This window comes from Thunnus thynnus, chromosome 6 (genome assembly GCF_963924715.1).
Source record: "Thunnus thynnus chromosome 6, fThuThy2.1, whole genome shotgun sequence".
Classification (NCBI taxonomy): Eukaryota; Metazoa; Chordata; class Actinopteri; order Scombriformes; family Scombridae; genus Thunnus; species Thunnus thynnus.
The window spans coordinates 7,438,742-7,562,990 of record NC_089522.1 but is presented as its reverse complement, the minus strand read 5'-3'; the positions used below and the strand labels follow the sequence as shown (position 1 = coordinate 7,562,990).

Genomic DNA, 124,249 nt, shown 5'->3' with positions numbered 1-124,249 from the left:
AAAATAATAATAAATTGATGAATTACATCAAATGATGCCATAAAAACACTAAGTATAAAAAACATATATTATTAATTATATATTAATTATTATAAAAGCCAGTTAACAATTAGATTTCATTATTCTGTCTTTAAATGAAAAAATAATGATTATGTCTTAAAATTAAATTACAACATTAATTTTAAAAGGCACCGGCTACAGAATTGGTGCAATAATTTACCGACTACTGACACAGAACAGGATTCTGTGTCAGTAGTCCACAGGCTGTTGGTCCCAAACTATGATCTTTCCCTAACCCTGACCAAGTGCTGGTTTTTGTGCCTAAACCTAACCATTTTAACCCAAATTAGGAAAGGATTGGCATATCACCTGCAAGCAAAAACACTGCACAATCAATGCCAATGAGCATGCGTAATAATTCTGTACCAACAATAAATGGACTATTGACGTGGAGGAATCTGTACCAATCCATTTTAAAAAGGATTAAAAAGTATTAGTTTTGGTATTCTGTTTTACTTATGTGTCTGACGATCACAATCCATCTCATAATTCATTTGTTTACTTCTTTAATGTAGTTTTTAATTGGAGATATCTTTAATTTTAAAGGTCCAATAAATTACATTGAGCCTCACTGGATGTCAACAAACAACTATTTGCTATGTATAGATAGTGGAGTAATGGCGACCTGAGCAGTGAATGAAGTCACACTCCCTCTGTGTGTGTTGTTATCCAACCTTCTCTGTTCTTTGTTTTGGTAGCTGCACCGGCCGCACGTGCATGTTAGTGCATGTGAGTCCCTCTGTGTCTTCCACATCCATTTCAAAGATGACGGCCGTGTCACAAACTTTCTCAAATTACAGCTAAACAGTGCATTAAAATATGTTTCTGAAAACATTTGAGGCAAGACATAGGCAATGCAGTAACAGAATCTTGATCCATATATGATCAGCACTTCCTAGTTTGAAAGTTTGATCTGAGTTTTGTGAGTTGTCGGCTTTCTTTTGTTTTTCCAACTTTGTTGAGTAAACAACACACGTTTGTTTTGGTCTGACATGTTGGTGCTATTGTGCGACATCTAGTGGCTGAGTGTAGTATACTGCAACTTAAAGACATGTAAGCATAAAATTGAAGTCCAAACCACTGAGCAGTATCTTGACATACTAGTAAATTGAATAACAAAATTTTTAAAAAAGTATTTTTAATCCATTTTAAAATGTTAGAAAAATATGAATTCATTTGATTATTAATGAACAAAAGGAACAAAAACAAAAAACAAAAAAACAGTAATTATTCTGGTAACACACTCCAGACCCCATATCTACTTTAAACCTCAAGAATCACCTATGCCATACTTACCAATGATGGCATCCCGCAGGTCCTCGGTGATGATACTCATATCATCGATGTCCACAAAGTACAGGTGGTTTTCAATAGGTGGAGTCACCACTTGCCTGAACACCTGATAGTTACCATGCCCAGTGGAGGCCACCAGCACAGCCACGCCCTCTTCCCGCAGCTCGGCCATTGGTCCAATCACATCGCCTGGTTTCACCCCATCCGTCAACCACACCAGCACTCTCGGGAGCCCCGGCCGGGCCCCATCTGCTGCTCCGGGTCTCAGCACCCGGTCCCTTGCCATTCTCAGCGCCTCTACTGTGTTGGTGTCCCCCCTGAGAGGTTTGATGCTCCTCAAAGCCCCCTGGAGACCACTTTGGGTGGTGTAGGTGTCAAAGCCAAACTCAAGGCGTGGTTGGGTCCCCACCTGCAGAAGCCCTACCCTCACCTGATCCTCTCCCAGTGAGAAGGGGAGGAGGAGTTCAGACAGGAAGGAGAGCATGTGCGAGTGCTCGTAGGATGACACGCTGCCTGAGGAATCCACTAAGAAGAGGACGTCACCCTCGCAGCAGTTCAGCACTGTGGAGAAACAATAAAGATCAATACGGTTGTCCGTTTGTCTTGTGATGCTGATGCTCCCTCTGTGATTCCTTTTTACTCCAACAACTTTTTCCACAAATCCCCTCTCATGCTTCACGACACAAACACTTGCACACACACACACACTTGGAATCGTCCTCCCTTGCTCCGTCCACTTCCTTGGAACAACAGTCATATAGTCATTACAACATTTATTTAGGGGATATGGTCAACATAAAAGCAAGTCCAAAGCAAGAAAGAAACAAATAATTACAGTGAAGATAAGAAGAAATCAAAAGAAACAGAGGAAATACAAAATGATGCTTACGGTAACTTCAGATGGATAAAAGGGATTCTGAGCCAAACTGTTTTTTTCCTACCCAATTTTCCATATTTCATGACTGAAGTAAAGTTAAAAGTGAATGCCAAGACTGAAGGCTGGGGAGGGGTGTTGGGAGGGAGGGGGGGGGGAACAGTAGCTGCTGGATATTAGTGGTAAAGGAGGAGGGAGTGGAGAAAGGAGGTGGGACAAGGGGAAATAAAAGGCGTTAAAAGGAAAGGAGTGGGGGGGTTGTACTGGCAGTTCCATGCGAGAGACGAGGAGGAATGTTGGATGGCCATATACAGAGCAGAGAGGAAAAGAAAGAGGCAGCAGCAATAGAGACAGAATCTAAAAGCAATATTTAGTTGCAGATCTTCAGATTGTGCACTCATCCAAAGAAAAACACCCACTGTTAAAATCACAAAACCAAGATTAAGGAGAGAAGAAAAATAAATGTGAGAGACACATATAGTGAGAGATAATTGCCTCTGGAACATTCTGGCTTATTAACAATGCAATTACAGGCAAACACCTTGACACCTTTGGAAACGTTCTTTGGATGCTTCTTTTTAATAATTGAATGTGTAACACATGAGATGAGGTTTTGATAAGACTCGGAGGTGTCGAAAGCTGAGAGGGCAGCAAGGCATGTGTACACACACAACTCAAACATGAACACACACATGAAGACATGCACGCTTGCTGCCTTTTTCTCCATCAGCCTAAAGAATTCCTTACATATGCCTTGTTTGGACTTTGGGGAGAGGGGGCCTCTCTGTATCATGGCCCCCCTACCTCTACCTTTGTGCAGGTATGTCTTTATCTGAAACCCTATTTTGACGTCTGGAGATAACTGTTTCACTGTTTATCTAGAGAAAAGACAGGTTTAATGCAGTCTGCTGCTATCGTACATGCGGTAAATCTGATTTATTGGTGGACTATTAGCAGTTGAGCGATGTGATGGTGGAAAAATGAAGCGTGAAACCTCACGAGGCCCCAGTAAAACACTACGGGAGCAGAGTGGGTCTCGCAACCTGTTGAACACATGGGTACAAGATGAGTCCAACATAAGCCTGCACAATATAGGGTTTGCGTGCTGGATGCGCATTAGTGTAGCGTGCTGGATGCGTATAAGTGTAAAGCGCATATGAGGACCACACACAAGATAAGACAAACATAAACATGAGGTGTGCTGCTGAAGATTAGAGGAATTTCGATTTATAAGCACATCATGCCCAGAAGACTTCAACAACAGAAAAAGAGACACCAAAATAACTACAACAGTCACAACCTTAGTTTCTCTTAAATACCCTTTCTTGATCCTTAATTACTGACTTAATTACTCATAATTACCATTAAATTGGGAAAAACATATCTTGTTTTTCTGTGTTTGTGACTTGTGGGGAGATCTTTATTGGACAAGGATGAAAGTATTAACAGCAAGTGCACCTATAAAAAGCCCCAATTACTGTAAGCTAAGTTGGTTCAGACCCATCAAGTCTCTATTAATGGAAATAGCAAAGTGACAGCATCTTACTCACTGTCTGACAGTCATAAAGAGGCCGACAGACTAACTGGTGTCACCACTAAGTTTGGCCTGTCAGACACTTAATGATCATGAGCTATACCACAGGTGCGTAAAGGCATCGCTGAGATAACAGCTGATGGCATTTGTTTTTCTGTATTAGTGAAACAATATTAGAATCTGTAGTTATTTATCAAAACGGGTGAGAATTGGCATGTGAATTTGTATAAACACAGCCGTGAGACCATTTTACAGCTTTGTAACAATGCCTCACTGTCTGTAAACTCTGTAAAAGTGTAAAATGAAGAAACTTCAAAAACAGCCTCAACAAACTTTTTATTAAATCTCTGTGACCCTCATATGAGATTTTCATCATTAGGTATGATTGAGTGCATCATTTACAGTGGTGTGTTGATGTGGAAAGTGCAGGTCAGAGCTGTCATTCTTGGTCTTATTACTTTAATTAATTAAATATCAATACATTTTGATCTGGAGAGGGCTTTGTCCTCTCCTAGGAAACCACAGCTGCAAGGCCAAGAAATGTCATCAACAGACAATAATATGGAAATTAAGCTCTTTCTTGTGCTATATGAGGAGCCCCTAAAGCCTTCTGTTGGATGCCTGGGTGGTCCCTGCATGGGATTTCATCAACTGACAATTCAATACCTGGAGTCATGCCATTTCACTGAGAACACTGGTGTAATATCAACCCCACCCTGGTATACCCTGAGCCCAGACAGCCCCTCCACCTCCGCCAGCAGCTTCAGTTCCCCGTAGCTCATATTATTTGCCTTTAAAGCTTTTAAACTGACTTTATATTGATTAAATTCTTTGAGACAAAGTTGTCTAATAACTGACAAGATATTTAAGTCCCCACAATACAAAAAAGGAGAGTTTCATTCCATAATGTTTGATCATATTGTTTCAGCCATAGTTTAAAAATTGACTTCTGCCACATGTTTCTCTATCATAATGTTAAGAAAGGTAAATTTGGCTTCCACTGGATGAATCCATCTGAGGGGGCTTACCTGCTTCAGGTGGGGGGTTCTGTGTAGCCGACGGCCGCAGGAGCGAACACAACAGCATCCATGTCAACAGCACGAGGCTCTCCATCACTGTAAGCAATGTTTATACTCAGTTCCACTGACGCAAATTAAAACACAAATGTTACGGGGTCTTGAGTCGACCCTATATATCCACCACAGCCCGGAGGAGCGCGCTCCAAGTCAGTAAATCACAGTCAAAGCATAATTTATAGGAGTCACATCAAGCCCGGGTCTTTATTTTGCTTCTCGTCTTTCTTCTTTGCTGAGCATGATCTACCTCTCGGAAGCTGGAGACTCTGGAAGTTAAACTTCAACTAAACCAAACTGAAAACTTAAGCCCGTGTGCGCAAGGTCCGGACGCTCCCCGTCAATGCAAATGCGCCTCGCTCGCGCTCTGGGCACGTGTATCAAGCACGCGAGAATAAATGCAATCTTTTCAGACTTCCAAAATAAACTCTCATCGCTTAGACTATTTTCTTTTCTTCAACAAAGCTGTAAAATGGTCTCACGTTTTCTGCGAGGGACCAACTCGGATTGAATTGAATTTACAGTTCATAGAAATATGAGATACTTACTAATGTCAACCAGCCCATCATGTGTTTCATGTATTATACTGATAAAATGACTACTAATATAAATAAACCCAGCCTTTAGTCAGGTGGAAGAAATATTTAGAACTTTTACTAAGTAAAAACAGTAAATACCACAAAACGTGAGAAGTACTGTATTATCAACAAAATGTTGTTAAAGTATCAGTAGAAATTTTTGCTTCGTTATGTTTATTACTATTATGATTATGATTATGATTATTTATGCATTAACCTGTAAGCATGATTTTATTGTTGTCTGTGTAGATTGTGGAACTCATTTTCACTGCTTTACTCACTGTTGACTCACTGTTTAATCTGACCATGCATGATAAACTGATCACATGCTTTATTACTCTGACATTACTCTGCAAAGTAACTACAGCTGTCACATAAATGCTGTTACAGTATTTTCCTCTAAAATGTATTGCAGTAAAAGTGTAAAGTAGCATAAAATAGAAAATACTCAAGAAATACTCGAGTATAAGTATAATACATTATAATTTAAGTATTAATACCTCAAATGTTACTCAAGCACAGTTTTTAGTTAACTGCCACCAACTGTGTTCAGTAGATGTAAAAAAGTTTCAGTTGTAAATGAAATCAAATGCAGGGACTTTACCATAGCAGCACATACACCCCTGACACAGAGACTTGATCACAAACATTTAATGTCTGCTTATTGGAAGAACAAAGCAATCAGAGTAATAATAATAATAATGATAATAAAAGCCCCCACTAAAATGGCAAACACAAATGGGACTTTAGTTTGAAAGTAAAGCTGCTTAAACTTCCCTCTGGCGACTTCTGTCAAGCTTGACACACCTCTCTGTCTTATGTACCTCACTCCTCCCTACTCCCTCCAGTCTCCCCAGTAACTCAGAATAGTAAATAGGGCTGTGTTCACCATCCAGGCGTCAACTACTTGGATCTGAGCCACATTTTGATTCAAGTCTTCAAGTTACCCTGTTGGCAGGGATATATATGAGGAACCCACTAAAAACTCACTTTGCATTTTTACAGAGAAATATTTGATAGGAGGTCATACACACCATGGGGAAGTACCAGCTGATGTGGGTTTACACTGACTGCAAGAAAAAAAGAAACATATATTTTTTGCTGAAATGCTCTACATGGGAATCCTTGGACTTGATAGTCTTCAGACAGTGCAAGTAATATTTATACCTTTAGACTTTATAACTTATCTTGGTGAAGGCAAACATGAGTTTCAGCTCTCCAAGAGATTAAGAAATCTCTGGTTCACCCGAGACAGACCGCAAATACTTGCAGCATTTAAACCACTGGGAGTGCATCTTTGAAATTATACAGCACATAGTTCTAGGTCGACAGCTTTGCATGTAGGCTATTCTCTGAGGTCAACCACTCAGCCTTTTAAAATAAAGTAAGATTTACATGTGGAAAGTGAAGTGAGTGGACAGTTTAGCACCAGGCTGCATGGATTTGTATTGCACCTACTTTATGATTCACTGTTATTGTGTGTGTTTGGGTGTGTGTGTGTGTGTGCGTGAGTGTGCGTGTGTGTGTGTGTGTGTGTGTGTGTGTGTGTGTGTGTGTGTGTGTGTGTGTGTGTGTGTGTGTGCGTGTGTGTGCGTGTGTGTGTCAGACAGACAAAGAAGAAACAAATGAGTAGGAGGGAAATAAATGGATGGAAGAGGATGTAGGAATTCAAGTGGGACCAAACAAAGGTCTAGATTCCTCTGTGACACATCATGTCCAAATACTTCTATTGTTCCAATGCGACATTTACAATAAACACACCCTCCCAATACACACACCTAGTAACTAACCACTCCCAACGCAGTGCAGTCAGTGATTGGGAAGCATTATGATAGCTCTGTCTAACCTATAGTTCCTTGTAATCAACAATACAGAAAACTATGAAAAATGAGATATGAGACAAGCACAGGCACTTAATTATGCTTTATGCATTTTACATGCATTTACAGTAACTACTTTGGCAGTCATGACAATTTAAGTCGGTCTGATCACTGAAAATTTAAGTTTTATGCTCTGTTGCTAAAATTGAACTCTAAATGTCTGGGAAGCCTGCTGCATCATGATCCCTTTACACTGCTGCTACTGCACAACAGACATGCAACATTAATTTCTCTGCGGTTTTTGTGCGCCTCCCCTCCGGGGCTGAGCATGTTCTCACATGCACATTTGCGGCCCCCGCAGCCCATGGTCAACGACACTGTGCTGTTAAGATATAACTACAGATGGGAGTTCTCTTCTTGTGCTGCGTTTTATACTAGCTGTAAATCAGTTAGATATACACAGTTTACCCCCACCTGGAACAACTTGGCACTGGGTGTGCATGTGTGTGTGTATGTGAGCAGTAAATAGCTGAACATGCATGTGCACAGAGCATGCTGTGAGTGTGTATTCTTAGCATGATCCTGTGCTCATACGTGAACACGTCTGTACGTATTTCATCATGTCAAGCACTGCATGAGTTGTGCAATGACAGATTACATGCAGCTGACTGACCTGTGTCAAGTACACAAACCGCAGTCGCGTTTGTCATTGCGCCGAAATCCATAGACATTGCCAGCTGTTTCCACCCAACACAGCTTCATGTCAGCACACTGTCTCTTCTGTCTCAATCAGTATGTCTGATTATGCAACCTGAACAGTGATTTGTTTCTGCTCATTTTCACATACCATCAAAGTCCTGGTGGGATGACAACTGAAAGCATTTTAAGAGGGAAAAAGTGCAACAGCACGGTAAACTTGACCTTGTAACTCTTGGGGAAGACAGAGGAGGGACTGAAATGGGAGGAGAGGTGAAAACAGCGAGATGTCATCACAGCAAGGGAAGAGTTTACGAAATTTTGTTCATCACAATATTTAGGGTGTGATAACATGGAACTTGAGAAAAACAACCCATCCTGTGGGAGGGTTGAAGCCTGCAACACTCTTCAAGCAGCCTGAGTTGCTACGTCTTATATAGTCTCTTGTAACTTCGGCCCATAATAGCAGCCTAGTTGTAATTACCCATTAAAAGCTTGGCTGCAGAGGATTTGGCTACATATTGGAATGCTCCTGTCAGTGGTTGAGTGAATTCCACAGATCTATATTTGCTAGTGTTTTTCTCCTTTCTGCCAGTCTATGGTATTCGAGGTTTGGTTTATAGTGAACCGTGTTTTTTTGTGCAGATTTGAGGAAGAAAGGCAGATATGTTGTCGCTCTCTGAGAAAAAGAAAACCAAACTACATCAAGATAAAGAAAAGATTGAGGAGGCGAGACTAGATAAAACACTGATTGAGGAGAAAGAGATTATAGGGAGAGAAACAAGGCTGGTACAAGTAGGAGAGGGATGGCAAAGTCAGATAAGTCCAAGGGATGTTAGATAGGAGTGAACACGGATTAAGTATTTTGCAGAATTTACTTTGGAGCTCAAACATACTGTAGAGCCAAGAACACATTGCCTCCCGTGTGGTGGATGTTGACAAGACACATAAATAAAAGTCATTAAACCAAAAATAGAGACAGGGAAGTTTGAGGGACTTCCCATCACTGGGACTTGCAAAGGACCAGAAATGCGGCAAGTGCCCACTGCCTTCCTGAGCTGCACTGATCCCTCCAGTCCTGCGTCACTGGTACCTTCCTGACTCCACTGATCAGCATCCTGTATATGTCCATGGTGAGTCTTGTCTTTTAAGCTGTGTGCATGAAGGCATTTCCTAGGCTTTTAACTTTTGAAACCTTTTGCCTTGGCAGAAAGTGGCAGAAAGCATTTCACACAGGATCTCCAACCTGCATGGAATTCACAATGAATGCTCTTCTTTTTCAGTAGGATGCTGCCTGTGTTCCAGGAATCTGAGACTTAACTGCATCCAGGAAAATGCTCAATCTTTGCTTTGCCTAAACAAATATGACAAGTTAGATTAAACAAAAGCAACCATCCAGTTAGACGCAGGGCCGCAAACACCCCTGTGTCTGCTCACTGTCTAGGAGAAAACTGGGTACGGCTAGACCCATCTTGCTACTTAGAACATCTGTTTTGCAAAAATCGACAGTGAGTCTTCTCACTGGTGAGGCCAACACCCACTGCAAGTTTCCACAGTAAAATGTCACAGCCTCTGGTTCTGCCAAGTTGGGTCAGTGGAGTTTCTCTCTATAGCTGGCTTGGCTCCTCTTGAGAGGTCTGCTTAGACAATGGTCTTACTGTGTTGAGGAGTGGCAGAGGAGATGTATTTATAGATAGCAGATAAGTTTACTCTTCATTTTGGCTCAGTGTCAACACAAACCCAATGGGGGAAATTGGATAAACTTTGAAATGATTTGATTGCATCTAACGCCTGAGGGAAAGAGGCCCATGATAAATGAGCAAGCCTACTGAATCAACATTTTATGGGCAATTTTAACAACACAATAGGGTCAGACTCTAGCTGCATGCAAGAAACTTTACTCCTAATGAGTCTAAAGTTCTCAGGAAGGGCTCCACTAGTCATTTCCAAAACTTCTAAATAAAGCAGTGGATTCATCTGTGAGGATTCTGTTTTGTTGACTATAGGTCAGCAACACAAAAAGGAAATTCCATTCACAGCCTCATCGTGCCCCCAAGTGCTTTGTTGTACTTTATGAAATGAATCTGACTTTTAGTGCTCCCCAAAAACTGAGAAATACTAAAGTCAGTTATTCAGAGACCACATGAGAAAGGTCAGTGGCGGTGACTCATCGAAGTCAAAGTTCTCCAAGCACTGACTGCCTGTGGGAAGGAAGATGGTAGGCTACAGTTGGCTGGATGTAACAAGCGTTTCTCACACATATACACACACACAGTCACAGTCACTGTGCTGAAGTGTGTTTGTGTCTGTATTCACATGACAAGGACTTTAATAAATCTTCTCTTACCCACCCCATATTCTCTAGTCCTATCCTTTATTTGCTCTCCATCCTCTCCCTCTCTGCAACTGTTTTTATTGTAGTAGGCCTATCAGCGTCCTCTCTTATTTTCAACATCTTCTTTTCAGCTGCTTCTCTAAAGTGTTTTGGCCACAGTGGATAGCAGCTGGATTCTTCATTCTCTCCTCCCTTTGTGATTCCTCGCCCTCTTACTGCGCTTCACCTCGCATACACTCCTTCCTCAGTGGTCCCAGCTGCCTTCCACCCTTAGTAACACTCCTGTACACTATCCAAACACACAAACACAAGCGCACACACACAAGCCCTCACATGCGCTGACAGAGGTGCACACGTATATATGGAATAAATGCACACACGGGCCAATTGCACACACACACAAAAGGTAGCTGAAGTCACTTTTGTGGTATGTCTGGAAGTTTAAAGAAGCAGAGATGTGTTGTACTTACAAGTGCATCTGCAGTGGAATCTGTCAGGGCAGGTTGTGTTGGGGGGAGGACCTGGCAACCTATCAAAGCTATCAGTAGGGAACACCCTCTCTCTGCTCACTCTAAAAGAGTGCACAAATAAAAAGAGAATGCTTACAAAGGTTCAAATCTTGTTCAAAAGCCACAATTTCTACACCTGGTCAAATCTTGCTTTTGCTATTTGTGTTGCAGACATATCAGGCCAGGAATAATGAGAGGTTGAAACACTGTGGTGCAAACCTTTACTCAAACACCTCACCAGGTGTGATGCACATCCCTCTGGTCCTTTAATGACAGAAAGATGACAACCTTGCTGTGCTGTTCGGCCCATCCTGCCTGTTAACACAAGCACCTGTCATCCTCATCCGCTGCCTCCCCACTTAAGTCCTCGCCTTTCACTTCCAGGCGTGTTCTGCACACAATCGAAGTTTCAGCCTTTCTCTTGTTACCTGTTCCCTACTTCCTGCTCTTTCTTTATGTAGATGCACGCCCTCCAAAGTGCCCCAAAGGTCATACGGTCCACTCTGTCTTGGTTTCACTCAGCTCCCCTCCTGTTGAGTGTCAATGTGACAGAAAGGAGAAGAAGCCTGACATTGTCTGTTAGTGATATGGTATAGGGGAGATGAGGGGGGAGGTATTGTGTTTGAACTTGTCTGGCTTGAGCTCTGTCTGTCTGCCTGTCTGTTTTTCAATGAGTAATCCATTGTAAGACTGAGCACACACACACACACACACACACACATACACACACAAGGTCGGATTGTATGACATAGCTCAAGTACAAGAGAAAAGAGTTTTTAGCCCAGGGGAGATTGAAAGGTGACGGGGGAGACGTGTAGGCTGACGGTCGGGTTAAAGAGTTTGGCTTCTCCTTATGGAGAAATTGCTGAAGCTTCTGTGGATGACACAGTACAATATTTGTTATGAGGCAGTAAAGTAAACCTAACATTGTCAAAGATTAACACAAGTTGTTTAACAATCTCCACTCCCAAGTGTGTTTTATTAGTCATAGTATTCCCATTGCAGACGCAATTTCAAGTCTGTTGGTCGGTTCACCATTTTGGTTCAGACAGAAATATCTAAACAACTATTGGATGAATATCCGAGAAATAATATCCAGACATTCAAGGTCCCCAGAGGATGGATCTAACTGACTTTGGTAACCCCCTGACTTTTCCTCTAGCACTACTGTGAGGTTGACATTTTGGGGTTTTAGTAAGATATCTGAACAACTATTCAGTGGATTGCTATGAAATTTGGTAAAGACATTCATGGTCCCCAGAGGATGAATCCTAATGACTTTAGTGATACCCTGACTTTCCTTCTAGTGCCACCAGCAGGTCTAAGTTTCATCTCAACATCTACAAGATGGATTGGCACATTCATGGTTTCAAGACGATATATCCTATCCTACTTAATGACCTTATGATCCCTTGTGTTTTCTACAGATGCCACCATGAGGCTGACATTTATGGTTCTGAGGGAAAGCTTCAACAACTGTTGAATGGATTGCCATAAAATTAGGTGCAGACAATCATGTCCCCTTCAGGATGAGTTATGATAAATGTAACTTTTCATCTAGTGCCATTACCAAGCCTAAACCTTAATATGACCTAATTCTTGTGAATAAACATCGGCTGTACTTGGTGTTTAGTGCTAATTGGTGTGGTGGCCAAACTCCTACTCCCTGCTAGAATCACCAAACCGGATAGATAATGCTCATCTGTTTCTCTTATTTACTAAAATGTTTGGACATGTAGGAGATGCATGTTTTTCATATTACATCAGCAGTGTGTATTTATACAATGAACTGAAAGAGTGAAATGTTAGAATTATTTTGTGGTGGTGCATTTGAAAACCACGACAAATCAAAATGTCACAGAGATGGAAGAAGTAAATCACGTGAGCAATTTAAGGATTTGAAAATGTTTTGTTTTTCACATCCATCATCTATTTCTTATGGCTAGATGATGACAAGGGGGTTCCAAGTATGAACTGAAAAAATATGATCCACTATGTGTAGAATTGCACGTGATCAGACCAGCTTTGAAATTATCCTGATGGCATATCTATTAATTAGTTGAGATCTTTTTAAATTTCCTTTGGAGCCACCAAATGCAGAATTTTCTTACACACATCTCTTTACATGGTGGCTTTAAACTTAAAATTATATTTGCAGGACAAGGGATTTATTCATTTGAAAACATAAACATATTTAATATCAAAAGTTTGATATTTGTACATAGAATTCATTATACAATGTTGAAGCACAAGCAATACTGAGTTATGTAAAATACTGGGTAACAGTTTAAAACTAGTCTTATAATGTCACCAGAACTATAAAAACTAAAGCCAACACACTGGTAACAGAAGAAATGTGAGCACCACGTGCCAGGGGCATTGAGTTCAGGCGTACAAATACATGTCCTGAATTTTATGCAAAGTACAGCAGGAGTTTACCTCTAATTATCTTTTCTGTCACTGCTTTCCAACATTCAAGGTCTTCAAAGTCAGACTTGGGGCTTTTATTTCTCCCTGATCACAAGTCAAGGCAAGATGAAAAGGTCAAGTCTGTCAAAGAAGAGCTCATACGGGTCCTATTCAACATTTTTCTCTCACACTGCCTCTTATCTGTATATCATTAATTGTACTTGTTGTGTTTAATGTATAAATCATCATTTTTACCATACAAGAGGGAGATTCCACATCAAAACAGACTATTGTTTATGATTTGTGATTTATCTGGCGCTTTGACTTGTTTACGACACACTAGAGATTGTTCAGTAAGCAGTATAAACAGGATGCCTTTCAGAGACAGACAAATACAGCACACATAAGTTTGGTGATTCCCCCACGACAAGGCCAGGATATTATTTTCCCAAATTATCCTCAACCTGGTGGAAGTTTAATCCACCTCACTCACACACTTTTCCGGAGTTTGCCCTTTCCTCTTGTCATTGCACAGAATTCAGACTGGAAAACATGAAGGGGGATGAGAGCAGTGCCAAGTATATACAGTAACTGGGAGCTGATGAAGCAGATGGGAAGGGAGTGGGAGAGGAGCAGTCAAACAGATTGAAAACACCCAAGAGAAAGTCAAAGATCAACAGTACAGAGATCAGAGCGTGTTTATATGAGAAAGCGGTGTGTACTGTTTCAGAAAATAAAGCGATTTAGCAAAACAGAGATAAAATGATAGCCAAATACTGACTGAAGCAAAGCGGCTCTTCCTTTAGGACCGAAATGCATCAAATCAAACTATGTTAAAAATGAGCATAAGAAAGCTCCACTCTTGTATGATTATATTCTCATACTCAGCATTTATGTTACATTTATTTTAATTCTACCATATTTCATTTTACTGTACAATTTTACTATACCATGCATATTGTCCTACACTATACTATACTACAATATACATATACTATGCTATACTATGCCATGCTAACTTTGCTGTAATAACTACAATACCATACTACATATACTATATTATGCATACTATACTATACTATACTATACTATACTATACTGTGCTCAGTTGAGAACTGGTACTTTAACATTAGCAGGTATAAAGGTATTCCTGAAGAGCAACTTTTATGTGTTTTTTGTGATCTTGGTGTTGTTGAGGATGAATTTAATTTTGTATTTCATTGCCCTTTGTACAGTGACTTGAGTAATTATTTGTTTGAAAAGATCCAATTGAAAATCCTGATTTCTTTTGGTTGTCTGAAGGTGATATGTTGAATTGGCTTTTTAATGTGGAGATTTTTGTTTTGGCAAGATTTATAGGAGATGCTCGGCAGCTAAGACTGAGAACAGTGTATCCATCATAATAGGACGTTTCTCCCATGTAAACTGAATGCTTTAAAATGTTTCCTTTTTGAATCTGTTGTCATGTGGCCATCCTGGTTATTATTGTTTAGTGTCTTGTAAGCCTATATAGGCTGGGCATTAGAAAGGTGCAGGACACTTAAATCAATCAATCAATCATTTAATCAATCAAACTATACTATACTATACTATGCTATACTCTGCTCTACTCTACTCCACTATACTATACTATACTATACTGTACTATACTATACTATACTATACTATACTATACTATACTATACTATACTATATTATACTATACTATACTATACTATAATACCAGTCAAAAGTTTGGACACACCATTGAGAAAGTGTGTCCAAACTTTTAGTGTACTGGTAGTGTATACTACATTGTACTATGCAATACATACCATACTATGCTTTACTATACACTGTAATAACTATACTAAACTATACTACACATACTTTATTTTACCTTACTATACTATACTACACAGTAGGGTATGCTACTGTATATTTCATAGCTCATAACTCTTTGCACATAAACAAGATCAACACAGAATCCAATTAAATACTCGTGATTCCATATTCACTGGTCCTCTGTTGTAAGCATCTCTTGCTCTTCTATCTTTATTCTTGTGACACTGACAACATTAACATCCATTTACTAACCACACACCGTAGACCAATGGCATTTTGTGTTGCATCCACTGGCAACATCTAATCAAATTGTTCCAATGTGCTTCCTCAGACTGTGTCCTTGAGTGAAGCTGTTTCCTTGAGTGGTTGGCAGGCAGCCATCCTCATTCTGATGTATCTGAGCTTCTGAGAGAAAAGCAGTTTGCTGATGGCAGACAGACAGACAGTCACAGATGGACTCTGGAACAACTAGTCAGAACAAATTGAACTATGCGTGAACAGAAGGAAGAATACATTATTGTTTTACTACTTAATTAGTCAGGGAATTAAGCCACATAACCATGGAAGATTGTAAATCCCTAATGTCTATTGGCAGGTCGAAGCTGTTCTCTGCTAGACACCAGTGAAATGCAATACACCTCCTCTCTTTGTTTTCTGTGTTGTGATTTAATTTTAATATGGCACGGAAAATGAATGTCGCCATGAAAAACAATTAATTAAAGAATTGAAATGCAACACACATCCTCTCTTTGTTTTCTGTGTTGTGATTTGATGTTAATGTGGTGTGGAAAATTCATGTCACCATGAAAAACAATTCAGTAAATACAAAACATTGTCTTTTTAAACATATGTTTTTCTATTTAATTATGTCACTAAATGCATACATAAAAAATAAAAATAAAAACATCATTTTTTTATTTAGGCGTTTCACATCTTCCATACTTTTCATATTGAATTGGATTTCAAAAGGAGTAATCACGGCATCATCCAGCTAATTGAAGTGATCGTTATAATCAGGATTGTGGAGACAGACAACTGTGCAAAAAGGATAAAACTCAATGTTACACTCACACCTACTGGCCAGTAGTTGTACTAGCTCAGATTTAGGAAGTTGTGTCACTGAGGGGATTTCACTGGCTTTTTCCTCCCTTCATTTTGAAGAAGTGCCAATCAATGGTTCGTTAAACCTCAGACACATAATTGCTCATTCCTGGGTTAAATACGTAATTGTATTTCATTCATAAACATTTTCTCTAACAAAAACTCCATAACGTTACAGTCGTGATTAGAGCCCTGCTTTGTGCTACATACGTGGAAATTACGTCACTCAAAAGTTGCAAACAAATGATTAGTTCAAGTACAGTCGTAAATTTCACGTTAATATCTGAACAACCGCGTAAACGACTCAAATATAGTTTTATCTGGACATGGAAAGTAGAATTTCAGACTTGTTTGGTGGTGGGAATTGCGATACATACGACAGGTTTCCAAAGTAATAATGATAAATCATCTCATCAAACGTGTTTTCATGTGTCTTTTCCTTTTCGTTTTATGAATCCAGCACAACGCATCTCTGTGCCGGTTGACATCTAACATTAAAACATCCATAATACAAGCTTTGGTTGCATTAGTTTTTTGTGGAAATATTTACCATCAAAGGCGTTTGAATTTGTGAATGTCGTATAGGCAACATTTGTAATTATCAGATGTCAGAGCTCAGGAGGAACACTTGAAGGCAGCAAAAGTTCAGTGTACAGAGAGTTCAGTCCACATCTTTGGCCATGGAGAAAAAACACAGCAGTACGGACACCAACTTTGCCCCAGGTACCACATATAATATATATATTAATTTCCCTAATACATTAGTAGAGTACGTTATTAAACTGACGACGTTATGAAAAGTTACGACTGCACCGTTAGCTAGTTAACGGCTGAGACAGCACGCCATTAAAACAACCAACAGCAGCTAACACTGTTGTATAAATTATACTTGTTTTTAGTTTGAATTATAGCTTAAAGGAACGTTAAACATCATTTGGGTCACATTTTATCAGCTGTAAGTTGAATTCAGGTCAGTTCATCAGAGAGAGGGTGAGAAACACAAAGTTAGTATCAGAGCAACCCAGTTCCTTGTAGCTGTTATCTTTGCAAGACCAGAATGAAACGCCAAACTACACTCACAAAAACGGACAGTCTAATGTGTGTTTCCCAAAGGTAACATTAACATTCTTTGTGGGACATGACACATGACAATACATCAATAATTGCGGTCTTCTGGTAAATTCGGCATGTAGGCAAATCCACCAAACAGCATTTAAAACAAAAACACAATGTTTTTACACATGATCAATATGTCTTTATTAAGTTACGTCTTTATGTGTCACGTGTATAGTTTCTTACATAAGGCACCTGAAACTGCTTTAGGTTAATAATTAACCTTTCTCCATGTATAACCTTAGATCCAGGGGGGGCAGGAACAACACAAGATGTCCCATGTGACCAAAACCCAGAGGAAATTATCAGCAGACAGCTGAGCGAACAAGGCCGGTTTGCTTATGCTGCACTGTGTGGAGTCTCTCTGGGCCAGTTGTTTACTGGACCTGAAAACAGGTAACAGAGTCATGAGAGATAATGTCATCTTGACATTCTGTGTGTGTGTGTGTGTGTGTGTGTGTGTGTCCTTTTCAGAAATATCAATGTAATCATTGTGTTGAAGAGTGCCTGCTTCAATTATTTTTCTGGTGAGCCAAAAACCTGCCATACACCCTCTGCTAATTCCACATAACATGATACCTGAGGGACTGGTGACGACTGGGAAGTTATGATTATGTCTTCGGTGTGAATTAATTATCACACCTACAATATTTCAATAGATACAGAGTAAAAAGGGGATACTGGCTCTGAATGCACCATTTTATTTTTGTTAAGAGCTTATATTTTATACACCCAACAAGCACTTTATTAGGAACACCTGTGCAATGTAATGCAATTCAATACAACAGCTCTAATATATAAATAAATTCTTATTTTACAAAGCTAATGTACCATATATTAACATATATGACGGGGGCAAAATATTACAAATATTCAATATAATGCACTCCAGTACACCACCACCACCCACTACGACCTTAATAATAAACATAAAGCAGAATTATCACCTTTCTGACAATGTCAACAAAAACCGAAAATGTGTAGCCTTGTTGAAAGAGGAAATGACACATTTCTGAGAGCTGCTCTTCCTCTTTTCATTTTAGAATAGCCATTTGGATTAATAACATTTTATTAACTAAACTGTAAATAGTGGTGTTTTAACTAAACTGTTATTTGACTTGAAGAGATGAGGAGTTGTGTGTTTCTCAGTATGTTCAGGGACCAGTACCTGCAGGGCTTGGTCCGCTGGCTGGACCTTGATGAGTCAGTGATGCCTGTCATGAAGGCTTTCCTGTCAGGCCTGGGCTTTGAGGGCTCCGACACCTTCCTCTCCATCCTACAGGCGGAACCACTGCTGGCTGAAGGGGCCACCCCCATCATGCAGGTGTTTGTCTCTAACAGACCATGAGATGAAGTTAAACTTCATCTTGTGGGAAGTTATAGAATAGAAAGACAACAGTAATTAAATTATACGGCTCTTACTTTGTGTCTGGATTGCTACAAACACACCCTTTCTAACCAGCTCATGCTTCGTGTTACAGGATCTGGTGTCTTTTTCTGTCAAAGACGGTAAGAATCTTTTAGTGATTACAATGTTGAGAGTTTGTGTACATTGACATAAACCTGCTACTTTAAAACTGTCATGTTCTGTCATGTGCTCTCAGGCCAATATGATGCCAGAGCGAGGGTTCTCATCCGTCATGTCAGCTGTCTGCTGCGAGTCTCTCAGCAGCAGCTAGAGGAGTTTGAGGAAACGCTGGGAGAGAGGCTGAGGGAAGGAGGAGAGGAGAGCGAGTAAGTTATGAACAGATCACCATCCGTTGAAGGATAGAAGGATAGATGTTTCATTTATATGGAGCCTTTTACACTATTTATTTACACTATTAATAATTGGAAATTTAATTTGTTTTGCTTTGTTTTAAAATGCTAAATGATATGTTCTGTCTTTTTTGCTGAATCCTGTGTGTCAAACAAATTAAAAAAAAACACCCACCCTGTGCATGGCAGTCACACTTATATAAAAAATAAAAGCATGACAGTTTTGTGGCATAAACAACCAGATTATTGTTTTCAAGATGTCACATTAGATGCACAACAAGAATCATTTCACATTTTATTCTTGGAGCCAATGAATATTTCAAATATTGCAGCTCACTCTGTTGATCTGTCTGACTCTGCTTCCATTAGAGAGGAGTCCTCTCGGCGGCGGAGGAGAGAAAGGGGGCGAAAGTTACGCCGCTACCTCCTCATTGGACTAGCCACCGTGGGCGGAGGAACAGTGATTGGTGATTACTCTTGTCTCAAGTGCTTTTGAAAACTTTAAATGGACATTTGAACCACCTAGGAAGTTATGTGGACACATAGGCTTCAAATGATAAGCTAATCAACTAATAATTAAATCACCATAGTGTTAAGACCGGATAGTAACATTTAATCACATACTTTAAAGAGTTGTATTGTTCTTTGCGTATGTATAACTTTTCTCATCTTTGTGTCTTTGCCAGGTGTGACAGGTGGGCTCGCAGCCCCCTTGGTGGCAGCAGGGGCTGGTGCCGTGCTGGGGGCTGGAGGGGCTGCGGCTCTGGGCTCAGCTACTGGTATTGCAATCATGGCCTCCCTGTTTGGAGCTGCAGGGGCTGGACTGACTGGTGAGAGCGATGGGTGACATATCTGTGTGGAAAGAAATAAAAATTTGCAGAATTTTGATTGAACTTGATAAATACACAATGTTTTTGTAATTTACATATCCATTTAATGGCTGTTCTCACTTTTTTAAAGATTACCTTTCTTTCACTTTCATACTTTGTCTCTATAGGTTATAAGATGAATAAGTGCGTTGGGGCGATAGAGGAATTTGAATTCCTACCACTGAACTCTGGGAAGCATCTTCACCTGACCATAGCAGTGACAGGTTGGCTCTGCAGTGGTAAATACAGTAAGTATTAATCTTAGTAATAGCAGTGATAATAATATAATAGTGTGAGGAAATCAGACAAAAGACGTGTATTTTTACCTTCTACAGCAGCTGCCCTTTCCATGACAGTTTGGCCTTCATTGTTCAGCTTTACTGAACACTGAATGAATCACAGTCCTGTTCAGTTTTTTTCACCAGGTGGAGGAGGAGAGGAGGGTCAGTGCCAAGGCATCCCACCCCCACCAGCACATCATCTGATCACAACATTTTCTAGCTTTTTAAAAATTCCGCTTTCACAGTCTGAGTTTGTTTATGAGCAGTGTTTGCCACAGATTTGTCAAAGACAGTTGGACAGTTGTGCATAAACTGATTTTCTAAATATTAATGAGACCACAACCCCTGAAAGAGTGGTATGTATAAAGTCCGCTGTTAGAAAAAAAGAAACTGAGATGAGACAAGAATTAAGTCATAATATTATGAGTAAAAAAAATCGTAATATTTAAAATATATAAGTTATAGTAGGTTGAATAGGTTGCTCAGAGTGTAAAATCTCATACTACATATTTTTTCTAAGTCTATTAAGACTTTGTGCTAGTAACATTACAATTTTTTTCTCAAAATATTACAACTTTGTTCTCAAATTCTCAATTTTTTTTCCCCTTTATGTTGCCTTCATACTCAATAATGGAAAAGAGCAACACTGTTCAAGGAAAAATGATCCAGGCAATGCTTTTTAAAAGACACTTCAGGTGGAAAAGAAATTTTGGGACATATTACAGGACAATGCATCATAATGACAACATCACCTAAACAAAGGGAATAAAAATCCACCAAATATAACCAGTCCAACAAATATGCTTTTATCTTTTTTATTCAGTATCTTCACTCACCTAAGTCTAAGTGTTGTGATTGCTCATACGTGTGCAATAAATAAAAACAACATAAGTGTATTCTAACACTCAGCAAAGGTCTGAACATAATGTTCTAAAACTATACTGAGTCCACCGGAGATAATGCAAACACACCACTTAAGTTTTGCTTTTACATAAAACGCTCTCTTCCCCCACTAAAACATACACTCAGTTAAGGCTTAGTACCCTCTTCAATACAATGGCCAAAAAGCACTTAATTTACAAGTGCCGCTTAGTCGTTTCCTCAACTACCCTGGACTACCTTTCATAACAACACTACTGCTGTCTTCCAGGTTCGTTCCAGGCCCCGTGGTGCAGTCTGGGCGAGTGTGGGGAACAATACTGCCTGGTGTGGGAGTCACGTTTCCTCAGGGATCTGGGCTCAGCCATGGCCTCTCTGCTGGATGGTCTAGTCAGCATGGTTGCCCAGGAAGCCCTCAAGTACACAGTCCTCTCAGGTAGGAGGATGGTCAGGCAGGAAGCACTTAGTCTACTGAAAGGATCTGTTTTTTATACAAGCTTGTGTTTGTGCTTGTGGTAACATATTTTCTGTTCTGGACTTGTGTTTTGTGAAAAGTCGGCGCTATTGTTGAGTAAAACCTCTGGAACTAAAACTCATGCCGGTGATTGCCTGTGAAGATAGTACATGTACTGTACATTACAGTACTATTTAACAAATACCTTATCCAGCCATTGTTCTTTTGTTTTATCGCCCCTTGCTCGATACTGCATTAATGTATTTCGCACCATCACACTGTCCAGGCATCGTGACGGCTCTGACGTGGCCTGCCTCTTTGCTGGCAGCAGCCAGCGTCATTGACCATCCCTGGTGTGTTTGTCTAAACCGCTCAGCTGAGGTGGGAAAACACCTGGCACAGGTTTTGAGAAGCAGACAGCAGGTAGCGTGCTACACTCTAATGTAATAATGTATTCATTTCTATGAGATCAAATGGGGGTTTTCTCAGTGAACACTGGGACAATGAACTGCTACTTCAAAGTGGTATTTTATTTTACTCTTTCTTTGTGTATTTGAAGGGGAAGCGACCTGTCAGTCTCATAGGTTTCAGTCTTGGGGCCAGAGTGATCTACTTCTGTCTACAGGAGCTTGCCAATGACCAAGGTATGAACAATTTTAGTCATTTCTGTGGATTAAACATATTTTGATTCAGCAATCTTTCAAAATGCTCAGTATGCAGCATCCCTGGGTGGCTGTGGATGAAGGAATAATTATTATGTATAAATAATTATGACTTCTCTAATGGTCAGGAGTCGTGACACTGTAAAAATCCTCACATTTTCTACAAATTCCTTGGTGAAGCAGAGTAGAGTTTTTATGACTGTTGCTCTAAATAAGCATTTAAACACGGTTATACCTTGAGTTATCAAATCTTAACATTATTCAGTTTGTAATTGTATAGAATTTTTTTACATCTTACATTTGAAAATTTGATTGAAAAAATAGTTTTATTTGTGTTGTTGTGATTCCTCAGGTGGTGAAGGAGTAGTGGAGGACGTGGTCCTCTTGGGGGCCCCTGTTGACGGCTCTGAGAAGGCCTGGGAGAGAATAACCAGGGTAGTGTCGGGAAAAATAGTAAATGGGTACTGCAGGTAATCTATGTTTACATTTAACAGTCATATGGTTTTGATTTACTTTTTGTTTAGTCACTGAATGAGGTCTAGTGTTTTGGCTGTATTGGATTTGGAAACTACTGTCTTGACAGCAGGATTTGTGATTAGTTTTGGATGAATAAATGACTTTCTGAACTATCCACCTATCAGAGGGGACTGGCTCCTGGGGTTCTTGTACCGAAGCTCAGCTGCACAACTGTCTGTTGCTGGACTACAGCCAATCAACGACCAGGATGGGCGCATAATCAATGTGGATCTCTCGTCCGTGGTGAGTCAGAGCTTATGTTTAAATTAGGGCCACTAAAGTCAGTGTCAGTGGTTACCTACAGTACCAATCAAAAGTTTGGACACAGTTTCTCATTCAAGGGTATGGGACTTTTTTGGTCACTTGGGGGGAGCAGAATAGGCTGTAAACACATCGCTTATAAAGTTGTTATGGCAAACATGCTAGCAAAGACAGGTGTATTTACACATCCAGCATACATAGAGCAGCATTAGCATTAATTTGGAGTCGTGTGTCGGGCCACCTAGATGAATGTAAGTCCACCAATCATTCTCTGTGTAGCTCTGTTTTGGACTCCACCAAATCTTGCGGGAAATACTGTATCTGACTTTTTAGCTGCTACAGAAATACTCTACTATGATATGTTTACTAGCTAATTGCTAACTGTCTGTCTGCTGTTTGGGCAAGTAGCATAAAGGTTTAGCAGTTTCTTCACTGTCAACAGCTGTCTGCTGCTTCTGAAAACAAGGTTAATGAGAGTGGTGATAGTGAACCAAAACTGTAAAGTCACAGGCTGTAAAAACCAAAACAATGAGCTGAAATACACTAAAACGCACTGCAGAGCTGAGAGGAACTGCAGAGTCAGGTGATAATTCTGTGTTTTTGTCACCATGAAGGACACTTTTCACATTACAAAGAGTCATTTTACCTGTTACTAAAATAAAAATATTGATTAGTGCAGCTTTAAACAAACAGCTTGCTGGGGATTTATTGGAAGAAATTGGTATTTTAGTAATTAATACAAATGAGTTAATTTGAATTGAAAATGAATACAAACGTTGATAATAACTGTGATAAAAAATGTTACAGTGAGATGTAATTTGTATGATGCAATATTATTAAATACAGAATCTTAGTACTTATCATGGTAGCTGTTTTGTTGAACCAGGTAAACAACCTACTGAACATTTTAAAAAAACGTCAAAAACTGTACTTGACATATTTGGAGCACCATACAGTACATACCTGGTTATGTTATGTGGGGAATAGGAAAACTCTTTGTACAAAAAAACAGTAAAAGAACACATTTTTACAAAGTAATAAACCTTTCTTTTAAAAAAGTGAGAATTATACACCGTAATTTACAAAGAGATATGTATCCTTTTTTAAGTTAAGGACATTAAAACCATGTTTCTGCTTCTCAGGTGAAAGGTCACTTGGACTACATGCGTCAGATGGACACCATTTTGGTTGCAGTAGGAGTCCCCACCAAAGAAGTCCCAGGAGCCTCCTTTGATCTTCCTCACTCTGTAACAGTTACAAAGGAGACAGTAGACGTCCCTGACCAAACCCCCAATGAGCAACAGGTGAATGAGACACAAAACCCAGCTGAGGAGGCGGACACTTGTACAGCAGAAGGTGGAGAAAAGAAAGAGGTGGCAGAGACAGCAGAGATGGGAGATGGTTGGGATATCCCTGATATTTCAGATCTGCTGGATTCGCTGAATGATCCAGAGTCAGAGAGTCAAATCGGAGCCAGGAACAATTTACCAGTTACTTCTGAGGAGAATGCCACTAATCATGAAACGCAACCTACTTTTATTGCCCAGTGTGACGACGTAGAGGAGGCTGATCCAGATAACGAACACATATCATGGAGCTGGGAAGATACACACTGGACTGCAGAGCACACAGACCAACAAAGGAGGCCAAACTTGTAAAAAGCATGTTACAGGACCAGCTGCTTCCCTGTAAACTCTTTGTCATCTCAAGTATTTTTTTTCAGCATTCAAGTGAAAGTCCCTTAAGTGAATTGCTCTGTTTAACCACTAAACAGTGTTTTTAGACAAATTGTTAATTTCATAACAATTTAGTTTTGTGAATGAAGTCGATTTTTTTTTTTTTTTACAAACTGTAAATAGTGTCATAATTTATTTTCTGAACTCGCTGTGACATCAAATAACTGTAAATATTACTGGTGTTTTGCAGGTTTTAGAGGATGCTGTAAAATAGGTAATATATCTCTGTTCATTTCGTCCTTCTAATTTCCATCCATTTGCTTGGTTGCTATGGATATTATCACAGTAATTTGATTTCCATAAGGCTGGGGGTAATTCAGTGAAGGTGTCAGTCTTCTTCAAGGCCTTTCTTTTCTCTTTTCCATGCATACCAATGTGAAGTGCTGCCTTTTATAGAGTTTACATATTAAGTTTACTTGAGCCATATAATGGCACTGATAACTGGAATTAGTCTGACTATTGGTAGTGCGGCTATATCATTTTTCCAACCACATTTCATAATCTGAAAGAAACAAACACAATTCAACATAGAACATACTGAATTTGCATCTGAATGTGTCTTTTCAAAGACATTTTTCTGTTACCATAAACAATTGACTTTAATTTTTGAACACTGTTATTATTTGACTGATTGTATTTCTCTTAGGGCTGCACCTCTTAACTCACAGCGAGTAAACCTTTGTTTTCAGTCAGAATCACTCTTCTACCTTAAACCCTGACATAATTACAACATACTAGCCAACCGCTCCATCCCGTAGATCAATCCAGCGTGTCCACCTGATTGGGCAGGAGCAGAGGCAACTCGATCCCAGCATGCTCTGCATCCAGCAGGTTGACAGCATCTGTGGCGGTGGCAGGGGGGTGGGTAGGGTCGGAGGCCAGGAGAGAGGGGGGGCTGCTGGCGATGTTCATCTCTCCTGAGTTGCGGAGAGAGAGGGAGAGCGCCGGTGAGGGTCGTCTGGGCGACCGTGAGGAGCAGCAGGGCAAGAGTTTTCCCAGAGCTTGCTTAAAGTCTCTCATGAACAACGGGTAGATGATGGGGTTCATTGTACTGTTGCAGTAGCCCAGCCAGGTGATGGCGTCGAAGAGAGCAGGGGGGACGCACTCACACACTGCCTGAATGAAGACGGTGGAAAAATATTACAAGTATTAAGGCATCAGAAGTTCATTAAGGGTCAAATTTCAACAATGGAATATCAAGGTTTTACAAGTGGGTCCCTGTTATATAAACTATTTGTCCTTTTTGGGGAAATGTATATTTATTTGTTTTAAATTTATACTGCACATTTATTTATTTATCTACTTTCATCAAAAAACAGGTGTTAATTTACGGTACAACCCACAATTAGATAAATAAATATGTAATTAATGGATAAATAAATGAATACAAAAACATATTATCTTTATCTATTTATTACCCATTCATATATTCATCAACATTTCTATTTATTTTTCATAGTGCACATCTATTCATATATTTACTTCCTAGGTCCCTTTTCAGGACAGTTGGAAAATAAACAAACACAAAAAATAAATACAGGAATACAGGCAATATATATGCTTTTATCTATTGCCCGTTCATTAATTTATGTATTCCTCTCTTAATTACTTATTTACCTTCCCTGTGCCTTCAGGGCTCCTATAGATCTAAAGTACAGTAGCTGCTGAGCTGTGAAATAATAAAAGAGAAGACAGACTTACTTTCTCACTTATCACATAAGCTGTCAATCACTTGTTTCCTTTTAGAATATCTACTTTTCACTGAATATGGAAGCGTGACTGGTAAAAACTGAGCTGGAACATAACCTCTAAGGCTAGTGAGGGACAGTGAAGGAGGAGACAGCTGTTAGAGGAGAGCTTCCAATACTATCAAGATGAGACAGGGAGGGGGTGGGAATAGGACAGAAAGGAGGGGTGCGTTTCACACACCACATTGAGTGTGAAAAGGAAAGCGAGCGCGGACACAGTCGAGTCTCTGTGCTGCTCTCTGCTATGTTATGCAGGGGAGAAGCGAGAGGGCACAGATGGGAAATCAAAATGACTGGATCAGTGAAAGCTTGAAAAACAGAACAAGTGTCATTACCAATTTAGATTAAGCTGTTTTTTGACATTCATTTACTTTGGCTGAGGTTTTTCATTGCTTCCACTGTTGGTTCGCTGAGTAATGAGTGTGTGCGCTCAGTCTAATTGAATCAAAAAGAAGAACTTAAAAAGAATATCAATTATAAATGGTACTTTGGTGTGTTCTTTTCTTGGGTTTGGAATGAGTCAGTTGTACCAAGCTGAAATGCCAGTCTATTTCCTCATTGGATAGCTTAGCAAGGCTTTGACGCCAAGACTGGCCAATACAAAAATAGATCAGTATCCAAGTGTTTTTTTTTCTCTTTTGCATTTATTTCACACTGTTTCAGTGCCCACCACCCATATAAATTTGTGAGAAAATTGACAAAACAACCTCTGAATCACTGGGATAAATGAAATAGGAGAGCTGCTCCAAAAAATAAGACACATAACAACATCAGACTTTTTAAATGGTGAGGAAAATGGTTGCAAATGTTTATGGTGAAGAAAGCACACTGGCATGAGATTATACTGAAGGTGAAGGCAGCCTGGATGAGGCTGTTCACCCCTTTCAGCTCATCTACCATCTATCTCAATTATAAACAAGCATAAATCCTCTTAACTACACCTCTGTGTTAAAAGTATATCTCTGATAGTGTCTGGTACCTTTACTGACCTGAGCCATGTTGGTGATGAAAAAGGGTAGCCAAGCGCTGAAGAAGAGTCCCAGGAGGACTCCCAGTGTCAGACTGGCCTTCAGTGCCCTCCGACCCTGCCTGTGAGCCAGACGACGCTCACTGTTCACTGACGGCTGTGGACAACAGTGGAGTGAGAGAGAAAATCCCAGAATTATAGATAGAATATCAATCTCCCTCACTTGCATTTGTATTTTTGGAAAAGCTTCTCCGGGTACATCAATGTGGCGTCTTTGACAAGCTAGTTAATGGACAGGTTCAAAGTTTTTTCTAGTTGGTCTTAAAACAGATCAGGTGGCCATGTAAACACTGGAAGAGGTTTTCCTCGCTGTAATCATTCCTCCTGTTCATACTGGCTATTAAAAGATCCCCTTCAAATGTTCTTTCAATGTAAGTGATGGGGGCCAAAATCCACAGTGTTTCCACACAGTCATTTAGTGCAAAAAAGCATTTAATCTTAATCTTATATGAGGCTTCAGCAGTCTGAGTTAGTCATATCAAGTGGATATCTGCCACATTTAGTCTTTTTAGCATCAAATTCCCTCTTTGTGTTTCCTCAGACAGTGTTTCCCTGTAGAGCTGCGGTGGAAGTCTAGTAACAAAAAAAGGGACTTTGGCACTAAAAAGACTGTAACGTTGAAATATATCTACTTGATTTGACTCATTTGGACGGCTGAAGCTTCATATTAGCTTCAGATAAACTTTTAAATACATTATTCCACAGGAGGAGTGTGGATTTCCCCCCATCACTTACATTGTAAGTGCATCATGAAGAGATCTTCTAATGGTCAGTATGCACAGGAGGAATGATTACAGCAAGAAACACATGTTTCACTGTTCATTTGGGCTCCTGACTGTTGTTTTAAGACAGACTTGAAGAATTATGAACCCATCTTTTAATAGTCAATGTTGACTTCCTTTATGGATTTGTGTATAATTTCAAGCTTTTTTTTTTTTTTTTTTTTTTTTTTAAAAATCAAGTTAATGAATTAAAGTATAAGAGAGATGAGAAGATCAATACCACTGTCGCTAAATGTCAAATTGGGGCTAGCAGGTGATTAGCTTAGCTTAGCACAAAGTCTGGAAGCAGGGGGAAAATGCTAACTTGGCTGTGTCCAAAGATTAAAAAAATCCACTTACAAGCACCTAATTATATCTGGTTTGTTTAATCCATACAACCAGTGTAAAAACAAAAAAGTTTGGTTGAAACAATTTCTTGGCTGTAAAACCAAACTCTTAGTTTTTACATTTCTTAAACAAATGAGATATAACATGTTAATTAGAGGTGCTAGTAGGCAGATTTTTCTTACCTTTGGACAGAGCCAGGCTAGCTGTTTCCTCCTGCTTCCAGTCTTAATGCTAAGCTAGGCTAATTGTTGCCAACTGGCTCCAGCTCCATATTTAGTGTACAAACATCAGAGCGCTATTATCTGATTTAACTCTCAGCGAATGAGTGTATTCCCCCAAAATGTCAAACTATTCCTTTAAAAATTTTATTAAATACAAGTATTTTCATTCCTTTTCTTTTTCATTTCTCAAGAATATTTATAGTAAAAAAATATTAACCCCTATTACACTTGTTAGGCTAAATGTAGTTTCAATGAAGAGTTGGAACAAGCTACTACATGTTACCTGTTAATACATGATGCTATGAGACAGAATAAGATGATTTTAAAGCTACTTAGGGGGGAAATTTTAAAAACTGTGTGTTAATTCACCAAACATATGTGTGTGTGGGGGTTTTACTGCAGGAAAATGTGGCTACGAGGCTGTGATCCTTGCAGACAGGGGAAGCACATCTGACACTCTATACTTTTCTCACCATGATTTCTGGGCAGGTTTTACACCTCTTCCCTTTTACTGGGTCAAATGACAAACTGGGTTAAAATGACTAAAGAACAGAACATCTCCAGCTTTACATCATATGCTGTGGTGTTATATCTACATGGAGATTGCATCTCTTCATGATTCTTCATGATTCTTTTTATAGCCTGATGATGATGAATACAGTTTTAAATTCATATGAGCACACATTTGTGCAGCATTCCTTCTATTGGTCCTTACCAATAGAGGGAATGCTCTACCTTTGTTCTGTAAATTTTCCTTTGCTCTCTATGGGTTCATGTTCAGTGACATCTGATGCATTATAATATCAGCCTTTAATATCATCACAAGCTCTTTGCCATATTAACATGTCAACATGTCTTTATTAGTAAAAAGCCTCAGTGGAAAAGCTGTAAGCCTCCACTCTGGTCATGTTCATTGCTAAACTCAAAGGTGGGTCAAGAATCTGTATGTCTGTATGCAATTGTGCATCTTTCTAATTGCAGAAAACAGCTATCTGCTTTTCTTATAAGCTTGAGGGTAAAAAATATTATAATTTTACAGGAATTTACTCTTAAATGTAAATCTGGCTGCCTTAAATTCTTTCTAACAGCATATTTTAAGATGTTCATGTTTGAAGCATATGGTGGCCTTTAATACTAACCATAACCATCTCAATGTGCATAATCGCTGCACTTTGATGATGATGCTGATGAATTTAGGAGTACATTTCAACAGTATAAATGGAGTGGTATGAGATGTAGGTATGAGCAGTATTATGTCAAAATTTTAAAATGTCAAGAAAAAGTCAAGCATGACAATTCTTACAATAGATGAATAACTGTAATTTGGTTATTATCTTTGTGCTTCCTTTTCCACTCACATAATCAATCTTTTTAACTCCTACTCTCGTGAATGGCTGCTCCACTTAAGGGGCAGTCCACTATTTTAGAATCACTGATGATTTTTATCAGGCATTTCATTTAGTAATTGTCCACTAGTTTATTCAATGTCTTGGGTAAGAAACCTGTATGACTGGCACTCATACACTTGCTTTACTGTCTGGTCTCTCTGTCTTACCGGTACATTATGTGACACAGGAGGCTCCTGGTGACTGCAGTCATCTCCGTCCTGGTGAGCTTGCCCTGCTGCACCCCCAGGTGAAGGAGGCCGGGAAGGTTCCCCGAGAGAAGGATGAGGGTGTGGTGGGTGGCTCAGTGCTGCGACCCTCTTCGCCTGCCTACGTGCTGCCAGAAGAATCCGACAGTAGGTGAAGCAAATGGCGCTGGAGGGCAAAAAGAATGTGAGTACAGATGCCACAAGAGCAAAGGGCAGGGTGACCCGCAGACGGCACTGGAAGGAAAGGCCTCCAGATGGTGAATGCTGAAAGTAGGATGCTGGGTACAGTGTGTCAGAGTAGGAGCTGATGTTAGAACTGCTGACCCCAGGGACCGATGAGTGTCCACTACCATGACCTAAACTGTGCCATTTCATCTCAATGGGCAGGAAGGAAGCCAGTGCTGCCAACCCCCATGCAGCTCCTACCAGGAGCAACGCCCGAGGTAGGGTCATCCTCTGCTTGTAGCGTAGTGGTGAGATGATGAAGAGGTAACGGTCCAGGCTGATCACACATAGGTTGAGAATGGATGCGCTACAGCACATGACGTCAAAGCAAAGCCAGACCGGGCAAAAGGCTGGCCACAGCACCCAGGCACCACACAGCACATTGAGCATGGCTGGGGGCATGACCACTAGTGCCACCATTAGATCAGACAGGAACAGTGACACCAAGAAACAGTTTGAGGTGCAACGCAAAGAGCGATGGGCGAACACCAAAGCGATAAGCAACATGTTGCCACACACTGTCATGAGGATGATGACAGTCAGCATGAAGGACAGCAACCATGGGCCGCTGCCAGTAATGTTCCAAGCACTGGTGGTAGGAGAGCTGCTATTGTAGCTTCCTACAGAGCCAGACAAGTGAGCGTCAGCCATTGTGTTGGCTGGCAACAATCAATGTACCAGCCCCTGATGCTCCTCTTCAGGCACCACTCAGTGATACAGACCTTAACCAGTTTGTCTGTGCAGCCAAAGTTCTCACTTCAGGGACACGCCACCGAGGTCTTGTGCTGACGAGCCATCCAACCCTCTCCCTGTCAAGGCTGAGTGGACTGTGCTCCACTGGTAAATATATCCATCTCTCTTTGGCAGGAATTCGTCCTGGTGCTCTGTGCTTACTCCCACTGTCACCAGTACATTCATCAAAATTACCAACAGTTCCACTCATCTCTCCATCCTGGCTTGCATGTCCCTGCCTCATCCACAGCTAAGAGCCAGACTGAGCCATTCAATGCCTGCCAGAGGGTTTCGAAGCAGCATGTCACAATGATGACAGTCACTGGAGGAGGGCACACAGAGAGATAAGCTTCGACTAGGCATATGAGAGCAGTGTCGGTGACAGGAACTACTGAAGTTGAACACAACAAGGACCAATTCTCAGAATTATACGTCACCTCACAGAAGTGGAGAAGCGCAGCTTTCACAAGTCCTTTGCCGTGCTGGAGCTCTGCTCATTTTTACAAGTCCTTTTATTCAGGGAAACAGCAAAGGAGAGCAGAAACCAACACAAAATCATGCAGCTGTCATTTGTAAGCAAGGCTCTGTTTATGAGTGGTGTACAGGTATCATGGTCCTTGTAACGCTGCCTTTGTATCCCCCGCTCCTGTTAATCCCTGTGTCGGCCACTCCAGCGCGCCTCCCAGCCACAGCTTCTGAGAAGGAGCGTGTCAAAGCATTGAGCTGTTAATGCATAACCATGCACAATCACAGCCAAGAAATGCTAATTCTACATCATAGAACTGGTGTGGGTTGTCTTTTTCCATGTTTGGTCATGGAGTTTCTAAACTACTGAGATACAACTTTTATTACATTTTTAGAATAAATAATTATAAAGACTTCATGTGGTTGCTTCATCCTCAAAGTTAGATCTACAGTACCAGTCAAAAATTTGGACAAAGTGTCCAAACTTTTGACTGGTGCTGTATTTGAAAAAGAGTTTTCTCTGAAATTGTACAATTTACTTGAATTTAGATCTCATGGTATATGTATAATTTAAGACCTAATATTTATTATAGGAGTCATATTTCATGTTTTTTGCAGCCAGTATCAATAAAATGAATACACCATCTTGGATTTTTTCATGCTTTAATTATTTTCACGATTGAATCATACTAGAATTAATTAAGCTTTAATTACATCAGATCCTTGGAAATGTTATTTTATTCTTCCCAATTCAATAAACTTGCATTTTTTATTTTTATTTCCGACATGTTGTTTTTGTCAAATCAATTGTCACACGTGTGATTTCTGAAACAACTGGCTGCACCAGTTGATTTAGGTGTGTCGTTGTAAAGGGCGTATTAAAGGAGCACTTCACCAACTTTACACATGAAGTCCAGTTTACTCGTCATGGGTAGAACTACATTTCTCAGCCTGTGAAACCAGTTGAATAATATCATCTGTTGCTTTCTGTGACAATTTTCTAAAGATTAAAAAAACAAAAACCCTGATGATGTCAGGTACTGTGGGAAATGTAGGATGTGTGTTTTGGGAGCTTGACCACATAGGGATTAAACATCGGGATGGCTCTACCTCTGCTGATTTGATTTTGACCATTCCTTTTTTTAATCCCTTTTGAGTCCAACAACTTTATGGAAGTGCAATACCAAAATGCTGTAATACACCTTTTTGCAATAAATTATTTTGTATTTTGTAATTGTACTTAATTTACATCAATTGTGGACATTTGGAGATCAATCTTTTTTTTCTGTTATCAGTGTTAAAAAAAAGTCATTGCATCCAATGTTTTAAAACAATAAAACATGACAACTGGTTGAATAGTTTACTACAGGTACAATTTGAATGGACAGTGTAGGTGCCATAAATGGTTAATTAATAGTAGATCAAGGTTAACTTCATGAAATATTTTTCAGTGACTCATACATTTACCATTAGTGTTTAAAGTTACTCTTTCTGCATTATTCTCAGTCCAAATAACAAGAAGGCATGATGATAATACTTCCCAACGGGAGCACTTGAATACTAAATGACAAAAACAAAAGCGTTTGTGGGTAAAATCCTGTACACTCCAGCATTTCAACAGCCTTGTCAAATACCAAACATAATATGCAAAGCTCTTACTTTTCATGCCCCCTCAGAACTGACTAATCTCATCCATCACTACTACGCCCGTCATCTGCCACATCAGATCGGCTGCTGCCAAACCTCTGACCCCCTTTCACCCACACTAACCCCACCACCTTATGGGACAGCGCTTGCGTTGCGGCCCCCACTTTCCTCCCCGACACGTTTCAGAAAAATCACTCCCACTCAAATTCAGAAATAAACTGAAAACCCACCTTCTCAAAGCCGCATCAACACTTGACTCCTATTACCACCATTACATCTGGAGTGTTCATTGTGTGTGTCAAGTATAATCTGAGGTTGTTGTTTTTTTACTACACAGTAAAAAATTTTTTACATGGTTTTCATCCCTTAAAAGGCATCTAAGGAAAAAAACAAAAAACATTTGAAATCAGCATAATTTTTTTGTTGTTATGATGATTTTATTAAATAAACACAGACTGTCCTGATTAGGCACATACAAATCATACAGAGTCATACAAGGGAAGGATCGTCCAACAAAGAGACAAAAAAATCTAACTGCAGAGCAGTGCAAATAGTGACTCTCCTACAGACAAAACAAAACAAAAATATCCCAAAAATTAAAAAGACAGTCCCTCGATGACTTGTAGTTATTGTTCCTGTTGAAGAAAATGAAAATCAGTTACATAAATCTTGATTTACATGGACAGTGACACAGGATTGTTGCTGTGAGTTAGAAATAGGGAATGATTTCAGTTTGTTTCACAGACTAACCTTTACGCCTCTGTGCAGCATATAATGTGACCTCAGGTCATTCTGACAGTTGGCATAAGCCATGCCAAGTCCCGCTCCTGAGCCGAATGAAATCGGCCATGTGTGCCCTACAAACCAAACAGGTACATTATTTCTTCTCGTGCACAACATCACAATGTGGTTAACAACAAAACAGAGATGTTGCTGAAGTTCTCTACATACTCTAGTCTATTTTACTTTTTTTTTTTTACATTACTTGATTTTACTATTCACAAGCTCCTTTGTGTGCATTTTGGGTGGATGAGTGTTGTTTGTGGTCATCTCACAACAAAAGCAACAAACAGACCAGATTCAAAATTTGCATAGAATAATGTGTTGAGTTGGAAAATACAGCTGCTGTTGCATAAAAGAAAACCCTTTTTAGCTGCTAGCAGTAGCTGACAACTACTTGTACATGCTGGGATGGAGCATCACTCTTAGCTCTGCTCCTCCTGTCAAGGATCTGTTAAAGGTTCAAGATGCAGTACAGAATCAAATCCAATGAAACTACTTACGTTTGAAGAACAGAACAGAAAACACGATTCCTAACCCGAGCCCAGTGCCTGAAAAAAAAAAAGAGTAAACATTTAGAAATACATAGATGACAATGTACAGCTGTTGCTTTATTTCCATTTATTCAAAGTTTGCGTATCATGTTGGTAATTGTGTCATTCTTTCTCTGAATCATATAATATGCACTTATATTGTGTATTATATGTTTTTCATGTTATACATGACTGGGACATAACCAGAGAACAAGCTTTTTTTGTTGCTTAGGAATGCAATACTTTCTAATACACACGACACGACTTTTACACTTGAACTTGTACTCTCATTCATACAATAGGATGGTGGGAGTGTCCCCAAGCCCCACCCCAATATTTTTCTCTGAAACTGGTTAATAAGAAGATGTTATTTCCTTTAACTGTTCCAAAGATCATCTGTAGTCTTAATAATACACCGACTCCCTTAAATGAAAATGTGCCAGTCACCTCTCTCCAATAGCTGATACACTCAACAACATCACACAAAACTCCATTCAAACATCTGGCAATTTTATGATCGTTAGTTTATCGGGAGTTCATACATGACTATGGATTTTTTTGCGATATAACAGGATCCACAGTTCTTAATACCAGTGATTCATCAAGTAATATCGAATTTTAATAAATGAACTCAACTTTACGCAGCTCCCTGCCTCCGTCATTTCCATCTAGTGTTATCAGCCGAGACAATTAAAGGCTTAACGTTACATGGCTTTAAAATTATGTTTATCGGTATTTTTAATGTATGCCGAATTTAAGGGTGGACATGCTGTCTCCAAATAAAGTCTTACTTAGAGTCCTAGTAAAGATGTACGTATCGATAAATTGAAAAAAAATCTATATTAACATTTTCTGAGTGGTGTTTCCCCTTCGCTTCTTTCCAACAGAGAAATCTAAGCTAAACGCGGCGTTAATTATGAGTATCATTCAGGCAAATGTATCAAGGTTTGCCTTTATTAATGCAACTGTACAATGAACCCTAATTTCACTAAATAAAAAGATCAAGTCATGGATATCTGACTGGTCACTGAGTTGTCCTTTACGACACCCTTTATGGCTAGCTAGTTAGCCTCTCGTCCAGTCAATGACAGCTGTGGACGACAGTAAAAACTCCAGCTTTTTGTTGCTATTGATCTTGGACATTACAATGCCGTTACACAGAGAGGACTTTGGGATATTTACCGAATTTAATGGCACCGTCTGCCAGGCATCGATCCCACTTTTTCCCCAGCTCCTTCTCAGACATGCTGAACATTAGCTTGAGGCAAGGCTAGAAGTGTCAAATCCAGCCCTGCTGATGCCTTCACGGGCTGTCGGAAATGCTATGCAGTGTCGTCTTGAACGCAGAGGAAGAACAAAATGACAGAGAGCGGGAGGTTTGCTGAAGTCCAAGGTTTAAAATGGCACTTTGTAACGGGAGGATATGGATAAAATTATCTATATCCGAAAAAAGCGCTGAACTAAGTGAAAGGCCGTGTGTGCCTCGTCACTTGAACGCCGCATTATGACTATCATTCTTGCAAACCTCGCGATGCGTTCAGTCCAACGCGACTCAATGTCGCCATCGTGCGTTTAGGAATAGAAGAGCCCAATCTGTAATTCATCCTCCTACATAAAGTATGTTATCTCAGAAAAAAACATTCACAGACAACTATTTATTGCAAATTTATTTTAAAGTTTCTGAATGAAATTTCGTTTGACACGAATCAGTACACTGTCATGAAGTCATTACAGCATGTTCACCCTAGTAACACTGATTTCCTGAGATGACAATGTACAATTTCAGTGCCCAAACATTTGATATCCGTTACACAAAAAGTTGGCATATTTTGAAATTGTTACCATAAAATAAAGATGTGCCATCAACTGGGACACGTGATTACTCTGCACACAAATCTGAAACTAGAAAACTGGTGTCGAACACACAGAATCAAAATACTAAACATGGAAATTGTGTCATATATGAATTCTATGAACAGACAAATGTATCAAATTCATATAATGATAGATAATCACATACAAATGATCCATCACCACTACTCAGCAGGCAAACTGTGTGAAACAGCCAAAAGTCATCTTGTTGGCAAAGGGATTATCAAACACAGCCTCTTAAAATGATGCGACCTACGAGTGAGCTGCTTAATAGACTTCAAGTGAACTCATAGCAGGGGTGGTTATGAGCATTTTAAATACATCGTGAGCGTGCGTGAACAGCAAAGGGGCACCAAAGAGGTAGAAACTGTGTCCTTGAAGACTAAATGTATCTTTGGCCAAAAACAAACAAACAAAAAAAACAACCTTTTACTGCTTTTACTGCCTTTACTCCAATACATGTGTTTTACATTTATCTGGAATTCACTCCAACACGACTGCAGTGACAACACACATACTGTACATATGAAAATATACAACAGCTACCATCCATATATACCTGCTGGTAAATGCTTCTTTCAGCCAGTTAGATTATTGAGTTTAAGTGGCCTTCACTACAAAAAAATATGTTGTGGTTTGAATGAATTCCAGCTTATGTAAAAAAAAACAACAAAAAAATAACGTAGTGAACCCAGGTGAAGACACCATCAACCCTGTCTACTGTTCTTTAAGGACTTTTTGTTACCCCAACCACAGTTTACACTGAGGCTGCTGATCACTTGTTAGACCCTGGCTGGGGGGTCTGTTCTTGTGCTGCTGCTGCTGCTACTGCTACTGCTGGCTGGTTGGTTTCCTCTCTCGCCGCCTTCACGGAGCTTTTGCTGATGCTCAGGAGGTCTCGCAGCTCCTTGTTCTCAATCTGAACAGGATAGCAGATCGAATTTTTATATTATTTTATATTTTCTCACTTACTGTACCTTTAGTGGTATCTAGTCATGCACAGTTGTGATTTAAGTAGAAAAATTTAACCAAAGAAATAATTACTTTTTTGTGGGGGTTTTTTCAATGCTGCAAGATCCACAAATGAAATTCATTTAATTGTGATTGTATTAGATGGCAACAGACCTGAGCAAATAAAACCAAAACTATCTGTATTCCTAGATGTTTGTTTTGCAACACACCTATTATTCAGTTACAGTACATCTCCTTCTCTACATACATTGCCACATATATAAACCATATCTACAAAGAGAGTATCAAAGAGCAAAGATGATTTTCAGTAATAGCTACCCAGAAATAACTATAATTTGAACAGACAGTATGTTCTCGCTCACCTCAAGTTGAGCGAGCCTCTCTCGAACAGAACAGTAGTGCTGATCATCCACCTGCACTGCTCTTCTCATCACCTGGCCCATCTCGCATATCCGCTCTACCTGGCTCTGCACTTCCTAGATAAAAGTTAGACCACAAAATTCCCCAAAAATCCCAAAATGAATGGATTTATAGCTCTACATCTATCACTGTGAAATCCTATTGTACACATGACTGAGAACTTTAAAACATTAAGAAAAAGCCATTGTACTTTCGCATGGTCCTCGTGGAGGCTGAGTACAGGTTTGGTGTCCAGCTCTTTCTTCGCCATCATCAGCTGGAGCATCTGCTTGCGGTACCGACCCATAATCAACTCTAGCGCATACTGGTGTTCTTCAAGTGACAACCATAGTTCTGTGAAGACAGTCATGAAGACACCTCAGCGGATTAGCACATATATAAAACACTAGCAACATAAACAACAGAATAGTGTGAATAGAGGTTGTTTTTTTTTTTTTAAACCTTTATTCTCCCGCTGTAGTTCCTTGATTTGAGTGTTTTCCTGAGTCAGAAGGACATGAGGCTTGTATTTGGTCAGCTCCTGAATCTCTGAAGTATCTTCTGTGTGCTGAGAGAAGAGAGAAGTAAAAGGCAGCTGAAGTAAATGACAAAGAATAGAGTCTATGACAATATGCATTTAACACCCTACATCAAAGAATAATGAGGCTATAACAATGAGTGTGATGGTATAAAGCCATTGTTTAAGTTGAATTTTTTTTTTTTAATTTTAAGAGACAACATTATGTCATTATGAAAAGGTTAACTACAAGAACATTGTTCGGCTACAGAGGAATATTTCCATGACATGTTACTGAAAGAATGTCATGCCAAACTCCTTTCAAAAATAAGTAAATTTAACATTGTTGTTATTACCTCAAACGTACAAATTTTACTGATTTTTTCATACATACACATTTTGAAAGTGATAAGTATCTTCGGGTAAACTGGAAACTGAACTGACCCAGCAGGTAGCACTTTTATTTCAATATCATCTCTGCTTTTGGTTCAAATGTGCTGTGCTTTGATGGGATGAGACGAGACATTATCACTGAGCTGGTTTGATGTGTTGTTGACATGTCTGTCCTTACCTTGTCTGGAAGGGCATTTCCCACCTCTTTCATGCCCTGCACCCTCTGGCTGAGGGCCCCGGACTGCTCTATCAGCCCCTCGGCGGCCGTGTCGTGCTCTTTCAGCCTCTCCAGAAGGGTCCGAGCATCGCCCAACACTTTTTCTAAAGTGCAGGCCATTTACTGGAAAACTGACAACTGTATGTAACGTCAACAAGCTACTTCACACCAAAATTACCTCGCAGGCTATGTAGGCTTAGTTAGCCGCAGCAGCTACAATGCATTTACAGCAACGAGTGCAAACTATTAAGGTTACGGGTATCTGGAAGTACGTGTCAGTAGAAAGAGTGAGTGCAGTAAGTACAAATAAAAAATGAACTACTCTGTGTTGTTGTCAAGTCAGCCGTTTCCGTGTGAGGCACAACGACAACGTCACGTCCTCATTTCCTCTTCTTCTTTGGTTTTGCTGGCGGACTACACACCAACGTTAAAGATGAATGCCGCCACCTACTGTATCTGAGTGTATAACATCATGACTTTAAATAAAAACTAACAAACAGACGAAAAAAGACTTTATCAAGAAGTTTATCCTAGATATTAAACCTGTTTCGTTTAAATATTTAAATAAAGCTCTTTGAACCTGTAAATGTTTCTCCCCTGTCTCTAGGTTGCCCTTTGTTGTTAGTTATCAAGTGCGTTTACATGCACACTAATATCTTGGTTATGATCAGGTTTTTGGAGTACCCTGGTCATGTTTTGTGCATGTGAACAGCTTATCCCGGTTTCAGAAACATGGATAAGACCTTTTCCTGGTTTTGATAAACCTGGATATACTTCTTGGAGTACCCCCGATAGAAACCAGAATACTGTGGCACGTAAACGCCTCATCCAGGTTTCTGAACCATCTCATAGTGGCTGAGATGATGAAAAATCAAGACACACCTGCAGGCAGACCATCAGAAACCTGGATACTGTTATGATCATGTATACAGGGATATGAATAACCAGGTTCTTCATGTTCCATATCAGGAATATAATTTAAAAAAGGATAAGACTCAAAACCAGGATACTAATGCACATGTAAACATACTCAGTCTGTAAAAACAAAATATGTATTTCCATGGCTGTTGTTGTGGATGAATTAGTAATCTACTTCTGTCCCAGTCCAAATTAGCTTAAACTGCCATGTTTAGCAAATCAAATTAAATTAGTCTGATAGATGTTTTTGTACTGATACAACCTGGTAGAACCTAATTTTCGCTTTATGATTTTCATAGTGTTTAAAGAAAACCATCTGGATGTTGTATAGCATAAGCAAAACTAGTGAATGTCCAGAAAGTACGAGTCCACAGTGAATATATGACATTGAGGCTGGCAGCTGGGACTAAAGTGTCAGTTATTTGGAGGGTAGAGTGGTCTCGACCAGCATGTTGGATTCTGATGTAGGCTGCACATGTCAGAGTTATGGCTTCTGTGGGAGTCAGGGTTGAGGTTGTTGGTTACAAGGGTGTGTGCAATATTATATGGACCAGCTGCGAACAGTTGCAAGAAGTGAAATAAGTCTACATCTGGCTCTAGAAATGTACAACAATGTTTTGCATATAGTCTACAGTTGTGAACACAGGCTTTGGAATAAAACTTACATTGTAAAATCAATATTTGTGGAGAAGCCAGTCCACCTATCTATCTGGGATGGTGTCTGCTGTTTTATCCTCTTTGCTTGACATGCTACTCTGACTGATTACACTGATTACTGACTACAGTTATATGATTAGGTGATTTAAGTGATTTACCTTTTCTACTGTTTGCTTAATTTCAATGTTCATTTATGTGTATGTTTTGTGTTTAGTCTTCTAAAGAAAGACAAAAAACAACACAGAAATGGATGTGACAGAACACCAGACAAGTGAGACAAGCATTCACACCAAGTTTTTTCAGGTAATTCACTTAATTTAATAATTTTCAAAAATCAGTTTTGTTCCACATAATCAATGTAAGAACAGACAGACAGAAACATGCTTTATTAACATGCTTTATTTCCATACAGGAGCCTTGTTTTTATCTTTATCTTCTGTGTCAGTTGCTCAACATGCTGTTTAAAAGTCAGACTGCTATCAAGCCTTATTCCCAAGTATTTATAAGTTCAGACAAATCTATTTTAAATATTTTAATAATTTCATATGAAGAACTGATTTATTTTAATTTAGTTGTAGCCACTTTGACTGGATTCAGTTCAATTCAGTTCAGCTCTGTTATGACCTGGTTTAAGTTGCCACAACAAAAGAGAGTGATGGATGTGTGTGTGTGTGTGTGTGTGTGTGGGTGGGTGTTGTAAGGTGCAAAACCAGGCATAAGAATAAATTTAAAGCAACATAATAACATAATAAACCAAATGAACAGCTGTCTGATGGGAGAGGGGGAGACAGGGAGGGAGAGAGAGAAGGGGGGCGGGGGGGGGGGGGGGGGGTATTTTTTAAATATCTGACTGATACAGAAACCCTGAAACTCTAAAATATAAATGGAACACAAATATTAAACAAGCTCCATTAAGCTCATTACAATGTCTTAATAACTGCTTGTTAGTTAAATTATATCTAAAATACATCACCGTGGACAACATAGTATCAAAGTGACTATTTGCATGAATGACTGTGCTGAGTGGGGTTAACAAGGTTTGGGGCTGGTAGGAGAATTGCATTCAACATTATTGTTCCCTCTGAGTTCAGTGTTTCCCGTCTGTAGACATTTAAATGTCTTTATTCTTTCTGCTATTTTCTTCCAAATGCTCTAATCTTTTATTGAGAATTCACTGTTAAAAATATGTCATTTAGCCTATATAAATTTTGTCTAACTTCTCATTTTTTATTTTGTTCTCTGTTTGTCTTGTGTTTGTGCTGTTTTGTTGCTCTTTGTCCCAACTGTGTTCTCGTGTAATCGTTCTAAACTGAGTCAGGCTCCACTGTTAAAATAAAATGAAATTATTGATATATTTTCTTTTCAAAATGATTGAATACTAAATGTGTCTAATTTTAGATTTCATCTTACTTTTTGTGTTGAGTTATAATGAGTTCACCTGTATTGAACTCTTTGTAACAGAAGTACAGATCTTTAGGAGGGTCTAACCCTCCCAAACCCATTTGACAATGTTTCATCCAAATATATGTTTCCTGTTCTTCATGTAGTGATGTTGTTTAACCGTCTATCAGAGGGCAATAGCTTCTACTGCTCATCAGTTAACATACTGAGATATGACCAAATTAAAAATAAGTTATCAATAATGATTAGAGGATTTTTCTCTGTTTTTACTAATCATCTATAAACAACAATAAAGAAAATTCAAATGGAACATTGTCTACAGACCCTCTTAAAGATCTTTCCTTCTCACACAAAATCAAACATACAAGGAATTTGAAGTTATTAACAAGTTACAAAATGATTTAATCAAATTAAATTACTTTTACACTTTAACAGCTACTACTAATCCATCTATGACCTGTTAGTAATTTTATCACTCCTGACTGATAGAATTGCCGCTACTGTTATTATCAATACTCTTAATACTTTCTACATGACTTTTTAATGTCTTTTTCCAGATTCTTTTTTTAGATTATTGATACATTTTAAAGTTTCCCTTTCAAAAGGTATTTCAGTACTGCTGTTGCTATTGCAGCTACCAAAGTTATAAAATCTGATACAAATATTACAATAATATTATTATATTAAACTACTGCTGCTCATTAATGAATTAAATCTTCCATTTAAACTTGTTGCCTTATAACAACTTAACCTGTGTTGAACCCTTTGTTACAGAAGGAAAGATCTTAAAGAGGGTCTAACCCTCCCTAACCCTAACCCTCTGACAATGTTCCATCCAAATATATGTTTCTTCTTGTTCATATTGCAATATCATGACCTAACAAGACACTTGTTAAATAAGCTATCAAACACTGGCCTATTTTCTGGCAAAATTTTAAATTGCTCATCATTCAATATATTCAATCATAAACAAAAAAGTAGTTATTATTTAGAATTAGTATGAATGAACATTTTTCTACTTCTTTTGCCATTAAATGCTGAGCTGTGCACAGTAAAAAGATTTGAATGGAACACCGTCTACAGACCCTCTTAAAGATCTTTCCTTCTTTTACAAAGTTATTATGACCAGTTCACCACAACAGAGAAAACAATATGGACAAAACTTAGTTATTACAAACAGTTTAAGTGCTACTACTGCACTAGTCCATCTATTAGTTGTCAGTAATGTTATCACTCCTGATTCTGAGGAGCCAACAAGACGTCCATCGCAGCTACTAATACTGTTAACAGTCTCTTACTACTACAGAGAAAACAGCTGAAATGTCTCTAATACTACTGATACAGCTGCTGCTACTGATAACATCACCACTCTCATACCTTTCATGACTTTTTGAAATCATTTTTTAAAATTGTAGAAATGCTACTCATCAGTGAAATAAATGTTTATATTTTTAAACTGTATCAACCTAAATTCATTTGAGGATTTCATCAGACTTTGCACAACTTCCTCTGGAACCACAAAAGGCTTTATACAACTTTTTTAAACATATGCAGTAGTATTCCCCAATACCTGTAAAGATACTTGATGTGTAAATTTCAATTTCCTCTTTCAACTGTAATTCTGGGTAAAATTATCAAGTATAATATATCTATATAATAATAGTAATAATAATAATTATATATTAATATAATAATATGTAATTATCTATATAATAAACAGCAACATTATCAGATAATGTTTTTCACTTCTAAAGTCATTAAATACTGACCTGTGCACAACAGCAACAAAAGACTTGAATGGAGCATTGTCTACAGATCCTCTTAAAGAGTTTTCCTTCTTTTCACCACAAGACAGAAAAAATATGGACAAAACTATAAAGCATGTTTGATCATTACTTCTTATGTTTTTCAAAGAATGTGTAGAAGCTATCAGAGACTTAAGACTTAATACTTATATACATGCTAAAAATAAATGAAATAGTTAAAAAGAAAAATCTGTATGTATACTAAAAACAAATGAAATCATTAAAAAATCATCTATATACGATAAAGAAATGTATGTAAACTGTGTACATACTGAGGTTGTTATTTCTAAAATGTTTTTGTAGAATTTGTGGAGTTTTTTTTTTTGTTGTTTTTTTAAACTTTAGAGGTAAGTGAAAGTTTGAAGAAAAGAGGTCGAACATGTCTGTGTGTAAACCTAACATAACTTACTGTGTTAGATTTTTAAAAAGAATTGTAGAAGGTATCAGTCAAAGAGTTAAACAGAGTTACAAAACTTATGTATATGCTGAAAAGGAATGAAAGAGTTAAAACTTATTTACATACTAAACATGTATAAAACAATTCAAATCTAAATACTAAAAAGGCATACAAGAATTAAAAGTATTAAAACTTTTTTTTGTTTTCGTTTTTTTTGTTTTGTTTTTAGGAATTGTAGAAGGAAGTGAAAGTAGAGAGTTGGTGTGTGTGTTTATGCACTAAAAGAAATGAAATATTTCAAATTTATCTACATACTAAAAAAAAGGTATGTCAACAAATATACTGTCTACATACTAAGAGTGAATGAACTTGTATAGTGTATATAGTGAGGTTATTATTTTGTGTTTTTTTTTATTTTTTATTTTTAAAGGTTAGATTAACTAAAAGTTTGAAGGAAAGAGTTGGAACATGTCTGTGTGTAAAGACTTACCATCACATCACCGTCACTAGATTTTTTCAAACAAATTGTAGAACATATCAGTCAAAGAGTTAAACAGCCTAGCAAAACTTATCTACATGCTGAAAAGGAATGAAAGAGTTAAAACTTATCTACATACTAAACATGTATGAAAGAGTTAAAACTTATCTACATGCTGAAAAGGAATGAAAGAGTTAAAACTTATCTACATACTAAAAATGTATGAAAGAGTTAAAACTTATCTACATACTAAAAATGTATAAAAGAGTTAAAACTTATCTACATACTAAAAATGTATAAAAGAGTTAAAACTTATCTACATATTAAAAAGGAATAGAAATTAAAACTTATCTACATACTAAAATTGTATAAAAGAGTTAAAACTTATCTAAGGGTAATATTTTTTTTTAAGAGGGAGAAAGAGGGAATAAAAGGTTTGCACAACGTTTGCAGTGTGTGTGTGTGTGTGTGTGTGTGTGTGTGTGTTACATCTCTGGGTCGTACGGAGAGGAAGTCATCCATGCCATGACCATCTCTGCCACTGCATTAAAAGCAGAGGGTGGGAGTCCACCGGGCTGGGGTCCGTAAGGGCCAGGCCAGAGGGGCGTGGCTGTGACATCATCATGCTGAATGTCATCTACGGGCTCCTGGAGGACTCTGGGCTGGATCTCCTGCTGCCTTCCTCCTGCCGTCCTTCCCTGAACCTTTTAAGCACACAGAGAGGAGGAATCAGTTCAGACTAGTACAGCTACACCCTTTAGACTGATGCAGTATTGCTGTTGAACCAGATGGATCATGGATCAGGATAGAATGGTTTGGACCACCGGGGGCACGTTTGGACTGCTCACCTCCAGCTGGACACCCTCCAGGCTAGCCTGTGGGGCAGAGGTGGAGGGCTGGGGGCTGGGGCTCCTCTCTGACAGGACAGCAGCATTCTCACGGAGTCTTCTCTGCGGAGGCTCCTCCAGGGCTCTGGAGGTGCTCCCCTGCTCCCTCCGTCTCTTCCTGCTCGCACCACCCTGTTAGTTACACAGATAGAAAGAGTTGACTCAAACTGTATGATTAGACTATTAATAATTAAAGGAATACTAGAGGCCTATATATTATGGCAGAGACTTCATGTAACAAGTAGGCCTACTCAATACGTTACATGTAATTAAGTGATTACAAATCATTGTCATTCAAATGTACTGGATTCATATTTTCGAGTAAATATCTGAAATCAGCTACATTAAGTGAGACTAACTTTTGCTGAACAACGGCTTCTGTGGCTACAAGTGGTAATTACAGGGTAATGGTGGATGATAAACATACAGTAGAATAAGTAGAGAATACTCATGAATGAGCAAACAGACTCAGTAGTCAGTTATGCAGCAACATTTATCTAAAGGTTGTCCAAGTGAAAAAATAATATATTTGAGTGTATTTAAAATGTATTGAAATGTTGTATGTTTCAAGAACATTTACATAAATGAGTACTTATTGTAAATAGATTGAAAGTATATGAATATTATGCTAACATGAAATACTACAAAGTATATTTCTACCTCACTTAACTTAAATTGAAATATATTGTACTTGTAATAAATACACTTCTGTGAAAAATATTTTTAGTAAAATTTGAGTACAAAATTAGTTGTTCCATTTTAAGTACACTATTTACTAGTCTGGACACAAGTACACTTTAGTGTGCCGTAGCATGCTAACATTTAGTTAACTTTAGTGTATGATTTTAACATTAGGGTGCTGACATTAGCTGGCAGTGATGACAGGCACCACATTTATACAATCTTTTGTTGTAAAATGATAATAAATAAATCTTGAATCTTGATCTTTTCAAAGTAAATATCAACCAACAATGTTTTATATCCAGCTAAGAAATGTTTTTGATCCACAAGATGAAAATGGAAAATCCCCCAAAATAAAATATGAATTAACAACCACAGAGACACTTGAGGATGAGATACAATTTCTTGTCCTTTGTCTGTCCTTTGATTTAAGGTAGAGAGGGATAAACATTTGCTTACATTTGTTTTCCAGACTGTGCTTTAAACAAATTAACAATATAGCAAGCAGCTTATATTTCATATTAAATTTGATGAGGCATCAGCATCATGACTTCAGTCTGGTCTGACTCAGAATAACTGAGTATAGAAGAAATAAAAACTCATTAAGGCGATACTTCACAGGATTTGAAATTTGTCTCCTAGCAACACTAGGAGCTACTGCAGCACATCCCATAATAACCTAATTAACAGATTAGTGCCACCTGGTTGACATTTAAGAGCTTCAAGGTTTCCTTCTGTGTTTTATAGTAGATCTGAATCACAAGACTTCCTCTGCTAACATCATAAACATGAAAAAACACTTTCATGAGCTAAAACATGAACCACTGAGGAAAAATAGCAGAGCTGCTGTTTCACACAGCAAATGTCACATATTTCTTGAATGTGTCTGTTGTTAAAGGCACTTAGTACGAACTCAATTGTAACAGTTTTTAAAGAGGGTTCAGTCATGTAGTCATGAGTGATCTGGTGCTTGTTGTTTTATGAAACTTTTATGGTATCGTTGTTTGTGTTTTGTGCTGCTCTGTATGTATTTTCTTGTTGAGTTTTGTGCTTTAACATATGTATTTGAATGGTTGAGTCTTGCGCAGTTCCATATATATTTTAATGTTGAATTTTATGTATTTTAAAGACCCATCTAGAGATAGGCATTGCAAATTAGCTTAGGATATAAATGCTGTGGTATATGGCATTAGTTCATGCTACATATTTGTGCCTATACAAATAAACGTTAAATGAACTAAACTGATCTTGAGGCCAGATGTGTGAGGATCTTACCACCTCAACTAAACTATTTCCTGCTGGACCTGCTAGAGCCCAATCTACAAGCCCCTACTGACTGCAGTCATAAAGGAAATCAGACTTATAACACTCCAGCACACACTTCCACTCCATGACATTTGGAGATATCAGACAACCACTCCCACTGGTCTCTGACGCAGCAGCGACACGTCAAACTTACTGATGACTTAAAGCATAGACCGAGGTGGAACCAAACGCATCGTCAGCGGAACAAAAGGGTACGTCATCGTCCAGGTGGCGCATGAAGACCTACAGGAGGACAAACAATCAGTGAGTCAGCTGCTTGTAGTACAAACAACTGCTGCTGCCAGGAGAAGGAGAGGGGACAATACGATACCTCGAGCAGAACCGGGCTCTAGGTTGGTTGGTTGGTACATTTACTCAAGTACTGTACCTAAGTACAATTTTGAGGTACTTGTACTTTACTTGAGTATTTCCATTTGATGAAACGTTATACTTCCACTCAACTACATTTCAGAGGGAAATATTGTACTTTCTACTCCACTACATTTATTTGACAGCTTTAGTTACTTTTCAGATGAACATTTGACACAATGGATAATATAACAAGCTTTTAAAATACAACACATTGTTAAAGATGAAACCAGTGGTTTCCGTTTTTGGCTTTTGACATCTTACAAAAAGCAGTGTGTAGTCGGGGTCACATTTCAGATGTCTATGAGTTGTTAACAGCTCCACCAAATAGTGATTTTTCCCTCTAAACTTTTCACATGGTTTCATTTCAATAAATGTTCAAATGATCCAATATTTCACCAAAAATCAATGATTAGAGAAAAAGTCGGGAACCACTGGACTAAACTAGCTAACTGTATATAAAGTAGTTGAAACTAGCTCCACCTCCAGCAGCTACAACAGTGACATGCTGTTCTAACACTGATGCTTCAGTATTAATAATCTAATGATGTCATATATAATAATATATCAGTCAGAGGACCAAACCACTACTTTTACTACAATACTTTAACTACATCAAACTGATAATACGTATGTACTTTTACTTAAGTAGGATTTTTCATGCAGGACTTTTACTTGTAAAGGAGTATTTTTACATTGTTGTATTGGTACTGTTACTTAAATAAAGGATGTGAATACTTCTTCCACCACTAGATGTCATCAAAAAGTTTCAGTGTCTACATGGTTTCATGCTTGTCTCAGCGTTATCAACATGACACCCCGTGTGACTGAATGTTGATTTTCCCTCAATCCTACATTACACAATATCTAGCCTGCATATATTCACTGATGTTATGGACAATTACACTTATAGTCACTAGTTTTAAAGTATTACACAAAAAACTAAAGACAACATTCAAAATTATATTTCAAATGAGCACAAGCTCCTGAAAATCTAACAGGATACACACTTTTACAGTCTGTTTTACCTTGTTGGTGTTGGTGCTCGTCTGGCTCCTGCTGGGCTCTCTCCTCCAGTAGATGTGATCATGGAGGTGAGTTGGCACATCACACATCTGTAACCATTAATGTACAGTTTAGGATGGGACTCTACTTAACACAACTGAACTGAACTGAACATTGAATAAATTAGTTCATCTCTTGAACCTGCTGAGCACACTCATGCTTCCCTTAAAGGATAGAGGTTTTACAGTTTTTCACTAGAAGAGGTTTTCCTCGCTGTAATCATTCCTCCTGTTCATATTGGCTATTAAAAGATCCCCTTCAAATGTGCTTTTAGTGTAAGTGATGGGGGCCAAAATCCATAGTGTGTCCACACAGACATTTTGTGCAGAGATGCATTTAAAAGTTGATGTGAAGCTTATATGAGGCTTCAACAGTCTGAGTTAGTCATATCAAGTGGATATCTGCCACATTTACAGTCTTTTTAGCATCAAATTCCCTCCTTGTGTTTCCTCGGACAGAGTTTCCCACTAAAAAGACTGTAACATTGAAAGATATCTACTTGATTTGACTCATTTGGACGGCTGAAGCTTCATACAAGCTTCAGATAAACTTTACACATACATTACAATACATTTTTGCACAGGAGGACTGTGGATTTTGTCCCCCATCACTTACATTGTAAGTGCATTATGAAGTGATCTTTTAACAGCCAATATGAACAGGAGGAATGATTATGGCAAGAGACACCTGTTTCAGTGTTTATTTGGGCACCTGATTGTTGTTTTAAGACAGATTTTAACATTTGCGAACTCGTCCTTGAAATAAACAAGCTATTTTCTACTCTGCATGCACATATGCATAACAGCTTTTCTGTTTTTGCTGCAATAGCACAGAAAGTTGACATTACTACAAAAAAATATCAATCACTCATGAATTGTTTAATTAAGTAATGAATGAGGGCTATATCTTGATAAAATATCAGGTTCAAAGTAGAAACTTTGGCATCTTTAAACCAACAATTTGCAAATTGCTGTTACACTGAGTTGTTCAGTGTTTCAGCAGTTTACTGAAGGTGGTTAAATGCATCACTGTGCAATAAGCAATATTTTATTTTTGTGAAGGAGTTTGAACAGTTACTGCAATCTGTATCAGTTTGCTTGCAAATCAGCAGTCAGTTCAGGATTTTGCAGTTAACGTTACTTCTGCCTTCACATTTCAGCAGTGTATACACTGAAGATTTTACTTTAACATTGTTTTTATGTTTTACTGAACAAACTTCCCACTGTATGAAAGTCAGTTGCTTTTGTCGTAACTTATATTCGACGCCTCAAGGCTTAAATACAGCAGAGGCGTCGAATAAAACGGCTTGAATAAAGTCTTTGAATGATTTTAAACTCCCTAAACTCTCACATTTTCCATGATGAAACAGTAATAGGGTTGAGTTGAGGTCAGTGCGGGTCCGTATTTCGCTGGTCACTTGTACAATTTTTCAGAAATCGTCGAGTGAAGTTTCTCCTTCAGTGTCTGAAAGTGAAATGGTGACTTTGGAACGAATGTCTCGAATATAGACGCTCCATAGCAACCAGCATCCTACGTCAGCACCAACATCAAACTGGTTTAACTGGCAGTTTACAGTATTGTTTTTTTTATTGACATTTTGAAATAATAGAAAATAAAATATTTTTAAATGAATTCCTTCAACACGGATTAAACAACGTTTTATAGAGGCGCAGTGCATACACTACTGTTTAGTCGGCATCCATTTCATCAGTTATACAGCAACATTTTGGCAATTTAGGTTTATTTTATGTCAATTTAAGCTTCAGACGAATTAGAGCAGAGTCAATAAACGTGGTCAATATTGTTATTGAAGGCCCAGCAACAAATAAATAGTCTGTCACTAGTTGAAAGGCATGTGAAAATCCAAAAAACTTCTTAAAATGTAATTAGCCTAAAAGTTAGCTGTAGCGGTTGTTAAATAGGACTCTGTTGTGTTTGTTAACCATATTTAAATATTTTCCTGTCAGTTGCCAGGTGCACCTCACTGAGGAGTGATCAGATGTAGAAGACCTAGACGGAGCAAGAGACGAGAGAGGAAAAAGGACAAACAGCATAGGTAACACATACAGTTGTAACACCATGGATAAAAATCAGAAAAGCTGCAATCTGGAGAGTACTAGCCCAGGTAAAGTAACACTTACAAGGGGAGTCAGGCTCGCACTTTAGGCTGTACGAACCTGAGTTGACCCAGTTTGACAATCTAATAATTTTACACGTATCATATTGTGAAACTATTGTTGAACTAGTGCATATGCATGATCAGTGAATGGAGAATACATAAGTGTGAATGTTTTACTGTTCTGCAACTTGGGCTTGCATTGGCGCTGCATTAGAAGGATTAAATAGACATAACATCTAAATATTTTATTTGTGGAGCCGCACTAAAAAAGTGCAAATAACATTGTGCAATCACTGAAAATTTTATAATCCAATAGAATCTCCAATATGAATATGAATTAAAGGACCAGTGTGTAAGATTTAATGAGATCAACTAGCAGAAATATTGGCAGAAAAGGAATATAATATTCATAAGTATGTTTTAATTAGTGTATAATCACCTGAAACTGTGAATTGTGTTTTTGTTACCTTAGACTGAGCGCTTTATATCTACTTTATATCTACTTTATATCCTGCCCACCTGCCTCACACACCCAGCCCCTAGTCCACTTTTTAGCATTTTTCAAAATGATGCAGTGGCTGCAGTTAGGCTCAGACCTTGGGGAGAAGTTAATTAACAGGAAACTTTCCAGAAAAAAACATGGTGGTAAAGAATAACACTGTGTGTGTGTGTGTGTGTGTGTGTGTGTGTGTGTGTGATCATGAAATGAGACTTGCATCTTTTGATGTCATGGGCCATGTTTGTTTCAGCCTGTGTGACCATATGTGATCAAATTTTGACATCTGAAATTGTGTCATTTCAACAATCATCATTACTATGTTGCCCTTTGTTCTTAGTTATCAATAAGTGTGTTTGTTTGTTTGTTTGTGCACTAATATCCTGGTTATGATCGGGTTTTTGGAGTATCGTGGTTATGTTTTGTGCATGTAAACAGCTTATCCTGGTTGCAGAAACCTGAATAAGACCTTTTCCTGGTTTTGATAAACCTTGATATACTTCCTGGAGTACCCCGATAGAAACCAGAATACTGTGGCATGTAAACATCTCATCCATGTTTCTGAACCATCTCATAGTGGCTGAGATGGTGAAAAATCAAGACACACCTGCAGGCAGACCATCAGAGACCTGTTATGATCATGTATACAGGGATATGAATAACCAGGTTTTTCATGTTCCATATCAGGAATATAATCAAAAACAAGATCAGATTCAAAACCAGGATACTAATGCACATGTAAACACACTCAGTGTGTAAAAACAAAATATGTATTTCCATGGCTGTTGTTGTGGATGAATTAGTGATCTACTTCTGTCCCAGTCCAAATTAACTTAAACTGCCATGTTTAGCAAATCAAATTAAATTAGTCTGATAGATGTTTTTGTACTGATAGAACCTGGTGGAACCTAATTTTCACTTTATGATTTTCATAGTGTTTAAAGAAAACTATCTGGATGTTGTATAGCATAAGCAAAACAAGAAGAAGAAGAAGAAGAAGAAGAAGAAGAAGCCATGCCCCCGAGAGCCTTGCAGGTTCTCAACGTCCTGTCAAGCTCCCTGCGGGGCCCCAGCTGTGCCCCACTTTTGAAAGTGTGGATGGTGCCCTTAACAGGCCAGAACTCTTCAATGCTAAATTGGATTGCAACCAAATTTAGGAATGTTGTACATAAATTCACAAGTGCACAAGTGTGTAACATTTGATGTAATTCTGCCCACAGTAAAGTAACATTATAACATATTTCTGCAATTCTAATGTCTTTAATAAAATGAAACTTGGTACACAAGTTCTTCATTAGAATCTGCATGATATACTGAATCATGGCACCAATAGCCCCACCCTGTGGTCATGAGTAAAATATCTCTTAAATGCCATATCTCTTAAATGTAAAATACCAGGGTAACCAAAATCTGCAAAGTTGTGCAGACGGGGATGCTGAACAAGTGTGTTCTATTTTCAGCAATGCTTTGCAAGTTATTTCAGCTGTCAGCATTCACACGCATTTTCCGCAGGAAATGCATTTCTGGTATTGCTCAATGATGTTAAGCAAATATTTCAAATGCTGACAGAAAAGAGTGATAGGATGTAAGCAGTGGGGGCTATTGTGCTTGAGAATGTCCTACACAGATGACAATGATGATGGCATTATTAACAGTGGTGTAGTAATGTCAAGGAAAATCTACAAAAGTGCAATACATACCATGTCATGATAGCTGTAATATACTGGCAGCACATCAACAAATATGTTGGCAGCATCTTTGACATACATGTGATCAATTAAATTCCCCTTGTCAGTTGTATTTTGTACATACTGGGTGTAATTATGTTCAGCAAAAAAGCTGAGCAGTGTACCGTTCTCCAGCGTGTTTTCATTGCAGTCTCCCATGATGATTTTCTTGCCAGGACATTGGTCAATGACGTCAGTTGTTTTTGACAAAAAATGGTAACAGGATAAATTGCGGGTCTCTAAAGAGCTGCAGCAGTCAAGTAAATACTGTTCACTTGAAATATCAAACATTCAATATTGTAGCACTTTTTAGGCCACATTAGAACATCTTTTGTTAATGAATGGTATACTCCTATTCCACCATGAGAGTCTTGATTGAGGTGTTGTAACTGTGGATGTGTGTTGTCATAACTATTCCCACAAGAAAGATGTGTGAACCAGAAGCTTGTTAGACAAGGTTGCTGCAATGGATCATCAACCCCTAACCATGTTTCTATAAGGCAAATGCAATCAGCATCATTCATGTGAGCATTAGCTTGAACATCTGGAAAGTGACCCTGAGTGACACTTCAGAAGATGACAATGAAATACTGATTCTGATTTTTGAGGGTTAGAAATCTCATTGTGAATTTGGAAAACTAGGTAAGAGGTGAGATACTTATACTTCCAGCTGAACATTATATGTACTTGAGTTTTTCATGTAATTTGCTGAACTTGTAGTAACCTAAATCAAAATTTCCAGACCCCTATGTATTTTGTGGTAAAGAATGGCAGCTTTTCTGTCATGTCAGTGCTGTCTTTTGTCTTTGCCTTGTTTAAAACACTGTTCTCCATTTTGCTTCATGAGTGGTTCTTTCTCTAAATTGTAGTTCCTTGGGTGAGTGAAGGTGGTCCGCCCTGATGGATTACAGATCCTGGATGAAGCAGCTCAAAGCCTCAAGGTCAGCAGTTACTGTAACAACCACATCCTATATTAGCTGCTGCAACCAAAGCTGTAGCAGATGTGTGCAAGCTAAGGTATACTGGCACAGTTGCAATGAAGCTTTCTTATTGTGTTTGTGCAGTTTTTCCTAGAATGGATGTGTTGTAAGCTAAAATTCCAAAATGTAGTTCAAGATGCTGGGATTCTTCTGCCCATTTATTGCGGAGTAGGTTTGCCCATATAAGGAATTTGCTTTGATGTTGTGGTGCATTACAATCAAAATGTACAAGACAGAGTACCAATACAAAGTAAGAAAGAATACAAGTAATCATAAATAATATAAAACAGATTTATGATAAAAATATATAAACATATTCTAAATTGAGAAGAGCTATGAGAGTTTAACATGAAGACAATGGAATATATATATATATATTGACCAGGAATGTGCAAAAATTCATTGTGTACAAATATATGCAATGTGCAAATAATAATAAACATAGAATTGTGTTAATGTAAGGTGCCATGTTATATGTGGCTGGTATTATATTCTAGTGGGAAACCAAGTTATCCTCAGTTATTGTTGTACTCGTGCCCTCTCTCTATTATTTCCATCTGCACCATCCTGCCGTCTTCACCCAAAGTCTTTGGCTTTGTGGCCAAACACCCTGCAGCAGACACGTACCACTGTTTTCTGTTCCAGAGCAACAAGTTTGAGAGTATTCCCAGTACAGCATTCACAAAAACATATTCACACAGTTGAATGGTGACAGTTCCTTAAAGGAACAATTTAGTGGCTTATTTAGGTTTTCAAAGTCTCAGGAATCATTTTCCAAAATATTTGTAGTCTCACGTGCTGGTCTCAGTTATTAGTGATGCCTTCTGAGCTTCAAAAAAGGAGGAGAGCACCAGAGGGGGACGAGGCCTGATCAAATCAAATGTTTGTAATGTCCAGTAGTGCATTTTCACTGTTTCTGTCTCCTCTTTCTTGTTCTTCTTTGGAATAAAATGCTGCAGAGGGAGAATACTGAACTGAAAAGGAGGCTTGCAGGACAATTTCACTAACAATAACTCTGTACATTGTTAATTAAACCCAGTCCCTTTGTTTTGTGGATTTTCAAATAAGTGTTCTCCCTCAGGAAAATCTTCAAGCAGATTAGTGGAACACAGAAAAAAAAAAGGACTGGAGGGATAAAATGAAGAGTGAAGTGACTGCTTAATGTTGAATCCACTGCAGGTGTGTTTCCTGCATCCACAACAGTAGAGGGCAGCAGCCGTTCACCCACTCAACAAGGCAGCTGCGTTAAAATGCTGCCTTCTCGTACTCGGGAAAATTGAGTATCATTTTTTCTTGCCGATATGAGGAACCAAAGAAAGTTTTAAATACACAAAGGAAGGTGGGATTTGATATGGCTGCTGAATTGCTGTGTTACTAGAGTAAATTGTAGGGACTGTCTCGTAAGAACTAATAATCCTTTCAAGGTCTAATACTGGTAGAAGAATTGTTTGTAATGGTACAACAGCTGGATAATAAATATAACTTGCCAAAGTTAGCCAAAGTTCCCGACATACTGCGCTTTGTTGTTTGACTCTAGAAATATGACATAATGAGCTACTAGATGCTATAAATATACCTGGATGCGCCAAGGAGTCGTTTTTGATTATTGGATATTGGATAGCGAAGGTACACAGGGCACGTGAACGCAACACAATGTGAACGTTAACTCTGGTGTGACAGAAGACTGAGTATGTCCGCTGGTGTAAACATGTTTTTGTGATGGCAGCTTTGACACTTTCAGTTTGAAAGGTAAGCAAAGTTGGCTTAAGTAACATTAGAGACGGTTACAGTCTGTGGTAGTTAACGGGTAACTCTTAGAACACCTCTGTTAGCTCGTCAGCTAGCTCACGGACAGCTGATTTAACGTTATTACGTTAAGTTACTGGCTTTATTAGCAACCACAAGGCCAGTCTCTGTAAATCAGAGCTGCCATTTTGCTCCTGAGTCAGTTTGCTCACATATCACATATTTTGTTCTCATCCCACTGCAGGCGGGCAGTAGTCGGTGGGGAACTCCGGCTTGACCGTCTACAGACGCCATGGGGAACCGGTGGTCTCGCAGCGGCAGTACCCTGTCGCTCCTGCCGGAGAGGCACAGCTCTGGGCGGCGGGGAGAGGATAAAGATTCCGATAATGACTCTTTGGATGGGCTCGGCAGACGGGAGGACATAGCCCAGTTCCCATACGTGGAGTTCACCGGCAGAGACAGCATAACATGCCCAACATGTCAAGGCACTGGACGCATACCCTCAGGTGAGAAGAAACCGCTCAAAAGTAATGAGGACGTCAAAGTTTAGCGCTAAAACTTAACCAACAGTAGCGTTAAACGACACTTTTACCTGACTTACAGTAAGAGATATGCAATTCTGGATACGTTAATTACACTTAGAGCGCGTGTAGACTTACAAATTTAAGGCCTAAAATTCACTTTCAGACCTGTTGAAAAAAGTGACGTGATGTGCAGCTTGTCTGCAGAGCTCCATGCACTCACAGGTTGATTATGTGCAAGTAGCTAACACAGTGAATAGCACACAGTTCTACTGCCGTTTGCATTTTATGTTTACTGTAATGATCTTTCATTCAAACTAAAACAACAGTCAGTAGCCCAAATAAACATTGAAATAAGTTTTCCTTGCTGTAGTCATTCCTTCTGTTCATACTGACCATTAGAAGATCCCTTCATAATGCACTTACAATGTAATTGATGGAGGCCAGTTTCCACAAGCCTCCTTCTGTGCAATAATGTATTTAAAAGTTCATCCAAAACTAATATGAAGCTTCAACCGTCCCAATGAGTCAAGTCAAGTAGATATCTTTCAACGTTAGTCTTTTTAGTGCCAAAATCCCTCTTTTTGTTACTATACTTCCACCTCAGCTCAACAGGGAAACACTCTCCAAGGAAACACAAAGAGGGAATTTGATGCTAAAAAGACTAAATGTGGCAGATATCCACTTGATATGACTAACTCAGACTGCTGAAGCCTCATATAAGCTTCAGATAAACTTTAAATGCATTTTTGCACAAAATGACTGTGTGGACACACTGTAGATTTTGGCTTCCATCACTTACATTGAAAGCACATTTGAATGGGATCTTTTAACAGCCAGTATGAACAGGAGGAATGATTACAGTGAGGAAAACCTCTTTCAGTGTGCATATGGGCACCTGAGTGATGTCGTAAGACTGACTAGAAATGTAACATGATGAATAGATGCTATGATAAGTTGAACAAACCTTCTCTTACAGATATAGTATTCTATGTGTGTTACAGGCTTTGCCGTGTGTCCAAAAATCTATTTTAAGGGGAAACACTAATCAACATGTTACACAACCTGTTATCTCTTTCCTGACAGATCAAGTGAATGAACTGGTTGCATTGATCCCATACAGTGACCAAAGGCTGCAGCCCCAAAGAACGTAAGTAACCATTTACAACATATACTGTGATATGTATCAGGCTTCCTCTGTTTTCAAGCCATTTACAAACTCTATTAAACGTTGAACCTATATTTTCATTATTCTAGGAAACTATATGTTGTCCTGTCAGTTGTGCTGTGCCTCCTGGCTTCTTCGCTCGTGGCCTTCTTCCTCTTCCCTCGCTCAGTGATCGTGGTGGATGATGGGATACGCTCGGTGACTGTGCGCTTTGACCACTCCAACATGAAGGTCCTAATGAACATGACGGTAGGTTTTCTTTCGTACTCAGTGCAAACAACAAATTCCACTGACTTACAGTTTGATATGTATGGTGTAAGAAAACCTAATTTTAGCTGTTCCCTTTGTGTCATTTCCTGACACCAGAATGTCATTTGAGCAAATAGGGCGGACGTACTGTCACAAAGACATGTTGCATAATATTTATTTTAATTTCATCATGCACCATTCAGACTTATTTACTTTCTTTTTCTCAGAGCACACTAAACTTCAGCAATCCGAACTTCTTCTCGGTGCTGGTGCAGAGTGTCAGCTGCCAGGTTCTCTACATGAAGATGGTGATTGGGACTCAACAGCTGGACAATGCCACCACCATCCTACCACTCAGTGAGAGTCAGGTACAGTGATGGAAGAAGTATTCAGATCCTTTACTTCTGTAAAATTACCAATACAGCAATGTATTGGTAATTGTAACTAAAGCTGTCAAATAAATGTAGTGGAGTAGAAAGTACAATATTTCCCTCTGAAATATAGTGGAGTGGAAGTATAAAGTATCATAAAATGGAAATACTCAAGTAAAGTACAAGTACCTCAAAATGGTACTTAAGTACGGTACTTGAGTTAATGCACTTAGTTGCTTTCTACCACTGGTCAGGTACAGGAACACAGTGAATATTGTGTATTTGTGTACATAATGAACAGTATCACTGGGTTCTCCAGATACAGTCGAACTTCCTGGTACAGAGTGCAGTATGCAAACAAAGGTGTCAACACTGTAAAGCACACTGTCGGTGTGTCAGCTACAGGATGTGGTCTCTGTTATAACTGATTGAAGACACTGATGTAAAAACAGTAACAAACTGTCACTGACTAAAACTGGAACTGTACACATGACCTCATGCCCTTGTCTCACTGGTCATCTCTATGTTAGTCATATGGTAATTCCCTTTTCAGCTCAAGATAACACAGGAGAACTTTGTTGTGTAAATTATCAATCTTCTGCAGGTAAACTACACCGTCAGCGTGGAGATCGGCAGCAATGCTCCCTACGTCTAGTAAGTGCCTCTGTTTAAACTGTAAACAGCTGATAATCAGTGTAATGTAGAAACACAGAATCTTCCAACTGTCTGTAGAGTTTTGCATGAAGAGAAAATGAGTCAAAAGTCTTCCAGTGTAATCATCTAAAAGTTTTCTGCTTTGTGTCTTTCTCAGTGCTTTCTGCACCATGCCCAGCATTAAGGTCCACAACATTGTGGTTTTTATGCAGTAAGTATCTCTTTACTTTTTTAAAATCATTTTGTTCTTTTCGTCTTGTTACTCCTGTTGTTTTCTTTACTTTTATCATCATAATCTTTGTTAATCAGCCCACAGCCACAGCCAAGATGTCATCTTGTTAACACCAAGAGACAATGTTATCACACAAACCACTTCCTTAAGGTTATTGCTCGTGTGAAATTATGATCACTTCTTGCTATTTTTTTTTTAACAACCCTGTTGGTTGTTACTGAATATTACAGTAGGGAGGTGTGGGGGGGAAAGGCCCCCTTCAGATCGTTTCTCATCATTTTTACCCGTGGTCTTCATTTCTGTATCGTCCTGTGTGTTTTCAGAACTGCGGTGAAAACCTCTTACATGGTGCGAACATCCCAGAACAGCCTGGAAGCCTATCGCTACATAGACTGCGGTTCCAACACCACATACCACCAGAAAACCCATTAGCACTGGCACCTCTCCCCAAGCCGCTCTCCAGCCACATCCTTCAGCCCCCCCCCCCCCTCTGCTGTGAGTGCACCAGTCCTGGAGGGGATGGATCTTTTTCTCTGGAGGAGGCGGGAGATGTCAGCACACACTCTCAAAGATGGATTTTGCTCTTCCTCGCAGACAAAACCACCACCAGCAGCAGCAAAATACCAAATGGTGCTTTTTTTTTTTCTAAGCTTGCACAGAACAGTAACAGTATGTTGCTGTCATATTGTGCCATTGAATTGAGCTGTTACCTAAAAAAAAAACACAAGTGTGTGTGAAGGGAAGGGAATTGGATATTTCTTGCCACATGGAATGAGGGCAGCTTAGTAACATACTACTTTCCTACGATTGCCTGAGCTAACTCGTCATGTCTAAAACAGAACTATTTCAATCTTGCTGACATCATGAGTCACATGCGCTCTTGGCAAATAGAATGAGTCATCGGAAAAGTGGGAGTCATTGGCAAAGGGCTCTCTAAGGCCTTGTTTCAGTAGCAGGGCAAATGTCAGAGAAAGCTCTTGTCTTAAAGGGATCGCAGCTGGCATTCCCAGCTGATTAATGAAGTTCCAGCGATGGCGAGCTTCAATTAACGCTACAGAGCTCTGTCTGTGTCTGCTGCATTCTTCAGCACAGCTGGAATGTCTTGAGACACTGTAACAATGTGTAGACTGGAAGCTGCTGACTTTTTGTTAACAATAAGGGAGAAGAGACGGAGCTGGCCTGCTGTTTCCAATTTGTGTTTAATGCAACCGCAGGAGGGATCATTTAGGGATTGTGTTGATGTATCTCGAAAATGGTACACATCGATGAATTTATTGCTTTTGCTGTGTTATTTAACTATTTCTGAAGTTGAGACTGGTTTAAACAATTTAACATATGGTGGATGTTTTTAAATGAGTGAAGAAGTTATTTTTGAGTACCTCTCAGCAAGTCTAAACACACTGATTTTTTATATTCAGGATGTGGGTCCATATTTGTCCAGATTTGCTTTAAGGCATCAGCAAAGCTTGTGTGTTGATGTGAGAGTATTCTGGTTAGTATGTTTTTAATCATTTACACTCCTAGTTAAGTTACTGAAAAGGGCTTTAATATATTATCCCACATATGTACCTCATATAATATGTTCTGTTGAGCATCTGTGTTACAAAATCTTCTCCACCATGGCCTTAACAGTCCAGATGTGATCTGATGGAAGAATCTAGACTGTAATCAGTTTGTCAGACTGGGTAGAACACAATAGATTTACACTGTTAATTCCTTTGCCTTATCCAAATTTGTGTATTTAACTCAACTCCTCAGTAGCTTATCAAACCTGAAACACCTCTGCAGAGTATTTCAGACATCTGCTCCAGTATCTGCTCTGTATAGATTTATTAAGGTTGACTTCCAACACAGAAACACAGTAACTGAAAGCAATAGTGATTTGACATTTTTTTTAAAGGGATGGTTCTTTTGATGGTTTCTAAATTTTTGTTTCATAAAATGAACGATTTTACCAGATTTTTTTTTTTTTTTTTTTTTTTAAAGTGTAGCATATATTTTTGTGCTTGATTCTAGTTCTCAAAAAGGCAATTTTGAATAAATAAAATGAATAATGAACACCAGTATTTGTTTCAGTTGTTTTTTTTGTTTTTTTTTCAACTCAAAATAATAAACCCAAAAGCATTTTAGGTACCACATCATTTCAGTTTAATTCTATTCTTCATTTTTGCATACAAAATAGCATAATATCCTTTTCAAAACAAATGTTTCCTTTTTTATGTCTCATACGCGTTCCTATAGCTGCATGTGAAAATATATTACTACATAATATAGAGATCAACAAGAAAACAGACCACAATATATTATCGCTGTAATACAAGTAGTGTTTTTCTAGGTTTTACCAAACAAGGCAACACACTAAATAAATGCGTAGTAAAAATACAAGAAGCAATAAGTACAAAAATATAGCTGGATAAAAAGCTTATTAATACAAGAGTGCTTCGTCTTTGGTTAAGTACGTCTGTCTTCGAGCCACTGCTTTGCTTGTGTGTGTCTCTTGTTAACTTGATACATCGATACGTGACAGTTCTACACTGATGTGTGCATGTGAATAATAATGTGGTCACAAAGTGTGACTCAGTGAACGAACACCAAACATTTCACGGCAATGGTGCGCTTTAACACTGTACGTCCTTCCTCGTCTAGCTTTTTCCCCGTTTCACTTACGTTTCTTTAAGAGCGGACGTAACGATACTCTACCTGACATATTTACCTGATTACCCTCAACACACCAAAACCCTCAAAACACACGCACACACACACGCCTCTCCCTCTCACACACACACAGCGGTTAAAGTTAAAAACCTCACATTCGTTTTTACTTTCATTAGAGAGTTATTTCTCTCGCTCGCTCTGATTATTAAAGTGTGAATGGAAAAAAAAAAAGAACCCATGATTGTCAATTGTGATTAAATGTGTTGTATGTTACACTGGTAAAGGTGCTGCAGAGTGGCTGTAAATATGCTGTACATACATCTGAATACCTGAACACCTCTACATATAGAAACTAAATTACATCATCAGGGCTTTGGTCACTTTTGAACAAAGAAAAATAAGGCATTTTGTAACAACACAAAATATAAACACCTGCTGTTTTTTTTTAGTTTTTTTTTTTAAGGCAGTTATTATGTGTGAAATGTTGAACCTGTAGGGCTTTGCTGCCCTGAAACAGTGCAAGGAAAGATCCTCTTTGTAAGCGCTCCACACAGCCTGCTCTGTGTGTCCGTAAGGCTCCTTTCAGTATTTCTATCATTGTTCAACTGGACACCAGCCTGACCAAGAGGATGAAAAGCTGCATTTAACCATCATTTAACCAGGAGCCTGTATCATGAAGCAAGTTCGGCTTAGTGTTGCTTTCTTTGAGCTACATGGCTTCAACGAGCCTCACGTCGGTGACCCTGGATTACTGGTGTCACGAAGCCGCTTAGCAACTCTGGATTTTCCTGTCCATCTACCTGCAAGGAAAGTAGGTATTACCAGAAAAAAATCATGTTCAATGAGGTAAAAGATCAATTCTTATCATACGACCAGAAAAAAATGAGAGGCTGCTGAAAGAAAAGGAACCAAATAGATAAATCCCTGATAATGTCTATCTGACTGAAACATTCCACTTATAATTTACTGTGCTAATTAACAGCATGAGATATTAATATGAAAGTGAAGCTGTTAGTCTGTTAGTGTGTAGTTTTAAACTCGGAATGGACACAAAAATGTTTCCTCTATTTCTGATATAATTATTGTGGCAGGTAAAGTGATTCTACTGATCTATAAAAATGTCTCTACTGCTCTTTCATACTTGTCACTTGTAAATTTGGTACTTTTTATCCATGTCTGGATCTTATACAAATATTTACTCAATTTTCCCAGTGGACGTACTGTTGATGGCTTTTGATTTGATCGTCTGAACTGAATCTGCTCCGAAGCACGTTAGCGTTACAGCATGGGCTACCATGGTGATCTACCTCGGTTTAGAGTGAACCAGCTTCATGATACAGGTCCATGGCAGATGTAGTAGATGGATTGTTGAATTTTCTCCTGAAGCCTCCTCATCCTTGGAGGAGTTGTAACATTTTATGTCATGGCTTTGTCTGTACACTGTGTTTTATTTAGTCTTTTTCATCCAACAATACTTAAATATAAAACTGAAATGTACTGTAATATTTTCAACCAAACATTTAGGAAAAGGGGGACTGCTGGAGCTGTAATTCCTAACAAGTAAATTATAAAATTTGTGTTGTTGCCCAAAGTCAGAAAAACAAGCACCAGCACACACAGGTGCATTCATGTACAGTAAATGCCTTGTCACTATATGCTGCATGCCACTGCTTGTATGCTCTGAGTTTGGTTTCCTGTCTTTGTCCCCATCTATCGGCGTTGTGACAACATGACCTTGTTGATAAAGTTGACGATGGCAGAGGCAGGTTGTTCAGGGTCCAGCTCGGCAAACAGGTGGCAAACGTTTTCTGCCAAGCTGCCCGGCTTCTTGGCCACGAAACCAAACACCCTAAAGAGAGGTGAGAAAGCAGATGTGAGGAAAAAGGAAGAAACAAGAAGATGTAGGTTACTGAGATTACACCAATAGTGAATTTGTCTTGTCAGTAAGGCAATACCATACCGTCACTTTGTAACAGCCTTAAGTTAAAGTTTCACTACGATGAAGGAATTAGTATTATGTAACATGGGGTCATGTGGGGCTTGATTTTCATTATTAAATGTAAATAAAATGTTTGCTGGAAGGATTTTGCCAAGCCTCACACGCAAACTGACGCCATGCAGAGGCTCTAATTTCTCTTGCGCGCCTACACAGCCTCTTGGAAATACACACATACATACACACTCACTTTCTCTCAGTCACCAAACAGAGCACTTACTTAACAGTGGTGTTGTCTGTGTTAGTCCACCTAAAGCAGAGAGAGAGAGAGAGAGAGAGAGAGAGAGACCATACTCAGACATACACATGCAGGCAGAGCTGCCAAACAAGCTGATGCAGCTGCAGCCTCAGCCACAGCTGGCATGCTCACAAACATTCACACGCACTAACAAATGAGCGATACAGATCCATGCGAGGGCTCACAGCAACCAATGCATTAACTGATCATGGGTGCGATGAATGAATGGATGGTTGCAGTGGCGTGTCTATGATTTCTGCTGATTTTAGGTTAGTTGTACTGCTACACAGCTATAAAACCCAAACAAGATGCTTCTTTTCTCTTAATCGCCTACCTCCTGTCCTTAGGGTCGATGCTGCTGAACGTTACACTGTTCACTGGGTAATGTCTCCTGAAGAAAACCCTAGAAGAAGAAAGATACAGTATAGACAGAGCAAGATGTAAGAGGCCTGTTGTCTGTAAGGCCTTTAGTTGCAGCAGCAGTGTTGTCCATCATCAATAATAAACTAGTGGGTGTTGAATGGTAAAACAATCAATGACTGAAAGAAAGAATTAGAATATTAATTGGTGGGTTGTCTCTTACCTGCGCTGGCTGTCGGTCAGCGTGATGCCCTGCGATGTCACCTTGAACTGAACCACAGTGGCGGCGGGGCGCGGGTTACGACCCAGGGTAGCGTCTGTTGCCTTGGCGATGGCCTGGGGGCCGGTCAGAGACTCAGTTTCCACAGAGTTCAGGTAGAGGACATTACAGGCTGAAGAAAGAGGGAAGAAAGTGATAAATGAATTCTCAGAGAGCTGTCCTGGCTGGCATCTTCAATCCACCGTCAATCCCGGTATTTTATGTAAAAAAGTCAAGTTTAGATGAAGTTATGTCTATTACGGGTATTAATTGCAGTTTTCTTTCCATCTTTTCTTTTTCTGATATTGATATTTGTAGTAATATTGGTCGAGGTGATTGATACATTTACTGTATACTGTATGTGCAAGTGTGTGCTTGATATCCTTTCATTTGATCTGTTTTGTCAGATGTCCTTCAACTGATACTGCAACAGAGTCAGTATAAGAAATTACAGCTATACCTGAGGCTGTAGAGAGTAATAATAGGCCTAATAATAATTACCTCCAACTGTGTAAAGTATATACACATAATAATGTGACACGAGTGGAGATAGAAGGAAGGATGGTGAACTCACCTGCTCCTTGTTTCAGCAGGTCAGCAGCCGTGCTGATGTTGCTCACTGGTTGAACTTCCTGCACCTCTCCTATCAGATCTGACAACATGGACATCTGACTCAGTTATATCAGATAAAAGTGCATCTCCTGCCACTTTGAGGTTTTCACTGTAAGGTGCGTGTTTAAAGAAACATGTCATGCCTTGTTTGAGCTGTCGAAAATGCATTTAAGGATATTATAACATTAACTTATCTTAGCTGTCGTGCAAAAAACTACCAGTGTTTAGGAGTACCAACCTTTTTCTGTGATCTTCAGAGCGCAAGGCAAAGAGATGGGTGTGATGGAGTGTTGGTAGACTAATGCAGACAGACTCCCTGTGGATACAGATAAACATCGAGTGGCTGATTAAATCACAGTCAACTGCATTCCCTATAGGCAACATGATTTATGTAAAAAATATCCTCCCTCCTTAAGTTGTCCCATTAGTACTAATGGACCTGGAAAGTCAGGGAAGGGCAACTTACCAAAGTAAGGCTCATTCTGACATCCTTTAATCTTAACTCCACGAGGGCCTGTTTCTATGAGGAAATGTCTGACCAGCTGTTCCAGAGGGTCGCTCACTGTAACAGCAGAGATTTACTGTTAAGTTTGATACATCATTGTCAACCAAGGACAAAGCAACTTCTGAGTAAGTCAAATGTCATAAAATAGCCTGAATGGCTAAATTATGCTGCTGAACATTAGGAACAAAATATGAAAATGAGATATCTAAATAATGTAAACAATCATTTGTACCTTTGCTGCTGTGGTTGTTGACATTGGGAGGAGGTGTAGCCACCTTCAGTGCCAGACCGTAGGCCCCCTGGAAAGAGTTACTGTCCCTGATCAGGAAGGTTCCTGGCTCTCTTTCCTTCAGAGCTGCAATAGCTACAGTCAAACACAATCAATGTTAGGAATCCTTCATTTTATAAACTGTAATTCCAGGAAAAAACAAGATATTTCATTAAAGTTACTGAAAAATACATCACAGGAAATAAAGAGCTTTACCCTTTCAGACCTACCTTGCTCTCTGGAGATGCCAGGCTTGTACCAGAACTTTGAACTGTCCTGGACAAACTTCACACTGACCCTATTTTCAGCCTCCACCGATGACACTACATCATTTTGGCCTGCAGGGGGCGCAATTTCCCCCACTGTGGGAGAGAATGTGACATGGTGCTGATGCTGGGTGTTGCTGGTGGTGGAGGTAGGAGGCACATGGCCCATGGCTGGCCTCAGAGTCCCCACCCCATCGTTGGCTGAATCTTGCTGGGCGGGTGGGTGACGCTTCTCCGGCAAAGGCGGCTGTGGATGAGGAAGGGGTATGGAGATGGTGGAGTAGTTGGAAAAGGAGGACTGGTGGAGCTGCGGGGTGTGTGCCGTGTAGCAGTGCTTCTTGTTAGTGTCCAGAGCAGGAGCGTGTCCCTCCATGCCTGGGTAGTGGTGATGTGGGGGTCCCTGTTGCTGGATGTGGTTCGGATGGTGAGGATCTGACCCGCCCAACATCAACCTCCTGCCCAAGGTGGCAAAGCCGGGAACAGGGGCATCAGAGATGGGGGAGCCCTCCATGCTGCTGGATGTGGGCTGGGGGGATGATGATGAAGCTGTGGCAGGAGATGCAAGGGCAGCTGTGGAGTTGGGGGTGGGTTTTGGGACTTCTGGGTGAGAAGATCCGTTGACCTGTGCTGCGGTCGGTCCTACAGAGCTGATGGCCTGGCTCTGGCTCTGAGGCTGGGACACTGCTTGTGTCACACTGGAAGGCAGAGCAGCAGCCTCTGAAGGATGGGGGGTCTGCATAGTGAGAGGGCAGGGTTGGGGGTGTGTATCTGGCACAGAAGAAGTATGGACGGGGGATGAAGGGGCCTGGCAGTGTCCCTGGTTTGATGTGGTTGGTGTCACAGAGTCAAAAGAAGAAGTGTTCTGCGTTGACAAAGGTGAGGGTACATCTGAGCTACAGTGCTGCTGTTGGGGTGTGGCAGGGGACAGGTCTGTTGGTGCAGTGCAGTGGTTGTGGGGTTCTGTTTGAACAGGTGTGGTTGTGTGTGGCTGTGTGTTTTTGGCGGCCTGCGGCAGGGATGACGGGTCTGTGTTGCTTCTTTGGCTTTCCTGGACGATATTATCTGCACGGTAGTGTCCATCCTGGGGCTGGGATGCCTCATAGTCACTGCTGATGATGTCTGTGGTCCGGATCTCATACTCTCTCCCTCCTGGACTGGGACTTAAACAGACAGACATGAATATTATTGTCACAGGCCTGCTTGTGATCTAGTGAACTAACTACTTCCTGAATGTTTATAGTCATCAAGTGACAAACACCTAGTCTGTAGCATTGCCCCTGGCTTGGATGTTTTAAGCACAGACTAGCTCTTAAAAGACCATAATTTATTTAGAATTCAACTGAAACGTTCTTGCTGACACTACTCTCTCACCTAGTAAAAGAATAAAAGTGGAATACCTTTCCTGTGTGCGTAGAGGGCTGCTAGTGTGCACGGGAGTGGGTGGTCCAGACATGTCAGATGGCGTAGAGCATGCGCCATGGCCCTCTCTGTGGACCCTCTTAAAGGAACCATGGGTAATGTGATCCCTCCAGCCCATACTTTCACCAGAGCTACGAAGGCCATCTGAGAAAGGAAGGGAACAATGCACAACATTTACAAAAAGTAACCTCAGTTAATTTGATCTCATAGTTACTAAAAATTTAGATTCTTGATTTGAACATATTAAGCCTGTAAAACCCAAGAAAAGGTGATTGTGAGAAATGTGAGTAATGCGTAAGGCATCCGTCTATTTATGCACAAATGTTTGCTGCATGCTGTTGTTGATTACGGATAATTCAGCTCCTCCCAATTCTCGCTGCTGAAAGAAAACACATTTCTGAGTGTTTCTGTTTTAACATGACTCACCAGTGTGTGAGTCAGAGCTGTATGACTGCTGAGAGTCAGGGTGGTGATGGTGGTGGTTATGGTTATGTTCGGCTGGTCCATTGCTATGACTGCAGGGCCCCGTCATGGAGGAAGCAGGGGGCAGTGGGGATGTGGACTCAGACTGGTAGCCTGAGGCGTAGCCCCTGCTTTCAGACGGCGAGGGCTGGTAAGGTGAGCAGGGGCACACCTGGCGAGGCGTTTGGTAACCGCTGCTGCTGCTGCTGTATTTTAGGTCCAAGTGGGAATGAGCGTGGGACCTTGATGCCTCTGGATAAGCTGGATGACCTGATGGCAAGGGGTCAAAGGTGAAGGCTGGGAGATCATGACCGTGTGGGCCGTAGGAGGCTACAGTGGCCCTTCTGTGCCAATATTCAGCCTCTCTCTCCCTCTCCCACTGCAGCTCAGCCTCCCTGTCTCGCTCCCAGTGGAGGGACAATTCTCTGCCTCGCCTCAGTCCAGGATCCCTCTCCCAGTGAAGCTCTGACCCTCCTCTGGGTATCTCTGGCTCCCTGGCTCTCCTAAGCCCCAGCTCCCTCTGTTGAAGCTCTGCCTCTCTGTCCCAGTGGAAGCTGTCGCCTCGGTCCAGCCTCAGGCTGTGATAGGCCGCTGAGTCTTCCCTCCTGATGCTGCAGTCCCGACAAGGGCAGCCAGCGGGCGGCATACCATCCATTAGCATTATGTCATGGTATGTTGGGCTGGTGGACGGTTTGGGGTGGTGTGGGTGGGGATGGTGGTGGCTGTGAGGTGGAGGAGGGTGGTGGTAGGGGCCGTAGTCGTCCTCTCGACAGCAGAGGCGACCTGATGCAGACAGAGAGTGGTGGTGGGGGTGGTTGTGAGAGTGAGGGGTAAGGTCTGGCGATGGGTAGGGGCAGAGATGGCGAGATGAGGGAGCCTCTGAGCAGGAGCGGTGCATGTGGTGTTGCGGGCCACTCTGGCGGTCCCACACCAGATCTGGAGGTGGAAGGGACTGGTGGGGGTTGTAGTGCTGGCACAGATCCATATGTGATGGAGGAGCAGCTGAGTTGGGGCTGGCAGAAGGGGTCGCACCGTGGTGCCCATTGGTGCCGGGAGCCCGATCGAGGCAGTAACCATTAGGCATGAGGAGGGTGCGGTCACAGCCAGGCTCAGCACAGCGTTGGGACCGATAACCATCCCGGCAGGAACATGACCGACTGAGCCTCAGTGTCCCAGTTCGCTCTGAGGGCAAGGAATCGCCATCATCCAAGATGGCAGTCTCCCGCTCTCCATCCCGGTTTCCCTCTATGCCTCCGAGAAGGCGTTCAAGCTCCTCTCGTTCCTGTCTGGTTGGAGGTGGCGGACGAACGGGCTCCTCCTGGCGGTCAGAATGGTGTGATGATTGGTTTAAAAGGCTGGAATGGGCTGAGAGGGCGGAGTCAGAATGGTGAGAGATGACATGATCAGGCCTATCTTCTGCAAGGCCTGGCCCGGGGCTGCTGCCATTGGTTGAGGTGAGAGAACCTGAGCCGGGACCCCGGCGTTTCTTTATCTGAGCATAGAGACTGCCATCTAGAGGACCTCTGGTGTGGGCAATATCTAAGACAAAAGGACAAAGATAATCCATTTTCAAACTGACAGTATACATTATCTATGTATAGTGGGAATTGAAAGCCTGTGTAATTTTATTTAACAGCTACTGTGCTTGGTTTTTGCCTGCAGCTGGTTCAAAATGCTGCAGCGCAACTCTTCACTGGTACCAAAAAGAGACCACATCACTCCTGTATTGGCCTCTCTTCTCTGGTTACCAGTCAAATGCAGCATTGATTTTAAGATTCTTTTATTGGTTTTTAAAGCACTGCATGGACTGACACCTGCTTATCTTTCTGACCTCCTCACCCCTACTCTACCACCAGACACCTCAGATCTGCTGACCAAGCACTGCTTGTCATTCCACGCTCCCAGTTAAAATCCAGAGGTGATCAGGCATTTTCCATTGTTGGCCCTAAACTGTGGGACACTTTGCCTCTCATTATTAGATCCTCCCCCTCAGTTGATATTTTTACAACCTGTCTTAAGACCCACCTCTTTTCTTCAGCCTTATAATAATCATCATGAAGACATGAATGGTCACATACTAAATTACTTTATTTATTCTCTATCTATTCTCTATTAATTATTTGTTCTCTGAGCAATGCTATTGTATTTTTAGGATACTTTTATTAATTTTCCCTTTGATCCTCATAGTTTGTCCGTGTTTTCATTTGATTGTATTACTCAGTCTCTGTAAAGCACTTTGGTCAATTTTTGTTGCTCTATAAATAAATGGACTTGACTTGGTTTTCAGTTCCACAACAATTGCACTCAAAATTAAGCTAAGATGGGATATAAAGAGAACAGCTGGTGTGTTACCCTCAAGGCTGTCTTGGTATCGCTGGTTAAAGTTCTCATAGGAATCCCAGCGAACCACTGGGTCAGCAGTGTTGTAGTCTACTGTGACAGCTGGGTCGTTCTTCTGGTACTCGCGGCCTGAGGAAAGAAAAATTTAATTTCCATTCATTTGCATTTGTTTCCTTCCTTAACCCAAAGCATTTTTGATTACAAGCTTTTAGATTCCAGTTCAGCATTTGCATCAATTTCTATTCTAACCCTTTGGCAAAGATAAACTGAAATTTCAAAGTATAACAGATATGAAGAGGACTTCGAAGTAATGAACCAACCTTTGATCTTCTCAGGTCCGGAGGAAAAGACAAACTCTACTGTAGCGTCAGATGGAAAACGCTCATCTGGGGAGAAGAAAAGAAAAAAATGTTCAACAAAACAAAAGCGGGAATGTTACACATCAATATGTTTAAGTTCTCAAAGATCATGGTGAATCACTGTCTCTTTCTCTTAAGCCGTGTTTTGACTACAGGAACTTTCCCCTAAGAACCTTTTGACGAACTCAGTTCCTCCACCTGTGTTTCCACCAAAGGGACCAGGGTCTAAATTAAGTTCCAGGGAGTTTGTTTTATCCCCCCAAAAAGTCCCTGCTCAGGGGGTAGCACTTTCCAAAAGTACGGGAACTTTGGGGGTGGGGTTTGCAGGGATGACTGTTGCTGATTCATTCGTAAAAAGAAGAAGTACTTTAGTATCGATTTAGGACCAGTATAGGACAAATTGGGGGTGGGGGGGAGGGGGGCATTTCTCTTTGCTTGTTAACGTTAAAAGTGAAGTAAGGCATTGTTGTTGGCTTCCTGATTCATTCTAAAAAGAGCAAGAGAAAAAAAGAGAGATAACACCAGTGAGCTGAGAGCATGAGTGAGCGTACGAGAGAGAGAGACAGCATGGCGGTGGTCGAGCAAGCTGGAGAGTGAATGAAGAGAGGGAGCAGCGGTGGCGAGAACAAAGCCATGAATGAGAGAAATAAAATATTATTTTCTGATTGTCAGCGGTTACATTTTAAAGCAAAAATAAAACCAACGCTCTTAGTTTCTGATTCATTTTCCTTCTCTGCATTTCTTCCTTTCATTCATTCATTACATCCATCTCATGCAGCACTTAATACAAAGAACAGTGCGAATCTGTGTTGTTGTTTCCTCATCATGTGTTAATACTGCTTGTCTAAATGCTGCCATCATTTTTAAACTCCTCATGGGTCTGATTTGCATGATCTACCCGGTTCCTCAGATGCGGTGGAAATGCGAACAGGACTGTACAACAGGGACTTTAAAGTTCCAAGTTTAGTCCCTGAGATTAGTTCCTCTAGGTCCAAAGCACCTGGAACTTTTGGTGGAAATGGGGCTTTATACATTACATCCTCCAAATGTAAATGTAATCTCCTCATGAGACCCAGATTTATGAAAATGTACAAGTGCTTCAGTGATGCGGGGGACACCCAGAAAGGAATCAAACAGTGTTTCAGCTCTAAACATACTAATATATTCCACAGATGTGTTTGAGTTACATGAACCCACAATGGTGTGCTTATGTACATTTATTATGCTTCATTTAGTGTAATGGATTGACCATCACGCTTTTACATGCATGCCTCTCAGCTACATATAGTCTGTCATTTCAGAGAAAGTGAAACCAAGGAGGAAATGAAGTAATGATCATGTTCACTATGGACTCATGCAATAGACACCAGTGCTCACCTCCTTTACGCTCACAGGGATAGTTAGAGAAACCCTCTCCCTCCCTACAGTGCAACTCATTCTCACTCTACTCGCCTCCAGAGAGCTGTTATTATTTCTAGGATGGGGATTAAGCTACTACTATTTAGGGATTTATTCAATCACGGTATTATGAGGCCAGACCACTGTGAATACATTTCCACAATGCAAGTCAATTACTTGTACGTGGTGATTATCCTAGCAGTATAAACAAATTGTGCCTAAATGACAATTTAAGACTCTCCAAGGAAAATCAGGCAAAATTCACACTGGTCGTTAGGAAGCTATATTATTTGTTCTTGTACATCTAAAGTGAAACTATGTAACTTCTGAAAAAAGACACAACACATTCTTAAAAGTTGAACTTCTAAAAATAAAAAGCTTCCTTTCTCACTTCTGCACACTGAGGGATTTTGCAGCTAAAGACTTACTTAGTCTGGTATGACCAGTTAGCCTATTGTGGCTAATATCAGCTAACTTTGGATAGTTTCTGTGTAACTGACATTACTGGGTCAGTTTGGTGACTTCAAGACTCCTCTTTACTTGTGCTACTGTTACTCTGTTTTAGGGTTCATCATAATTGTTTCTTCAGGTCACAGTGGTTCAACAAATGTTACATGGTCATACTTTAAATATGCACTAACTGGTTGTTTGGAGCAGAAACTAGTTGTAAACACGATAATGACATTTTATGACCTTATAAACTTGTTAGCCAACAGTTGTCTATTTATTAAGACATCCAGCAGATAACCTTAGTATTCATTTGGAGTTGTTTCACCTGAAACAACCTAATGAATAAGCACAACATTCGCTCTTGTTTTAGCTCTGTTTTGGTCTCTACCAACTCCATTGTAACTTTGTCTTTCTAACATTTGGTGCTGTGCAAGTAGTGTTCAGTAGGTTTATCAGAGATTTTCTCTGAAAATAGCTGCCTGCTGATGAGAGCGGTGAGAGTGAACCAAAACAGTAAAGTTGTGGGCCATAAAACCAAAACAATGAGTTTAAAGATGCTGTACCTTAAAGAGAAACTGTAAATTAGGGTGATAATTAAAAAGATGAATTACAGCTCATTTAAAAGGATGCAGATGCAATTGTAGTCATTGTCTGTAGCCCATGCCACACAGAATAACTGCTCTACTGCTGGACTTCCACAGGATGTTTTTATCTAATATTGCAGTACCAATGCCAAATAGGTACAGGGTTAAAAGAGCTGTGACTTGCTTTGTCTTGAGTAAAAGTTTCCTTCAGCCCTATAGTCAATCCCCTGTGATTTCTAATCTTTGACCAGTCGCTTCCTTTTCTACCACCTACATAAACGTACCAGTACAAGCTTCATCCAGCTCCCCTTTGCCAAACCAGAGCTGAGATCCGTGGATGGTGCAGGTGTGGAACTGCAGCCTGAACACCGTGTCTCTGTCAGCACTCTGGGCTTGTCTGTGGTAGCATTTTACCTGCAGAGGGCAGCAGAGGGGGGGGAAGTAAAAGCACAGATCAGACTACATGCTGGATAATGTGGGTTTAGAACAGTAAATTTAAGGTTTTGTGTTCCAACACCCACACTGCACAAAACAGACAAATTATGATTCCCTGTGGTTGATAAAGATGTGTGGTAACAAAGTGACAAATACTTATTCAGATTTGATCATTTATATTTTAGAAATGAGTTATGAATTTCAGTTAATTATTATTAGGTTTTCATTAAGATCTTGAGAGCAATGATAAGGACTGCCAGCTTCTCATTATTGTTCTTTTTTTGGCCTCTGAAATGTTGAAACACTTACAAAAAACTGAAAAAATCCAACTTAACTAAAGTATTTCTGTGTTTGAAGAGTCACGATTACAACCCCACTCATATCTGGGGTCCTCTGCCATTTCCTTCCCATGTGAACTCACCATGATGTCACCCTTCAGCAGCAGTGCTGGTTCAATGGTCACACACAGTCGCCTTCCTCCAGTGCCTTGAAGGTCACTGTAGACAACACAGAGTACACAAACAAGCCTGTTAGATAACTAAAAGAAATCACAAGGGACACAAGCAGATAGACTTTGTGACCAAACAGGGACAAAGTGAAACAGATTGATTCACTTGTTTGTTTGCTGCCACAGACGACTGATCTTTTCATGATCACAACTTGTGACTGTATAATCATGATGATTTTGTTTAAATGATTGATTTAAGCATTATTTTGATTATGTTTAAATTTGAAAAAACCTAAATTCAAGGTGCTGGGTCACATATTTTGGTATTATTGAGGTGATGATGGCTATACTCCCATTTATTAACATAGAAAGGCATGTTAAAACAATAAAGCTGCAAGATAAGAGTTAAAAGCTGGATTGAAAAACATGATTTCTTTTGGGTAATTCTCTTCACTCCTGTCTCTTTAATAACACTGTGATGATGTTGAAACCTCAGCTCATGAAAGAAAACACCCTTAAGCCAACAAATACGCTCTGGCTTATCTGTGCAATCATTTGGCCATATGACAGCAAGAGAGACTCACTATATGCCTGAAGTGTAGACCAACTGCATGGACTGGTAGATCTTCAGGAAAGGGTAGTAACCTGAGGAGAGAGAGACGAGGGAGAAATTTAGACATAGCGAGCATTATCAACATGAAGACAGAGGAATGTGCTGACTGCCACCCCTCCTTCTGGACTTGATCATTAGATTAAAAATAAACACATGAGTGTGTGTGTGGGTGGAGGGTGAATGTGACCGTCTATGAGTTGTGCAGTGGGTAAAACTGCTGTGATTCAGGAGGAAAGCATGTTAGAGCATCACATCAACACAAATATCACATCACACACAGTGTACAGACGCAGTCTTTGGCCCAGACTTCTGTACAAGTTTCCCTCCCACTAAAGACGCAAGTAAGGGACAACTTAAGGAATCATGTTTTTCATGAATGAAGATGTCTTTTGCTGCCTTAGACTTTGTATTTGCACATTGTGACATTTTATGGTGTAATGCCCAATAATATTATAATATTGATAATAAAAGTACAGTTACTACAGCCACCGCTATAAGTTTTTTTAAATTGATGCTTCCCCTTAAAATTAACTGCTTGACAGACATCCACATGTTATTTTTACTGTGTACACATCCGTCTGGCCACAGTTTGTATGTGGACTTATAACTATTTATTTATAAATATTTAGTTTGTAAATTAGTTATTTAATAATTCAGGTTATGAATGCCTCATGATTTGTAGAAACCATTTAGGATCCTAAATGTTTTAGATAAAGCGGACATTCTTTAAATATTTTTCAGCATCATATAAAATTAAAGGAAATTATGCTGACAGATGATTAAAATATATGAAGGACAACAGACTCTGCCGGATAAAAGAGGGAAATATTACTAATCCACTATTTTTCAATGAGATGTTGATGCAGAAACAAATGAAATCTAAAACTTGGGTGTGATATCAAACCTATGTTGGTTCTGTTATTTCTCTCAGTATTAAACTGCAGTGTCCAATCACTCACAGATTTCTGTACTGTGACAGAAATAAAGAGGGAATGCTTTGGCATGAAGTTAGATGCTAAAAAAATAAATGTCTTTCTAAAACAAATTGGTCCGTGATGGCAGACAGTCATATGACAGTCACAGAGATATTAGAGGAGAGAATATTACAGGTGATGTTACACTGTTAGCTGCAATAGAAGATGACACTGGACAGAGACATGCAGAGAGACACAGAAGCAGCTGTCGGAGTGAGTTTCATAACAACTACTGAAATGTAGAAGTTGCTGTGCCAAAATATGATCATAAAAATTATAAAATTTAAAAAATCTCGCAGGAAATTGGCAGCCATGATAATGTAAAAATGTTTGTTTTAGTTATATATTTTATTTTAGTTAATTTCAGTATCATATTTAAACTCCAAATTTATTCAAATGAGGCCGTTATAATCGTATATAAGTGTTTCTTCCCTGTGAAGACATGCAGAGATGATCTATTCATGACTTGTACGACAGGTCTGGACCACTCGTAAATTTCATACGTACCCAAGAGAAAATTCTCAGTATGAGAAAATTGATGAATGCCACAAATGTTCTTAAATCACTCATACATGCCTCTTAAGAACACATCTGTTCATACAACTGCTTCTTGCATGAGGCCCAGTGAGAGCATTGGAACATCCTTCATAATGGCGGATCAGATCAAGGATCAATCAGATAAGGGAATTGAGATGTACCCATGGAGACGCACACATTAGCAACAAGCCGATAAATGTGATGAGCCTAAAAACAAGTAACACACACACACACCTCCTTCACCCTGGAAGTTGGGGAGTGACGGGATGAGAACTTGGTGGAGGAAAAGTGGGCTGCTGTTCATCTTGATCGCCCCAGACAGAAGGCCCCCAAAGTAATAGATATACCTGAGAGAGAGAGGGAGAGAAGGGAGAACGAAAGTGGGAAAGATGCTTATGATATGAGTGTGATAAAAATGGCGAATAAGAATAACAGATGGAGACTGAGATCATGTACAAACATCTTTAAAAGAGAGAAGAAAAATGCAAACAGCCCTGGAACAGACGATGCTGTTGCCAGATAGCCAGCAACAACAGTTTCTTCAAAAAAGGACAGAGAGGGACGTATGAAGAAAGCAAAAATTATCTTGTTTACCTAAAATATCTTCCCGTCAGGTGACGAAATATTTCATGTGTTTGTCACAGCTAAAGTTGATTTAGGACAATTCTCAAATCTTTTTCTTTACGCTAGTTTTATGTCGTTAATCACAGTATAAGATTACTGTAAATAAGTGAGTCTGAAATTTCTGAAAGTATATTTCTGTTAAATAGAAGAGCAATCAAAAAAAATTGTTCGATATTTTGGGGAATGAGCAAACTTGCTTTCTTTCCAAGAGTTAGATGAGACGATTGACACCACATTCATGCTTGTACACTAAATATGAAACTTGGTCAAGCAGGCAATTAGCTTAGCTTAGCATGAAGACTGGAAGCAGGGGGGAAGCAGCTAGCTCGGCTCTGTCCAGTTTAAAAAATATGTCTACTAGTACCTATTTTTACTGATTAACACATTATATCTCATTTGTTTAATCCATACACGAACACAAGTGTGAAAAAGCCAAGTTGTGGTTTTACAGGGAGTTACATTATTGGCTGGGTCAGTGACTTCCTTCTGAGTCACTGTGAGCTTGGAGTGGAAATTGGTAACTGTTTGTGTACGGACATAACAAACTAGATATAACGTGTTAATTAGTCAAATTTAAAAGTAATGATAGGTTTTTTTTAAAAATTGACAGAGCTGAGCTAACCGTTTCCCCTGCATCTATCTTTTCGACTAATTCTCAGCAAATAAGTGTTTATCCTAAAATGTTGAATTATTTCTTTAACTATTATCTTTGACATTTTAAACGTATTGTTGCGTAACGTTCTCTTTTCTACGTCAACTGGACATTTTTTGCAATGAACAAAAAGATGATGACATGCAGTTAAACTAGCCCACTGCATTTCAAATCTTTTAACATTTTTTTTATCTTATGGCTTTTTCTTAACTAATGGAATTTGTTGTAATTGTTTTCAATTATTTTATTGCTTATGTTTGGGATTTTATTTACTGTTAATTCTTTGTTTTCTGTTATTTCACTTTATCATCATCATTTTATCATTACTTTAATTTTTTTGATTGTATTCAAGGACCAGCATCTTTGCATTTATTGAGACTGTTCCATAAGCCTTTTTTCAAAGCAGAGATCTTGACTAGCAGGAACTGCGGCTATATTATATTGGATATTCTATCCCCGTAAACCATGTTTACCATGTGACAGTGAGCCAGTATACACAATACCAAGACCTTGAAACTGAAGCAGCTAAATGGGATTCAGCAAATTTATTATTTACACCTGTGCTTTTCCTACTTTGACATGACAAAATTTCTTACCTGAGGTTAAACATTAATCAAATCCAGTTGTTTTACAAATGAAGAGCTTGAAGCTAAAAGCTGTTTTCTCTTTCTTCTCCCTTTAACAGGATGCAGGAAGGATGCATTTATGTGGGATACCCTCACCCAGCCCTTCATCCCTTTACCCCCTCCCAGTTGCCCCTCAGATCATCCCGTGGCCTCTACCTGTTTTGGGACGGCTGGAGGGAAGAGGACACCTTATCTTCACAGAACTTCCTCATGGCGAGAGTACTGAGAGCCTGGTCCGCCCTGCACATAAATGCATGCAAACACACAGACACACACACATGCTTTCAGCCATCAATTCCCATCATGGGACTTGCACCAGACTCTCTAGATCCCAGAAAGTACATGGAGAGGATACAGCTGGCACTGGCCACAGGATAGACCAGTTTCCACTGTTCCTGTGCAAAATCCACAGGGCTTAATTTATCAAATGACTTATCAACAAAGTCTGAATGGAAATCATTGTGCAGCATATACTTGAACTAGCACACATCAGCCACTAGACATACTGCTGTAATATTTGGCATGCACATTTAAAGTATTTGCAGTAAAATCCAATATGTTTCTGCACGTCCATTCATTAACCTTTAATGTCTTCCATGTGCAGACATTCTGATGAAAAGGAAAATGTCAAACTGTGGTGTGCTTTGGACGCTTCATACACACACACACACACATACACACACACACACTCACCCTGCAGAGATCTTGCTGTAGTGCATGTAGGCTGCAATGATCACGCCTGTTTTACCTTTGTTGCCCTGTAGGAGGGAGACAGAACAACAGCAAAGTGGTGTAAGACCATGAAGTCGTAATGTGCTGATTTCATCCCCAGGCACTGTGGTTTGTATGGAGACAGCTGATTTTCACAGTTTTCAAGACCTGACAGTTTTGACTGCGGGGGGGGGGGGGTTTGATAGAGAGACAGGAAGATAGACAGAAAGCGAGAGAGCAAGAGAGATGGAGACTAAGCAGGGACATAGAGGGATGTGGACAGGCAGTGTGAGTTCAAATTAAAAAGCTCCCTGGGGTTTTTTTTTTTTTCTCACACCGGGTGCTCCGCACTTCCTGACACATTCCAAAGACATTCCAGCTTCAAATTCCTAATGTGACCCCTCCAGATACCAGTAAACAGGCTGCAACTCCACACAGTGAGCACAAATTAAAGCTTGTTTAGCAGAGTGCGTCTCTAAATGGAAGATTCTTCATTGACATAAACTTGTTTATTCCTGTCTCTGGCGTGATCTGCAGCTGGGAAAGAGTTGCCTGTAGCTGGAATGTCCTGGAAAGTCAGCAGACCACAGAAGTAGTCTGGTTTTAGTATTTAAATTCTCCTGACCAAAACCAATAAATAAAACATCCAGACAAGCCGTGGGAGCTCGGTCGCCCTCAGTGTTAGCTGGTCACTGTTTGGCAGCTGGGAAAAGTTAATTTTGAGTTGACATAAATGATCACTAAATGATGCATTACAGTGTGGATGTTTATATTTATAAAACGTTTATTGAATTATATGGTGAACTCTGAAACTTTATTAAAGTTGTGTTTTACCTGTAATAATTAGGCAAATTTATTGCATTTTAAATGGCGTTCAATGTGCCTTGAGCTCTCCATTAGCTTTGGCTGAGAAACTGGTCGCTGACACACTTCTCCTGCATTAATATTGTACAAGCAAGAGGAAGTTTTTATAAGCTGTGAATATAAGCTGTCAATGGAAAAAAATGTTGGGTAACATGCTTGTGAAAAATCCTTTTGACCAGTGTTTATCATTTTTATTTATATAATAATTAATAATATGGTGGGTTGGTAATCCAACCAACTGCATTCATGCTAATTCATTAATAAATGCTTATTAATGCTGCTTTACAGTAATAGGAATATCAGTGGTAATGTTATTGATTAACAGGTCTGTTTCAAGAGTAACGACATGAATCATGTTTTTAAAATGCTCACAATATTCTCTAAAAACTTGCAATACTACACAATTTTGCTGTTTTGCTACATCCTCCAAAATGTGCTCATTACTATATTCTGATACATCTGCTCGTTTCAGAGCCTGGGAAACAGACGGGCTTCCGTCTGAAAAACCCCGGCGGCCCCCTGAACTCTGACCTTGCAGTGCAGGACCACCACGTGCTGGGGGTCAGAGGTCAGCCATGTCTCCATGGCCTTACATATGGCACAGATCTTATCCAGCGGTGGGGCGTGGAGGTCGGGCCAGCCAAAGTCATGAACCTGTTGGTGGACAGAGACAGAGGAAAGGATCATGTGATTTCAGGAGATTTAATTAAAGGCTGCAAACTGAATTCTCAACACCAAGTTACGAGAATTACGAGAAGAAGTTATACCTTTGGATTTAATCGGGTGATATCGTGGCGCCTTTCAGAGAGATTCAGGAGCTGGAACAGAAAAGATGTTTAATATCACTGCATCACATCCATCCATACAGTGTATCCAGCTGGTTATCATTTCAGATATTTTGTCATGGGTGTGACAAAGAACAAAACAAATACACCGCTAATATTCAGGTTTCAAACTGTATTTTGTGGCTTCAAATTTTCTGTGACTATATTGTTGTCTATTGTGCAAGAAGCATCTGGAGCTGAAGTCAACCAAATACTCTGAGGAGGGAGGCAAGATCACAGCTGCACGAAATACCACAAACAAACTATGTGACTTCTTGTGAGAGCCACTGTAATTATTGTACTGTACTGTACTACTGTATATTTGTTCCCTCACCAGGAATTTGTCTTGATGTTTGGACTTGAGCATGGCTGCCACCTCCTTCAGGTTGATCCGGTATCGCTGCTCTTCCAGCTTTGGGGGGAAGAAGACAGAGATGATCCTCTCCGTGATGTAAGTCAGGTCAAAGTCGTAATGGCGCTCCATCACTCGCTCCATCACACGGTCCACACTGAAGCTCCTGGAGGAACAGAGCAGGGGTCGGGTGGTCATGCAGAGGAGACGCACAGAGAGAGAGAGAGAGAGAGAGAGAGAGAGAGAGAGGTGGACATGGGTCAAGATGTGAGCGTTACTACAGGTTGTTTGTGGCAGCTCGACATGAATGTGCTCCTTCAAACAGTTCAATGAAACCCCTGGCTGGATGGACAAAGAGAAAGAGAGGAAGGAAAAAAGGAAAAGAGAGAAACTGGATACTGAGTGTGACATGTGGGTCAGATCAAAAGCCAACTTGCTCCATCACATGGTTGACAGTAAACCTTGCGGAAAGAATGAAGGAGAGATGGTGATTAGTCTGAGGAACAAGTGAAAGAAGGCAGAGACAAAGAGGACACTGATTAGAGTGTAGAGCAGTGCTGACGTGGAAACCCACAGACATTATTTGTATTGAATGAGTCCTACAGAAAATTACTCTTTGGAAGAAAGCAGCTTCAATAATCTTTTGTTGTACATAAAATGAATGGGATGACTTTTACCTTGGCAGGGTGTTTCTCTGTTTGGTATAGGTCAGAGACTTGGTGGACCCCTGTGGAAAAAACAAAATGCAGTTAATAATAATTAATAATTAATAATCAGTCAGCTGGCCAGTCAGGCTATCCATCGGTCCAACGCAGCTTTCCTCCGACACCGCCGTCAGGTCACAGTGAAATAGAAGTCAGAGCATCTGACAAGGCCTCCACCCACACCTGCCTCACCTGCTTTGATCAGGAAGAGGAGGATGAGGATGAAACATACTCTTTTGAAAATGTAAACAAAGTCTCTGACCCATGATATCTCTCTGCTAGCTACTACTGCTCACTGGCTAACAGTAGAGTGTTGATTTACATGTTGGGCAGGGTTAACTAGATGTCTTGAGTTCAAGATGAGTCGTCAGAATATTTAAAATAAATATTTTACAGGATAAGAGAGGGGGCCCCAAAATGATTTTTGACATACAGTATTTTTGTCCGACCAGGGGATCCCAAGCTCTTTCTTTTACACCCGTCCACTCAATGTTTCCTTTCATGCATGTTTCTAGTTAGTTTCTGTTGTGCAAATGAAAACTGAGAGTTAAAACTGCAAAAGAGGCAAGTTGATCTTGTCCATAACATGACATTTTGGTTTCTGAATAAATTCTGCATTAGTATTAGAGCGATCTTGTTAGTTATACAAGTGGCGTTTGTATTTAGTGCTAATTAGCAAATGTTAGCTGAGATGGCAACCACGGATGTATCATGAAAACTGGATACCAGACACAAATTCACTCAAATGAAACAAACAAAAATGCTTCCTAACTTTGTTTGTTTGTTGCCCCTCGTGCCCCCAAGCACCTTCACGTGAACCCTTTCCATTTGTGACGCTACGATATTTTCGTGCCGTCGTCAGGCTAAAATAACAACATAGATATCTCATGATTTAGTAGGCAGTCATTAAATCTGCAGCATGCATTCAAGCTCCGGAGGGGACAAATCCTTGACAAACTTGTCTTAAGGGATTGTTCCTTATTTTCACAGTGACTCATAACGTATCTGGCATTGTTCTCACTTTGGTTTGTTTAGTATGCGCTAAATCAAATTCAATGAAGCCGCAAATAGTTCAACCCTGACAGTTTGGGAAATTTCCAAGATAACATGACACTATGGGGGGAAATACAGAGGAAAAGGGAAGCTGCAGGGACAAAGTATAAGGGTGAGCATGAGGAAGCCCGGGAGAGAAGACGGAGGTTAAAGTGTGCTCACCAGGTGTTGGATGTGTCGAGAAGGAGCGGTCCCTCTACGCTGCTGGATGCAAAGAAAGAGGGGTGAAAACATAAAGGAAAAAGGGAAGACGGGAGATAGGAGAGGGGGATTTTAAAGAAAGGAGGCAGGCGGGTGGGAGAGAAAGAAGGATGAGGAACAAAAAGAATGATTGATAAGAGGAAGTAGGGTAAAGGGAAGAGGTTGAAAAGAGGTGAGAGAGAGGAAGAAGGATAAAGGAGAAAAGGAGGAGAGAAGAGGAGGAGGATACAGAGGAAGGAAAGGAGAGTTAATTAAACAAACAGACTCTCTAATGGATAAACATCACTACTTCCTATAGCAACATCAACATTTTTTTTTTCTTCAGGACTGGAATCCTGCAGTGCTCCAGGAATGAACCGAGCTCAAACTGGGCTGAGGGCTCGACTTCCCAAAAGGAATTCAGCAGGAGGAAACCATACGGTGGTTTTGGAAAGCCATACCTTGTAACTAAGGATAGACAAAGAGGGAGAAACTAGTCTTTTGAGGAAAAGATATGAGTAAACGAAGGAGACTTACCAGATCATTGGAGGGAGCTGGGATGCACGCCGAGGTCACCTGGAACACACAAAGACAGCCACATCTGAATACAGGACGGAATCACACTTGCACAAACACATTTAAAAAAAAAAAAAAAGAAAAAAGAAAAAAAGAAACATCCTTTTTGCTTCAGGACAAAGGGCAGGGTCACCGCTCCGAGATGATTAAGAGCAAATGCTTCCTCAGACAGTAAGATAAAGACCAAAAAATCCACAAATAAAAAAACTATTTGTGAGCTTTAGAGGTGTTCATTGGTCTGCTCTTTTTGTTTTTATCTATGAATAGAGACAGGCTAGCTATATCCCCCTGCTTCCAGTCTTTATACTAAGCAAAGCTAACCGTCTCCTGGCTGTCACTTCATATCTAATAAACACGTATGAGTGTATCAATGATGTCATTTAATGCTTGGCAAGAAAGCAAGTAAGCGTATTTCCCAAAATGCACTCATACTACAAGGCCAAAATATCCACAAAATCTGACAAATAAAGTACTGTAGCTAATCATTTTTATCCTTTAAACAATTAGAGAACAATGAAACAGGTTTTTCTCTTCATAATGCACTAAAAATGTGAATGACGGGAAACAAAATCCTCCTTCTGTGCAAACAGGTATTTAAAATTTACATGCATAGAGAGAACGACATTTTTTAAGCGCTCCATTAATGACGGATTGAACACAAACAGTGTCCGCCAAACTACTTCGATGCACTCAAGTGCCAAATAAATACAACTACAGCTGACGTTTGAGAGCATGTTGACAAAATGTAAAGTATGCGCAGATGTGAAGCCAAACACACAGCTGGAGGAGCGCTGAGACAGAAACATATACATACAGAGAATGACACATCCGATTCCCATGTCTGTTATGGGCCTACAGGTCATTGAACTGTGACCAAAGGAAGCAGGAGCTGAACAGCAGCCCTAATGAAGGAGGCTAAGGGCCACATTCATGCTTACGTAACTCACGCAACACTCGGACACACGCACACACACACACACACACACACAAATACAAAGCAGTGTTCCCGCAACATAGCCCTTTTTGGGACTGTTTATTTGGATACAGGAAAAGGGCAAGGGCTTGTGTATATCTCATTGTGCACAAAAAGGAAGTTACACAGGCCCTGAACCTGGGGGTGTGTCACCGCAGTGTGTGTGTGTGTTGTTGTAGAGGTTGCGTTGATCTTTCTTTCCTTCTTTTCTTGAGCATCAAGCTTAGTCACTTATTGTTGCTCATACGTAACTAAAGACATCAACAGGAAGACGGAGGAACAGATAACGAGCTAAATCGAGACAGGTCTTGTGTGGCTGGAGTCAAAGGTTGAGAATCGGTTACCAGATGACTAACTGGACACTATTCCTGTATGACTCAGTCTGAGAATTCATGTTTTTTTTCCATCTCTGTAGGAAAATTAATCTCAAATCTGTGTTGTGGTTTTTTTTTTTATCCACAACCTAATTCATGACCAGATAGGTTTGGGCTGGGTCAGGCTCTGATTTCTATTAATTCTCTCTGACTGGATCAGAGTAAGTCTAAAAGTCCCTGTTTAAAAAGACAGTGAGTTTGACTGCAGCGACATAAGAAACTCATCTGCCGTGATAAAAACATGTCTTTCAGTTGGGTTCATGCTCCTTAAATGTTGCATGACCTGATTACGAGGCCCTCGCAGAACTTTACATCCTGTATCCTACTTCTGTCATTCTGCTTAACGACTCAGTTTTGAACAACCATGGCATGAATTACCTCCTTCCTGTTCATCAAAAACCTCTTTCCCTCTCTTTAATCTTTGACTCCTCCATTCCGAGGAAAGATATGTCTTTTTCTCTTCTACTGTCGTCTGTGTCATTCTGGGAAGATCCAGCGTAACTGCCAGCCTTTCCATCTTTCAGGCATTTAGTCGAAATCTTTGTGCAGAGCAGCTTGTAACAGTGAGCAGATGGGTGTTGAGTGTCTTCTTGAAGGACACTGTTGTTTTTGGAGAAACTGAATATGCAGCACATCTATAGTTGGGTGTAGGGTTGAACACCAGGACTTCAGAGCAAGTATGTGCTTGTTTATTTGTGTGTGCATGCAGTCACATACTGTAGATTATCATATGTACTGACACACAGGCGCCTTCTCCAAACCTCATTAACTTTTTATGCAACTGTCATAGAAAATGACTTTAAATTCACAATATTTCACTAATAAAACTGGATTTTCCATCTTTGGCTTTCAGTTCAGCTGTGACAAAATATTTTTTTTATAAGTGAGGGAAGCTGAGTGCAGGTTTTTATCAGACATGTACCTTTATCCCAAATCAGAGCAGTACGGCTCATTGCAGAGCAGCATTCAACACGTGGAGCATCAAGCCCAGAAGACGCCTGAACTTTACTAAACGCCCAAGAACAATGCTCTCATTCCTCAAACCACAAACCTAACATGTTGAAATTACTGCATGCAAAGCATATTTGTTCCCTGCCACTGAAAACAGCAACAACAGGTCAGCTCTCATACAACCATTCTGATGTGAAACTGGTGAGAGGTTATGCTGAAAAACAGAGGACCATACAATTCTGTATGGTTCAGGTCATGTTTTACCACAAGTACAGATATTGTACTTTTAAAAGGTTCTACCAATATGAAAGAATAACATCAGATATTTACAATGAACATTGTTTTATGAATCAGGGAAAAACCTTCAGCTCTAGTTGGGTGACAATCTAACGGAAAAATGAACAACAAAACAACTTATTGTCTTAGTGAGGTTTTGTTGAGATCTGGTGAATGTGAAGGCTAGACCATATGATTCACATCATCTTCATAGTCAAGCCCTCAGAATCACTTTAACCTCTGGCCATCTTAATTCAAAATCAAAGTCAACTGAGCCTGCTCAGCATTTTTCCATCCATTTATCTTACTTCCTTCAGTGTCTTACTTTCCCCCCACACCAAGCTCCTTATCTTTGGCTTCCCTCTAATTAAACACCTTAAATACACTCAAGCCAGGAGAAGATTCACCTACCGTATCAGTCTAGTGATGTTGCATAACCACAAAAATGCAGCGCCGTAACTTCACCTTCATCATTCATCAAAATATTTTGTTCACAGAACATTACTATCACTTTTTATCCTTTCATTTGAACATCAAGTTCAACCCATATTGGCCAACTTTTTTCTCAGTCTGTAAGATCTACATCACTTAATCAGGATATTTAAAACTGTATACGTACTTTAGGGCCTGTGATGATAAAAGAAGTATATTTTTCAGTGAGTGTGCTGCGTACAAGTGGAATTACTGAAGAATTGATGACCAAGGAGATCACCAAGTAAGGACAATGTAAATCGGGAGAGTCCTGGGAAAAGTGGGAGGTTTGGTAAGTACTATTTGTTACCGGGTCTGCAAACGCCTCATTCTTGCTTCGTGGGGCTTGATGTTCAATGAAAGCCATGCCACAGAACTCATGATGAAATTTGGTGGTATTGTTGGAAAATGCAGCAATCCATCTAGCTTCTAAAAAGAAAAATCAAAACCTTCTGGAGTCACCCACTGGTTCCAGTTTCTCCTCGCTCAGCCAATACTGGAAAGAGCCAAGTATAGTCCACATTGTTTCGAATTTCAAGTTGTTATGACTACAGTTACCCAGTTTTGACCGTGTACCCTGCAGCATGGATCAGGCTTTACCCGGGTCCTGGTTCATCAGTTTCACCCTTTATTCACCTTTTATCCTGCATGTATCAAATATAAGAAATGATTTCTCTCATTTCTAATCTTTCCCTCTCCTCTGTTAATTCCTCTTCTCTCTCTCCCGGTGCCCAGTGAAGGGGCCTGCAGAGGGCGGCTGCTAAGCCAGAACAAACACACCACACCAGATTCCATCTCCCCAGGCCAACATTTACGCACAAACTTCCTGCTAATAGACCTCCACCCATTTCTCTCTTTCCCTCTCTTTCTATCCCTCTTGCCTCCTTTCCCCCTCATCTTGTCTATTCTCTAGTTGTTACTTAATTTCTCCCCCATTTCTTCCATCTGTCCCTCCATTTTGCATCCCTCTTCACTTCTCTCTCTGCATTTGCTTTCTCTCGTGGGCTTTTCCTACTCTGCTGTTATATCAAATTTTGTACTTTCTACTTCCTCCTTCTTCTTTTTGTCCTTATCTCTCTTGTCTCTCTTCCTCTGTACTTTCCCTACCTTTCTTACCTCTTCCCCTCTCCCTCTACTTTTAACCTCTTCCTTCTTGTTGTGTCCATCACTCTAATTTCTCCTAATCACCCCTTCTCTTCCTTTGTTTATCCTCTCCTTCTCTATTTTCTCTCTTCCACTCTTCTTCTCATTTTCTTCCTGATACTTCCTTCCTCTTTCTCCCCTTCCTTTTCTTCTCTAATCTGTTTCTAACAAAAACCCTTCCTGTTTGCCTTCCTCTCACCTTTCCCACTTCCAACCTTGTTTTCAGCCTTTCTTTTGAACCTCCACTGTTGCTCTTACGTCTTCATGGTGCTGGTCTTGAAGTGTCTTAAAACTAGAAGGTCACAGGTTTGATCCTTCCTGTCCATCAGTAACCAAATATCCCTGAAATAGACAAAGACCCACCACAGCTAGCTTGTTTTAACTTGCTGTGGATACAAGTGTTGGTTACATGCCTGAAATGATCTTCAAAAATGGCAAAGTAAACACTAAACTAGCTTGAGAGAAGTAATAGTATACTTCAGCATAACAAATATGATAAAAAATGACTCATATCAATATGCATCTTTCCTCTGTTTTGGTATTCTTCTTCTTCTCTGCACATTCTATCCTGCACATGTTTCCTTTAGCCTCTCCTTCTCTCTCAGTAAAACACTGCCCCTCCCTTCCCCTTCGCTGCCTCCTCTCAGGTGGGTCCAGCTGGCGACACTCAGAGCCCTGACCCCCATAACACCCCACCCCTCCCACCTTTCTGTATTCCCCCCCCCCATTTCTTTCCTCTGCCAGCCCTCTGTCCTCTTCCTCTCAGTTCATTTTGTTTTGCTGCAACGGCCCTTGCTCCTCCAGCTCTTTACATGCTCTTTGATCCATCAAAGCCAGAAGGAGCATAGCTAATGGATAATGCACAGCTCTCTCCTAAATGCATGGCTTAAGAGCTGTGGGCTCAGGGAGGGATAACTAGGGGGTGAGGTAGCAGCCTTGGTATGTTATTAGTATGGAAACGGGTATGTGAGTACAATGTTTGTGGGGGCCTGCGACAGTGTGTTTGAGCGTGATCCAGTGTATGTGTGAGAATACGGATTATGATAAATAAAAAGAGGAGCTGTCTGAAACGTAATTTGTGGAAGCATGTTGGATTGGACAGCATAAATGGAAATATTGAGTATAAAGGTAAGGCTGTTGCTGACTTTTAAAAACGCAACTGACTCATAGTAATAACAGTTAGCTTGTTAATTAAGTGCTTAGCTGGCCTGGCAAAGGAAAAGTTCCAGCACTCCCTGTAAAACCACAACTTCTCATTGTTCCGTTTTATGTTTTCGTACGGATGACACACATATAACATCTTGGTTAGTAACATCTGTTGGTAGGTGCATATTAAGCTTTGCACTGAGACAGGCTTGCTGTATTCTTGCTTCTGGCCAATGCTAATCTAAGCTAACCGCCTGCTGACTCTAGCTTCATATTGCGTCCTACATCCTTGCAGCAAGAATTCATAGCTGCACTGAGAGCCGGTACTAAGACATGATAGTCACTATATCTGTGAGCATATAGGTAGCAGTCCCGACGCTGGTTGAACCATATCTGCTCCTTGGTTACACATGAACACAGCACTCATGCAGCACTTCCTTTGATGGTTAGCCTTAGTCCTAATAGCCTCTCCATTCCTTAAACTCCCTTGGGAGAGCCAGTCAGAGCCCACTGATGAAAACTGTAACCAATTGGCTGGCCGTGACCTCGTGTGCTTTCATCGTCGACATCATCAGAGAGACTGCGGTGAAAAAGGCACAGTGATGTCCTATGTCCAATTCTTTCTCTGATTGAGAGAACAAAGGTGATGCAACACTTATGTCAGCATCAATGAAGCCCCAACAGACAACAGACACCGCTAAATAGTACAGATTACAAAAATAAAGGACAAAGCAAGCTCACCAGCTACTGCCGTGCTCATTTGACCGGTCAGACTGCTTGAATGTTAAGACATGTTATAATAACAGCTGCCTCCTCTCAAACATGGGTTCTGGTTAATGTACCAAAGATACTAACTACGCCTTCAGAGAACCCTATACTACACTTAAGGCAACATGACTCATGCTTGTAAAGAGTGTAAGCAATCTGGTAGATATCTTTATTTCTTACACCTGTTTCCTGTCATGCCTCAAATTCCAAATAGATGAACGGTGAAAGGAATGTATGTTAAAAGCTGTCTGAGCCAATTGAAATCATTTTAAAAGGGAGCTAAAGAAGCAGCAGGAAGGTTTTTTTCATACCAATTTGTTCAAATTGAAGTGCTCGGCAATCACATGCTCTGTTTAATTTCACATACCTGTTGACTAAATCCCTATGATTGTACGTGGGTGGAAAATACTACCTTTGCTCTTGCCCCACCATGTGTAGCATTCTGTTTTTCAAAGTAAGAGGACTTTCAGACAGTGCGACAACGACGATTGTGTGTATATGTTTACTGCTTGTCATACTGTGCGAGATGGGTGGAATTAAATCTTGGTGGCAAACCGTGTCAGACTGTACGATATCAATTTAAGGCTGTGAAATTGTCTGACAAATGCCTGGTGAATCGTAACACTGCGATGTAAACGGACAAGTGTATATGAGGGCAGAGGCACACTGGCAGTTCATCATCCATCTGTGTCGCTCTTGTGTTTTGAAAAGGCAGAAAAATGAGGACAGCTTTCTCCTCTGTCAGAGTCCCCCAAAATTCTTTTTTGTTCTGTCACAATTGTTTTGGTTTGTGGGTACGTGTTTGTATTTTTTTCCCCTAAACTTTATTAAAAAATTGCACATATGAAATGTCGCGCCAGCCAGTGTATTCTACATCAGAGGCTGGCCTCCCCAGGGGGGGTCCAAACAGTTTCATGGGAGGCTCAGTGGATGGAAGTGAAAATATATGACATTAGTTATTAGATCACATAGAGTAGCCTAAATCTGTGTGATTTGGTTAAAGAGATATAATAGTTATAGGGAATTTTACTGTTTTTCACACTTTTCCAGAGTCAGAAATTAATAAATGCCTCAGGACAGACTAGTTTTATGTATTTGGTGTAGTCTGAAGTTATGTCAAACAGCAATATTAGGCTATCTTGGCTCAACTCTTGAGTGTCTGTGGGATCAAATAACTTAATCATGATCCCACAGGCATCCAGGAATTGAGCAAGACTAAGCTAAAGAAGGGTGAGGGGGGCCCACGGTCTCAGACTTTGAAAAATCCCCTGTTCTACATCATTTCATGTCATATTTTGAGGGTTTGTAGACATGGGTTGTAGCAGCAGACACATTGTGAGAATTTGGTCTTTAATTCGTGACATATTTGGTTCTCTGTCAGAAGGAAATTGATGAATATGTCTCACAGTGTGATCTAGGACCATTTCGGATTGACGGCCAAAGATTCCACCACGTTTCTCTCACGATTGTCTGCTTTTGTCTCAGACAGCCAAAAATCCCACAGTGTAAAGAGGCCTTTAGGGGAACAATTTGGATCTCACAAGATGATAGAAATCCCACTTTCTTACATGCTCTCTGACTGCAGCTGTACTGGAATGTCACTCAAAGAGCCTTCGTTTGGGAAGATGTTCTCATGTGGGTAATAAGCACAGTCAGGGAGGATTTTTGTATTAGTTAGCACTGCACTGTTTATCACGCTCTTGCAATTAACTATCTATGTTTTGAGCCCCGGCTTCACAAGTCTAGCAAGGCATCAGAAGTTTCATCCATATATTATCTTTTGTGAACCCCACGCATCCATGGAAATGGCTGAAGTTTGCTTGGCAATGTGAAGGTTGACAGCAATGTCTTAATGTTAAGACTAACTTAAAAAAAAAACTTTTTTTATGTATGTCTGCAAGTCAAAAATGCAGATGGTCTCTCTTTTGCACAAACCTGCAGGAATCATTTTATGGCAGTTTTGAGAGTTACCTGGCTTAGCCATATAACTATCCTTCAAATGCACCCCACATGTCTAATGCCTCTTAATCATCACAAGGTGGACTTCATGAGAAAACCAGAAAGCACCCAGCCTAAAACAAGGGGACTTCAAGGCCACGACTAAGCAAAACCAACACCTATGGGTGAAACACTTCTATCCTCTGGACTTATAATCACACTTTTAGTGCTTTTCTGTATGTGAGGCCAGCTACCAAAGCGTTTATCTGTGTTTTCTTTCTTTTTCAAATTTTTTTTCTCACTGTTCAGCATGTTTCCCCCTCTCATTCTTTTGTTTCTTGTTCCCACACTTTCTTTTGACCCCAAAAGGAAAGAAAGGGGTCTCTGTCTGTCTGCATTTCGTTCTCGCTCCAAGCAGCTGAGAGGGAGGTCGAAGATATCGCAGGTCACATGGGTCCCTGCGGTCAAGCTTTAATGACCGAGTGGGATGCAATTCCCTGTTATGGAGCTGGGGGTCAACAGTTATGACTACACTGACAACACACACATGCTCAGATATATCCATAAAGCTGTGCAGATGGAAGACACAAACAAGAATGCACACATGTTGCTGCTTGCACAGAGGGTTTCATAGGTGCATGTATACGTGGAGGGCCGAAGCACATATACATACATACAAAACACACACAGAAAACTGCAGCCACCCATCTTTATCCTCCTCCGAAGCAAAACAAGGGCTGAAAGCTGGAGAGCTGGACAAAAATAAACCTGAGTAAATAAACAAAGCAGGAAGACATGAGCTGAGATGAGATTTGGAGAGATCAACAATGGAAAAATCTCCTGTGAACTAACCAACACAGAGCTTTATTACAGATCTTCAATCCTTCCCTCCGTTTCTGCCCTCTGTGGTTGAGCTTCCCTCAAACGCAGCTCTGTCATTCATCCTGCTGATAAAAAGGCGCAGACACAATTCCCAAAGGCACCATGTCCCCTGCTCTTTCTATATCTGCAGCACTCCTCAGCCTAAACAGAGTTTACCATATGCACAAAAATGCATTCACATTCTTCAGACGAGCATTGTACATTGTCAACAGCTGCTTCTGGGCTCATCTTCCTCTGCAGCACACCACAGCACACACACAGAAGAAGGCCTTGTGGTGAAAGTTTTTACTGTCTTCCTGTGATTTTTTTATTTTTATTTTTTTGTTTATCATCTCATTGAGGCCTGAGGGGGAATTTCAACATTCGGGTTGCTAGACAGGAAGACACAAAGGCAGGAATACCCCATCAGTCAGAAGCACACATCTGGTAGAACTCTACCGGAATGTTATTTGTACTTTTGCTATATTTAGTCAGATCAATATCACAGACTTTGGACTTCATTAAGTTTTAACTTAATAGTTATTTTTATGGATTTGTCATAATGTGAATTTGGCTATAATTTAAAGCCAGTACAAATAGTTACTGTGGATATCATTCAAATCTGTGACTCACGTCCTGCATCAGCGTGGGTGTCAATATTTAAGATCCCTGGTAGCAGAGATACCCAAACTGTCTCTTCCGGTGTTATATGGAAGACAGACCAAACCCACTGGCCAATTAGTCTGGCTTTTGCCCCTGCTGGTGCACACATATACATACACACACACACACACACACACACACACACACACAGTGGTCTGGCAGAGTACCAACTTGGCTAAGTTAGCTGTCATGCTTATGGTTTTAACTCTCATCAACATCGCTCACTCACTCACTTGTTCGTTCCCTGGCTCAGCCCGCACACTGCACTGACACACACATAGCACACAAGCGTGCACGCAGCGTGAACTCAAAACACGCCGGCCTATCTCGGCAATTACCAGAGCTGTCTGTGATAAAGTGGCGACTCCTTTAGCCAGCAGAGACAGACTTAGTCCCGGTCATGTTAAAACGATACAGTTGGATCCTGTTATCCTGAATGACTCACGCTGACTGCATGAATATTTGGTGAAGTGCAGGGCCTGCGGGGGGGGGGGGGAACCAGAGGACTGAGCTCAAGGCCACAAAGTGTTAACAAGAGATTACTCAATCAGAGACCCCAAACAACATTTCCATGATGCCTTCCACCAATTACTGAAATGAGTCAGAGGCTTGCTTACAGTAAACTGTTCGAATGAGTAAACTGTTTATTATCAGTGTTTTTAATATAAATACAATAATTTTATCCATGCTTTCGCTTTGCTGTTTTTACAAGGATAAGGCTGGTGATATTCTAGTTTTCTTATGATTCACAAATCAAAACCAAAACCAACGATGTATTAGTCATCAACAGGCATCATCTGTGTAACAAAAGCCTGAATACTACTCAAACTATTAAAACCACATCGATGAACTACACAACTGCACTGGGTGACATGTCCCTTCATTACAATGAACATGGGCACTGTAGTTTATTTTAAGTCCTAAATACAGCATCCTTCTGCCTTAAATACTGTGTAGAGCGTCAAATCTGCGGCTGAAAAAAGTCCCCAACAAATGCACTTTTTACTCCTGTTTGAGTAACGTTTGCTAAAAATGACTGTACAATGCCAAGCAACTTACAAAAGTGTGATGTGGTAACCCGAAGCCTCAAGTGCACAAACACTGAGATCGGACTTTCCAGTGAAGTAGGAGACACCCTGTGTTCAGAAGTTAAACTTCAAGCTTAATACATGTCTGTAGGTCATCTTTAACTGTTTTTTTTTAAATTAAATTACATATTCGTGAACAGTCTTTTTGCTTTTGAAGGTTTACATCTTCAGTGGGAACCAATGAACTTCGACACAGGCAAGGTATTGAATATCGCTAGATTTAACCTTCAAAACTAAACTGTGGTTGACATGTTTTAACAGCAACAAGGACAAAGTGTAACATATTCCCACAGTAACAATGACATCACTGCAACAGTCAGGGAGAGATTTGACCAGGAGGTTTTCCCATACAGGAAGTCTGAATGGTAAGGGGGATGTTGGGTCAGCTGTGATGTTGAGCTGCATGTTGGGAAAACATGGACTACGGTTACTCCATCATTCCATATCCTCATCATTTCCTACGTTATGTTTCTGCTTCACGGTTTTGTTCGGGTCAGTTTAGTTAATGTGAAGTTAAAAAGGAAAACACAATGCTGAATGGAGTGAAGTGAAGAAGTGAAGTTACTGCCTGTTAGCTGTGCAAAAAATAAATATATACCCCATGGCTTTAAGGAAAATGGCTCCACTCAAGAAAGAATCAGGTTTAAACAATATATGAAAAAGTGTTTCCCTATCCGTCTCTTTCATCTAGTATGCATTTTCTTTACTAAAACTGAAAAGGGGCTGGGGAGGAGGACTCTAACCACAACTGTCCTGATGAAAGGGGTTTTATGTTAGAAAAACATCAGGCGGGGTTTGTTGTTCTTCCTCTCATCCCTGCATCCTCCCCCACTTCCGCTCTATCTATCTGTACTTGATTGTACATCCTCTTCTTGTAGAGAGGAGCAGGCAGTCTGAGCAGAACACGACTTTGTCTCATGTAAGATGTATTTTGACATGTTCAGTGGATAAGACGACTGACAAGGAGGAAACCTGATACACACAGAGGAAGCAGGGATTGTAATTACTGTGATACACAGCTCTGCCCTGCCAACATACACCATCTGTAGGATGGCTTATCAGTCCACCATTTTTCCAGTCAGTACTATGAACTGGACAATCTTAAGACTTAAAGTTTGTTGGTCTACTCATTAGGGCTGGATGATTAATAATTTTTATATCAAAATTGCAATTTGAAAGAGAACCATTTTCGAGTTGCAAGAGCTATGACTTTAATTATAACTTAAATAACAGCGTCTTAACTAGCTGGAGGTGAAAGTTTAAACCAGCGACTGTTGATTTCGGCAGTTGTAATGTTGACTGTTGCTGACAAATTTCCTCAGCTGTAGCGAGTTAAGGTTTTTTCTGTAAATTATCGAGCGTAACAGTTTAAAAGAGTTCTCGGGAGTCTGTCATTTATGCTCCTGTTAAACATTCAAGCACATTGTGTCATTATTTTAAGCTTAAAAGTTTCTTAAGCTAACGTTAGCTAAAGCAGCTAAAGTGTAGAGCTGTCAACAGTATCGCACGTTAGTCAGTCCCATGTCAAACACTGTCACATGCGACCAGCAGAATGTCTTTATAACCATAAGTGAACATTTATCTAGCAGGATTCATTCACATCTTTGAATGTCCAGATTATATTAACTAGCTACTGATGTCAATTATACAGCTAACGTAAACGTGAGCTAAACTTGTTCTTGGTCAAGCTAACTTGTCTTGACTGATAGATGAACCCCAAGTGCACCTCAACAACTAGAAACAGCATTATTTTATATGAGTCTATTCATTTAGAAGCGATATAAGTTTGTGATACAGCCTGCTATAATCATATCTCGTTTAAAGCTGTAGTTTTATTTAAAGAAAATAATCACAGGTTACATTGCATTAGCAGTATCGGTCAGATTGGTCAAATGATTCAGCCCTAGTCGAAACCATAAACAATGTTGAGCAACTAATAATAGGCTTAAGATGTAATCATTTGGTGTTTTACTGGGTGTGTTTTCTCTCCAAAACACACGCAATGACACACCAACATGTGCTTTTAATCGCACAGACAACTCTGCAAAGCTGTTACCTTTAGTCCATACTTACGGTAACAAACACTCAGCCAATCACCACATCAATCAGTCTAGATGTCTACCACTCTCTGTCTATGATTCTCTGCCAATCAGCTATACCGTCAGTCAGTCAGTCAGTCAGTAAGTCAGTGAAGCTGTGATTTCCTGTGTGACTCAGTCTATGAGCAAAGCAGATAGCCAGTAAGTCACTGATGGAGTTTTTTCTCTAACCAGCGGAAATGCCTCTTCTTGCCTAATTAGACAGACAGACCAGTCGACTCGTCACGGGCTGCATTTCACAAATTTTAATCCTTCCTTCTCGCACTGTCCAACCTCCCCTTTCTCATTGTCTTACCCCAACCTTCTCTCCATCTCTTTGCCCCTGGGCCCCATGCACCCTCTCCCACCAACCCCACAATTCCCTGTGGACTAAATTTTCCACTTGGGATCAAGATAAGGAGGAACTGTTCTCTGAGAGAAGAACATACTGAAATAAAACTGTTTATGGCCTTCTGTTTGTGTGTCAGAGAGAGTCTCTGTTTTTAATAGAATAGAGATGGGCCAGCTGGAGGCTGTTGACCTTGTGGGCAAAGATTAGGGAACAGAGTGAGAGAGGACGACCAAAGAAAACTCATGAATTGTATAGTCTGTCAAACTATTACTACCAATCACTCTCTCTGGGACGAAAGTTTAAAAAATGGGTATGTTTTTTTTCCAGATAACTGGAGCAGACACACTTACAGGATACTGGATGGTGTTGTAATCAGAGGATTTGTCACCAAGCGCAACACAATTTGGGTGTGGGTGTAAATAGAACCCTGGTGAGAACAGGATGGTTTACAGATGACAGACGGTAGACCTCCAGATGTGTGTTAACACACACACACAAACAGGGTAAATAATTTCATGCAGCAGGGTAGAGGTGGCTGATTCAACACGAGGTTATGGATAATAACTGCCAAATGTGAGGAAACACCTTGAAATTAAAACACCTGTAACAAAGGTAACGACAGCCGTTTAGCACAGTCCAGGTCTCTCTTTACAGAAGACAGACTAAAGCTAATCAGCAAGGCAGACAGCTGAAATCCATCATTTAGATTTATAACAGTACCAAATCTCTCAGTCATTAAGAGACATGGCGTATGCATTTCAGAATTTGTAGTATTAGATAACATGGACACAGCAGCCAGACCCCCACGCCCTGCCTTATCCGACCTCTCCCTTCCTGTGCAGCAGCGATGGATATCACTGTCTAACAACCACACATAAGATGGTTACAGTAATGCTATCAAACAACATCCTGCTGCTTTCTGGAATCAATCTCAACAAGGAATTAAGTTTGTCCAGCATTTCTCTGGAACTGTCATAAATCATGTTTTTTCATAAAATCCATGGAATATTTCAAGGATGTCTCTCCAAAAGGAGATAAACATTAGAAAAATTAGATGTTCTGGTAAGATGACTGCTGCCTTTTAGTGACTCAACTTATCTACTGAACCTCTTGCACCATTTAAAATATCTACAGCAAATAAGGGAATGCAAATACCCACACTAGCCTGGCTCTGTGCAAAGTTAATAAGATCGGCCTACCAGCAGCTCTATATTTCACTAATTAACATCTTATCTCTTTTGTTTAATCCATGCAAGGTGTAAAAACATGTGAAAGTCACAGTTTTAACCAGTTGTAGCTTCATATTAAACGTACAGATGTGAGAGTGGTATTGATCTTCTCATCTAACTCTCTGCAATACGTGTGTTTTCCAAAATGTTAACTATTCCCTTTAATTACTCTATCATAATGAAACATACTGCTAGAAGACTGTATGTTCTCCTACACTGGAAGCCTTTCAAGATAAAAAAACAAAACAAAAACTACTAATATCTCTCTTCCTTCATATCAAACATACTGTACAAAGAATAATACAGTATGTCCAGAAGCAAACCAACATGTAAACCCCAAGCAAGGATAAAATCACAAGGTGCACTGTAAAGCCTGATAACCTATTTAACTTTTTTTTTATTGCGTTTTCCTTTTCAAAGCCACCCTTTCATTCCTGTACTCATCCTGAGGGCTCTCCTCTCTTCAGATAAAAGACAAGAGAACGGAGGGATGCTGGTGGAATGAGCCTCGTCTTTGCCACATGCCTTCGCCCTTGGCTTTCTCTCCTTCGCCCGCTGCCTGCCAAGGCTCCCTGCCTCAGCCTCTACCCCCTCTTCACCACTCTGGCCATGGCTGGCATTCTCCCCCTCTGCATCCCTCTGTCTATTCATTACACCATCCCTCCATCAATGACCCTTTCACTCAGGCAGCAGGGTGGGGTTTGAGCGAGGAATGCAACGGAGCTGCCTTCATATTAGCAGAGATCTCGAGACTTCTGCCCTCATGGTGTCACCGTCATGGGTCTTTTCACACCTCACTGTGTGAATAGCTATGTACTTAATCACACAACTGAGAAAAGAACTTCTATATTATTCCTACTGTCCAGTACAGTCACATCGATATTCATGAGCACGGATCTCCCAGGAGCTGTTTCATCAAGCAAGATTAGTGGGTCAGTATTTGGACTTAACCCTGAATTAGAGGGGTCATGGTGGAGGCTGGAGATGACTGCACATTTAACCTGCTCCACAGCACGTAATGTTCACATTGTTGACTTCAAATATTTTAAATTAATACAGTAATCGATACTAATAGATTTATTTTATATTATGTTGTGATGATGTTATGACATTTATATTTTATGCAATACGTTGCCCTATATTTCTATCACCACAACCTTAGAAAAGATGACAATAGAAATGCTTCAGCTTCTTGGTGACAAGATAATATTATTTAAATGACAACTATGTTCATTATACTTATTTATATTATCTATGTATTTATGGCTAACAAGTAGCATTACCTTTCAATATTATGTTTTACATTCCTCATATTAATCCAGGTGATCTTTGTGAGATAAAACCATTAATGTTTCCTTCCCATAGTTACCACTTCTGCAGTCAAGTTAAAACATTTTGGCAGCATTATGTTTATATAACCCCAAAGTGTTCCGAGTTTCCTTTATCATTTATTATTTGAGTGTTTTGACCTTTGCTTCATAAGATCAGATCACTGATCTGACTTAATGGGTCCATGTGAATGCATTTCATTCATAGTTTGTACCACAGTTTCACACAAAACAACAGACCGATAGATGAGACAGTACTTTCAATACTTCCCATGATCATATCACAATTGATTTTCTTCTTCTGTTTTTTTTTTTTGAGTGTTCTCAGAAGGGGCAGGGCTGAGGTTGATCCTTACCTTGGCCTCGCATTTCCTGTGGGTGGCCGTCTTGCATACTAAGAGGAATGTGAAGAGGGAAGGAAGAAGGACAGAAAAAAAGAAAAACAAAAATGAGTACTGTCACAGCTGCATTGTCCTGTTACTTATATTGGCGTGAAAACTACATCTGAAGTAATGAGATCAACCTGCCAACTATAATCTCCATTTTCACTGTACGCCAGGTTACACATCACGATCCAAGTAAAATATTGGTATCATTCCGTTGTATTACTATATGAGTCTCTCCCCATCCCACATGTTTGTCTGATATTCTAAAGGGAAACACACGACTGGTGCAGGTGTATGTCAGCACTCCAGAGAAACAGCTATTTTGTCTATTTTGACTACTTCTTTTGTTGGAATAACAAGTCCAGTGGGGTCAATTGCTTGATTCCTCCATCCTTTGTCACATCATCCTACATGCTGCTGGTTATCTTTTCTAAGTGGACATATGCTGGACATACTGGTCTACCAGAGTCTCTCAGCTGTGAGTGAACGAACAGTAAGACACGATCATACAACATTTACCTCTGCAGAAGGAGCCTACGTTGTCGACGTTCTGGCGACACACGCTGCACTGCCGCTTCTTCTTGAAGGTCTTTTCCTTAAAGATATGGGGCTCTCCCTTCCCCGCCTGCTCACACACACACACAAACACACACACACACACACACACACACACACACACACACACAAAGAAAAATGAGATTTACACTCAGTTAGAAATTGGATACGGGACTAGACGTGGTTAATTCAGTATGCGGAGCTGCATGCTCTCAGAAACACTGAGAGAATCCTTGTTTGACCTTGTTTGATCATCCAAGAGGTTGACTTGGCAAATGTTACATTTCATTTGTTAACCGGCCACGCTTCAATCTGACAGGATGAAAACAAGACACACAAAGTGGTTCGACTGCTCCGACTCCTTCCAAGAAAAGACAGAAAGTAAGAAAGTAGATAATGCTTGAGTTGGCAAACTGTAATAATGACAGGAGCTTAGACCTGTCAGCTCTAACCGGTATTTATGACAGACCAGGGTGCATAGTAATGTGTGTGTGTGTGTGTGTGTGTGTGTGTGTGTGTGTGTGTGTGTGTGTGCGTGTGTGTGTATGTGTGTGTGCATGCATGCTACATTCATTCTCTACTGATTTTGCCTGTTTAACTTTTGTTCTGGTTGTGTAACTCTCTTCCAGTAATAATCCTTGTGGTTCCCTCCCATACCCCACTATAATCCTTAGTATGTGTGTGTGTGTGTGTGTGTGTGTGTGTGTGTGTGTGTGTGTGAAGGTTTGGGAAAGAGAAAAAAGGTGCACATGCATTAGTCTAATTCTTAAAAGTCAGCAAGAGAAGTTGAAGGCAAAAGAAGTCTCACCACTTTTTTTCTTTCTTATATCCATATGTGTCACTATGTGTGTTTTAGTGTGTACATCAGTGTCCATGTGTGTTACTTCATATGGTAGCCATTCCCGCCCAGTGCCTCTTTGTTTCCCAACATGGGATCAGATCCGCAGATGACTGGGCCTGACGTGACTCCGCTGAGGCTTTGAACATGAGAACGCTAACGACCACTGGCTAAGTACGGGGGTTGCTTAGCATGTTTTCATGCATGGATACATAGCGGGAGAGGGAGGAGGGGGAAAACAGGCAATGTCATGCTGAGAGGCGGCACACGTATTCTGGCAACAGGCTGCAGACGAAAAGGGTTTCTCTCAGTACATTTTGCTGCATGTGTTCATCTAAATGCAAATATGAGCACACACATCAACATCATCACCCATGAAGAAACAGCAGCTATATGTGAGAAAGGGATCCTGCTGCTGAGGCTAGTCTGTCCGACTGCGTTTCCATAGTTTTGGATAATTAAACTGATACATACACATAAAGGGGTTTTTGTTTCCTCTGTGTGTGCTTTTCCTCCTTGGTAACAAAGAAATGGGGCTGTTTGCACACTTTTTCCATTATCCTGCTGCTCTGACTGTGTGCTAGGGACTGGACAGTGTTTGGACAGCTGCCTGCCTGGCATTACCCTCTGCCAGCCATGTTCAGTGGCTCCAGTACAAGTGTACTGTGACCGCAGCAGCCTGGACGGTGGAGGTGGACCAGGTGGGTGGTGCTGGGGCTGGTGTCTGTGATGTAATATGGTGTGGTTGGGAGATTGACGTCCCTCTTTAAGAGTGTGTAGTCATTGCTTTTGGAAATTTTTTTTATGTTGGGGTTTTCATTTGACTCAATATGACTTGCATTATTCTCATTTACGCAACTTTTCTGCAGTAACAAACCAAAATCTCTGTAGGCTTCATTAAAGTTTTATGTTATGTTATCTTGATCCTGTTTTGATGAATCCTTCATTTGGCAGTTCTCCTTTCTTACTCCAAGTCCACCCTCTCCTGAACCCCAAACACAACAAATGCTCCTCATGACCAGTTTAGCTACCTCATGTATTCTTTGCTCATTAGCTCTGCCTTGACATTCATTGTCTGGTGACCAAGCATGTAAAAGAGCTCAACACAAACAGTCACAAAAGAAAAAACCAAGCTTCATCTTACAAACTTCTTCATGTACTTGTGGATATAGTCTGTAGTGTGTCCTCATTCTCATCTATGAACTTGTGCAATAATCTCTGTGTGTGCAAGCACTGGGCCCACGGTGAGTTTAAAAAAGTAACCAGTTACTGTCAGCTAAACCGCGTTGGTGATGTGGGCTGAGAGATAAACACATACAGAAGAGGAGAAGCTGGCAGCTTTCTTCCTGTTTCAGACACAATCAAAACCGCTATATAGTCCAACCACACGCAATCATGGTGAGACAGTCCTACACGACTCTGCTACGGAGAGCTGTAAGGTCCCGTATGGATTGACACCAATACAAGCTGCTGAACCCTGGTTCATGAGAGGGAACAGGAAGGTAAATCTCCACTGACGTAGATGAAACCACTTTATATTTCATGCAACTGACATCATCTGGTGGCGTAGGGGTGAAGGCGCCAACCATGAGCCGCAGTGTCCCCATTTGGCGTCCAGCAGGGGATCTTTGCATGTCATCCCTCGTCTCTCTTTCCCCTCATTTCCTGTCACTACTTGGCTGTCCAATAAAGTACTCAAAAAATAAAATACTCAAAAGATAGTTGCTAAGAGAAGTGGCAAGTTACTTTTCTGTATAAAACGCAACAACCATGGAAACCACTTATTACTCAGGGTGACATATTAGCCAAGTGCTTAGAGTGATCACTGAGTTTTCCAAAAGTTTCAGGTTTGATCTCTCCAAAAAACATATCCAGAAATATTCCTGGAAACAAATACAGTATCAAAAATGTAAAATGTAAATGCTATAACTGGAATAAATAGATACAAGTCTAACACTTTAAAAAGTATTCACTGTTTCAGCAAACATGCCTTGTAATGATCTCCTTGAGGTTCAAACTTCATTCTTGACCTTGGAAACAGCAGCTGAGAAAACAATCTCACTTCAAGGTCCATTTAGTAGAACAAACTCATCTTTTATAGCAACATGGACAAGAAGTCCTTCTAGTTCTCCGAAAAATGGAAATTTGAACATCTACAATTTCATGACGACTGAGCAAGCTCCATCTGCTGATGAAGATCATGTGATATCATCAAAAGCTCCAGAACAGCTTCTTAATGGTGGTTGAGGTGATATGTGTAATAGTCTCTGTGAGGTAACTGTAAGGTTGAGTGTTGTTAAGATTCACACATTTACTGCTATCATTGCTCCAAAGCATATTCTGTTCAAACCAGAGCTGTCACAGCTTTTCTGCCATTTTTGTAGTTTCTCACATTAAGACCTACAGCAGGTAATGGCTACATTTTTCAACTTTTGGAATGCTTTATGCAAACTAACACAGGCTACAATACAATCTTCTGCACGCCATGGAAAATGAGTTAAAGGATTCAAAGACGACACTCTCCACTGGACAAGTTCAATAATAGCCAATAATAAAACCTGTAACTAGCCGTTCAAATGCATAAATAAGTGTGTTAGCCATATGTGCATGGAAATACCGTTCTTTGGAAAATGCTACGTTAGCAAGCTCAGCTAGCCACTCGGCCTTACAAAAAATGATGTAATGTGAAATAACTAAACAAAAGCCTTTGACTAGCCAAGCTACTCCGCTCATTGTGCAGGGGGGTACGGTTACAGTTTCCAATGAGATGCTCAGTGCTCTGCCATCTTTGTTTGAGTAATTTCAACGTAATTTCAATTAGTTTGCTGACATAAAGGGCAACAAAATATGTAACTGACTGAAATATGAATTTCAGTTTTAACAGTGCTGACCTTTTTTTATCCATTTGAAAGACTGCAACTGCCACTACACTGGTAGAAAAAGAGGTGCATTTTAATATTCACATTTTGAACTATTTATACAGTATTTAACATTAATATACGTAATTACACTAAGTAAGAAAAACAAAGGTCCCTTTCAGAGCAATTGTTGGTTTTGCAGTTTGGAACCTTCCAGATATTGATCCTGTATCATTGGGAGACTTCCAGGACAAGTGCACACTATGCAAACTGAGTCCAGTGCCAAATCTATCGGCACACTCCACTCAGCTCAACCTGGGAGTCCAGCAGAGGAAACCACAGTGAAGCAGGTTTACAACTTCAAGGATTATAACAGAGGAAGAAGAAAACAGCTGGTAGAGTGAGAGTATGAGCACTGCAAACAACCTGTGATGCTGGGCCTGGTCCCCAGGATAGTAATTACTGTCACCACTGTAATGGATAAAAAACATCTTCCTCTGGTAAAACATGTGTTATTCAGTACTGTCTATGAGCAAATAAAGAAGCTGTTACTGGTTAGATCATTTCTGCTGCCGGAGAGAAATGAGCTGAAGATCAGATGAGAATTTAAAATTTTAAAAAAAGATTTGTCTTGTTTAGCAGGAAAATGGACAAATCAATTTATTCACTCACACTATAGATGGACGTTTCCACAATCACACAAGTTAATCAAACTAAATCCATCTCTCATCACTGATAGTTAGTGATCACAAACCTGCACAAGCAAACAGTACATGTGACCATTTAAACTACACAACCTCCGCCAGCTGGGACCTGCCTAAATTTCCACAGAAGTGACACTAGATGTAAACAGCTACCTGAAACCCGAGGAAGAAAACTCTACACACACACAGACACACACACACACACACACACACTCACGTGCTGATGCGTATCCCTGCAGACAGTCAGTGGAAACCGACAGCCTTCCCTTCCCTTTCCTCTTCCCGTCCCCGTGTCCTCCCGTGTACCAGGACAGACCCCACCTCTTCTACATCTGCTACGCACAAGAAGGTCCTTTTTCTAATATTTTTAGCCTTCTGGCAGAAAAAGGAACCAGAAGTTTCTGGAGTCAAAGAGATGCTTTCTAACCAGAAATCCCCCCCCCTTCCTCACTGCACGTCTGCCAGCCGTCACAGAACAGTAGCTGGATTGAATGAGGGAGGGGTTGGATACATGTACAAGAGATGCACACAGAAGCAGAGGTTTATGCATACAAATGTAAAAACAAATACACAGAAACAGTGAACCATTCGTGCACGCACACACACACACACACACATACACATTCAAATCCCTGGAAACTCTCTTGCTCCTTCCTTCTTGTTTCTTTCTAAAAATAGTCTTGATATTTAGACAATGATGGGCATTGTGTGGGAGTGGTATATTACAGACTACAGGACTGGACACTGTGACCTCAGTTTCAGCTGCAGATGGTCAGTGAGGGCACACATTGAAAGTACCCTTAAGGGAAAGACTTTTTACTGATTTTACCATTAGAAGAACTCTGTGCTGGTCAGTTATAACGGGACTTTGTCTTTAGATCTTTTGATTGTTATTTGCAGGGCAAGCAGAGCCATTTTGCTGTGCGTCGTGTTTGCAACGGCAGGTGTTTCACGGTCTGCTCTGCTGTGAAGTACTGGAAGAAATGCTTGGTTTTTTAACATTATTTGATCACGCCTAACCTATTTTGTGCGTCAAATTAATCCACTTTCATTTAAATTTGATTGGCTTTTGCACCATAACAACACTTTTTTTTCTTATTCCATCACTAGCACGGTTGGCCCTTTCACTGACAAAGAACTAGGGCTGCAACTAAGAAATATTTTCTTTATAGATTACTCTATAAATCACAATAATTGTTCACTCAGAAAATGTGTGAAAATAGGCTGGTGAAAAGTGCCCCAATATCCAAGGTGACAAGACAAAGAAAAGCAGCAAATGCTCACAACAGAGAAGCTGGAACCGAGGAATGTTTGGCATTTTTGCTTGAAAAATGACTTAAGGAATTCTTTGATCATCAAAATAGTTGCTGAATAATTTTCTTTAAACTGACTAACCGAATAACTGTTTCAGCTCGATAATGAATAGATGGGAACCATTCGTCGGGTCAAATCCCATCTGGTGTGCAAATGGTGTGAGTGCAAAGCAGGTTTTCCCATTGACATTCACCAACTGAGTCGACTGCAATAAGGGGAAAATTCTTATGCTCTTGAAGGAATTTACACACTTGACCCTCAGTTTCAATGGAAATGCCCCCGAGGCTCTCTTTCTGTGAGGGGAAATTTAATGTCTATCAGCACTGGACTTTATCTTCAAAAGACAACAACCTCAAATTGTTAATTTTGTGTTGGTTGCTAATTATAGTAGTAGTTTGTTGGTTTTACACACGTACACATTCATGGGTGTGTTTGGGACTTCTTGTGTATGTGTACTTAAATCCCACCCTCCATTGAGAGTATCTCACATGGGCCGGTATCTGGGTTCCTGCATCATTTGTTGGTATCAAGGCCAGCATGTGTGTTAATACATGTAAGTGTGTGTGTAAGTGTGTGTGTGTGTGCGTGTGTGTCAAAAGGGTGGGACAGGCAGTGGAGGGAACAGAGACTGCCTGTTCCCGAGGTGAGGTCAGCGCGCCGCCATGATACACTTCCGTTCCCTCGGACTCCTGCTGCAAACACACACACACACACACACACACACAAACACACACACAAACATTTACACACAAACACACACACACACACACAGAAAGGTCTTATTGCTCCAGCGTCACCACCAAAACCCCCTCCTGCAGTTGTTCATATTTACTGGCAAACCATCTGTTTCGCCTCAAAATGTACTGGGAAGTGGCCCCAGTAAAAGGATGACATCATCTGGGGGTCATGATTAAGTGATGGTTAAACACGTGAGTTAAGACCAGATCTCATCAGACCTACTCATGCCTCTGCTGGAATAGGTGTGAATCAATCGTGTCCGTCGCGTTTTAATGCTGCAGGATTTTCCAGGTGAGGGTGAATAGCTGCTACTGTAGATGTGAACTCAGTGTAACTGCATCTGGCACATGGGAATGTGAACCAGCCTCTGTTTAAGCCTCTTGGCTTGGCAGTGAAGAGGGGGTCTCCCATGCAAGCGAACACAGCCCTCCTGTGCCATTTATGGGCCGTCAAACTTCTCAGTTACACCCAATAAATGCAAATATAGATACTGTACACTGAACACAACAACAGTATTGTACTGTTAGTCACTGAGCATCTCCAAAGGAGGAGCGGGTATACAGGAAGTGCCTTGCTCAAAGGCAGCAGAAGTTTTTCTTGGAGGATCATTACTCATTTTTATTTCCTTCCTAGGTTTTCCCAGAGAGTCTGATTTTTTTTCACCACAAGTTCCCCAATCTGATGAAAACACAGGCTGACCATATGCATTAAATATGGTTTACATAGGATGAACTTTGCTAATGACCACGCTGTTATCAGTAAAGGAAAAGTTGGAGGGGTTGGACAATGTTATCTTGTTGTTAATCCATAACTGTTTTCCTCATGTTGTAAAGCAGGATAGGAGCTCTGACAAGGGATCATGATATGGAGCCAACACTAATTGGCCAGTGTATGAACCACGCAACAGTCATTAATCAGTGTTGGCATGCAAAAAAACACACAAACAGTATGACGTGTGCACTACCACACTAAGCACCCACTTATGACTTTTGTTCACAGCATCCTTTTAGTCAACTTGTAATTTTAATGTGCCTTTAGGAAAATTTCACAACACCCCCCCCCCCCCCCTCTCTCACACACACACACACACACACACTCAACCCCAGCTTGTCATCACAACCTGTCAAGGCTGGACGTAACAAATTGCAATCTCTTGTGTAATGTAAACCAACTTTTCTAAAGTCACTCCTTTTTAACCAAATTAAACTTTAAATAAACTATTTGAGCACATTTTATATTGCAAAACGCAAACTTCAGCTCCCCATTACAGTAAAAACTGGTCGACATAAGTGATAAGAAAAGTCAATGGCAGCTGAGTCTCCAGCTCTTCTCCTTGACCTTGACCAATTTAGATTTACAGCTGGGTATAAACTGACTGAAAGTTCGTGAAGAAAAAAATAGAAAAATCATCTTCATCTCATGCTAAAAACTACATTCATTCCGAATATTTGTAACCTATAAATAAGTTAGGCCATGCACCTTATATGCAATTACACATTAATTAAAGCACCACTTGTAGCGTCAAAACCGTGCACGCACTCTGACACCATTAGTGACGCGTTTTTTTTTTTTCTTCCTTCGACATGACTTTGCGACATTAACAATAACTGACTGGCGCTGACGCAGTAACAGCAGGGATGGAGGGGGCCGCTTAATGCATCATATGACCCCATTCAGAACATTTTATGTCAGTTTAATGAAGTGCGACGCATCAAGCCACTTCTCATAGCACAGCAACAAGTCCCTGAAGGTTTCTAATGAAACTACTATACTTAAAGCACAGAGGATAAAACTTTCATCTAAATGTGTGCTCTTCATGGAGGATAGTGTAAGTAAACATACGGCCAGGTGCGGCACAGGTCATGTTAAATCTCTTATTGAACAGCACAGATACAGCAGCCTGTCTTCGTGCCAGGGAGCCGCCTCCAAAAATCTGGTACTGTGTAAGTTTTAATACCAGCCTGAGCTGGTCAAACATTAAAAGATTGGACAGAGTGGAGAGCATTCACGGCCCGAAACTTAACGTCATGTTAAAGTTCACACAGAAAACAGTCACATTCACAAAGTGCGCAACTGCACAGCCACCACATGCGCATAAAAACACCAACATACATCCAAAATCCTTCATACAGACTCTAAATACTGACTAAATAAATCTAAGACAAACAATATCAAACCCTAACTCTCTCTCTAGACTAACGATACTTTATGATCTTACCTTGTTCATTTTCCCGCTACTCATATTCCCTGGATTAAAAGTTGCCTCTCATTCTGAGGAAAGCCATCAATAACATGGCCTGCGACTATGAGATAACTTGTTTTCTTTACTCCGGTCCACCCTCCGTGCTGGAGCTGCGGGGCGGAGCCACACGCAGCTAGAAGCATGTGGGGAGTACTATTACTAGATATTCGACCACTGATTGGTCGACTTCTGGAGGGGAGCGTGAGGATACCCGATCCGGATTGGCTGAATTAATGACTATAATTCCTAAAGGACCCACCAGTATAATTGAGGTGATCGATCACGAATGCTCGTCACCCTTCATGGTATTTATTCCATCTCATATGCTGCCTGTACAGTAGGCTATTTATACATTGATTTCTGATATGTCAGTGGGTCCCTCCAGACATGTTTTAAGACATATTCAAATATGAAAAATAAATTTAGTCTGATATGAACTTTCCCATATCAAAGTTTATATTGTTAAAGGTATATCTACTCTGTTTATACCGTTAAAAAATCTGTATTTTTCATTTGAAATGTTTAAAAGCTTGATACAAGATGTCTCCTACTCCATTGTCAGTGTATGTGCACTGGAGGCACATACATCATATGTAAAGACATTTTTTAGTAGAGGGGGACTTTAAAAAATAAGTAGAAAAAACATTTTAATAATTGTAAATTAATAGCCACGTCATAGAATCACTTGAATCACTTTACAAGAAGCAGTTCACATTTAAAAAGTCCATTCCATATTGTATGGTAGGTGGACCTAAGGTATAGTAGGTGGATCATAAGGGGGTTGCTTATAGCATTTGGAATCTGAACATGTAAATAAATGTGTAAAAATGTAGCACACACATGCATATATTGAGGCATCTTAATTATGAGCCCCATATGCTTGAGGTGATGTGGGCCCCCTCTTCTCTTCATTTCATCCTCCAACAAACCTTTATTAAATGTGACATGCACGTCACATTTTAGTCAGGACACTAGAGTTCCTACCTGAGTGTATGGCTCTGTGTGGTCAATGCCCAGATTCTCTCACTGTACATCTCCAACACACACAAACACAGATGTGCCTTGATTAACATCTGCATTGACACTTGTGCTGACTGACTAGTGTGTTAGTAGCAGCACCTAGTGGTGAAATAAGGGAAAAGCTCTAGGTGAGGCAGAGTTGTGCTGTGTTGTCAAGCATCTCTTGATATCAGTCATTGTGTTTATTGGACACAGCTGCTCTGCATCCTCGGATTCTCAGAGAAATTGTGATATCTTTCCTCAGCATTAGACAGTCATAAATACAGACTGACACTAACCAGCTTTTTGAAACTGTGAATGGACAGGTGATGCTTGAAATCAGTCTGAAAACATACATAGAGCAGTTTTGCATTTCTTATTTTTTAAAAGTTTAACCAGACAGCTCTCTGAGTGGATTCACTGTAATTGAAACAAGCCAAAACCATTCTTACGACAAACACAGTGATATAAATCTTTGATTCCTTGCCAAGCTGCATATATGTGCTTATGGTTGTGATTATACTCTATATATCCATGTATGCAGATAGGTGCATTCCTTATTGTTCATATTGTTACCCATAATATTCCCCAGCCTCAGACTCCTAATGCATAGAGCATTATTTCTGTCTGCCGCCTCAATCTCTTAGTCGCTTCCATATGTGTTAGACTGACGTGCAGGTATGAAGGCTGCACAGTATATCCCTACCAATCAGTGCAGAACGTGACTGTGAGTCATGACATGTACAGTAATGCAGTCCATTCCTAAATTATAAGCCAGGAATTTCCGGCTTTTGATAGGAAAAAAAGGAGGATTGATGGATTGGAGTCTTGGGGAGTTTAATTGTTTGTGGAATTTTCGGCTCCCTCTCTTTTGGATGGTGGAAGAGTGAGGAGAGAAGAGGAGGGAGTTGAAGAGAGATGGATTTAGTAGCGGTGGACAAAGTAGTAAGGTGAAAAAAGGTAATGGGAGGGGCAGAGAGGCCACATGCGAGACTAACAAAACACTGGGGGACCACGAGAGAGAGAGAGACAGGAAGCTGGCGCTTGGGATTGGAATGAGGGGTTGAGTCGGTGAGTAAAGTGGGGGAGGGTCGTGTTGGAAGAAAGATGGAGATGGGGAAATGGGGGAAGTTGTTGTGGGTGCAGTAGCAGAGATGGCAAGAGAGGGAATTGGGAACTGACACTTTTGCAGTGTGGCAGACAAATGAAATGACTCCTGATTCAAGCTTTCAATACACTTAGGCAGACCAACATTAAATGACCTCAGTCAAATGCAAGGTGCTTGATGAAAGTAAACACTGCATGAAATATTACAGGGAAGCCAGGTGTGTTTTTGTCTAGTCTGTCCAGAACACTGAATTTAGAGTCACGAGGAAGCGGAGGGACTTGGATCAAGCTTGGAGGTAAATGAGAAAGAGGTGGACAGAGTGGGGACTGGGGCCAAGAGGAAATGAGGGGAGGAGGCTAGAAAAGGGGGCTGTGTAGCTTGAGGACGGATTGTGTAAGACAGCACTAAGCCAAAGGCTGATAAGGTGCAGCTGTTGAAGGAGCGAAAGAGTGAGAAAGTAGTGGGAAGAGCGAGTGAGACAGAGAGAGATACTGATGACACAAATGTAGCACATGTTCACATTTATTATGTCGATGAGTTCAATAAAATCCCCTCTGTGAGCCAACGCTGCTCAGTCCTAAAGACATTTTCTCAGCATACTTTTCAAAACTTGGACGAACGTCCAGCTCGACATTTTTGCGTGTAAGAAAAGAAAATATTTCATGCATAGTTTGCTGTGAGGTGTTTCTTTTGAGGGTGGTTCTGGGATATGTTGGGGGGGTTACCAGGGGAGGAAATGGTTTATGTCTTTCCTTTTTCCCTATATCAGTTTTTATCTGCGTGCCCACTACATACAACAACAAGCATTCCTCAAATCCTGCTCAGAGTTTGGGACAGATCATTGTTTTCAAGCCACAGGAATCTAGTCTGTGACAACCACCCCCTGAGTCTGGACTTTACATAGGAATTCACCTTTTTGCTAACATGCAGGAGTGCATGAACTGCTTCTATTCTATTCTATTCTATTCTACTCATTCTATTCTATTCTACTCATTCTATTCTATTCTATTCTATTCTATTCTACTCTATTCTCTTCTGTCCTGGATATTGCGGGGGTCTATATTTACCGCTGGTCGGTCAGTGTTCCTTCCTGTGTTGGGTGTGTGATTGTAGTGAATGCCTGTGGCTCAAGGCCTCAGTATTGGTCATGGCCAATCTAAACTTTGTTGCTCATGAGAAATTACAGGGAAGCTGGACAAATACATATAACTCTACAACCACTGTCACAATGCCAGGTCTCAGTGTTTTTTCTACAGCCAGCTGTACGAAAAGGGAGAGATATTGTGATTATATTTACTTTTTTATCCTCAACGGCAACAAAAAGTGTGTTGACTAGAATAACACAAAGCAGCTGTACTTAACTGCTGAGGGACAGCGGTGATTCGCGCTGAATGTCAGCACAACAATATGCTCACAGTAACAATGTTGACACAGTGATATTTATTAAGTAATGTTTACCATGCCTCACTGTCTTAGTTAAGCAAGTTAGCATGCTAACACAAATCACAGCTGAGGCTGATGCTTTGTCTTTAGCTTTGCAGGTATTTGGTCATAAACCAAAGTATTGGACAAATTTAAATTTTGACTTGATGGTGGCGCTAGATGAAAAGTCAAGGGGTCAAAGTTATAACAATTCATCCTGTGGGGAACATGAATGTCTGCACCAAAATTTCATGACAATCCATCCAAAAGTTACTGACATATTTCAGTCTGAACCGTGTTGGAATGACCAGCAGACTGACATTGCTGCTAGCGTGGCCTCAAGATTCCTGCAATTCTCTGGAAGCCGTGAGATAATACATTTCATATTCAAATTTAACTGCCAAGTGATTCCATTAATAATTCTCAGGCTTGAACCCTTGGCTCTGCATCTAGGTGAATTAAATACATGTTTATTATGATGCCTGCCAAGATGTTAAAGACATTTAACTTTCAATGCCAATGGTCTGTTTGTGATCATATAATACACAATAGGGCAGACTGGAAAAATAATTTCATGACAAGGATATAACCCCGAGGTGGCAGCTTCATTACTTCTGTCCAAGGCTCATCTATTTTGATTTGTCTCACATGAATTCTGTATCATTTACCAGAGCCGTAGGCTTTTTTTTTTTTTTTTTTTAAAAGAACCATATGAACTTTTACGAAAGACAGCTACAGACCTTTTAACTCCCACTGTCAGGAATTGTTTATTTCAAGAATCCATTTATAGAGGGTTGTTTATTGATGCACAGCTACTCTACATCAACAACTTTCCAAGAGGCAAATTGAGTATGTTTTGAGCACGGAAAGCACATTTGGGTAACATAAGGTGATAGAAAATGTCAATTCATGTTAAGCCAATGGAGTAATCCAATAACAGGAACAAGTGAATAATGAAAAAAATCCACCATTTGTAAAATACTGTAACGCCAATACCCACAAAATCATTAATGACATAAAATCAAGACAGCATTCAGTACTTTCTGAAAGATGTTTTTCAACAACACTCAGCAAACTGAAAATATGAATCTCACTGAATCAGTACAATAAATGGATCAAAGGTTTACGGTGTGATATTTTGTCAAAAACACCTTGAAATTATCAATTTTGTTCTCATGATACAAAAAGAACGGTAATAAAACATCCCTTTCCCGTGTTATTGACATAGCATCAGCAAATTATATAATCACACTGAGAACTGCGTGTGGAACATTTCTCGTTGCCAAGTGTTTCCAGTAAATACTTGGCACGAGGCAGGCCGGGCATATATGTGCATGATGTTTAACAGGGTATTAAGACTTTCAACTCTTAATCATATTCTTGTCGCATCCTCACTGATGCTGATACTGATGCTCATGAACTACAGTACTTCACACACCTATGATTGTTTGCAGGTCCATCAAAAAGAAGTGAAAAAAGAAGGATGAAACAAGATAAACAAGAAATGAAAAACAAATACATAAAAAAAAGACCATAAATAGAGACAACATCTTCTCCTCTAGTGGGATCTAACTGGTTCCCACACCCATGTGGTGGGGTCAGTCACAGCTGGATGACGTAGTCCAGAGGGCTCCATATTCCCACGCTGTTCTGCATGTGATATGGAGCCACTGGGACTGTGGTGCAACCAAGCATGCCCACACACCCACACACACACTCACACACACACAAACATGGATAACAAGCATGGATGCCAGAAGACATACATGCACATTTAGAAAAATGCATACAAACATACTCAGACACTTTCCACATCTGGATAAAAAGCCACCAGCACTCATGACAGTATTGTATGTAATCATATGTGATGTAAACTGATGGACAGAAGTCAAGGTTCTCAATGTTCTCTTGATGGCTCATAACACTTTAAGATCCCTCCAGGCAGCCAGCTAGTTAGTCTGCCTCTGTTGACATTATGGTAATTCTCCAGCTGTGCTGAGGCCATCACAACACTGCTATTGTATCTGCACAGATATGGCCCCAGCTTGGAGATGCCATCGTCATCCACATCATCTTTTAAATCAAAGCCAAACAAACACGCACACACATTGCTTGTAAGAATCCAATATAGACAACAACTTCTTTTAACTTCAAATCTCCTGTGCTTGTTTATAAGAGTGACATAACACTACATATATTTTCTCAAATTAAAGAAGAATGACAGGTGTATTGGCACTTTTTCAGTGACACATGGACCTGATATTTGCCAGCTCATGCTGACCTTTGACCTTTCTGTAGAACAAGGCAGGAGGTTCACATCAGGTATTCATGGCAGAATATTAAATTAACTGATTTTTGTAAGAGCTCAGGCCATTGCAATTGGATGTTAAGAAATGTTGATTAGAAGATTGGCATAATATCCTAAATATACTGTGTGTATTTCCTTTAAAATTCACCCTATCCATAAATAACAACTAATTTCTAACAAATAATTCTTACACATTTTTCTCAAAGATTGCAGTTATCCTACAACCACAAACGTTCTGGATGGATGCCCAAGGTGGTGCATATAAACAAATGCATGCCCAGTTGCAGTGAACATATTTACCTTTAATTTCATCACACATACACACACACATGTGAACACTGCTTGCACACTGACCTTTGTCAGCCTCATCCTGCCACTGTCACTCCTCTCCACACTCCTTCTCTTCACAGATGTTTTTCTGACCACCGGCACTGGTTGCACCTCTTGCTCCCCGCACCAGTCCGAACTCAGGACGCAACCCATATAGGTGGACGGGTCCTGGACTTGGGGACTTTTTCCTCCTCCTCTCGCTCTCTCTCTCTCTCTCTCTTCTCTCCTTCTGTCCTCCCTCCTCTCTGTCCCTCTGTCCTCTTCCCCTCGTCCTCTAAACAGGCTCCAGCCCGGGCTCCTGGGCAGCTGTTTTTGTCAGCTGGAAAGGAGGAGAGGGAGGCCCTTCCCCTTTTCCTGGCTCTCGTTCAGCCTCGCTGTTACGGGGACAGAGGGGAGGATATACTCTCTCACTGCCTCCCCCCCTCCTCTCCTCTCTACGCACACTTTAAAAACACCTCTCTTTCCAACTCGGCTCCGCAGCAGTCACACATGTGGACTCCCCATTTTTCTGCCTCCCCCGCCCCCTCTCACTGCTCCTCTTTGTTTCACACCCCAACTTTCTTAAACTCACTTGGTTTCCCAACTTTACTTATTCCTTCACGTGACCCTTGGCTCAAATGCCGATGCTCAAGGATTCATCTTCCAGTCCAGTAAAGCTGTAGCCTGTCTTCACCCTTTTCTCTCCTTTTCGTCTTCTTTTGCAATCCTCCCATCCCAGGAACACGCCTCTGCCTTCCTTCTCCCTTTCCTCTTGCTTCTACCCGTCTACTAGGTTGCCTCACTCTTACATATACAATTACCTCTCTGTTCTCACCCCCACCCATCTCTCCTCCTCAGCTCCCCTCTGTTTCCTGCTTCCAGATACAGGCAGTCTCTCCTCGGCTCAGGCAACTCATTGTTGGTATTGTCTAGAAAACAACCAAGAAACCACAACAGTGACGGCAGCTGTTGGGATCCTTGGTAAGCCAGTGATTCAGACTGGACTGAGCCTCCCCTTGTTTACAATGCAACGGCCTGTAAACAAGGTCTCTTTCACCTAACATGTAACAAAGGGCTGTAAGCAGGAATGTCAGATGCATCCTCGTCATTGTTTAGATGATTTATGTCTTAATAGTGAAAGAAAAATGTCAAAATTTCAACACAATGAGTCTCCCTGCATTTTTAATATTGCTACAGGGTGTGAAAAATATTAGCATTACTCATGTTTCTTTCCCTCTTGGTCTCTTTGCTGTTGTTTATTTCTTCTCCCTTGAGTGTTTTGGCTGCTGCGCAAGAGCTCACAAGGCTTGGAAGAGTGAGACTGTACCCCTTAAAAGGCAAATTCTTGATGCTCCTCCAAAAGCCCCCCCCCCCCCTTCTTTGTATTTACTCTCTACATTCCCCCTTTCCTCTCATTTGTTTTCTTCTTTCTCTCGTTCTCTCTGTGTTTCCCTCTTCTTTCTTTTCTCTCTTCAGACGCAGAGCAGTGGTGAGGCAGTCTTGTTGTTGCAGGCATTTTGCCCCAGACAAGCCTTCCAGGTGTCCTTCCTTTCCTCCAGCCTCAGCCCCCCCTTCCTATATCCTACCATCCATCCATCCATCCATCCATCCTCCAACCTTCCCTCTACCCCAATTCCTTGTTTTTTTTTTTAAAAAAAAGTCCGCCTTCTAGTCGACGCCAACCCCTCCTTTTGCGTTCTCATGATTCCTCCCCTATATGTATGTCTCCGCTTTCAGGCAAGGTTTCAGACATGAGCTCAGGCTGCAGCCAGCGTTTACAACAAACCCCCCTCATGGTTTTACATGCCGTGAAATTAACTCCTTCTAATCAACTCAGGTCCCATCAGAATCCTAGTTTCGCATCTGGAAAATATGGAGACAGACAGGAGTTTAGTTTACAAAGACGGAGCAGTTAACTACTGCAAATTTCAAAGCCAGAAAGAAAGATCCAAATTTCATCTGATCAGAAAGTAGATTGTACTAATACTAAAACCATCTAATACTTGATCTTTTTTGGCATCTTCCATTGCAACATACTTGGCACTTGTTAGTAGACTTGGCAGAAATCACTTTAAGTCTGGATCTGGGAAGATTAATGACGGATCTCTGGAAGATGGGGTTTATTGATAAGGAGGAAAGGAGAGAGGGATAAAGGGAGAGAAAGGACACCGAGAAGAATTGAGAAAGACAAGATAAATCAAGGCCAAATATGGAGAAACAGAGAAAAAAGGAGGGGATTGTATTCTGAAGAAACAAATGCTGAAGCAACAAAGGAGTACAGAAATAGACACAGTTGTGATGATGTCAGGAATGACGCTACTCAAATCTTCTATAGGCCTTGTTCCATATCACAGCTTCTTTTCTCTGAGAATGAAAGCTCATATCTCAAGTTGATGACTTCCATCTACTCCAGTGGTTGTAAACATATGTTACACTTTCCCAAAGTTGTAAAACAGACTTCCACATTTCTTTGCGCTAAACAAACCTTTCTCACCCTCTCTTTGGCCCCTTCACTGTGTCCAAGCATCTGTATTCATGGTTCAGTCTTGAACTACTCATAACCTCACTGTATGTTTGTGTGTGTTAGTTAAATGTGCATGGCAAAAACATGCAGTAGTTCTTGAGCTGCAGACAAAGGACAGCCATGCCAAGGGTGTATGCACTGGTTAAACTTACATCTCATCAAGCACAAGACCCACAGGACAGAAAGGACAGGAGGATTATTGCAGGGCAACATATAGACAACCTGATATACTGTACTAATGGTTTATCGGAGCGGTGTTTTTCTGGGTTTGTTTTGGAGACTGTCTGACCCACAGTGGGCAAAAATACCTCAATGCTACTTTAACATTTTATGGAAAAGTCTGCTGTTTCTCTATGTCTTTCTCATTGTCAGCAAATCCAATTAAAAGAGACCAACACCAACAAAGAACTGCTCCTACTAACAAGTCTTGTCAGTGTAGTAAACCTGATATATCCTTATTCCTCTGTGCCATAGAGCTTCATTGTTGTCCAATAACTATTAAAAACACCTAAAAGAGTCCACATTGCTGCACTGGTTTGAAATGGTCTTTCTCTGTGATGAGCATGGGGACTGTAGCTTATATTGTGCCTGCTGCTGTAAGCATCAGATGTGTATTAATCTGCCACTGAAAAAAGTCAAACAAATCTACCATTTCCTTCTCTTTCAGTAACGTTTGCTAAAAAATACAGCGCCCAGCTTTTTTAAGAAATCATTTAGCTGCTTTTAAAACAATGAAACTATGTATTTATGAGCTGTTTTTACACATTTACATCTTTAGTAAGAACCAATGGACTGAGTGTAACAAACAGGGGAGTGAAGTTAGAAAGTGCTGAGAGACAAACCAGTGCATTAGCTTTTAGTTGTTAAAAATAAATATCACCAGCCTTGTCCTTTAAATCACATTTAATCCAAGCTGCGTGTGAATTAATCAGGATTTTAACTGGTTTTTGAACTAAAAGTAAAAAAAATATTAAGGTACATAATGGAAACAGTAAAAATTTATAGGATCAAGCTGGACTGGATAAAAAAATTTCACACCTGTGTTGCCCTCTGTGCCCAGTGGGCGCCACAGGCTCGTGAACAGAAAAGAATGAAAACAGGGTCTATAATAATTGGATGAAATAATAAATCATGTGGCTGTGAAACAAACTGAGAAATCACTGCTGAAAAATATGAAGGTGTGGTGTAGATGATCCTTTACATTTCATGGTCGGGAGGATATATCCTCATTTTTGTGATTGACGTCAGATTTGACACAGAGCACACTGAATACAAAAGCAGGAAACAGGGTCTAGGACTGAAGGGCTTCTAGCTTAGTCATCATGGAAAAGACTGAAGGAAATTGAAATAAAAGCCAAGCCTGGCTAGAAATCTGTCATACCCAAATCACCGTGATGATCCTGCAGATAGAAAATAGTGCCCAGTGCTGCTCTCTTTTTCCTCTGCTACATGAATCAACGGACTCAAACAGGAAACCAAGTAAAAATGGCCAATAAAAGTTTATAGCCGCTCACGCTTTAAATCTACAGTAGGTTACAGTAAAGTGATGGTATTCTGTTCTGTGAGGCCACAAACTCCCGCAGCAGTCAGGAGGATACTGCTATGTTAAAAAAAAACAACTGAGGTCAGACTGTTTAAATCTCTGTGTCAATTTCAACATAAACTTTGACCAGTGAAAGAGATTTTACAAATTCATCACTGAAAACTGTGTCTTAACTGCCAGTTTTCACACACCACTGTTTCCATCAGTGCCTCACATAAACTGGTTAACAAGGAAGAAACGAAGACTTCTCACGTCATCTGGTACAGTAAATAAGGCATCCCGCATGGTGTGACATACTGAATGCAATGACGGTCAATAGTTTCTGGGGTTTTTTTTGTGCATTTATCATCAACAACATGTCACAACATGCTGTGACATTGGATCTCTGACCATTGCTCAAACCTTTAAAAGTATACAGAGTTACTATCGCCCATAGTTTACAGCCTTAAAGGATTATAACAGTGCTGTAGTATGTTTTAGCACATTTACTACATATATACTTTTAAATTTCTTCAACCACTCTTTCAAGGCACATGTAGTGTTTTGGAATTTAGTTTTTCTGCGAGTCAGATGTTTCCATTCAGTTCTTTATGGTATATGCTTGATATCAATAATCTATTTTTACATAAACACATATCATTAGCATATTTTGAACATTGTTGCCTTTTCTGTTATAAGCTAATATTGGCCAGTAATATCGTCTGCTTCCACTAGCCTGACTGTCTGAAGGTATTAAAAAAAATCCCCCCAGCTGCACCTCCAAAGCTCCCCAATCATCTTGTATTATGTGTAGTGACCAGCAGATTATTCAGGAAGTTACTGTATACAGCCAAGACATAGTTCAGCACATTACCCCCAGTAAAACTAAACAAATGTTACATAACATGTTAATTATTTGAGGTGCTGGCACATGTTTTTTTTTTTTTTTTATACCTTTAAAGGAGGGGTTCACAGTTTTTCAAGTCTGTCTTAAAACAACAGTCAGGAGCCCAAATGAACATGGAAATAGGTTTTTCATGCTGTAATCATTCCTCCTGTTCATACTGTCTGTTAAAAGATCTCTTCATAATGCACTTACAATGTAAGTGATGAGGCCAAAATCCACAGTCCTCCTTCTGTGCAAAAATGTATTTAAAAATGTATCTGAAGCTAATATGAAGCTTTGTCATCCAAATGAGTCAAATCAAGTAGATATCTTTCAACGTTACAGTCTTTTTAGTGCCAAAGGCAAAAGGCTCTTTTTGTTAATATACTTCTACCGCAGCTCAACAGAGAAACACTGTCCAAGGAAACACAAAGAGGGAAATTGATGCTAAACAGACTGTAACAGTAGCAGATATCCACTTGATATGACTAACTCAGACTGCTGAAGCCTCACAAAAGCTTCGGATAAACTTTTAATTGCATTTGTGCACAAAATGTGGACACACTGTAGATTTTGGCCTCCATCACTTACATTGAAAGTACATTTGAAGGGGATCTTTTAACAGCCAGTATGAACAGGAGGAATGATTACAGTGCGGAAAACCTCTTTCAGTGGTCATACGGGCACCTGATTGTTGTTTTAAGACACACTTGAAAAATTGTGAGCCTATCCTTTAACAGAGACAGGCTAGTTGTTTCCAGTCTTTGTGCTAAACTAACTGCGTGTTGGTTGTAGCTTCATATAGGCCTATAAAGATAAATCATAAGAGTAATATCTTCTCATCTAACTGTCAGCAAGAAAGTGAATAAGCGTATTTCCCAAAATATCTAACTGTTGTTCTTTGGTTGTCACTAAAACACAAAATCCTAACTTTAAAGCATGGCTAGACACCAAATAATTTCTTTGTAGAGGGTTGTGTGGAATAACAGAAGCTCAACATACAATCCCCATACTTCAAGGGTTGTAATCAGTACATAATTTCTGGGTAAAAATGATAATTACTTCTGTTTCTAGAACACAGTGGCAATGACAGTTGTTTCTTTTTTTGGAGATGGCATTCTGACATGAATTAGGCAGGAACCTGCTGACGCTGAATCTCAGTGGATTGGCCACAACACTGGAAACAGAGAGGAGAGGCTGGGAAAATGTCTTTGTGCTTACAGTGGATCTAAGTGCAGGCAGCTGTTCTATTAAAGACCAGTTCTCTCTCCTCGCTTTTAATCACTCAAACTAAAAAGAAAGGATAACATGGTAGCAGAGAAATTGTCCAAGGTTTGATATGAAATCAATTATTAGTTACAGCTTTAAATATCAGTAAAAATGTGTATGAAAAAGTCTAGAAACAATGTTTTAAAATCACTCTGCAAGTGATTTTTACTGCGGTATTTTTTTTTTATGAGATATCTTGGTACATGGCATTGGAGCCACAGGCCTGCATAAACTTTAAGGGGCTACAGTCTGCTACATGGTTAACTTCACCATGGTTTTAAGATGTGATTTTTTTCTGGGTGACATTGAAGTAATTTGCACAAAGTGACTGAAATATGTCCCTTTCCTTCAGTGGATACGTAAGTAATAAATTCCTCACATTCATTTTGGTTAATCTGGGCCACTTGAAAACAGGCTCATGATGAGCTGATCAAGAGAAATTCTAAAAACTCCCATGACTGTCTAGTGGTGCGAGAAACATATTGAGGATCTTATGAACACTATGGATAATCAGGGAATGTTGGACCATATGTTGTTGGATAAAATGTATCTCTAATTAAATTTCTGCAAAATAATACCAGGCTTATGTTGACATCATAGGTAGTCTATTACCTTTTATAGTTTACAAAATGTCTTTAATAAGTGATTCACAGTTTAGGTGATTAAAACAAAAAACAAAAAGTGGTTTGTATATATCAGAAAGCCTATTGTGCCCTCTTGTGGTTAAACTGAGACATTGTTTTACATGCATAATTGCTGGAGATGGGCCGTGTAGTCATGAAAAGTCGCCCCCTCTTCTAATTACTTAAGTTTGTACGTTTGTGTGGATAAAGTATGAGTTTCCTCATCCTTAACCAAGGTGTGTCCTCCTGTAGGTGTTCATGTTGTAATTTGATATTCCGTTTTCCATGAAGCTACTAGCTACTTAATTGATAAGCTAATGAGAGCTGTTGCTAGCGCGAGCTGTCGGCATTTCTTTGATCTTGATGTGACGCAGTTTTTATTTCTCCACTTGGAACAAATTGCACTTAAAATCTTTCCCATTTGAGGTCCCTCCCAGGATTAAATTGGGATTTGTTATGTGGGGGCGGGAGGAGGCCATGAGTGCATATGTGTGTGTGTGCATACTGTTGGCAATGTGCAAAACTACAGCTGTTGACAGTAAAATCTTTCTGTAAGTGCACTCCCCTGTGTATCTGTATCAAATAAGAATGGTTGTTGCCACTAAAGGAGATTATAATTATAACAGAAGTCTTTTTGAGAGTTACATTAACTGGTATTAATTTACATTTTACAATATTATATACACAGGCTGCCAACACCTTTTCAATTTTCCAAACCTTTCCATGAAATTCCATAAAATTTCAACCACCATTTCCTCGCAATCTTGCTAACCATAATCTATAGATAGGAAAAATGGAGAGGCAACTACATGTGTACTCACTGAAGACACATTATCCTAACTAGTTAGATAGAAGAAGAGAATTTTAACTTCCAAATCAATACTACAGTGGAAACGATAGGCTAATATTACAGTTAATTCCATCATAGAGAACACAATCAAACTAATAAAGTATCAGTAAGACCAGCATCAGATCCCAGATGGGCTGATATGGAGAAGCCTGTGTGGTAGTGAATCTTTGTCTACATATTATATGGTCTGAAGACCTTCTGGTAGCTACCCACTTCCTGACATTTTGTGGCATCCCAAGAGGTAAGAGGAGGTCCAACAATTTCAATAAACATTAGAGACATTTCCAAGAAACCTCTCACACTCTGCACTGCTCACAGCAATGGTTCCCACTGCATGTTTAAGTTTCATAAGGGACTTGTGCATTGATACACTGGCATTCTCCTTAAATCCCTATAACTCTGCTTAACACCAGAGAATCCTATTTTCAAAAGACTGCATATAGCTCTTAATCTTCCCCATCAAATTTGATTTGATTTGACACATTAATGATAGAGGGCTTGGCCGTGTGTTTTTATTCAACACATTCACTTTGTGAAAGAGTGGTTCCTCTTTACTTGTGACCATTCTTGTTTGCATGTTTTTGCATAGCGCTTCATAGAACATTCTGGGATCTATTACCCTCTGCCTGCTGTCACTCTGTAGTGTTATGCCTTCAAAGGAACCTTGTTGCACAGCCTCACATGCAGTTTTACAGAATGGACCACTGTCTGGGTTCCTGTTCATGGTATTGAAAACATCTAGCCGCCTTTTTTATCAGATTGACTGATTGACACAGTCTAATGTCTCTGGACTGCAGAGATTCAAACAGCTTTTTAAGCTCCTCATGCGCGTCCATCATCAGCCCAAGGTTTTTAACAAAAGCAACTGAACTCAACTTTGCTGCTAGCCCCTCATACATACATCTTTCACTTGAATTTCAGTTCACATCTTTACTTACAGCTGTGAGGTGATTGTAGAGTGCAGAAAACATTGTCCAAACAGCATTTACAGTTTTGAAAGATGAAGCCCCCCAACTTATTCCTGAGACTTGACCAATCCCTCTCAAACATACACCTACTTCAGAGACTACAGCATCAAATTCTCTTAAGGTGTTTGGTGACTGATTATACAGACAGTATAACTTGTCAAGAAAAGCTGTGAAGTGGTTCGTCTCTGTGCAGTGTTTGACTGCATATGATACACTCCAACTCCAACCTATGGTTCAGACCATGCCAGCCAATGAGGCCTAATAACTTACTTTTCAGTTCTGAGTACACTCCTTTTTATTTGCTTACCATTTATTTGCATACCAACTGCGCAGAATCCCACCAGACATTCTTTAAGAAACACATTATCAAGGCCATTTTTGAGCATCCAGTTTAGTAGTTCAGTACTGATTCAATCTGTGGTTGTATTCTCTCGCTCAAGAAGATCTAAGAAGAAGGTCAACTACTCTGAGCAATCAACTGACATTATGAGGTACACAATAAGACAAGACTTTTTGCTTAACAAGGTGCTT

The 124,249-nt window shown here is 40.1% G+C and overlaps 7 protein-coding genes across 11 annotated transcripts in view; 2 read left to right on the top strand and 5 right to left on the bottom strand.

Annotated features, from left to right (window-relative positions):
* The window catches only part of vwa1 (von Willebrand factor A domain containing 1), a 10,276-nt gene extending 5,075 nt beyond the window's left edge, over window positions 1–5,201 (bottom strand). The window contains exons 1-2 of the mRNA XM_067591485.1: window positions 4,790–5,201; window positions 1,357–1,914 (exon numbers count right to left, since the gene is read on the bottom strand). Of these exons, the coding sequence (XP_067447586.1) occupies window positions 1,357–1,914; window positions 4,790–4,874 (643 nt within the window). The 5' untranslated portion in view covers window positions 4,875–5,201. The remainder of the gene's footprint in view (window positions 1–1,356; window positions 1,915–4,789) is intronic.
* An 11,489-nt stretch (window positions 5,202–16,690) lies between these two features.
* On the top strand, window positions 16,691–25,238 carry tmco4 (transmembrane and coiled-coil domains 4). The gene is made up of 14 exons (XM_067591465.1): window positions 16,691–16,829; window positions 17,465–17,615; window positions 18,369–18,543; window positions 18,701–18,728; window positions 18,824–18,953; window positions 19,347–19,444; window positions 19,664–19,807; window positions 19,975–20,094; window positions 21,278–21,442; window positions 21,747–21,883; window positions 22,020–22,104; window positions 22,475–22,592; window positions 22,764–22,881; window positions 24,042–25,238. The coding sequence occupies exons 1-14, from the start codon at window positions 16,787–16,789 to the stop codon at window positions 24,555–24,557; spliced, it is 2,028 nt and encodes a 675-aa protein (XP_067447566.1). The 5' UTR covers window positions 16,691–16,786; the 3' UTR covers window positions 24,558–25,238.
* Window positions 25,239–25,266: 28 nt separating this feature from the next.
* Window positions 25,267–31,306, bottom strand: htr6 (5-hydroxytryptamine (serotonin) receptor 6). The gene is made up of 3 exons (XM_067591466.1): window positions 30,296–31,306; window positions 27,373–27,507; window positions 25,267–25,751 (listed from the first exon to the last, which is right to left on the bottom strand). The coding sequence occupies exons 1-3, from the start codon at window positions 31,208–31,210 to the stop codon at window positions 25,395–25,397; spliced, it is 1,407 nt and encodes a 468-aa protein (XP_067447567.1). The 5' UTR covers window positions 31,211–31,306; the 3' UTR covers window positions 25,267–25,394.
* A 2,509-nt stretch (window positions 31,307–33,815) lies between these two features.
* On the bottom strand, window positions 33,816–36,037 carry micos10 (mitochondrial contact site and cristae organizing system subunit 10). Its single transcript, XM_067591464.1, has 4 exons — window positions 35,899–36,037; window positions 34,687–34,734; window positions 34,154–34,260; window positions 33,816–34,038 (listed from the first exon to the last, which is right to left on the bottom strand). The coding sequence occupies exons 1-4, from the start codon at window positions 35,969–35,971 to the stop codon at window positions 34,030–34,032; spliced, it is 237 nt and encodes a 78-aa protein (XP_067447565.1). The 5' UTR covers window positions 35,972–36,037; the 3' UTR covers window positions 33,816–34,029.
* Window positions 36,038–36,368: 331 nt separating this feature from the next.
* On the bottom strand, window positions 36,369–39,473 carry sike1 (suppressor of IKBKE 1). Its single transcript, XM_067591463.1, has 5 exons — window positions 39,048–39,473; window positions 38,422–38,527; window positions 38,171–38,313; window positions 37,923–38,036; window positions 36,369–37,507 (listed from the first exon to the last, which is right to left on the bottom strand). The coding sequence occupies exons 1-5, from the start codon at window positions 39,204–39,206 to the stop codon at window positions 37,364–37,366; spliced, it is 666 nt and encodes a 221-aa protein (XP_067447564.1). The 5' UTR covers window positions 39,207–39,473; the 3' UTR covers window positions 36,369–37,363.
* Window positions 39,474–55,977: 16,504 nt separating this feature from the next.
* tmem106c (transmembrane protein 106C) lies at window positions 55,978–61,375 on the top strand. The gene is made up of 8 exons (XM_067591462.1): window positions 55,978–56,120; window positions 56,362–56,623; window positions 57,725–57,788; window positions 57,896–58,055; window positions 58,283–58,423; window positions 59,031–59,080; window positions 59,238–59,291; window positions 59,636–61,375. Exons 2-8 carry the CDS (start codon window positions 56,410–56,412, stop codon window positions 59,742–59,744), a joined length of 792 nt encoding a protein of 263 aa, XP_067447563.1. The 5' UTR covers window positions 55,978–56,120; window positions 56,362–56,409; the 3' UTR covers window positions 59,745–61,375.
* Window positions 61,376–61,436: 61 nt separating this feature from the next.
* Window positions 61,437–115,402, bottom strand: tns2a (tensin 2a). 5 transcript variants are annotated; one of them, XM_067591461.1, is made up of 28 exons: window positions 115,122–115,402; window positions 100,201–100,306; window positions 99,652–99,689; window positions 83,618–83,656; window positions 83,063–83,104; window positions 81,821–81,870; window positions 81,126–81,309; window positions 80,735–80,785; window positions 80,499–80,621; window positions 79,086–79,150; window positions 78,549–78,632; window positions 76,725–76,837; window positions 74,951–75,011; window positions 74,340–74,415; window positions 73,768–73,897; window positions 71,013–71,078; window positions 70,705–70,821; window positions 68,317–69,891; window positions 67,869–68,034; window positions 66,436–67,631; window positions 66,170–66,301; window positions 65,899–65,994; window positions 65,671–65,748; window positions 65,395–65,472; window positions 64,785–64,953; window positions 64,536–64,604; window positions 64,184–64,213; window positions 61,437–63,816 (listed from the first exon to the last, which is right to left on the bottom strand). In XM_067591461.1, the coding sequence occupies exons 1-28, from the start codon at window positions 115,248–115,250 to the stop codon at window positions 63,678–63,680; spliced, it is 5,202 nt and encodes a 1,733-aa protein (XP_067447562.1). In that variant the 5' UTR covers window positions 115,251–115,402; the 3' UTR covers window positions 61,437–63,677. The 5 variants fall into 5 exon arrangements, with proteins under 5 accessions (XP_067447562.1, XP_067447557.1, XP_067447560.1 ...); XM_067591456.1 differs by having other exon boundaries at window positions 83,063–83,101; window positions 115,122–115,386; XM_067591459.1 differs by lacking the exon at window positions 115,122–115,402 and adding an exon at window positions 108,907–109,054.
* Window positions 115,403–124,249: the final 8,847 nt, after the last annotated feature.

Bases quoted from the DNA above. Each gene is read 5' to 3' on its own strand.
- tmco4 (XM_067591465.1), top strand. From the start codon at position 16,787: ATGGAGAAAAAACACAGCAGTACGGACACCAACTTTGCCCCAG. The intron at 17,616-18,368 runs GTAACAGAGTCA...TGTGTTTCTCAG, and splicing joins TTTACTGGACCTGAAAACAG to TATGTTCAGGGACCAGTACC. The intron at 21,884-22,019 runs GTAGCGTGCTAC...GTGTATTTGAAG, and splicing joins TTTTGAGAAGCAGACAGCAG to GGGAAGCGACCTGTCAGTCT.
- htr6 (XM_067591466.1), bottom strand. From the start codon at position 31,210: ATGGCTGACGCTCACTTGTCTGGCTCTGTAGGAAGCTACAATAGCAGC. The intron at 27,508-30,295 runs GTAAGACAGAGA...TGTTGTCCACAG, and splicing joins CTGTGTCACATAATGTACCG to CCGTCAGTGAACAGTGAGCG. The intron at 25,752-27,372 runs GTCAGTAAAGGT...GTCTTCATTCAG, and splicing joins TCATCACCAACATGGCTCAG to GCAGTGTGTGAGTGCGTCCC.
- micos10 (XM_067591464.1), bottom strand. From the start codon at position 35,971: ATGTTCAGCATGTCTGAGAAGGAGCTGGGGAAAAAGTGGGATCGATGC. The intron at 34,735-35,898 runs GTAAATATCCCA...TTTTTTTTTCAG, and splicing joins AGACGGTGCCATTAAATTCG to GCACTGGGCTCGGGTTAGGA. The intron at 34,261-34,686 runs GTAAGTAGTTTC...TTTGGTTTGTAG, and splicing joins TTCTGTTCTGTTCTTCAAAC to GGCACACATGGCCGATTTCA.
- sike1 (XM_067591463.1), bottom strand. From the start codon at position 39,206: ATGGCCTGCACTTTAGAAAAAGTGTTGGGCGATGCTCGGACCCTTCTG. The intron at 38,314-38,421 runs GTTTAAAAAAAA...CTGTCTTCACAG, and splicing joins ACTACAGCGGGAGAATAAAG to AACTATGGTTGTCACTTGAA. The intron at 38,037-38,170 runs GTACAATGGCTT...ACTTTTATCTAG, and splicing joins TCCACGAGGACCATGCGAAA to GAAGTGCAGAGCCAGGTAGA.
- tmem106c (XM_067591462.1), top strand. From the start codon at position 56,410: ATGGGGAACCGGTGGTCTCGCAGCGGCAGTACCCTGTCGCTCCTGCCG. The intron at 58,424-59,030 runs GTACAGTGATGG...AATCTTCTGCAG, and splicing joins TACCACTCAGTGAGAGTCAG to GTAAACTACACCGTCAGCGT. The intron at 59,292-59,635 runs GTAAGTATCTCT...GTGTGTTTTCAG, and splicing joins AACATTGTGGTTTTTATGCA to AACTGCGGTGAAAACCTCTT.
- tns2a (XM_067591461.1), bottom strand. From the start codon at position 115,250: ATGGGTTGCGTCCTGAGTTCGGACTGGTGCGGGGAGCAAGAGGTGCAA. The intron at 99,690-100,200 runs GTAAATGTTGTA...CATTCCTCTTAG, and splicing joins CGTAGGCTCCTTCTGCAGAG to TATGCAAGACGGCCACCCAC. The intron at 81,310-81,820 runs GTAAAAGTCATC...CTGTTCCTCCAG, and splicing joins CAGAGAAACACCCTGCCAAG to GAGCTTCAGTGTGGACCGTG.